Source organism: Equus asinus, chromosome 7 (assembly GCF_041296235.1).
Source record: "Equus asinus isolate D_3611 breed Donkey chromosome 7, EquAss-T2T_v2, whole genome shotgun sequence".
NCBI lineage: Eukaryota > Metazoa > Chordata > Mammalia > Perissodactyla > Equidae > Equus > Equus asinus.
This window is the reverse complement of record NC_091796.1, coordinates 109,044,994-109,181,520: the sequence shown is the minus strand read 5'-3', so window position 1 is coordinate 109,181,520 and position 136,527 is coordinate 109,044,994. Positions and strand designations below refer to the sequence as shown.

At 59.1% G+C, this 136,527-nt stretch overlaps 5 protein-coding genes across 17 annotated transcripts; 3 read left to right on the top strand and 2 right to left on the bottom strand.

Annotated features, from left to right (window-relative positions):
• Positions 1-20,034: 20,034 nt before the first annotated feature.
• GPR132 (G protein-coupled receptor 132) lies at positions 20,035-32,806 on the top strand. 3 transcript variants are annotated; one of them, XM_070514460.1, is made up of 4 exons: positions 20,246-20,300; positions 21,332-21,524; positions 25,005-25,114; positions 30,253-32,801. In XM_070514460.1, exons 3-4 carry the CDS (start codon positions 25,108-25,110, stop codon positions 31,293-31,295), a joined length of 1,050 nt encoding a protein of 349 aa, XP_070370561.1. In that variant the 5' UTR covers positions 20,246-20,300; positions 21,332-21,524; positions 25,005-25,107; the 3' UTR covers positions 31,296-32,801. The 3 variants fall into 3 exon arrangements, with proteins under 3 accessions (XP_014709899.1, XP_070370561.1, XP_070370562.1); XM_070514461.1 differs by lacking the exon at positions 20,246-20,300 and adding an exon at positions 20,661-20,871; XM_014854413.3 differs by lacking the exon at positions 21,332-21,524 and having other exon boundaries at positions 20,035-20,300; positions 30,253-32,806.
• A 9,761-nt stretch (positions 32,807-42,567) lies between these two features.
• CDCA4 (cell division cycle associated 4) lies at positions 42,568-52,718 on the top strand. Of its 4 annotated transcripts, XM_044774418.2 has the most exons (3): positions 42,651-42,711; positions 43,692-43,973; positions 50,427-52,718. In XM_044774418.2, the coding sequence occupies exon 3, from the start codon at positions 50,433-50,435 to the stop codon at positions 51,150-51,152; it is 720 nt and encodes a 239-aa protein (XP_044630353.1). In that variant the 5' UTR covers positions 42,651-42,711; positions 43,692-43,973; positions 50,427-50,432; the 3' UTR covers positions 51,153-52,718. The 4 variants fall into 4 exon arrangements, with proteins under 4 accessions (XP_044630352.1, XP_044630356.2, XP_044630353.1 ...); XM_044774417.2 differs by lacking the exon at positions 43,692-43,973 and having other exon boundaries at positions 42,568-42,711; XM_044774421.2 differs by lacking the exon at positions 43,692-43,973 and having other exon boundaries at positions 42,569-42,680.
• Positions 52,719-56,038: 3,320 nt separating this feature from the next.
• On the bottom strand, positions 56,039-64,132 carry CLBA1 (clathrin binding box of aftiphilin containing 1). 4 transcript variants are annotated; one of them, XM_014854419.3, is made up of 6 exons: positions 62,848-63,461; positions 61,378-61,523; positions 59,803-59,932; positions 59,471-59,554; positions 58,421-58,534; positions 56,039-56,754 (listed from the first exon to the last, which is right to left on the bottom strand). In XM_014854419.3, the coding sequence occupies exons 1-6, from the start codon at positions 63,322-63,324 to the stop codon at positions 56,590-56,592; spliced, it is 1,116 nt and encodes a 371-aa protein (XP_014709905.3). In that variant the 5' UTR covers positions 63,325-63,461; the 3' UTR covers positions 56,039-56,589. The 4 variants fall into 4 exon arrangements, with proteins under 4 accessions (XP_014709905.3, XP_014709907.3, XP_070370560.1 ...); XM_014854421.3 differs by having other exon boundaries at positions 63,157-63,461; XM_070514459.1 differs by having other exon boundaries at positions 61,378-61,494; positions 63,157-63,287.
• Positions 64,133-70,141: 6,009 nt separating this feature from the next.
• AHNAK2 (AHNAK nucleoprotein 2) lies at positions 70,142-110,562 on the top strand. Of its 4 annotated transcripts, none has more exons than XM_070514454.1 (8): positions 70,142-70,211; positions 88,468-88,526; positions 88,637-88,735; positions 89,391-89,492; positions 90,366-90,516; positions 90,842-91,026; positions 91,181-99,001; positions 99,506-110,562. In XM_070514454.1, the coding sequence occupies exons 1-8, from the start codon at positions 70,157-70,159 to the stop codon at positions 109,778-109,780; spliced, it is 18,747 nt and encodes a 6,248-aa protein (XP_070370555.1). In that variant the 5' UTR covers positions 70,142-70,156; the 3' UTR covers positions 109,781-110,562. The 4 variants fall into 4 exon arrangements, with proteins under 4 accessions (XP_070370555.1, XP_070370556.1, XP_070370558.1 ...); XM_070514455.1 differs by having other exon boundaries at positions 91,181-99,457; positions 99,962-110,562; XM_070514458.1 differs by lacking the exon at positions 70,142-70,211 and adding an exon at positions 77,884-78,030.
• A 1,414-nt stretch (positions 110,563-111,976) lies between these two features.
• On the bottom strand, positions 111,977-121,480 carry PLD4 (phospholipase D family member 4). 2 transcript variants are annotated; one of them, XM_070514453.1, is made up of 11 exons: positions 121,317-121,480; positions 118,750-118,839; positions 118,162-118,346; positions 117,153-117,336; positions 116,828-116,948; positions 116,157-116,284; positions 115,384-115,584; positions 114,472-114,611; positions 114,210-114,375; positions 114,033-114,129; positions 111,977-113,484 (listed from the first exon to the last, which is right to left on the bottom strand). In XM_070514453.1, exons 1-11 carry the CDS (start codon positions 121,341-121,343, stop codon positions 113,282-113,284), a joined length of 1,542 nt encoding a protein of 513 aa, XP_070370554.1. In that variant the 5' UTR covers positions 121,344-121,480; the 3' UTR covers positions 111,977-113,281. The 2 variants fall into 2 exon arrangements, with proteins under 2 accessions (XP_070370554.1, XP_070370553.1); XM_070514452.1 differs by having other exon boundaries at positions 118,162-118,352; positions 121,317-121,478.
• Positions 121,481-136,527: the final 15,047 nt, after the last annotated feature.

The following is a 136,527-nucleotide window of genomic DNA, read 5'->3' as shown; positions in this document are numbered from 1 at the left end:
TGGGCTCTGTTGTCACTTGGGACCCCTTTGGCCTGCAGGGTGAGCTGGGCTGAACATCTGTGCTTGGGGCACAGGCCTGCCGTCCCCAGGAGGTAGGCTCCTCGCACCCCCTGCACCCCCCGTACCCCCAGATGGCAAAGTGTTCTTTGGTGAGGGGGACCTGGGGGGGCAGGCTGGGCAAACCTGGGGAGGCCAGCGTCCCCAGGGCTGGCCTCTGAGACCCCACCGTGTTTACACAACTCCCCACCTGAGAAGTGGGATTGACAGAAGTACACAAGTGTGTGCACACACACACACACACTCCTGTGGGCACACACACTATGAGCATGCACACACTCCTGTGGGCACACACACACTCCTGAGGGCACACACACTATGAGCATGCACACACTCCTGTGGGCACACACACACTCCTGTGGGCACACACACACTCCTGTGGGCACACACACTATGAGCATGCACACACTCCTGTGGGCACACACACACACTCCTGTGGGCACACACACACTCCTGAGGGCGCACACACTTTGAGCATGCACACACTCCTGTGGGCACACACACACACTCCTGTGGGCACACACACACTCCTGAGGGCACACACACTATAAGCATGCACACACTCCTGTGGGCACACACACACTCCTGTGGGCACACACACTATGAGCATGCACACACTCCTGTGGGCACACACACACTCCTGTGGGCACACACACTATGAGCATGCACACATTCCTGTGGGCACACACACACACTCCTGTGGGCACACACACACTCCTGAGGGCGCACACACTTTGAGCATGCACACACTCCTGTGGGCACACACACACACTCCTGTGGGCACACACATACTCCTGAGGGCACACACACTATGAGCATGCACACACTCCTGTGGGCACACACACACTCCTGTGGGCACACACACTATGAGCATGCACACACTCCTGTGGGCACACACACACACTCCTGTGGGCACACACACACTCCTGAGGGCGCACACACTTTGAGCATGCACACACTCCTGTGGGCACACACACACACTCCTGTGGGCACACACACACTCCTGAGGGCGCACACACTTTGAGCATGCACACACTCCTGTGGGCACACACACACACTCCTGTGGGCACACACACTATGAGCATGCACACACTCCTGTGGGCACACACACACTCCTGTGGGCACACACACTATGAGCATGCACACACTCCTGTGGGCACACACACACTCCTGTGGGCACACACACTATGAGCATGCACACACTCCTGTGGGCACACACACACACTCCTGTGGGCACACACACACTCCTGAGGGCGCACACACTTTGAGCATGCACACACTCCTGTGGGCACACACACACACTCCTGTGGGCACACACACACTCCTGAGGGCGCACACACTTTGAGCATGCACACACTCCTGTGGGCACACACACACACTCCTGTGGGCACACACACACTCCTGAGGGCGCACACACTTTGAGCATGCACACACTCCTGTGGGCACATAGACACACATGCACACTTGCATGAGCACACATTCTCACCAGCAGACACCTTTACACATGAAGGCACACAGGGCACACACTTATATGACACACCTGCACATGCACACACGTGTGAGTGCAGCCCAGGGGAGGGGTAGGAGAGGTGGGCTCTGTGGTGCCGGCCCTCCTAGCCTCAGTTTCCCCTCCATGGTCGTTGTAACAAGGGCCCGTACTGAGCGTTTACCAGGCACTGTTGCAGACGGCCCGTGTATCAACTGAATCCTCAGGAATCATCGTATGATGCAAGTAATGCCCTTTTCACAGATGAGGAAACTGAGGCACAGGCCAATTGGTAATGTGCCCCAGCTGCTGGAATTCAGACGCAGGGCCCCGAGGCAGTTGTCGGTGGCTGTGGGCTGAGAGGGCCGCTGCCCAGAGGGTAGCCCTGTGCCGGAGGAGGTCGTGCGCTCGCCTGGTCCGCCAGCCTGGCCCACGTCCGCTGCTCGCTGGCGCAGGCCCAGGGCGGTGGGGTCGCCCCGACGCGGCCCCCCTGGAGTTCCAGGCACGAGCGGCAGCGCGCTGGGCTTTCCCTGCCCTGGCCACTTCGGCCCACGCGGCGGTGGCGCGGAGAGCTGGATTCGGGAGGGGCAGGGCGCCCGGGGTTCTGGCGGGGCCCCCACCCTGTACCCCCAGAGCGGCCCTGGCGGCGCCCGTCTCCCCTCAGCCCCCTCCCAGTCTCTGCGCCCCTGGGGCTCGCCATTTCCCCGGGGAGCGGGCGGGGCAGGGCCGGCGCGGGACGGCTCCGCGGGGGGAGGGGGCGTTCCGGGAGGGGGCCTGGGGCGCCCGGACGCCTTGCCTCTGGGTGCCGGCATGTGCCCAGGGATCCTCATTACCTTAGGGGGCAGGCCCTGCGCTGCCAGACAGATGAGGGCCTGCGGCTCGGTGACGCACCCCAAGGTCACGAACGACAGCCTGTTTCTGTGCAAACCCCTATTGAGTCGGGGGGCGGCATCTGCGGCTTCGGTGCGAATCCCAGCTGTGCCTCGATTTTCGCATCTGGCGAATGGGAACAATAGCAGTACCGACCTCACAGGGCTATTGTGCAAATAAAAGAGAAGACGGTGAATGTCCTTTGTGCTCGGGAGTGGGTCCTGCCTCAGAACCCGGCCGCGGCACCCCTCCTGCGCCCGGGGCGTGCAGGGACCCCAGGATACCCTGTGTGGGCCAAGCCCTCTAGGACCAGGCCGGAGAGCAGAGATGCAGGCCGGGGGCCGGCTTGCCCCGCCCGCCCTGGCTCGCTCCGGGGGTGTCTGAAGCCCCCTCCAGGCCGCAAGGACCGCAGTCTCCCCGCTCGCCCCAGGCCTGCCCGGGCGCTGCTTTGTCAGCAGCCTCCACAGGCCCCGGCGCGCCCAGGCCCGCCGCGTGGCGAGGGGTGCGCGCCGCCGCCAGGCTGCCCCGCCTGCCCCGAGCCTGCCCCGAGCCTGCCCCGCCGGGCGGGGCCGGGCCGCGACGGGGGCGAGGAGGTGGTGGTGGAGGGAACAGGGAGGCTCCAAGCCGGAGCAGGGCGCTGGGAGGCTCCGGGACGGGGCGCGGGGGGGCGGTGTGGAGCGGGCGGGGAAATGGGGGGGAACAGGTAGGTGCTGGTCGGGGAGGAAGAGACAAGAAGTTTCGGACGGCGCTGGGGGTGGGGGGTCATGGGACCTCCGGGTGTAGATGGGGCGGGGAGGAGGGAAGGGAGCGGGAAACCGCGGGATCCGCGATGGGGGCGGGGGAGCTCCGGGACCCCAGAGCCAGCCGAGCGCTCCTCTCGGGCAGCCGGACGCCGCGCCGCTCCCTGCGCACCGCAGCGCCCCAGACCTGCTCGCCTGGGCGCGGCACGCCCCTTTCACTGCCGGGGAAGCCAAGGCTCCCGGTCTGCAGTGCTCTGGCGCGGGGAGGGGATTTGTGGCCGAGGGAGCCGTCCCAGCGCACGGGGTGCCGAGGGTGCCCCCGAGCAGAGGATGCTGGAACGCTGGCGGCACTGCGGGGAGAAGCGAGCCCCGAGCGTTCGCTGAGCCGGTGGTCTTGGGAGCACCACCTACCTTCCTCTGCTCCTCACTGTCCCTCCCAGGCAGAGGCGCGAGGCTGAGACAGGGAGGCGCCGGCGCCCGCCGGGCCGGCCTGGAGCGACCCCCGAGCGAGGCGCGGCGGGCGCAGCGCAGGCAGCGGCCACCAGGAGGCAGGGCAGCGCAGGGACTGGCGGCGGCTGCGGGGGCCGGGAGCTGATCAGACCTACCCCACCCCTTCCCGGAGCGGCCTGGTGGGATCACAGATGGGGACCCGGGCCCCTGACATCTCGCCTCATCTTGGAGTCCCCGTGGAGGAGGGGGACAGGAGGCGGCTATTTTGAGGCACTAAACGGAAGAAACTTGAGGTTTCCCAGCTCTGCCTCTATGAGATGACCTTAAGCAACTTGCTCAGGCTCCCTGTGCTTTCATTGCCCCTATGAAGATGGGGGGTGGGGAGAAGAGAATTCCCAAGTGGCTGATCCTCCTTATCAGGGGGAAAAGTGGGCTGTGGGGGAGCCCCCTCTCTGACCAGGAGAAGGGCTGACCACTGGCTGAGCTGGGGTGGAGGGGCAAGGTGTGCCCTGGGCTCAGCTGAGGGAGTGGCTGAGCCAGGAGAGGGTCATCTGGGACCAGAGGCCCTTGACCTGAGCCTGGGGGCCATACAGGTCAGGGTCCATCCAGGGGGGCCCAGGGCTGGGCATCTGGGAGGGAGCATCTCCTATCAGGGCTTGGCCACTCCCAGATGGGGGGGCCTCTGAGCGTCCTCAGACCCAGCCCCCTCCCCAGCAGCTCTGGCCAGGAGGGCCTGGCTGGCCCGGTTGTGCCTCCTGTCCCAGGTCCTGGGGCTTGGCAGGAATGTGGGCCAGTCTCCCCACAGACCCGCTCGTGGCCCCATGGGAGGGATGGGGGTGGGGTGCAGTTGCTGAGGGCTTTACACCTCCCTGTGCAGGAAGAGCAGGAGAGGGGGTGCCAGGGGACAGACGTCTGGGGCCTCGGGCCAGCTTGAGCTGCCTTCCTGCCCACTGGGGACACTGAGGCTGGGAGGCCAGTTCCTGGCGGGGCATTCCTCCCTGCTGTGTGATGGGGGAACTTCAGTCACTGCAGAGAAAGAGCTGGGAGACTTTCTGCCTGAGGGTGACTGGGGGATTCCCTGAATCAAGAAACTTTCCAGCAGGTGGGAGCCTGGGTCCTTAGTCATTCAGTGTCTGGGGCACAGAGCGGGAGGGGGGAGCCCAGGCCACAGCAGTTTCCCCACCCCATCAAAGCTCAGCTGCAGCACCACCCTGAGGGCACTGCATCCGGAGCAGGCCTCTCCTCCACTGGGTGCTGCCGGCCTCCAGCCGGGGCCCCTGCCCTGACACCCACCCTCCCAGGCCCAGCTCGTGGGGGGAGGAGCAGCTCAGCCTGGACTCCCCTCGTCCGTCCAGCCATGGCTTTGCCTGGAGTCCTGCCCTCACTCGGAAGGAGCACAAGGTCATCTTCTGGAGTGAGTGGCCTTTCCAGCTTCTGGCTGCCAGCAGCAGGGCCTGTGGCCCCAAACTGGCAGCTTCCCTCCTCTGTATGCGGGCACAGAACTCGGGGGCTGTGGATAGGGAAGGGCCAGAGGATCGGGTCGCAGACGCCGCCCAAGGCTGGCCCTCCTTTCCTCCCCTGCTGGTGTTCTGGGGCTAGTCCAGGGCCAGGTGGGGAGCAGGGGTGAGGGCAAACGAGTCTCAGAGCGTGGCGGGGTGTGGCAGCTGTGGGGATGTGGGACACGAGGGGAGAGACAGGCCTGGGTCCCCAGGAAGCCCCCAGCCGGTCCCTGGCCCCTGCTGCCAGCAGAGGGCCGCATGAGACACAGACCTCGGGCGACCCCAGACCTGGACCGAATGGAATCATGGAACCCTGGAAGCCACAAGGTGTGGCAGCCCCAAGACTATGGTTTAATAAGTGTGATCAGCAAACAGATGTCTCCCAGCCTCGGGACGCGGCCCCTGGGCATCACATCACAGGGCAGGGTGGACACTGTAGCATCCTCCCCATCCTGAGGAATGCACAACCATTTGATGGCAGAAAAAGTTGTCACAGACCCCTGGGTGGGCTGAAGTGATATTTATTATGGAGTAACTTAAACAGATGTGTCCAAACCCAGAATCCACACTCCCTTCTACGCTCAAGGCCTGCCCACCTGCCCCTCGCCTGCCCACCTCACTCCCACCCTGAGTCCCAACCATCGAGGCCTCAGCCTTTCCTAAGCCCCACCCTCCCGCCCACAGGACTTGGCTTCATGTCACCTGCAGAGAACCCTTTTCTGAGCCTGTGCAGTGAAGGGTTAACTCAGCAGACCTGGGCGTCCACACCCTGCACAATCCAAACAAAGGTTTGATCCTTGCCTGGCTCCTAGGAGGCAACCTCTGATCCCTTGGAATGCCCAAGGTGCCTGTCCTCAGCCCACGGGGGGCCCCTGGGTGGGTGGCAAGCAGACAGCAGCAATTTGTGGCAGTCCAAGGATCCAGCTGTCCGGTCTCTCTCCTTTGGTGTCCCATTCGCCAGGGCGCAGGGCTTAGAAGCGGTACCCTCAGTTGCAGTCAGCTTCCCAGATAAGAAGGTGAGGCTTGTAGGAAAAAGGGAGGGGGTGGAGTGGATGGATAGAGATTCGGGTGGATAGGTGGATAGATAGATGGATGGATGAGGGGAGGGAGGGGTAGATGGATGGATAAATGGATAGAGGGGTAGATAAAAGGATAGAGAAATGGATGGATGGATAGAGGGAGGGAGGAATAGAGGAGTGGGTGGATGGATGGATGGAGGGAGGAATACAAGAGTGGGTGGATGGATGGATGAATGGATGGAGGGATGGAGGGATGGATGGTTGAATGGATGGAGGGATGGAGGGATGGAGGGATGGAGAGATGCGTTGGAAGAACAAGTACAGAAGTTGTTGACTGTAGGATGTAAGTGGTGGCTATGATTCTTTTAACTGTGCTGTGTTTGGAAATCTAACCCAATGTTGGGGAAATTGTTGTGGACAAGCACTGTACCACGTACACACACACACACACACACACACTCACAGCTAAACTCGTGAGCTGAAGAAGAGATCATAATAGAAACTTTAAAATACCTAGAACTGAGTGACAATGAAAACACTGCACATCCAGACTTGTAGGGGCAGCAAAAGGGGTGCTTCCAGGGAGATGGTTGCAGACTCTTCCGTGGAAGAGAAGGCAGCCTCAGGAGCTGTCAGCCTGTCAGCTGAGTCCCCTCTCAAGACGTTAGGGGCCAGCGTAGGGGAGGGACTGACACAAAGGGTGGGAGGGAGTTTGGGGGGATGGGAGTGTCCTAGCTGAGTCGTGCTAGCAGTCCCACAACCGATGCGTTTGTGGACAGTCACAACTGTACACCTGAAGGGGTGACCGCACTGTAATGGGCTCTCCCTGACTTTAGTAATTAAAAAAAGGGCGTTGGGGACGAAACCAGAATTAGCCCAAAGAAAGTTGAAAAACATGTAAAAATAAGATTGGAGCCCAATGAAATAAAAGTGCAATAGAGAAGGTCAGTGAAGACAGCTGAGTTCTCTGAAAAAATTAAACCAACAAAACGGACCAACTTCCAGGAATAATAAAGAAAAGAAAAGAAACAAGTAACACGAATCAAAGAGAGGATATAACTGTCGATCTAAAAGATAATGAAACCACAGACAGGCAGATGTGTATATATGTATCAAACCATATATCAGATAAAGGACTTGTATTCAGAATACATAAAGAACTCTGAGAATTCAACTGTAAAGAAACAAATAACCCAATTTCAAAATGGGCTAAAGATCTAAACACAGCACTGAGGAAGGTCCCACACAGATGATGGCAAATACGCACATGAGGAGGCGCTCCCCATCATCCGTCGTTAGGCAAATGCAAATTAAAACCGCAGTGCAGCACGGCTGCACACCCACCAGGACGGCTACGAATAATTAAAGGAATAAAATGGCAATACCACCTGCTGTTGATGACGAAGCAAAGGAATACTCACGGCCGGCCAGTGAGGGTGCTGCGGGGGCAGCCGCTGCGGAGAAGAGCCCAGTGGCTTCTCACCATCCGTGACCCTGGAGTTCCACTCCCAGGTCTTTACTCAATAGAAATGAAGACGTGCGTTCATTCAAAAGCCTATACATGAATCTTTTTTTTGTTGTTAATGAATGGCACCTGAGCTAACATCTGTTGCCAATCTTCTTCTTTTTTTCTTCTTCTCCCCAAAAGCCCCCAGTACATAGCTGCATATTCTAGTTGTAGGTCCCTCTGGTTGTGCTATGTGGGACACTGCCTCAGCATGGCTTGATGAGTGGTGCCATGTCCACAGCCAGGATCTGAACCGACGAAACCCTGGGCCACCGAAGTGGAGCATGTGAGCTTAACCACTCGGCCACGGGGCCGGCCTCTACATGAATCTTTATAGCAGCTTTATATATAATCACCCAAATTGGAAAAAACCAGCTGTTCTTCAGCTGGTGAAAGACAGCGAACTGGGGTCCCTGGTGACATGGATTACCATTCAGCCATAAGAAGGACGTTGCTGTCTGTGTGCACAACGTGGATGAATCTCAAAGGCATTTTCTGGGGGAAAGACGCCAGATCCAAAAGGCCCTATAACACCCTTGATATGACACTCGGGAAAAGGCAAACCTGGAGAGAGGGACTAGCCAAGGGTTGGGGTGGGGGAGGCTTGACCACAAGGGGGCAGCATGGGGAACTTTGGGGGTGATGGTGCTGTTCTGCACCATGGCTGGGGCAGTAGGTACGCAACTGTATGCCTTTGTCAAAACCATAGACCTGACCATTATAGAGCGAATTTTATGGTATTAAATTTAAAAGTTTGAAAATGTAAAAAGATCAATTCCAAAGACGGGATAATAGGAAAACACAGTAAACAAGTGTATGTCAACATTTCTGAAAACACAGATGAAATGGATAAATTATTAGAAAAATAGAGCAGACTGGAAGAAATAAAAAGCTTGAATAGTCCTATGACTAGCAAATCAAGCGAAGCAAATTTTAAGTCTTCGCACACAGACACTTGCCGCTGGAAGGAGCCAGTTTGCAACTGAAGACACGGAGGACAGAGGACGCGCCCCAGAGCCGGAGCAGGGTCGCTCTCCTGAGCATGTTTGATGGGCGGTGCTCGGCTCCACCGGGCAGAGAGGAGGCAGAGAGCCTAGCCCCACGGCCGGAGCTTGAACCCATGGCTGCAGCTGGGACGGAAGCCTGTCCACTGACCCCTAAGCTGGGGTTTCTGAGGTTCAGCCTGGGACCACAGGCAGTTAGATCCCAGCCTGCTGTGACAACTGAAGGTGAGATAGCACCCTGAGGGGCAGCGGAAGGTGACAGTAGTGCTCCGACTTCTAGAATGGCTCTGTCACCTGTCACCTCTCCTTGCAGGAGAGCCTCAGGGTGGACAGCCGGCATCAGGAATCAGCGAGGGCCCGAGGCTTGTGGGGTGGCCCACAGCCACCAACAATAAAGGAAAGTTTGCAGTGGAGCCGGGGTCCCTTTTTGCACAATAAGGTTAGAATATTAATTTCCTAGGCAGCCCTGGTGGTCTGGTGGTTAAGATCCAGCCTTCTCACCACGGCCTCCCCAGGGTCATTTTACAGTCAGGGAACCACAACCCCCGTCTGTCGGGTGTCACACTGCAGCAGCTGTGTTGATGAGGTGCTGAAAACTCTGCCACTGCTGTTTCCAACACCAGCAGGGTCACCCTTGGTGGACAGGTTTCAGTGGAGCTTCCAGACAAGACAGACTAGAAAGAAGGACCTGGCCACCCACTTCTGAAGACACTGGCCATGAAAGCCCTGTGAACAGCAGAGGGGCATGTCTGATACAGCGCCGGAAGGTGGGAGGATGGTGCAGAAGGACCGGCAGGTTCCCTCGGCTGTGCACAGGGCGCTCGGAGTGGGGATCCACCCAATGCACTCACAATTAATTAATTTCCTGGGCAGGACACACCCTGGGGGCGGACAAGGAGCGCTGTCTGCGCAGAGTGAGCAGGATGGGCTGCCTGAGAGAACCGACCCCGAGGGGTCCAACCTGCAAAGGAACAAGTAAAACCTCTGTTTGCAGGTGATGTGATCCCACATGCAGAAAACTCTAAGGGTTCCACAAAAAAACCTGTTAGAACCAAGTCAGCAACATAGCAGGAGACAAAGTCAACGCTCAGAAACCCGTGGCATTTCGGCGTTTTGGCATTTCTGTACATCCTAAGGAACAATGGGAAAGGATGTGAAGAAATCGGTTCCATCTTCAATAGCATCAAAAAGAATAAGATACTTGGGAATTAACTTACCCAAGGAGATGAGAGACTTGCATGATGAAAACGCCAAGTCTTTGTTGAAAGAATTAAAGACACAAATGAGTGGGAACACATTAGTGCTCGTGGGTCGGAGGACTTGCTGATGTCAGGACGGCACACCCCCAAAGCCACCCACAGATTCATGGCAGTCCCTATCAAAACCCTGGTGCCATTTTCTGCAGAAATAGAAAAGTCTGTCCTAAGATTCACATGGACTCTCAAGGGATGCCAAGTAGCTGCGGAAATTGACCCTCCTGGCTGCCTCCCCATCTCCCTGCGGCCGGCCGAGACCAAGGGCGAGGGAACAAGGAGCAGGTGCAGGAAGGAAGCCAGATCAGGGGGCAGAGACCTGGGGAGGCTTGATGCCACTCTCCTGGCTCAGTATGGCCCCCGCTCATCCTCCAGCCCTGCCTCTCCCTTCCCAAGGGGCAGTAGGGTGGTTCTGCCCCACAGTCCCACCCACACGCTGAGCGTTTTGCAGATGCCAGCTCACCACCTGGGGGTCTGACCTCACCCTGACTCTGCCTCGAGGGAGCCAAGCCCAGAGAAGCCGGGCAGCCCGCCCCAGTCACACAGCAGGAAGGTGGGCCCCAGGAGTCCTGAGCACAGTCCATGCTCCTCCTGGTTTACCTGGAGCCCCGTGCCAGGGTTCCTGTGTGTTCATGTGTGTGTCTGTGGGCGAGTGTGTGCACGCGTGTGCGTGAATGCATGCACAGGGGTGCACCTGTGTTTATTTGTGTCTGTAAGTGTGCAAGCGTGTGTAAAGAGGAACAAGCCTTAATCTCGAGGGCAGGCGAGCGGGTGGAAGGCGTGAGTGGGGATTGCGGCCTGGTCCAGGTGGGTGTATGGTTGCCCTTCGCCTGGAAGGAAGCCTGGGTGGGCAGGTGACAGGCAAAGGGTGTAAAGTCTGCAGCTGCCAGACAGGACATGGAGGAGGAGCTTCCTCTGCTGCCCCAGGAGCCCATCAGACCTGAGTGGAGGCGATGGCTGTGCGAGTGTGCACACACACACTTACACGCACACGCATGTTCCCTCCGCCTTCCAGGTCCTGCCTGGACCCTCCCAGCCCTGTGTGTTACCTCTTCAGTGGGTCTCCTGCAGTCCCGCTTGCCCTCTGGTCTGGCCATCTCAGCGTGGGCAGGTGACTGGGCAGTGCCAGCCTTGCTTGGCCTCTGAAGCCCTGGGACCCTCCAGACCCTCAGCCCCCAGAGTCTGCTAGGGCACCCCTCCGTGCCCCTCCGTGCCCCTGGGCATGGCCGTCTGCTTGACAATGCCCAGCTCCCCCGCTGCCTCCTCTCCTACCCACATCCTGTGGGCCCCTGACCCCCTCCACCTTGCCTCCCCTCTGACTCCTGGCCCCGGGGTCTCAGGCCCGGACACCGCCCCGGCCTTCCCTCCGTCCTCTGGCCTCTGCCCTCACCCTGACCCCCGCAGAGCAGCACACGACCTGAGCTCGCCAGCCCTGGAAGACAGGCTTATAGTCCCAGCCTTGCACGCTCTGTGCCCCCCGCCTCGACGACGCCCTCCCCGGCCTCAGTGGCTCAGCCCAGGCCCAGGTGCCACTGCAGTGCTTCTGGCCACGCTCCAGGATTGTGGCCACACTCCCAGGGTGGTACCAGCCGCCATGAGGGGCCCCTCCTCCAGCTGTGGGCCTCTGGAGGGCCGAGACTGCCCCTTAAGAACCTGCCCAGGGCAGTGCACACAGCAGGCGCTCAGGAAGTGTGTGCTTGGTCGAGCTGGTGGCCAGACTGAGCCAGGGCCGTCTTCCTCCCCCCAGCCCAGCAGCTTTGGGCCCCACCTGGGGTGTCACCTGAACTGCTGGGAGCTGAAGTTGGCTGGAGCCCCGACACTCTGCAGAGGAAACCAGATTGTTTCCGGAGTGAGTGGTGCACTCACATGTCGGCCCAGGTGTTTTTCTATGTGGGGCTCTGTCTCCCCGGCGTCTGTCTGGGGAGGTGTTGTGACGGGGCTCAGGAGGGGCGGGGAGGGTGTGAAGGGGAGGGGTGTGGAGGGGCTAGACGAGGAGGGGCGGGGAGCCTCACAGCAGTGCCCACAACAGCCCTTCGGTTGTAGCAGAGGGTTACAGGTGGAGGAGGGGACCCAGGGTTCCAGAACCCCTGGGCGGCTGAAGGCCCTGTGGCACGCTCTTGCTGCCGTGGAGCGCCAGGGCTGGTCTCACCATCCAGGCCCCGTGGACGGCCTGCCTGGGCCTTGGCTGCCAGCTTGGAGTCCGCAGTTTCAGGGCTTCCCGAGGGCTGGGGGGTCGGGGGGGATCAGGGGCAGCCCCTCTCGGCAGGGCCATGCCCCTTCAACTGCTCAGCGGCAGCCTGGGTCCCCCGCCACCCTCCTCACCTGGGAGAGTCAGAGCGATTCCTAAAAGAGGACCTACTCCCGGGGCCGAGCGGTTCAGGTCATGCACTGCACTTCCGCGGCCCGGGGTTCACAGGTCTGGGTCTTGGCCGTGGACCTAGCACCGCTCATCAAGCCACAGTGAGGCGGTGTCCCACACAGAGGAACTGGAAGGACTTACAATATGATACACAACTGTGTACTAGGGCTTTGGGGAGAAAAAACAAAAAAGAGGAAGATTGGCATCAGATGTTAGCTCAGGGCCCATCTTCCTCACCAACAGATAAACAAACAAACAAATAAACAAATAAATAAAAGAGGACCTGCTCCCCACCCTGACCCGGCTGCCCACAGGCCATCGGGGCTCCCTACCCTGGCACCGTGGACATTTGGGCCTGACGAGTCTTTGTGGTGGGGAGGGGCTGTCCTGGGCATTATGGAATGTTAGCATCATCCTCAGTCTCCCCCAACTCGAGGCCAGGAGCACCCCACCACTGTTGTAAAACCCACAAATGTCCCCGGGAGGCTCCACATCCCCTGGGAAGCTCCATGCCCCTGGGGGCGAAATTGCCCTGGTTTGGGGCCACGGGATGGGGGTTGCAAGTGAGGCCTGGCCAGTGTCTGGAGGCAGAAGGAATCCAGCTGGAAGGATCTGGTTCTCATTTCGGTTCTGCTACCAACCTTGGACGATGTGAGAAGCTGGAACTCGAGCTGCAGAAGGGGCAGGCGCTCAGACCTGGGTCTGAGCAGCACCACGTTGCAGGAGAGGCGCTCGAGCTGACTCTCCCTTTCCATCTTACCTCTCCGCCGGGCGCCAGGACAGTGCTCTGAGTGGTGGGGGAGTGGGGGAGACAGGAAAAAGGGTCCCACGCCTGCCTTTCTGCATCCCCCCCAGGCACACGCTGACCCGCCCAGGAGAGACTACTGGACAGAGGTGATGCTGCCATCCCTCCCAGGGAGGCTGGGGGTGGCCCTGGTCTTTAGGACCCTTCCTGTGTCAAGGGACATTTAGGATAAAACAAACAGCTCTTGAAGGCCATTGAGAGTGGACAACAAGGGCCCCAAGGGCCGCCCTCCCAGGAGGAGCCGGGAGGCTGCAGGGTCAGTGCAGGGTCTGGGGCTGGGGTCTGGGAGAGCAGTGGGGCTGGGGAGGGCAGGGGTCCCTTTCCAGGGTGGAGGAGCATATCTACCCCTGCTCTGGGACTGGCATACAGCGGGCACTTAATGAAACAGCTGTTGATGGAGGAAATGGCTTCCTCCTGTTGCCGTGTGGTCCTGTCCCGTCCTAGAGAGAGGCTGGCCCCGCCTGGCTCCTCCAGTGGGCCTGGGAGCTGGCCCTGGATGGGGTGAGCGCCTTGCTGGTTCGCGGTCCCTGGTGGGGTGTGCTGAATACCGCAGGGACTATGCCTGGGGTCTGCCTGCCGAGGCTCCCTCCCAGGGGAGGCCAGGCACAGCCCCAGGGCAGGGGAGACACAGGAGGGCAGAGGGCCCATGTCGCATGCCGTTCCCCCGACACGTCTCTGTACCATGGCCTCTCTTCTTCGCCAGCAGAAGTTCCTGTGTGCTTTCCGTATTAATTTCGTGTTAATTTTATATGAAGCATCTATGTCCTCCTCTTCTGTCTTCATGTGTTAACCTCATCTGGGCATCCTCGGGCAAACAGAAGTCCTCACTGCCGAAGTCATCAAATTCACTGATTTTTTTTTTTTTTTTTTTGGCCTCTTTTGGTGTTTTTGGAAAATTTTTAAGTCCTTCTCTGTCCCAGGCTGCCAGGATATCCTCCTGCACGTTCTTCTATTAACTTCGCAGTTTGGCCGGTTCACACAGCTCGTGGGCTGGTTTAAAGTCTGTCTCTGTCCTGGGGTGGCAGAGCGACCGTGCTGCAGCGAGGGGCCCCCGACCCAGGTGTGCCCACCCCTAGCTGTCCTCTGCCGGCTGCTGCAGCTCCTGTCCGCCCCAGGATGGGCAGCCAGGACGTGAGGGTCTTCTGCTCAGCTTTCTTCCAAAGCTCCCTTGTTCTGTGCTCCTGTTAGCTCTGTGAGCCCCCGAGGCTGGTTTTCCTGTGCGGCTGAGGAAGCCCCTGGTTTTTTCCCAAATGTTTCACAATCCCGCTTTTGGTTTCTCTTCCGTCTACCCAAGAATAATTCTCGATGTCCAGGAGGCGGGACCTCAGTGTTATCTTTTGAGAGTGGTTCCCCCACGGGGTGTACGCCCAGGGGACGGGTGGGCACAGGAATACCAAAGTAACTGGAGTGCCAGCCCTCTGCCCCCGGGGCTCACAGACTAAAGGGGCAGGCAGACAGAAGCGAGGGCCTGTCCCACTAGCAGGATTCACTGTGGCCGCGACCACGACTGCAGGTGCCTGGAACCCTCTGGTGCCCGGAACCCTCTGGTGCCCCCAACCGACACTGGTGAATGTGGGTCCCCAAAATGTCACCCAAAATGTCACTTAACACTTTCTGCTAAAGAGTTGATGAGGCTTTCTGGAAATTCTGGAATGAACAATAAGGTTATTCTGCCAGTGGAGACAGAGTGTAGCTAGTCCTGCTGGGTTGATGGTTTCGGTTCTCCACACTGATCCTGCTTCCAGAGGCTCACATGGTGGATTTCCCGGGGTTTCGGTTTCCACGGGGAGAAAGTTGCCTTCCCACAAGCTTAATGCATCCTCTCCACAGGCCCGCCTCCTCTCGTCTAGCTGTCTCCCGCACTCCTTCTCCCAGCTTCTTCAGTCTCCGGCTCCCCCCCGCCCCCTCCCAGATCAACCCCTACTCAATCGTTTTCTCGTTTGGGGGCAATTTTATTCCTGGGCCCAGCCAGTGTGCACCCCACCACTTGTCTGAGACCTGCCCTTGCCAGGTCAAAGAGAAGCTGGTGGCTACATGTGCCCAAGGCAACACACACGCCCGCACCCCCCACCCCCAGGTCCTTCTTGGTTAGGAACAGCACCCACATCAGTACTGAAATAAAAAACCACATTCCCCAGCCTCCCCTGCAGTGAGGTGTGGTTACAGGACTGTATTCTCGAGGAGACAGGACCAGAAGGATTGGATGGGGATTCTGGGATGTCTCCTCAAAGGGGAAGGGACCCACCATCCTCAACTTTCTTCCTTCCTGATGCCTGGAATGCAAATATGAAGGCTGGAGCTCGAGTAGCCACATTTCACCATGAGATAAGGCACCTGGTTCCCCAAGGCTGTGTAAGCTGCCAGCCTCGAGAGACAGGAAACCCCTGTGTTTAGCATGGTTATCTGGGGTTTCTGGGACCTGTCCTGGGCTGAAGAAGGACACACTCTGACTTGGTTAAAACCACAGCTCCTGATTCACAGGCAGGGTGCTCTCTGGTCAGAGGAACAGGGGCCCGCAAGGACAGCTTTAGAATCACCAAGCCTGTAGGGTAACACTTCTCAAAAGCCCCTCTCCTTCCCTAGCCTCTTCTCTGCAGCACTGTTCTCTGTGAACTGCCCTGAAAACCCTTCCCCGGCTGGCGCCTGGGGAACTCCTGCCCTTTTATGAGGCTGGCGGAGTTCCCCGGAAATCCCCGGAAGCCCCCCCGACCCCGTTCCCCTTCCCCAGCCCCTGATTCGGCACCACTAAGGCCCAAGGTGGGAGGGCAGGGCCAGAGCCCAGCTGGGGGTGGGCGGGAGGCGCTGGGGGGCAGGAGAGGCTGGGAGACCCCGTTGAAGGAGGAAGAAAAGATCATCTTAGCGAAGGGGATCAGGCCTCAGAGGGACAGACTGACGCACACGACGCAGGGCTCCCTCCAGGTGGGCAGCATCCGCAAGTTGATGGGCAAAACTCGCCATAGTAACAAATCTAAAGAGACAACCTGTATCATCATCCCCAGAGGCAGGGTGGAGAACTCGCCCAGTGGGGGCAGTTTGAGTAGCCTCAAGAAGGTTGACTAGGGTGGACTGAGACATGTTGAAGATGTGAAAATCCGTGAGGCTCGCACACTCGTGTTCACAGCAGCCCTAGTCACAGCAGCCAAAAGGGGACGGCCACCTGGTGTCCACCGACGGCTGAATGGATAGACAACACATAGTAAATCCACACAGTGGAGTATTATCCAGCCATGAAAAGGAAGGAGATTCCGACACACACTACAACACGGATGAACATGAAGGACATCATGCTGAGAGAAATAAGCCAGGCCTAGAAGGACAAAGACTGCGTGACCCACTCATGTGAGGCCCCTGGAGTCGTCAGAGTCGTAGACGTAGAGAGCAGGATGGTGGGCGCCAGGGGCGGGGGAGGGCATGGGGAGACAGTGTTTCACGGGGACAGAGTTTCAGGTTGAGAAGGTGGAGGAGTTCTGGAGGTGGACGGTGGCGGCGGCTGTGCAGCAATGTGAACGTACCTGAGGCCGCTGAACTGTATACTTAGAAATGGTTAAAGTGGTAAATTTCATGTTATGCATCACTTACCACAGTAAAATTTCTGTGAGTCCTGGGGCTGGCCGCGTGGCCGAGTGGTTAAGTCCGCGGGCTCCACTTCGGCGGCCTGGGGTTTCACCAGTTTGGGTCCTGGGTGCAGATCCAGCACTGCTCGTCCAGCCGTGCTGAGGTGGCGTCCCACACGGCATGACTGGAAGGGCTACAACTGGAATATACAATTAGATACTGGGGGGCTTTGGGGAGAAGAAGAAGAAGAAGAAGAAAAAAGAAGACTGGCAACAGATGTTAGCTCAAGGCCAATCTTGAAAAAAAAGAATCTATGAGTCATTTTTTTCTTTGGAGGAATAATAACCCTGAGCTAACTGCTGCCAGTACTCCTCTTTTTGCTGAGAAAGACTGGCCCTGAGCTAACATCTGTGCCCATCTTCCTCTACTTTGTATATGGGACGCCTGCCCCAGCATGGCTTGATGGGCGGTGTGACGTCCGCACCTGGGATCCGAACCAGCAAACCCTGGGCCGCCGAAGTGGAACGTGCGCACTTAACTGCTGCACCATCAGGCTGGTCCACTATGAGTCCTTCATGATACTCAGAGAGAGAGCTAGAATCAAGCTGTCAGCTCCCACTGGAGGAGCCCGTCACCCCGCCCGTGGGGAGGCACGCCCTTTCCACACCAGCCCCCAGCTGATGACGTGGAAGCACCATTCAACTGGAAACTCACCACTTAGAAACCTAACGGAGTGTTCTACGTGGCGGGATTAGGCGTTAAGGAGAAGCTCCTGGGACAGGTGACGAGGGTGCAAGAAGTGACATCTGCGTGCACCTCCTATGGAGGATCTGCAGCTTCAGAGAGAGCCGTGAGCCTGCTGCTTTGTTGTCACTTGCTCTGCAGAGGTACCGTCACCAGACGCGCTCTGCTGAGCCACCAAGGCGTTAGAACAGCTTCTAGTCACTGGTGATGGAGGAGCACGTTAAATGACCCAGAAGGACCTAGCCAAGCAAATCCAGAGTGCGACATTTCCTGAAACAACCCAGTCAGGGTGAGGGTCAGGGTCAAACTGCTTCCGACTGAAAGACACTTCAGAGCTGTGGCACCCGATTGTGATGCTGTGCCTCAGCTAGCACCCCGGCTTGAAGAACTCACGGGAAAACCTCTTGAGGACCACTGGGGAAGCTGGCAGGGCCGGCACAGTGCGCTTTGGGCCAGGAGGACGGCTCTGCGACATGCAGGGTGCTTGGTTCTGGGGGTGAACTCAGGAGTGTCGGGTGCCGGGTCCTTCTGCGTTTTGCTTAGACACCTGGACGCTTCTGGATGAAGCCCACCTGGGAAACTCCTTACATGCGAGGAATCTGGTGGTGGTCACACGAGGCTTCACGACTCTCCTTTTTTCCGTTATAAAGTCTTTAGAAATGGGAAGGAGAGTGGACACAAGGTGCAGGGATGTGCAAATTCCCCTGGGCAGCTGCCCGGAGAGCGCGGAGCAGGACAGCAGACGAGGGGTGGAGCTGTCCGCCCTTCTCCATCTTCTGAAGTTGAAAGCGGTGAGTGCAGCCTGTTCACAGCGGTGGACAGTTTGCCCCTGTCTTGGATGACGAGCATCAGAGTGCAGCCAGGGTGCATGGGGAAGCCCTTCCAAGTTTCTCGGGCACATGTCCAGCGGAAGCTGGGCGTCATGGAAGCAAGTGACTCTCTTCTTGAGGGGACCCCAGGGGCAGTGTCAAAGCGGGTTGCAGGGTCCCCCTTCTGCTACCTGGAAACCCTCAGCCCTCAGGAAAAAGGCCAGAGCCGTGGCCAGGCCAGTGTTCTCCACTCCCGACTCAGCTGGGCCCCTCTGCCCCTCTCTTCCCCGAAGCCATCCTCACACACGCCCACTTCGCTGGTCAGGAATTTGTGTGCAGGAGGTGGCAACGTGGGCCCTGGGGGTGGGGGTGGGCACAGCCACGGGCTCTCAGCTCACTCACTCGGCCCCTGCCCCCCAGGGGCCTAGCCATCCTTCCCAGACCCCATTGAGGCCCCCAAGGGGAGGATCAGCTGGCCTACCTGGGATTGGCTGCCATCCCTGGCCCACCAGCTGTGGCAAAGAGGGTGACACCACCTGGGTTGGATCTGTGCTTCATACCTGGACCCACAAGCCAGGGTGTAGGGAGCCCTAAGTTGGGGTGCAGAAGGGAGCAAGGCCAGCATGAATTGACAGTTGTCTGTCGCCATCCCCAGGGCACCTGGCCGGCTGGCCCGATGTTGGCTCTGCCCTGACTAGGCCTGACCTCCCTCAGATCCTGGGGCCTCTGGAGGTGGCTCCCAAGGGACGGGGGGTCTTGAGTCCACCCAGAGTCTCAGTCCACTGGCTACTGCTCGTTCTGGAAGGACTGTCCTGGGCCTGAGCCCCCATGAGGTAGGTGACCCCTTGGGCGGTGGCCTTTGGTGGGTGTCACAGCCCCCTTGGCAGGTGTTTCCAGAAGGCTGGAGTGAGCCCAGTGCTCAGACCCACGTATGCTCCATGCCCTGCTTTCTAGGAACTCGCAGCCACGCACCCCGCTCTGAGAGATCACTGCTCAGGGTGGAACCAAGAGGAGCCCTGTGACCTGAGGTGGGCTGTGACCCAAATGCTCCCAGAGGAAGGGCTGAGTAGGGGAGCACCCTCCACGGGGCTCCCCGGGCCTGGAGATGCCTCCGCTGGCCGTGCCTGTGACAGGGCTGGGCACTGCCACCCCAGAAACATGGCGGGCCCAGCCCCAGCCCACAGCTGAGGAGCCTGGCTGAGTCAGGCCTCGGCGGTGGGCGCAGGGAGGGCCTGCACGGCGCCCTGGTCTCACCCGCGCCCCAGAACCAGCCCATCGGGCAGAGGCGGTCCATCCAGGAGGCAGTGGGTTGGCTTCAGGCCTCGTGCTCGCCAAGGAAACTGGGCTGTGTGTTTGGATCCAAGATGTTCTAGCCTTTAGCCTGGGGTCCTGTAAGCCAGGGAGAGACAAGCCACCGTGCCTGCCAAGGCCTGAAGTGCCTCAGTGAAGGACACTGTGTCCTAGGGGACCCTGTGTGGCCCCTCACGGAGAAATCCACCAGCACAGGCCACTAGGCCCTGCTGGGGTCAGCTCAGGGGCTCAGGGGCAGAGACAAGGACAGAACGTGTTAGCCCCTATCCTCGGGCAGGACCCCGCCTCAGGATGGGAGCCCGTGTGAAATGGCAGGTGCTGTCCTGGGGCCACCGTGGGCAGTGCTGGGCTGGCGCCCCGTGGGTGCTCTGGGAGGGCAAGGCCTCTTGGGGGCCGCCAGGCTCCGCGCACCCTGCCCGCAAGGAGTGCAGCCCAGCCCGAGCCCGGGAGCTGGAGCCTGTTTCGGTGGTCCCACCGCTGCATGTGCTGCGGTGGCCAGCTGGGGACTCCAGGCACCAGCTGCTCACTTCAGCTGGCCCGAGCCACTGAGAAGGTCCCGAGCAAATGCAGAAGGCACGGCCTGTCTCACGGTGTTGTGGGAGCCATGAAGAGAAGTGGGTTTGGTCCGGTTTCGTGACATCTACCCCTAGGAAAGTGACGGGGCGCCAGCGAGACAGCAGTGGCCCAGGTTGACCAACTGCAGGGCTTGCCCTGTGTGTGGTTAGGGGAGTTTCCGTGCTGCTGTCACCCTGGGACTCTGCAACTTCCTGGAAGTTCTCAGCTGCCCCTGCAGGGAGGGGAGCTCGAGGCATGCCGGAGCGGGGTGGCCTGGGTAAGTCCCCGGCTCCTCGCGCTCGGGAGCCGTCACAGGGAGCCCCCGGCGGGTGGGGGTCTGATTTGTTGGTATAAAGGTAGGGGCTTTGTTGAGGGTCTTAACCCGGTCCTTCACCAAGAGGGAAGCCACAGGCACCGGTGCTGACAAATGGGTGGTGAGGCAGGAGGATGCGGGGGAGAGGAGCTGGGGCAGAGGGACAATGTCTCCTCTTGGTCCTTCAGAGACTCTTCTACCCTGGGATGTTCTTCTGCTGGCCGGGGGGCTGGGAAGTGGGAGCTCAGGGACGGGCTCGTCCCTAGGACATCTCCCCGCCTCTTCCCAGGCTCTGGGGAGCTTCCTGGGTGCCATGTGGTTGTTGCTGATTCTCGGGGTGTTGGGTAGGAGGTGGCATAGAAAGCGTCTGGCTCCCTTGCCTCTGGGGCTGCCTGGGCCGAGGGGCACGTGGGGCAGGATGGAGACAGTGTGGGGTTTCTGCTGGGTCCCAGGCATGGTCTTGGGGCCAGACAGCTCGTGGGCCTCCTAGGACGGTGTTCAGAGATGCGCCTGGCATAGTGGATGTTCCACAAAGGTCTGCCACGTACGGTGGGGGGCTGGCTGCTGAGGACGGGGTGCTGGGCTGGGCAGTTCGTCTCTGTGCACAGGACAGGGATAAGATGATGCTTAGGTCTGCCAGGTGCAGGGGGGAGGGCAGGGACACCCTGGGGGAAGCAGGGAGAGGACAAGCAAGAACCGGCTGACACGGGGGGTTCCACCTCAGCAGCAGTTAGAGAAATACAAATGCGTTTAAAAAAAATCTACCAGAAGGGGAGAAACAGAAATGGATTCCCCATACTGGGAGGGGGTGAGATGGAGGTGGGGGACCGCCTGCTGAGAGCACAGGTGGGTGTGTTGTTGGGGCTGGTAACTTAGCCAGTCCCTCCCAGAGTTCACCCTGAACACAAAGACAGAAACTGAGGCAGAGATTCGGGTCGTGGGAGTGAGAGATGGGAAATAACTCGAAATGTCCAGTGACGGTGAAACGGTTACAGAAATTACAGCCAAGCCGCGAGAGGGGCTCGCCCAGGCTGAGGAAGCGGGTCTTCATAGTGTGCGCCAGGATGGGGAACCGCCCTTGGAAACGGCAAGTGAAACGGGGCAGGTGGAAGCTTGTGCGTGTGGGGGATGCTCAAGGCTTCGTGGTCTGCGCTTCTGCATCCGCTTGAAAAGTTCCGCAGTAAAAAGGTAAAAATTATATTTTAAAAGACTGGAGGGACACAGCGCAAACACAGGACCCCGGGCTCCTGGGGGAAGCGCCAGGGAGATGAGTCTTTGTCATGTCATGTGAGTGTCCATCCGGAACGTAGTGACTCTCTCATCCTGAAAATGGGCTTGTCCAAGTACCATTGTGTTGATAATAAACGGCAAAGTAGCCATAAGTGAGCATGCTGGGGGTGGTGGCAGTGGCACGGGAAAGGCGGGCTGGAGCTGTGAGGAGCCGGGAGGGGACGGCAGGGCTGGTCGGGCAGGGAGGCAGGGAGGGTAGAAGACCCAGGGCAGGTGTGATGGGGCTTCGGGCTGACCGGGGCCTGCCCACCCTGTGGCCTTGCGACTCAGGTCATCCAAGTGGCCTCATCGTGACATTGTGTCCAGACGAGCAGGACCACTGTGGGTGGGCAGTGACCGGGCGCCCAGCCTGTTGTAGTTCCCCCAGGGCACAGACCAAGGATGGAGACCCCCACGTCCCCCAGCCCCAGGCTGGCATTGTGGGCATGGCGGACTTGGCCCTTCCCCGAGGCCAAGGTCTGGCCTGGAGTCAGGCCCTGCGTCTGCACAGGGCTAGTCCCACGGGTCCAACACTTCACCGATCCCACAGCAAGACCTCCTCTGTGGGTCCCCAGAGGTGGGCTGGGCTACGGGGGGATGAGAGAAAAGAGTAGGTTGCTGTGGGCTGCCAGGAAGGGTGGGCGCAGGGCTGGTGCTGAGCAATGGAGGAGCCAGTCCTCCAGGCCCCGGGCCTCCCACCAACACCCAGCCCCGCTGGAGGCCAAAAGAGCAAGAGGAAGAGCCTGGGCCCGGGGGTGGGCAGCCCACTCCTCTGGACACGGATGCTCTGTCCACAGCCATCGCGGCCAGGCTGGACGCCGTGGTCCATGCTCCCATTCCTCACCCAGGGTTAGGCTGCCCAGGGTCCTAGCTGCTAACCAAGGACGACATGAGGACCCTCTGAGGTTGGGCAGGCATGAGGCCCAGGCCCCCTACATGTCTTGCTCACCTCGAGGGGTCGGGGAGACACATGGGGAGCGTGGAGAGGAAGCAGAAAGTGGAGGTGGTGACAGCGGGGAGCAGGAGGGGGCGGGCGAGGGGTCACCAGGTCTGGGAAGACCCTGGGAGCAGGCCTGGGGCCTGAGACCTGAAGCCACATGCCCGTCAGGCAGAGACTGGCCTGGACAAGGCCCAGGGATGGGACGAGCTCTGAGGAGTGAAAGGCCGGGTGGCTGGAAGGTGGGTCCAGGCAGTGGACGGAGGGGCAGGAGTGGCACAGGGGGGCCAGGATGTCCTGGAGGGCTGTGAGTCGCTCTCTTAGGACGCCCCAGCACCTGGCTGTTCCACCTGGGCCTCATACTGGGCCCGCCGGTTCTTTCAACGTGGCCCCCCACCCCTGATCTGTCCAGCCAGACCGTCAGAACCTGACAGATGGGAACGTGGCCCTGGATCTGGCCACCGGCGCCTTGCACTACACGGCCGCACAGGGCAGGTGGGGCGGATCAGCCTGCCCCAGGACTCCCTGCCTCAGCCCTGGTCAGTCTGCTCTCCAAGTGCAGGGTCTGGGGCCTCAGAGGAGCAGCGCCGTGAGAGGGCCGCCCTGCCTGCAGACCTCGTCTTGGAGGGGGGCGAGCATTTCCACCACTTCCTCTGGCTTTTGCAGAAGTGGCTTCTAGAGACACAACGCTCCTCTGCTCCTGTCGACATCGGGGAAGAGCAGGCCGTACAGCCCCTCTCGGAGGCTCATTCTCCCAGCTTTCCAGAAAGCTCTGGGAGTTACTGTGAAGGCAGGGGGCTGCCAGGAGCCATTCCCAGGCAGCTCAGCCTCATGGGGATGAAGGAATCTGGCCGGGGCTGAGGCTGGTGCCTCACCTCCCAGGACTGTTCCACGTGGGCCACCATCCCAGCAGCCCCTCCCTTGGAGGCCCCAGCCCAGGCAGCCACCTCACCAGCTGAACATCTGCCCTCCCGGGACCCCTTAGTTGGGGTCACCCCCCTCACCCGTGAGCCAGGCGGGTCTCTGTTTCGGGGGTCTGCATCTCTCGCTGGGCCACAGACCCAGGCGCCACATGAGCCCCACAGGGCCACGGCCGGGAGTGCCTTGGACCGTATCCTTGAGGGCAGAGTCCTACACGAGGGAGACCTCCTCAGCCACAGCGCCCGGGGCCTCCTTCCCCACTTTCGGGGGCTGACCTGAGACCCCGGGGTGAGACAGGCGGGGCGTAACCTCCAGGCCCACGCCTGCCGGCCCCCAGGGGATATCCATCTCAAAAGGTCAGCATCAGTTGGAGATGGTTTCCTGGTTCCTTCTTGCTTCTGTTTCTCATCTTTGTGGGTATTTTAAAAAATTCAAAGAGTCAGTGAACTCTCTGAAGTTTCAGGTGTAAACATCTTGGCTTCCTGTTATTTCCAGCTCATAGAAACACGCTTGTAGAAGGAGCTCTGTGAGATGAATCTCCTGGCAGCGCAGCCAGCGGGCCCAGGAAGCCGATGCAGCCGCTGCCTCCCCATGACCAGGCAGCGGGGTGGGGGCTGGGCCGGCACCAGGCAGGCGGACCAGAGGCAGTGTGTAACCCCTCTGGGTCCAGCCCCGCTCCCTCCTCCTGCGGGACCCACAGACACCCGGGCCTGCCTCACAGAGCAGAGCGGCAGCAGCAGCCCCTCAGGGTTCTGAGTGCGCCATCCACCCCATCTGAGGACGGGTTTAGAGGGATCACCTCCCCTCAGACCGTCTCTGGCTGATCAGGACGGAGCCTGTTTTAGTGGCACCTCTGGTTGGGGAAAGAAGCGGAGAGATAAGGCATCCTGGATGCCACCCCCATCCGTGGCGCCTTCAGACCTGCCCCTGCTCCGTGCACTGAGGGCATCGTGGGCACTCTCCTGGGGGTCGCAGTCCCTTTCACGTGGGGCAAGGTGCTGTGACATGCTTTTAGGTCACATTTGCTTCACATCTGGGGTAATTATTTCAACAGGAAAAGTTCCTATTTTACCAGATCAAAAGTTAAGCACATTGAAGATTATTGGAAATAGATTGCAAAACTGTGCTCTGAAACATTTGTGCCAGTTTATGGTCCGTCAGCACAGTAAAGGGTGCCCACGGCCTCACACTCTCACCGACACCGAGAATTAAAGTTCCGTATTTTTGCCAACCTATTTGGCAAAAAGAGACTATCATTTGGATGTTTGTGTTTGCATTTCTTTGATTATAAGTGCAGCTGAGCCTTTTTCAGGTTTTTAGGAGCCATTTCTATTTCTTCTGTGAATTATCTGCTCATTGGCTTCGACACTTCTTTTGTTGATCTGCAGGAGTTCTTTATATATTAAGGACCTGCTGGTGTCTCCCACAGGATAAATACAAGACTCGGTGCATAGTAAATGCTTACTAACCATTTGTCGAATGACTTCATTGGTGATTTAATCTGATGTCTGTAAAGCAATTTCTATCTGCTCTTCCTTCAGGTCCTTTTAAACTTTTGGAGTAAACCTCTCAGTGGGACGGACAAGACTCCGGACGGGTGCTGGAGAGCTTACTGCAGGGCTGCCTGAAACCGGACCCGCGAAGATGCTTGGTGAGAGCCGCGTGACTCCCTTGACTTTCTGGCGTTCCGGAGGGGCCTGGGAGAGCTTGGCTACCGTGTGCTTCATCTCATAACTGGGATGAGTACATCAAAAATTAGCATGCAAGAATAGGTTTATCGAAATAAGAACTAACTCAGAGACAAGAAAGCCAGAGGTTCTCCATCGAGACAGAGGGAAGTGCCCCTTTCTTACTCCCTTGAAGTGCGAGAAAAACCCAGGCCTGGGGCTGAGAGGAGGCCCACAGGCTCCTGTGTCCTCTGGGCCTCATGTCATGCCCGTATCTCGTGAGAGACCCAGTGCCGAGCCACAGAGCAGTCACAGGTGCCCCATGGGGGCCTCCCCCGTCTCCAGGGTGCTCCTCGGCCCCCACCCCAGGGAGGCTCTCCTCCCAGGAGCTCAGGGTCCACTGGGTACACGGGTGGGGGCCGGGCAGGCTCTCGCCTGTGCACCGGGCTGGGCACAGATTGGACATGGAGGTGGGACTGGGTGTGGGAAGGTGAAGCCGGGACACCGAGTGTCCTGCTAGGTGGCCCCCGAGCAGGTGGCTTGGGAATGAACTACATTAAGAGTCCAGTAGCCACACCACAGGGGTGGGTAGTGTTGGTGGAGTGGCAGGGGGCAGGGAGGGGCCCACAGGCCTCACGTGTGCCTCCCCCTCAAGCTCTGACCCCGGGTGTGTGACCACTGGGGAGCCGTGGCAGGACAGGGTTGCACTGAGAGGGAGGTAGGGCAGGGCTGGGGCCAGGGAGTGGGGCAGCTCCATGGAGACCTCGCACGGCAAGGGGGAAGAGCCACCCAGGTGGGGATAGCTCCCACCTGAGAGCCGCCCACTGGGGCCTGGTGCCCCTCACCTTGACTCCAGCCACTAGCTGCAGCCCCATCACTTGTACAAAGAACTGGCAACCGGATCTGGTCCACTCGCTCATGCCCCTGCACCTCGACCCCTCCACCTACAAGTGGAGGTGGCGGCACGCGTCCCAGAATGTCAGGAGGCAGCGTGGCCCCCTCACATCCGTTGGGATGGCTGCTATCGAAAACAAAATACCAAGTGTTGGCGAGGTTGTGGTGGGAACGTAACACGGTGCAGCTGCTGTGGAGAACAGGGTGGCGGCTCCTCAAAAGGTTAAAAATAGAATTACCATACGATCCAGCAACTCCACTTTCGAGTGCATACCCAGAAGAACTGAAAGCAGGATCCTGAAGAGCCATCTGCACACCCGTGTTCATGGCTGCTTGATTCACAGTAGCCGAAAGGCGGAAAACCCAAGCGTCCATGGATGGACAGACAGATAAACAAACTGGGGTCCATCCACACAGTGGAGTATTATTCAGCCTTAAAAAGGAAGGAAATCCTGGCACACGCTACAACATGGATGAAGCTTGAGGACGTCATGCTCAGTGAAATAAACTAGTCACAAAAGGACAAGCCCTGTGTGACTCCACTCACATAAGAGCCCCCGAGCAGTCAAAGTCAGAGACAGAGAGCAGGACGGAGTGGGCAGGGGCTGGGGGAAGGGAGGCGGAGTCAGTGCTTCCTGGGGACAGAGTCTCAGTTTGGGAAGATGAAAAGTTCTGGAGACGGATGGTGGTGATGGCTGCACAACAGTGTGAATGGACTTAATGCCCCTGAACTGGACACTTAAAATGGTTAAAATGGTGAATTTTGTATTATATATATTTTACCAGAATAAAGAAGTTGGGGAAACAAAATTGGGAGAAACAGTGAGAGGCGAGACAGGGCAGCAGGATCCTGGCTTGGGGCCGAGCAGCTCCAGGGCCCTGGGTACCAGCTACTTGCTTCCTTTGTGACGAGCCTCAGCTGAGGAAACAAGCAACGCTCTCTGTCACTGTCCCTGTCTAATTCTGCAACAAATCGCCCTGCCGGGGGCGCGGCTGGTGACTGTGCTGTGGACGTTGGCAGCTGGGATCCCTGGGAGGCAGCGTGCCCGGCCATGGGAGCCCTGGACAGCTGGCTGGGACACCAAGGTGATGTCGGCATTTGGGACATGCCGAGTTTTCCTTGCTGGTTGGACATCCATATGGAGAGGTCAAGGGATCATCATGCCCAGAATGTAAGTAACAACAGTGCCTTCCAGGACTCAGGGGTCACCAGGATGGAGAAGCAATGGCCCCTTCCATGAGGTCACCGTGGCCACATCAGGCGCATCCAGCCTGCTGTCCACTCCTGCAGCCAGATCATGGGCTCCCCGCTGGTGGCCGCTGTGGCTAGAGAGGGCACCGTGGACCCTGCTGGCAGCTGGGCGCTGAGTTCGCTGCGTTAGAAGCCAGGAGACTAAAGAACAAAGTCTTCCCTGCACTCAAGCTGAAGCGGATCCCCTGGGAGCTGTCTTCTAGAATTGGGGTAAAAAGGCGTTTCGATGAACATAATTTGGGAGGGTTTGTACAACGGGCTCTTGTTCTCAGAATTTGTAAATTCTCCTCCTCAGGGAAGGACGGGGGGTGGGGCGTCTCGGGACAGCTGGAGACGCAAGAAGGCAGCGTGGAGAAGATGGGCTGGCGTGTGACTGGTCGTAAACAGGGATGAGCGGTGTGAAATCACGCAACACCTGACACGTAGGGTTGAAAACCAGGACCAAACCCCACACAACTAAAATGACTGTGCCAGAGCCACACACAGCGGCCGAGGGCCAGTAGGATCACAGTTCTGAGGGTTCTCGAAAATTCAAGAGGGTGAAGGTTTGATTAACTTTAGACGCTATTAAATATACACATTAAAATTTCCAGGGTAATCTCTAAAAGATTAAAATAGACAATAATTTCCAAGTCCATAGATGGGGGGACAACAGAATTTAAAAATAAATGCAAGAGGGCCAGCCCTGGGGGCCTAGTGGTTAAGTTCCTTCCGTGTGGCCTCCTTCGGTGGCCTGAGTTTGGTTCTTGGGCGCAGACCTATACCACTTGTCTGTGAGTGGCCATGCTGTGGTGGCGGCACACATAACAAAAGAGGAAGAAAGGCAACAGATGTTAGCTCAGGGTGAATCTTCCTCAACAACAGCAAATAAATAAGTAAACTCAAGAAATCCAAATGAAGATGTGTCGGTTTGCTTGGTCCCTGTGACAAAGCACCACAGACCGGGGGGTTAAACAGCAGACGTGGATTCTCTCCAGCTCTGGAGGCTGGACGTCGGAGGCCGAGGCATCTGCAGGCCAGGTCCCTCTGAGGCCGTGAGGAAGGGCCCTGTCCCAGGCCCCTCTCCCTGGTGTGTGGACGGCCGTCTTCTCCCAGTGTCCAAATGTCCCCTTTTTATAAGGACACAGTCACAGAGGATTGCGACCTACCCTAGTGACCTAACTTTAACTTGATCATCTCTCCAAAGACCTCATCTCCAAAGAAGGTCACATTCTGAGTCCTGGGGGTCAGGACTCCAACATGTCTTTTTGGAGGAACACAGTTCAGCTTGTAACAGAAGGCAAAAGGGGAATAAAACAAACAGAAAAAAGCAAATGAAAGCATAAAATGAGAAAACAAAATATGTCAATAATATTATAAATACAGATGGACTGAATTCAAGAGTCTTAGATTTTTAAATCCCGCCACAAGTGTGTTATAAGTGTCATGTCTAAAACAGAAGGAGACAGATAGGTTGAAAGCAGAAGGTTGGAAAAACATGCCAAAAAGTTAGTCATCAAAAGAAAGCTGATATTTCATATTAAATAACAGACAAAAGACTTTAATTAATTAATCAATCTATTGAGGAAGATCAGCCCTGAGCTAACATCTGCTGCCAATCCTCCTCTTTCTGCTGAGGAAGACTGGCCCTGAGCTAACATCTGCGCCCATCTTCCTCTGCTTTATATGTGGGATGTCTACCACAGCATGGCGTGCCGAGCAGTGCTGTGTCTGCACCTGGGATTCGAACGAGCAAACCACGGGCCGCTGAAGTGGAACGTGCGCACTAAACCGCTGTGCCACTGGGCCAGCCCCTAAAAGACTTTGTATTAAAAGCATTATGAGAAATTATATTACTTTCCTATTGTTGTAACAAATTACTACAAACTTAGAGGCTTAAAAATGCAAACTTATCATCTGTTGTTCTGGGGATCAGAAGTGTGAAAGGGCTAAAATCGAGGTGTCGCAGGGCTGGTTCTGGCTGGAGGCTCCAGGAGAGAATCCACTTCCTGCCTTTTCCAGCTTCTAGAGGCTGCACACCCCTTGGCCAGTGGCCCCGCCCTCCATCCTCAAAGCCGCCAGTGGCTGGTCCAGCTGTTCTCACATCCCATCACCCCACCTCCTTTCTTTCTCCTTCTTCTGCGTTCAAGGACCCTGTGACTACACTGGGCCGGCCCAGATAATCCATGATAATCCCCCTCTTTTACTATTGTCAGCTGATTAACCAACTTAATTCCGTCTGCAATCTTAACCCCCCTTTGCTGTGTAACCAGAACTGCACATAAGCCAGACAAACTACCGTACTCACAGGTTCCGGGGTTAGGATGTGGGCATCTTTGGGGAGCCAGTATTCTGCCTACCACAGAGATAAGAGCACCGTGACATAATGATACAGAGGCCAACTCACCAAGAAAACAGAATTGTTTTAAATTCATATGTGCCAATTAACAAGAGCTTCAAATATATAAAGCAAACCTCGAGAGAACTGCAAGAAGTGGACAAAAATCCACCATCACAACAGGGGCTGTGAATCATCCTTTTCAGTAATTGGTACTCGGAGGAGGCAGAAAAGTGGGACAGATCAGGAGGAGGTTGTGCCCAAGCCGGGGGAAGGGGTGGGGTGGAAGCGTGGCAGCTGCTGGCAGAGGGTAGGGGCAGCACCCAAGCCTGGATTCTGTCGAGAACGGGCTCAGAAGAGCACTTGCTCAGCAGTTGGAGAGTAAACTTACTTTTCGAGCAGACCAACAACACTTCTGCAAAACGACCTCAGTGAGTGGCAAGGACTTGGTTCTGCACAGCCTGTGTTCTCTGTCCGTGATGCCGTCAGGTTGGCGATCAATGATCTGAGGATCACTTTAAGAAACTCCTTTGGAATTTTTAAATCCCCGGTGGGTCTAGTCGGGAGTTACCACGAGTCTTATCCTTTCTTAGAACTGTAAAGTCTCTTCCACGTGGTTCCCAGCCACACCCATCCTCACACTTGTCTCTGTCCCACAGGAAACGCCACCCCAATGACCCTGTCTCCTGGCATAGCTTCCTCCAACTGCAACGTGTCCTTCGAGGAGAGCAGAGTGTTCCTGGTGGTGGTGTACGGCGCCGTGTGTGCGCTGGGCCTGCCGGCCAACTGCCTGACGGCGTGGCTGACGCTGCTGCAGGCGCTCCAGGGCAACGTGCTGGCCGTCTACCTGTTCTGCCTGGCGCTGTGCGAGCTGCTGTACATCAGCACCCTGCCGCTCTGGATCCTCTACATCTGGAAACAGCACCGCTGGACCCTGGGCCTGTGGGCCTGCAAGGTGACTGGCTACATCTTTTTCTGCAACCTGTACGTCAGCATCCTCTTCCTGTGCTGCATCTCCTGCGACCGCTTCATGGCGGTGGTGTACGCTCTGGAGAGCCGGGGCCACCGCCAGCAGAAGACTGCCATCCTCATCTCCGCGTCCGTCTTTGTTCTTGTCGGGCTTGTCCACTACCCAGTGTTCCAAATGGAAGAGAAGGACACCTGCTTCGAGACGCTGCCGATGACCAGCAAGATCGCCAGCTACTACTACTCACGGTTCACCGTCGGCTTCGCCATCCCTCTCGCCATCATTGCCTTCACCAACCAGCGGATCTTCAGGAGCGTCAAGCTGAGCGTGGGCCTGAGCGCCGCCCGGAAGGCCAAGGTGAAGAACTTGGCCACCGCAGTCGTGGTCATCTTCCTGGTCTGCTTCGCCCCCTACCACGTGGTGCTCCTCATCAAAGCCATCGCCTTCTCCTACTACCAAGGAGACGAGGTCTCCGTGTGTGCCTTCGAAGGCAGCCTGTACACGGTCTCTGTGGTGTTCCTCTGCCTGTCCACGGTGAACAGCGTGGCCGACCCCATCATCTATGTGCTGGCCAGCCGTTCACGGCAAGAAGCATTTGGAATTCACAAGGTGTGGAAAAAGTGGTCCACAAAGACGGATGTCACCTGCTCGAAGGACTCAGAGGAGGTGCAATTGCCCATGTCACTCGCAAATGGCCACATGTCCCCGAGGCCTGTCCATGCGCCAGAGTCATAGCTGGCACATGGGGCTCACTGTGTGCCCTGGAGAGGCTGAACAAACACTCCTGCTGAGCCCAGTGTGCTGCAGGGTGGGACGGCCGGTGCAGGAGCCTGGGGGCCAGCTGCCTGGCCCCCCCACTGAGCCCACCAGCTGGGGTCTGTGGTGCTGGTTGTGCAGCCCCTCGGGAAGACACGCCATCGATTGCTCACTCCTGGAGCCACACCCTGCGGGAGCCTCTGCCCCTTGGAGGTCCCAATCCGCTAGGCTCTCCCACTGGGTGCAGAAGCCCCACGTGGAAGGTGGCGGCACGCCCAGAGTCAGGTGATGCTTCTGGCTGCAGGGAGCCCGGGGAGCTGGCAGCAGGCGAGGGGCTTCTTCATACGTGGCTTGTTCTGGCTGGATCTCTCGGCCATTAGCAAACAGCAGGGCTGCTGGCAGAGGCCACGTGCCTGCCTGGTACTGCCGGCAGCTGGCACATGCCGTGCCCGGGCTGGGGGCCCGGTCAGCATCCATGGTGATGACTTTATTTTCTGTGCTTTTCTGCCAGCGTTGATTGGATGATGGTGACAGTACATTGTGGGGCCTTCGTGCTTCTGCCTCAGCACATGTGTGCAAACTGTGCATCTTTGCACAGTGCCCAGCCACTGTGGGACAGCCAGGACGCAGGCGGGGGCAGGAGCCCAGCCCCGAGGGCCCTCGGCTGGGGCTGGCTCTGTGCTGAGCAGGTCTGACGCTGTAGGCTGCTTCGGACCCCTTGCGGCAGCTGCGGGGAAGTCTGCCAGCTGCTCTGGCTCCCAGCAGGGCAGCCCACGTGTCCTCAGCATGGAGCCCCAGGAGCTCATGTCAGGAGCACCCGTCAGCTAGAAACATTGCTGGGCTCCCCAGGAAGGCGGCACACCTGCTGACGAGGCTCAGAGGATGGTTGGAAGTCCTTCACATCAACGCCTTCTGGCTTCGTTGTCAGGGGAGAGGCCAGCCGAGGGCTCGGGACAGAGCGAACTGGGAGCAGGCAGGTGACGGCCCCTCCGCCTCCAGCCCCTCACTAAGGTGCGCATGGGGCCCGGATGGAGCCCGGAACTGGGTCTGCCGTGTGGCCGAGAGAAAGTGGGTGCCCTGCAAACCACACAGCTCAGAGTCAGATCCTGGCTCTGCCCCTGACAAGCCTCATCTAGGCCAGGTCGTGTCGCTGCCTCAGTTTCCCCGTCTGTAGCAAGGCCAACGACACCTACCTCACCGAGTCAGCGTCAGGTGCTGGCCCACTACCTCTGCCTCAAGCACTTCACCCCTACCCCCAGCACAGCGCTGTGAACCAGCGAACCAGCGAGCTCAGCAGGCCCCCTGGGGCGTGGAGGGCCTGGCACCCGTGACGCACAGTGCAGCGTCCCTTTGCCGTGGAAGCTCTGCTGGGCCGTAGTGCTGAATTATGTTCTCATTTCTGTACGGCTGCTGTCGACTGTCCTTCTTCACTGTGAGAGACATTGAGAAAATAAGTTTAGAAATAAAAAGGCAAAAATACACGTCAGTCCTAACTTCCTTTTTAAATGGAATAATGTCATTTTCCCTTTCCAGGTAAATGCTTCCCTCTGGGGCTCTCTTGGAGGCCCAGGCCCATGAGAGGGGTGGGCACCCTGGGCTCTCACAGGGATGGGCTGCGGATTCTGGGAACAGTCTGGAATACTCAGGGCTGGGAGGAGGGCAAAGACAGCCATCGGGCACTCGAGGCTTCCACGGTATCTGCTGTGCTGGCTTCCGGGGCTGTTGGAACTAATCACCTCACACCACATGGCTTAAAACAAAGATGATCCTCTCTCGGTTCTGGGGCTGGAAGTCGCAGAGCACGGTGGGGGCGGGGGCAGTCCCCGGGGCTCTGAGGAAGAGTGGCTCCAGGCCTCCCTCCGCCCCGGTGCACCGGCAGCATCCTGGGCCTTCGTGGGCTTGTGGCCGCACCACTGCCCTCTCTGCCTCGTCTTCACACGGCCTCCTCCACCGCCTGTCTCTGTGTCTCTGCTTCTGTCTCAAAGCCCCATGCTGGGCTCCAGGGGCCGTCTGGATGCCCGGCGCTGGCACTGCTGGGTCTGCGGGGGTCTGGACCCCATATGCTGTGCCGCGGGGCACCACCTTCTGCCCTCTCTCCTCGGGCAGCTCAGAGCCTGCCTCGCGGTGACCAGGGTGATGAGGCTGTCTGCACTTAGGACCCACCAATGCACGTCCACAGAGCAGTGGAGGGATGCTAGGCCCCCAGACAGAGGGGCCTGGCTCTGTGCTGGGTCTCGAGGAGGTACTCGGGGGGCGAGGCTGAGCCCCTAGGGGACAGCAGGCTGAGGGTAAGGGGAGCTGGGGAAGTGGTGGGCAAGGGCCAGCCCAGGAGCCAGGGCCCACCTCAGCCAGAGGCGCTGCTTGCATGAGTCCGGCCTTCCTGGTCATGCTCCCCTCCCTGACCGGTCACGGTCAGTCCTGACTGGATCTCAGTCACTGAGCACAGGCGAGTCCATTTTTCATTTGACTCACGTTGCTCACGGGAAGTTCTCGGGTTACTGGTGGGGTGACCCAGGGCCCAGAGCCGACCATGCAGCCTGTGCGTGGCCTTCACTCACTGTCTCATTCCTTCACTAGTTCACTCCCTCCCTCCCTCCCTCCCTCATTCACTCATTCATTCACTCCCTCACTCACTCATTCATTCACTCACTCATTCATTCACTCACTCATTCATTCACTCATTCACTCACTCACTCATTCACTCACTCCCTAGCTCATTCATTCTCTCCCTCACTCTTCTCCTCCCTCCCTTCTATCCATCCCCTCTACCAGGCGCTCCCTTTAGTGCCCCGACGGAGCGACAGAGGCAGGCACAGTGAGATGCACCCTGTACTCCTGAGGCCGTGCAAGGAGGTGGGAACTGAAGAGGAAGTCCAGAGAGACCCATGCGGCGGCTCACCACTGGGAGCCCACCACCCTACACTCCAGCCCCTTTCCACATGTGCATCCCCAGACTGGGGCTCCAGGGGAGGGGGCACCCTGCTATTTGTTCACTGCTGTCTTCCCAGCCCCTAGACGTGGCCTGTGCCTGAATGGGCCCCTTGTTGTTCTTTGAGTCACAATATGAGGGACCGGTAGGCACATGGTCCCCACGCTGTGCTTCTGGAGAGCACCCTGCCAGCCAGGAGAGCCACCCAGGCTCCCCGGACATCTCAGCACTCACGGATATCCACATGTTTGAAGAGTTATCAACCAAACTAACGGACTGTTCAGCCAGACACGCTCCGGCTTCCTGCCCTGGCAGACACACCTGCATGTCAGGGACAGAGTCAGGCCCCCTTTGTCACCCCCACTCCACCTGGCACTTCGAGTGGCTGCAGCCAGAGGCGTGCACCCTGGGGGGCACTTCGGGGGGACAGGCTCAAGGAGAGCCGTGTAGGCCGGGGAGGTGGGCTTCGGTGATTTGGCTGGAGATTCTGGGGTCCCATGGTCTGGAGCTTGTCTAGAAGGGGCACAGTCCCAGTAGGGCTCCCCTCCCCGGAGCCTCCTGACCCTGGGGGAGTGACGTGTTGGGGAGGAAACAATCCTGGCTGCCTGGATGTCACTCCAAGGCCATCTGAAACCCTGGACTTGAGAGGACAGCTCACTTCGGAAGGTTATTTCCCCCTCAGAGCCCTATAATGTGGGAATGGCCACAGTACCTGCCCTCAGGGCTGCTGGGGACATTCACTGAGATCATGTCCGTCCTGCCCGCACTCCGCCTGACACACAGGGTGCTCCACAGCAAGTCAGACACCGGCTTAGTTTCTGTGGTCTTTCCTGGGGCCTGGAGCATCCCGGGTTCCTTTATGACACAGGCCCGTGTGGCCCAGTGACGGCCTCTGGGGGCACCGGCTGCAGCCACCAGGGGACGGCACTGAGATGGGAGCCGCTGGACCCAAAGGGAGGCTCCTAGGGAGGAAACTGCGTGGGGCCACCCAGAGGGGGCTGTGGGGCCAGGCACTTCCCCGGGGCTGGCAGGTCCCCTGAGCCCCCTGGGCCCAAAGCCAGATCTGAGAAGAAGAGGAACCGAGAGTGGCCCTGTGCCTGGTGACAAATGACAGCTACTCCATCAATGACAGTGACGGCCTCAGTGCGAATCTGGAGAAACCACAGGGGTGGGGGTGGGCATCGGGCGTGGGTGCCTGGAGGGGGCGCGGAGGGGGTGAACCCAGAGGCCAGCAGGGCGCCCACTCCAGGGACAGGAGGGCTGGAGACCAGTGGGGTGGAGACGAGGCCCCCGGCAGGGCCAGGCCTGTGACCGGTTCCGGGCTGCGGCGGTGGCAGCAGGGAGGCCGTCCTCGGAGGTGCCCAGTGCACAGCCCCACACCTGCCACCAGCCGCCCCAGAGCAGGCTCCCCGTGCACACCCCCTTCAGGACACGGCCAGCGTCCATGCACACCAGGATGGCCAGAATCACGGATTCGGATAAGTGTTGGCGAGGGTGTGGGGAAACTGGAGCCTCACACTCTGTTGGCGACAATGCAAGATGGTGCGGACACTCTGGGAACCAGTCTGGCAGCTCCTCAAACCATTAAACACGGGGTTACCGGGCGCCCAGCAACTCCCAGGTATATACCCAAGAGAACCGAAAACATATGTCCACATGTAACTTTGTACAAAGTGTTCACAGCGGTATTATTCGTAACGGCCAAAAAGTGGAAACAACCCAAATGTCCACCAAGAGATGAGTGGGTAAACACAAGCTTGTCTCTCTTGCAACAGAATGTCGCTTGTTACTCAGCCTTAGAAAGGAGTGAGGTGCCCACCCACGCGGTAACGTGGACGGACCTTGAAGACACCACGCCAAGTGAAAGAAGCCGGTCACAAGACGCCACACAGTGCATGATTCCACTTCCGTGAGACGCCCAGAGCAGGGAAGTCTACGGGCACAGGAGGCAGACGGGTGGTCGCCTAGGGCCGAGGGGACGGGGCAGTGGGGGTCATAGCTTGAGGGTCCTGTGTTCTCTCTGAGGTGACAGGTTCTAACATTGACGCTGGCAATGGCTGCACGCCTCTGTGAAGCTACTAAAAACGATGCCTTGTGCTCCTTAAAAGGGTGAGTTGTATGTTCTGTGATTACGTCTCAATAAGGCTGTTTCAATAACTCGGGCACCTCACACCCACTCCGTCCAGACTCTGGCCCCAAGGCCCTGAGGGACAGTGTGGGGCCACTACGGCTCAAGGAGGGTGGGCTGCGAGACCTCCACCCCCGGCCCCCACGCCCCCCACTCTGCGGCTCTGGGGGTGTGCAGCCCCCGCTGACACATAGAGGCCCAGATGGGCCCCGTGTCATTTCAGGCAGCAGGGAGGCAGGGCGGGAGGGCAGCTGAGGTTCCCTGCCGGCTCTGCCCTCGGCCCCACCAGGCGACCTCCCAGCACCTCCCCCGGGGCTGTCTGCGGGAAGGTGAGCTCTGGTGCCTGTCATTTTCGCGGCTCAGAAGACATTACCTGCCCCCATCACGATTCTTCCTACCCCGCCTGGAGATGACCAGCCCACCCATCCTGCCCGCCCCTCCGCCCTTGGGTTCAGGTCCAGTGTGGGCTCTGATTGCCTCTCAAACTTCAGCCTGCATCAGAATCACCTGGTGGGTCTGTTAAAACACAGATGGGTGGGACTCAACCCCAGAGTTTCTGAGTCTGAGAGAATTTGCATCTGTAATGAGTTCCCAGGAGATGCCGCTGCAGGCCCACACCTCCAGAACTGCTGCTCCAAGCCAAATGCCATCAGAATGGCACATGTCCAATTCTGGCCAATGAGAAGTGGGCCAGGACTTCAGCTTGCCTTCTGGAGGAAAGGCTGTCTCTTTCCCTGGACCTGCTGTAAGACTGGGTGCGAGGTCTGGAGCTGCTGCAGCCACTCTGAGACTCCGCAGGCGAAGCCATCTAAGCAGGAAGCCCACACACAGGGGAGGGCCTTTGTGTGCTGCATCCTGCCCTTCCCACTCCTTGGCCTCTTCGGTCAGGAGGACTCCAAGGGCTTTGGGTGAGTGTCAAGTGACTGATAGAGCCAGTGACTGAGACGGGAAACTTTGAGTGGGGGTAGGCGTTCTGTTTCAGATGTGTTAAGCTTCATGATATCCACGGGACACGGAGATGAGAACAAAGGAGGAGGTGGGTGCACATGTCTGGAGCTCAGGGCAAGACGGGAGGGGTGAATTTGGGTGACATTGGTGAATATGCATGAGTGAGAACACACGCCATTCTAAATCAGATAAGACAGGATGTATCTTACCAGAGAGGACTGGTCACCGGCTAAGAGGCAGCGTTTTCTTTCCTTGTGGTTGGATTAGTTTTCTATCACCACAAAAGTAGTGGTTCGAAACTATACTCATTTTTTAGCTCGAAGTCTGTAGGTCAGACATCTGACACAGCCAGATCAATGACACAGCCGGCGGCCTTCTCATCTGGGCCCGGGGTCCTTTCTGAGCACACTCCTGTTGGTGGCAGACTTGCCTCCTGCCGTCGTGGTGCTGAGGTCCCTGTTTCCTTGTGGCCGTCGGCTGCGGCTGCTCTCTGCTCTCCCGTTCCTTCTCACGTGGCCCCTCCATCCTCAAAAACCAGCAGTGGTGCCTCGAATCCTTCTCCTGCGTGGAACTCTGTGACTTCCCTCTGCCACCAGCCGGAGAAAACTCCTCTCTCTCAGGGGTCGCGTGACCAGGTCAGGCCCTTATTCAGTCAACCTGCTGTATAATACAACACAGCCACGGAGTGACACCTTGTCATCGTCCCGGGTTCCAGGGTTCGTGCAGGAGTCTTGGGGGCCGTTTTTAGAATCCTGCCTACCACAGTGGTGCATGAAACAATGGCAAATCTTACAGTTGGAGCAGCATGAATTCTTTGGTGTGGAGTAGACAGTGCCTAATCTGTGGGGCTGGGTGAGGTCACCCAGGGAGTGGGTGTAGACAGAGAAGTAAGCGGTTTGAGGACTGGGCCCTGGGACATCCCAACGTCTGGAGCAGGGAGGAGAGGAGGAACCAGCAAGGGGGCCCCGAGAGGAGGGGGCCCGGCAGCTGAGAGAAGGTGGGAAGGGCGACCCCAAGGCACCCCACAGCACTGCAGGGCTGAGGGGTGGCACTGGCCCTCGGGTGTGTGAGCCCCAGGCCCTTGGTGGCCTCCGGAGGACAGGAAGGGGGTCAGCAGCATTGGAGTGACCCCAGGAGGGTGAGCGAGGCGGGAGGAGAAGTTTGCGATCAGGGGAGCAGAGGAAAGAGGGCACCAGAGAGGAATGTGTGACCACGGGAGGGAGGGAGGGTTTGGGGTGTTGGCTTGCAGATCAGGGGTGACCCCGTGACGAGGGAGAGCAGAGTGGGGGCACTGTGGAGCGGGGCTGAGCGGGCGGGAGGTGCGGGGTCCGGGTGCCCCGAGGAAGGTGGCAGGTGGGCTCCAGGCCTCTGGGAGGTGGATCCTGAGGGGCACATGTGGGGATACCAGCCAGCAGTTACCTGTGCTCCGCGTGAGGGACCCGGGGCTCCTTGAACAAAATCGAATCCAAACTCTCCTAGGTCCGCCACCTTCGTGGCCCACCCAGGTCTGGTGGCGTCTGTGGGTTCAGGCACCGTGTGACCCGTGTGCAGCCCGGGTTACTGGAAGGAGGGCTGTCATGGGCATTTTGGGGCACCAGCACATGACCTGCCTGCCCCCGAGGCCTGAACCCACCCAGAGGGGAGGGTCCTCCCACCAGGAGGGGCTGGCAGCACCAAAGCTGGATGTCTGGCCCCGGCAAGCTGCTCCTGGGGGCGCTGAGAGGGTCTGGGCTGTTCACCTGGGCAGGAGCCCCAGGAAATGGGGAGATCGAGGGCAGGGGTCTGCACACGGAGCGAACAGTGAGGTCCATGGACAGAGACCCTGTGGAGAAGTAGTGGGGGCTGAGACCTGGAGCCACCCCATGGCCCCAGGGAGGGGCTGGGAGGAGTGGAGAGGCCGGAGGACAGAATACGTCCTGTCCACCCGGGCTCCGTGGCCCCCTGCAGACCCTTCCCCGCCTTCCCTTCCTGGCCCCATGAGTTGGGTGGATTTCTGTTACTGGAGCAGATCCAGCCTTATGCGTGATGGGACCCATTTCCACAATTTAAATGGCACCAACTCTGCTAGTGACGTGGCTCTCGATAAATACCAAATGACATAAAGGAAAGTGTTTCTTAACGTTGTTCATTTTTTCCTATTTTTTGTAACAGTACAGAGTACAAATGAGCAATCTTCCAGGATTCTGGGCACCTAAGGACGGTAAAGGTCACCAAAACAAGTCACACGTTTCTGTTACAATGTTCTAGATGCTTAAATAAAGTGGACACGTCAAAGCGTTATTCTCAACCGACCACATCCAAAGGCCTGGGTAAGGAACCGAGATTGGTGAGGAAACTCTTCCGGCCTCTTTTACTTGGCAGCAAATCCGTCCCCTGTCCACGGGCCCCCAGAACGGCAGAGAGGAGGTGGGTCTGGGGAGGCCCAGGAAGGGTGGTGGGGTCTCTGGGCTGGGGGCCCCAGAGGGTCCACACGGGCAGATGGGCTCTCTCTCCGGGGCAGGGCCACCATGCTGAGGCCTGAGGTTGCCACTGCCTATGCGACCCCACTAGCAGATCGGGGGCAGAGATGAACCCCCCAGCATGTGAGCCGGGAGCCCCGTTGTTGGTCCCAAGCCGGGCCCACGAGCAGAGGGGAGCGCAGAGGCAGGTGGAGACACAGGCACACTCAGCTACTCCTGGGTGAAGGGGCTGAGCTGTGAGGCGGAAGACCTGAATGCATATTTTTCTTTACTAAAGAAAAGATTTAATTCTCTGACAAGGTAATACACATGCATGGTAATTCCAAAGATACAAGACAGCCGGTGAGGCACCCTGCCTGGCCTGGGCCCCGCAGCCAGGGGAACATGGGAGACAGCCCCTGGGGCCAGCTTCTGTAGACCTGGCCTTAGAAGTTTTATTAGCTTAGTTACTGAAGTAAAAATATAGAATGCTCCCAAAGGGAGCCCACTGAACACGGATTGAACAGCTCCACTCACGGGGGCCCCAGAAGATTCCCTGTGCCTACTGGCCAGACGCCTTCCCCTTCCCCAGACAGCTCCGCCCGATCTGAACTTTCCATCCTTGGAATCGGCGCACACGCTCGAGCCTGGCTTCTTTCCCTGCAGTTGTGTTTGAGAGCCATGCGATTGTGGCGGGCAGCCAGGGCTAGCCTATTCTTGCGGGAGGCAGGGTGCCTGCCTGGTGCAGCCATCCTCCCGTTGGGGGCCGTTGGGTTGTTTCCAGCGTGGGGCTATGACGGGTAATCCTCCACCGGCATTCTCGCACGAGTCCCTCTGCGAACGTGGGCGCACATCCTGGCAGCAGCACTGCTGAGTCAGAGGCAGCTGGACATTTTGGGTGAAAAAAGAGGACGCTCTGGAAGATGCTACCTTACTCCAGAGAGTATTTTTGATCCTAGCCAATCTGACAGCGTAAAACGGCATCTAGTGTGGCTTTACTTTGCATTGCTCTTATTCTGAGGCTGGGTGCCTTTTCAGCAGTTTAAGAACATTCTATTTCCTTTGCTCAACGGTGTGTTAATATCCTTTGCCCACTTTTTGTTGATCTCGTTTTCATTTGCAGGATATATCTGTGACTTAAGGAATTTAATCTTTCTTTTTTTTAAAGATTGGCACCTGAACTAACATCTGTTGCCAATCTTTTTTTTTCTTTCTTTCTTTCTTCTTCTCCCCAAAGCCCCCCAGTACCTAGTTGTGGACTCTAGTCGTGAGCACCTCTGGTTATGCTATGGAATTTAATCTTTTATGTGGCATGTGTCTAGGGACAAAATTTTTCCCTAGTCTTTCCACTTTGCTTGACATGCATACATTTTAAATTTGTGTGTACCCACATGGATAACAGACCATTGTCTTTTACCTGGAGAACTGCAGTAATCTACCTGGACTTTTTACGTCCACCCTCCCCCCGAATCTACTCTCGACAGTGATTCTTATCAAGCCCAATTCAGGAACTGCTCTTCTTTGCGCAGCCCTCCAGTGGTCTCCCCCTCAGAGGAAGCCCAAGTCCCCCACTGCCACCCCCACTTAAACTTGCGGGGATCACAGATTCCTTCTCACTCCACCAGGCTCTGCCGCCTCAAGGACTTGTCCCAGCCCGTCCCTCTGCCTGGAATTCTCTTCCTCCCTTCCTTCAGGTGTGATGAATAAATGAAAAGCAATAACAAATATTGGAGGTATGAGGAAGCCATTTGGTTTAAAACTAACTTGGCCTGACCTTGTTTTTCCAGAAAGGCCTGCCGTGGCCTGTCGAGCATGCATTGTTCATCTGCTTTAAACATTTACAACGTCCCAAAGCTGAGAACGATGCCCTTAAAGATAGCCCCCCATATCAGCATTTCTTTATAGATAAGCACTTCTTCCCAGAAACTAAGGATTCGTGACAGACCTTCTGTGCTCATCTGGTGACCACTGACCTGCTGTGCTAGGAAAGCATCTTGTGACTGTAGTAAGAGTGATATTCCTGTCTTATCTGATGTATGTTCCTTGCTCCAAGACCACATATAACCATCCTGTACACCCCGCTTCTTCCAAGTGCTTCCTTCCTTGGGGAAGGTGGAGTCCTTGCTATAGTCCTCAGATCTGGCTCATATGATAAACTCACTCCAATTTTGATTTGTAGGTTGATTACGGATTATTTGCATCGACAGGTGTCTTCTCAGGCCCCCTTATCGATACCAGAGGCCCATATGAACAAGGTCCTCGCCCCACTTTGGCTTTTTCTGACAGCACTTACCAGCATGGCTGGTGCGTATGCATCTGTGTATTTCTTCAGCCCCCCATCACAGGACAGGAGAGTGTCAGCACTTTTTCTTGGTTATCACTGCAGCCCTGGCCTGCACTCAAGAAATGGTACTTGATTGAATGGACTCAGGATTTTGTATCCTATTTATGACCTTTTCCACTAAGAAACTTTTCCTATGGAAACTTTCCCCTGCTTTCGACTTTCATCATTTCACTTCCCGCTCCTCCTCCCCGTCCCCAGAGCTCCTCCCCTAACTCCCGCCCCCTCCTCCATCCTCCCGGTCCTTTCCCGCCCACACCCGGCCGCCCCGCCCCGCGGGAGGCCCTGCGCAGGCGCCCTAGAGCCGCGCGCGGAGACCTGGGAGCCGGCGGGGGCGGGGCAGCCGAGGGCGCAGGCCCCAACGGCCAACGCGGCCGCGCGGGAACTCGTGCGCCAGGCCCCGCCCGTGGTTTGAACCGGAGGCCCCGCCCCCGAGCTCGGCCAATCAGCGGGCGGGGCGGTCGGCGCCATGGCGACTCTTTGTGGGCGTGGAGCGGCCCCGCCCCCGCCCCGCCCCCTGCAGGCCCCGCCCCCTCGCCCGGCCCCTCCCTCGGCGGCGGGCGCGGGCGCGGGCGGCCAGGTGAGCGTCCGGCCGGGGCGGCGGCGGCCAGGTGAGCGTCCCGGCCCTGGCGGCGGGCGGCGGGCCTTGTGCGGCGGAGGGGCCGCCCCCGGGCCGCGTCCCCGTCCCCGCTGGCCGGGCTCCTCCGCCTCGGCGGGCCCGGGGAGGACGCGCTGCCGAGCGTGGGAGGCCCTCGGCCCGGGGCGGGGGATGGTCGGGGTGGGGGGAGCTGGGGAAGGCCGGCTGGGGGGAGGCAGAGGGGGCGCGACCCGGAGGACCGGCGGCCCCAGCCCGCACGACGAGCTATCCCCGACTTGGGGATTGCCTCTCGTGCTGTCCTGCACCATTTTAATCAGAAAGTAACCCTTCCTTGGCTTTAATGAAATTGGGGGCTCTTTTTAAGAGGAGAAACACTTAAGTTGGGCTTATTGGTCTCCCCCGGGAAGCCCCCACACCGTCTTCCTGCATTTGGCTTGGAAAAGGTCTGTGAGGGCTCCTCCTGCACTTTTAGCGGTGGCCCCCTCCTGGCCCCCACAAACCCCGCTCCTCCCCATGAAGACCTGTGGGGACCCTGATGGAGCCTCTTGTCTGGCCGACTGGAATTTACAGCCTAGCCTAGAGTGACCCGTGGCTGCCCTCCTCTCTCACTTATCCGTCCATCCTTGCTTTCATCCACCCGTCCATCGTGATCTGTCGCGGCTCTTTCTAGCTTTCCTTCCTAGTCTGCCTTCCTTGTAGAAGGAGCAGTGGATGGTGGATGTTGGCAATGGCACACTTGAATTTCATTTTAGGTCCTTTTAGCAAAACTGGGTTGGTAATGTAATGCCTTCCAAAATGGCCTAGCCTGGGGCACCCTTCTCTGGAACCCTGGAGGGCGGGGCGGCCTCCCTGTGGTGGGCTGCCTGCCTGTGAGTGTTCAGTTGAGTTCTTTTCCCTTGTCTCTTGGTTTTAATTGCTTTGAAAAGCAATCTTAAGGCTATTTTGCAATGGTTTCCCTTCCCCATACTGCAGTCGACCCAACTTCTCTTTCAGCCGGTCAGGAAATGTCAGGGAGTGAACGATGCCGGCCTTGGGTGGTCTGAAGCTGGCGCTCTGCCTGCGCCTGCAGTCCAGCCTAAGCTGCCTCATCCACGGAGACTGACGTCAGGGACGACGGGAGGAGGATGTGGGAAGAGGAGGGTTCCCAGACCCAGACACAAGTGAAGTGTCTTCACTGGGCTCCTTGTGCCGGCCCTGCCCTACCGCACAGTCAGACGGGGAGGCGGCGGTGCTGAGACTAGGAAAAGTACCAGAAACACTTTCCAGAAGTCAGAGGCAAGCTTAACTCTCATTTACAAAAGCTTATTGTCCCCAAAATAGGATGACCGGGAAAGAGTCTACCAGGTAGCAGTTTGCTGGGCGATGCTGGGGGCCCAGTGGAGGGCGTCCCGGCTGCTCTCCTCTTCTGCTGGGCTGTGTGCTGCTGCGAGGACAGCAGGACTGAGTCAGCCCTTCTTTTTAAAGGAGCCAAGAAAAAAAATGGCCTGTTTACAAAATTAAGTTTAATGGTGTATAAACTTCCTGCATACAACTACTCCTTATTTTCAAATTTTGCCGTGTTTTATAATCAAATTTGAAATTCGGAATAAAAAGTCAGTTTCGATGTTTTCTCAGGAAGAGCGGCAGGTTTTATCTCGGGGGAGGGCTGGCAAGCTGCCCTCAGCTTGTTAGTGGCCGTGTTTCCAGGCAAAGAAGGTTTGTGTGTTTCCTTCCAGGTCACGAAGGCGCCTGGGATGAGCTGGTTAGTAATGGCCATGAACACTCAGGCGGCCGTGGGGTGCTGAGCCCCACCCCAGCTCAGGCGCAGCGCTTCTCAAGACATCACCACGCTTACTGCATCTCCTGCTGTTCTTCTCTGATGAAGGATTTCAGAGCAGATCATGTGACAGAAACTGAGAGTGTCGTGTTGATTTGCCTCAAAAACCCAAGACTCACGAGAGTGCTTGGCAGTGGCTGGAGTTCAGGGTGACGGTCAGGTCAGAGCCGAGTCTGCCCCAGCCCTACCTCCTGCTGCAGGAAAGGCCAGCTGGCCATGCCATGTGCGGGGCCCAGGCTGTGGTCCCCCTTGCCTTGGGGTGCTCTGGGTGGGCGGGCACAGCACCTTCCCTGGCCCCACCCGCCATGTGGAATCTCTCAGTCCGTCTGTCCCTCTTTGTTTTCCTCTGTCTGGTCAGCGCTTGGTCTGGAGAAGGCCTCCGGGCAGTGCTGTGCATTGACTGAGGGCTAAACCCTGACGCCCGGCTGTCCCTGTTGGCAGTGGAGGGTCTCCGAGCGGAACACGGTTAACCCTAGGAGTCAGTGGGGTTGAGGTATTTAGCTGGATACTCGGCAAGACCCCCTGGCCAACTGCGGAGATCACGGAGGGGTCATACCTGACAGGTTTTTGTTCAGAACTTACTGGTGAGTCGGGTTCTGCAGTTAGGACAGACTCGGAAGTGTGGGGCTTTGTGTCACCCAGTGTTAGAGGGTCAGGCACCTTCAGGCCACTGTCACACGGCCCACAGGGAGCCATTCCCAGCCTCTGCCCTTCAGACAGGGTCATCTCTGAGGGTCCCTTCAGAGCCAGACTCCGTGCTAACTTTGTCTCACACACAAACGTCTGAGGGGGGCGATGCTCGAAGGCCACCTCCTCCTGGGCTCAGCCCGACCCCTAACCCGAACACAGGCCCTGGGTGACAGCACGTCGGCCTGGGTGACGGACGAACTGCCCTTTTTGTGGTAATAAGTCTGCCCGTATTTTCTTGTATTGACTATAACAAAAATGAACGGTTGCTTAGGCTTTGGCCCACTGGAAAGCGTAAGTTAGGATGACTGAACGTGTGTTTGTCCTGGCACGCCGAGGGTGATCGGAGCGCTCAGTGAGGTGCACGGAAGGCGCATCTAAAGCAGTTTTAGATTTCATATGGAAGCCGTGCCATCAGCTTGTTTGTTTCTGTATTTTTGTTTCTGTTCAAGGTGTAATTTGATCCAATGACCTGCACAGGTGTTAGCAGTGTGGTTCCGTGAGTTCTGACAGATGCGTGCGTACCCTTGTGCCACCCATGTGCGCATCTAGATGTGGTGTGTTTCGTCGTCCTGGAGAGTCTCTGATCCTTATTCCCCCTTGGCAACCATTCTGTTCTTTTATAGCTCAGGTTGGCTCTGCCTGTTCTGGAAGTTCCATCAGTCAAATCGTCGTTCTTGCTCTTGGACTCAGCCTGGTGTTTGGCATCCCTCTTGACACATGGTCATGGTTTGTGTTGCTGAGTAGTATTCCCTTGTCCAGTACCCCGCAGGGTACCCATTCAACGTACTTATTTTAAATCTTAAAGTAATGTTTCCACCTGGGGTAATGAAAAAGGCTAATGGTGGAGGCCGGGCAGGAGCGGTGGGGTGGGGAAGGCTGTAGCAGGTGCTGGTTCCTGGGGAACGGGAGGAAGAGCTTACCAGCAAAGGGAAAGAACCAACGCGGACGGAACTGGTGGAGGCTGCGTTGGTCCCGCCTTCCTAGAAGGTAGCTCGACAATGCGCGTCATGTGCCCAGAGTTAGACTCCGCATCCTGTACCTGGGAAGACGGGACACAGGGTAAACGCTGTGGACATCAGCTCAGTACCATGTTCTGTGTTTACACGTTGGGACTAGTGCGCAGCTGTCAGAAGTGGTGAGAAACTTTTATGTGACGTGGAAAATGTGATAAGCAAGAGAAGCTGAGGGCCGGCCCAGTGGCGCAGCAGTTAAGCTTGCACATTCCCCTTCAGTGGCCTGGGGTTTGCCAGTTTGCATCCTGGGCCTGCACCTATGCACTGCTTCTCAGGCCATGCTGTGGCAGGCATCCCACATATGAAGTAGAGGAAGATGGGCACGGATGTTAGCTCAGGGCCAGTCTTCCTCAGCAAAAGGAGGAGGATCAGTGGCAGATGATAGCTCAGTGCTAATCTTCCTCAAAAAAATTAAATAAAATTTAAAAAAAGAAGAAAAGAAAAGCTGAACTTGCAGTGATCTCCCAAATTCACAGAGAAGAAAATGCTCAGGGGAAACACTGGAAGAATGACCCTGGGTGATGACCCTGAGTGGTTGGGGCTGAGGGGGTTTTGTGCTTTTTGATACTTTTCCCAATTCTCTGCAGTGAGCTGCAGAAACAAATGGAGGGAACCTGGGGAGAAGGGCAAAGGCTCGTTGTTCACAGCTGCTGCCGCCTCCAGGCTCCTTTACTGTGCTGTTACACGCACGCGTGTGGCTTTAGTATGTGGGCACATAGTGCATCTGTGGGCGTGTCTATAATGTACACATGTAATACATATTACATGACGTGTTAAAATGTTTCCTACATGCAGAAACCTTCTTTATAGGACAGAGGGGGCTCGGGGGCACCTGATGGGGTCCTGGGGAGGCGGGGTGTCCGCGATTGCTGGGAGTGCATTGGGCTCTCTCTGGTCCATCCTAAGTCACTGGGGGCGAAATCATTGAAGCCGGCAGTCGCTGACCAGGCCCGGAGGTTTGGGGCGATGCACGGGTGGCTGTTCATTCCTGGGCTGTCCTGGAGACTGAGGTCTGACATCCTGCAGGTCTGAGTGCAGATAGCAGGCTGCTGCCCCCCGGTCCCAGCGGTGACCGCTTGGCTGCCTGGGTGGCGGCTGCAGATGCAAGGTTGGCGTCCTGGATGGATGCAGCCGTCATCCCTGTGTGTGTTCAGTCTCAGAGCAAATATGAATGGGGCGCTCGCTCTCTGGGCTGGCTTTTCCCGGCAGCGATGTGTTCCTAGTGCTGCCCCAGGGCTGCAGACCGCCCTGGGCTGTGGCTGGCACTGAATTCAGCCTCTGGCTCGAGGCTGTCCTGTGGGTTGACCACTCATGAACTCCTGCCCTGGGCTTGCCAGGGACCCCTCGAGGGGGGAGTTGAGTGCTCAGTGTGGCTTCTTGCGTCATTGGAGCAGAAACTGGGTCTCTGGCCTGTCCCCCAGCCCCTCGTGGCGCTGCTGGCCTCCTGTAGACACGGGCTGCGTAGACCCTATCTGTGTAGACTGCACTGTGTGGGGCCCTGGGGAAGGTGGCTCAGAGTTCTTGTGCTGGGAACTAGGGCTTAATTATGTTACTCAGGGGAGTTTGGTTTGGGCCCTAAATTAAGCCAGTCGTTAAGCAGAGTTGGAATTTTATATTTGGTTGAAGAGACACTCAAAGTCAAAGAGGTGGAGTGACTCCGCAGAGGGACTCCTGAGACTCTCTCTCCCACACAGGCCGCCTGTGCAGTTTGACATAATCTTCTATTCCCAATGTACTTAGCAATTTTAAGCCAGTGACTTTTAAACAAGTGACTGGGGAGAAAAAATACTCTGTAAAAGTTAAATTTGCAGCCAAGACAAAAAAATCCTCGAATCCTCTATTAGCAGCAGTAATTGAAATTTTTCTGTGTTTTGGGGGTAAACTTTCATTCATTTAAAAATAGTCGCTAGTCAGCTGGTATGTGCCAGGTGTTAGGAAGTGGCGGTGGCCTCAGGGCTGTGTTGATAGACCTGTCTTACTCTGTCTCCTCTTCTGGGGAAATTAGTCCTGTAGAGGGAGTAAGCTGTGGCCACTTAGTTTTTTAAATTTTTTATTTTGAAATAATTACACATCCACAGGAAGTTGCTAAAAACTGTGCTGGAGGTACACGCTTCCCCCGCCTCCCTGGTGTTGGCGTCTATGCGAGATGCACAGACACAGCGTCCACCCCAGGAACCTCGCTGCCGTGTGGCTGCAGAGCTGATTGGATGGTGCATGCACACGCGTGTGTGTGCATGCACACATGTCGTTCTGTGCAGTTAGAGCACGTGCACAGCCTAGGGGACCCCCCACTGCAGTCCAGATGCAGAGCGATTCCGTCACCCCAGAGATCTCGCTGAGCTCCCTGTTTTATGGCCATGCCCCCCCCCCCCGGCTCTGTGTCACGTTAGGGTGTCACAGATGGGAGTATCCGGTGCGAGACCTTTTGCCACGGGCTGTCTCACTCGGCATGATTCCCTCGAGATCCGTGCCCACGGCGTCCCTGGGGCGCTTCCCTGCTGAGGGCAGCGTGGATGCTGGGGGCCTGGTTTCCGGTTTGGGCCTGTTGTGAGGAGAGCCGCCGTGAACATTCTTATACGTGTTTTTGCGTAAACATTGGTTTTAATGTCTCTGGGATAAATGCCCAGGAGTGACTTAAGTTTTAAGTTGTTACCTGTACAGAGGAGAGATCTGCGGCATTGAAAGGCAGTCCAGAGGGCGGGACATTTTTCTGTCTATTGAAGGGCAGGGCTGGCAGGGGTGAGCCTCCAGAGGGGCCCCTGGGGACGGCAGCCCATTCTTCCTCTCTGCAGAACTGTCCCGTCCTTGCTCGTTGGGGCCCTGAGCTCTGACAGCACGCCCCCCACTTCTCAGGGAGCCCCCGGGCACGCCGAGGTAATAGGCCAGCAGCAGTCACGGGAGCACAGGACTCGTATTTTAAAAAAAGAAAATCCCAAAATTGGCATGTTTAAGGGATTCCAGTCTTCTCTACGAATAACTCAAACGGATTACTTAAAATAGAAATGTTTAGCTACTTTATAAACTTGAGAAAAGAGAGCTTAGTGCATTATGGCCTAAGTTTGTTCTGGAAAGGGTAGCCGGCAATGAAGGCCTGTGGCTGGCAGACCTGCGGGCTGGTTGTCCAGAGTGAGGGGCTGTGCATCCTTGCAGCGCACGGCGAGGCAGTGCAGGCAGACAGCCGGAGCCCTGGGCCCTTCTGCTCCGCTGTTTAGTTCCCCAAAGATCTCAACTTAGACTCAGTTCAGAACAGCTTCCTCGTGGTTTTGCTTCTAAGAGCAGAGATAAGTGGGCACGTGGCGTCCAGCCAGTGCTGCCTGCAGAGCCCCCGTGGGCCGGGGTGAGGCCCAGGAATCCGCATCCCCCTGCAGCCTCAGTACCAGCCCACCCAAGCCACACCGCCTGGGTGAGCTGGGGTTGCCACAAGCCCTGGACAGGCCCCCCCGCCCCGCGGCCTTGCGCGTCCTTTGAAGGAGGAGGGAGTTGGAGTTGGGGGTGCAGTGGCCCCGAGGCCCTGGTTGTGCGTGCCTGTGCCCCGAGGAGCGAGAGGACTGACTGGTGGCCAGTGGCCGGGCCAAGCAGAGCCCTGCACCTAGGACACAGGACAGAGTCAGGAGCTGTGCCAGCCAGGCTGTGCCCGGCTAGAGGGGTGCAGCCAGTGTCCCCTCCTCCGGCCTCGGCCTGGGCCAGCTTTCCAGGAGGGCCACTCAAACACTGTGTGCAAGAGCCCGTTTTTGTAAGAGCGCCGGGGGCGGGACTGGCCCACCGCCACGCAGGAGTCCCTTCAGTGGTCAGGGGCCTGTGATGGGGGCGCCCCGGCACATGCTGTCCTGTCTGCGGCCCTGGCCGAGGTGTCCCGTCATCCGTTTCAGCCAGTCTCGTCTCACAGGCACCGAAGCCTAGGATTTTGGTGAAGAATTTCCGGTGAGCTCTTTAAAGACAGATTTCTTCCGCTTCTAGTCCAGTCCCCTTCCCAATGGAGATGGTTGTTCTGTGGCTTAGACATGTGTCGTCCGTAACAACCCTCACAGGTCCAGGTGGCGGTGCTTGTATTAGACACACATGCAGAATGTGGCCGTCCTGGGCCGCCCGCCCCGTCCACCTCTCCTGCGTCCCCGTCTGCCATGGGTCACCTCTGACAGTCGGACACTGAATCAGTGTCTGCTGGTGGCCCTGAAATGTGCTAAACAACATCTTCCTTGGTTTCCGCAGGACACGATGTTCGCACGAGGGTTGAAGAGGAAGTGCGCGGACAGCGAGGAAGACGGGGAGGGAGCCCTGGCGGCCTTCCGGGCCGCGCCCTCCTACAGCCTGCAGCGGCAGTCGCTCCTGGACATGTCCCTGGTCAAGCTTCAGCTGTGCCACATGCTGGTCGAGCCCAACCTCTGCCGCTCGGTCCTCATAGCCAACACTGTCCGGCAGATTCAAGAAGAGATGACCCAAGATGGGACTTGGCGGGTGATGGCGCCTCAGACTGCGGGGCAGGCGCCGCTTGACCGCCTCGTCTCCACAGAGATCCTGTGTCGCTCGGCGCGGGAGGTGGAACCCCCTGGCCCTGGCTCAGGGGACGGCCACGCACTGGACCTGGTTTCTGAACTCTCCACGGCCCCATCTGCACAGGCCCCGAGGAGCCCGCAGAGCAGCGTCTGGGAGGTGGACAGCCCTCGAGAAAGCAGAGGGGGCTTTCCGAAGTCGCTGGATCAGATATTTGAGACCCTGGAGAATAAAGGCCCCGGTTCCGTGGAGGAGCTGTTTTCAGACGTGGACAGCCCCTACTACAACCTAGACACCGTGCTCACGGGCATGGTGGGCAGCGCCAAGTCCAGCCACGGGGATGCGCTTGAGGCCTTGGCCTCCGCAGCTGCCCCACCGCCCAGCTCCAGTTGCAAGGACCTGGGGGAGCTGGACCATGTGGTAGAGATCCTGGTGGAGACCTGAGCCGGCCGCGTGCCCACGACGCAGAGCAGGTGCATCGGGAGGCCCCAAAAAGACCCAGAGCACTGGGGCTGGGAGTGTGCCTGCCCTGCCCGCCGGGTCGGCCCTGGTTGTCTGCGGCGGAGATGATGTCCTGGCGCCGCGTCCAGGCGGCCTGCTCCCCCCACCTTCCTCCTCTAGGGGGTCGGGCAGTTTTCCTACAGGCTGGTCCTCCCCCCGCCAACCTCCCACCAGCCCTGGGCCCTCGTCCCCTCTGCGTCCCGCGACAGCTCCGTGGAGGATGCGCACCACCAGCTGCATCCAGCCCCGTTTAACTTTAGATAGGTGACTTTTTTAAAATTAAGTTTTATATGTTTTGGGCAACATTTTGTCTTAAGATATATTTTCTAAACTTTTTATATTTTTATCTTTTTAGATTTTTTCAGCTATTTTCTTAAAAGTATATTTTTTCTATCAACATCCTCTGCTGCTACATTAGAAACTTCTGTAACCTAAACGGTCCTGGTCGGTGTGTTGCATTGTTTAGCGTGTGAATGAGGACCTTCCTTCTGTGCGTTGGTGCCTGCCCCCGGCCAGCAGGCCCTGCCATTCGCACTCGTGAGTGAGCCCCTTGCACCCTGCCCCGCTCGCCCCGCGGGTCCGGCTGTCGTCACAGGCCTGCCGTGCGAGCGGTGTCTCCGTTAGACTCGGAGCCTTCGGAGGGTCTTATTTATGGCTGTTTATACAGAAGTGTCGCTGGAGGCAGTTGGCCGTCTGCTCAGACACTGAGGCATCTCGGGCGCTGCCTGCTGAGGAGCTGACTCTCGGGGACCCCCTGGCAGCCCCGGGCACATGCTGCAGAGCCCCCTGACCAGCTGGGCTGCTGGACCTGCATTCGTGGGGCCGACGCGCAGAGGCTGCTGTGTGCCGGGTGTGTGTCCGTGTACTGCTGGATTGGAGGGTGCTCACGCCTCGGCTGGTGCTGAGACAGGATTTTGAGACTCAGTTTAAGTCTAGAATGAAAGAAATCTGGATGCGTGTAATTTATGCCCCTGATCTTGAGGGCAGCTGACGGTGGGGTTGGCAGGGCCATGCCATTGAAAAGTTTGGTGGTGTGGTATGTGTGCCCTGAGACCCTGCACTGGGCACCGAGACTGCCCATGTCTTTAAGATCTTTTTCTCAGGTTTACAAGTAAGACTGTCCTTCCCTGCCACGTTTCCTGTTTCCTTAGAAAGGTTTGCTTTCTTGTGCATGTGACCGTTCTTCAGAATCAGCAATGACCACCTCACTGTATTAAAAATTACCCAGCACAGAGCAAATGTGTTGTTGATTCTCTTCCATGTCACAGTCCTCGAGTGGACCTGTTTCCTTTTTGGTTCTGTGCGCCTGGTGGAGGCGGAAAGGCACTGCGCTTGGAGTGCCCTTCCCCTCGTGCTGCACCGTGCCTGGGCTCTCGGGAAGCTGCGGGTGAAATGCAGAGGCTGGCTCGCAACATCCCCAGTTGCTTCCTTCAGATTTTGAAAGTATTTTCTTCTCGTGGAACGTGGTTTAAAGTGTGTGTGTTTTATAAGCAATAAACCTAAAGCTTTGAGTCTCTGTGGCATTCTGTCTTTTAAGAATATTTGTTTGGTCTCAGCAGTAGCTGTGGGGTCTGTGTGCCAGCCTTCAGAAGTGTCAGGCAGGGGCCGGCCCGGTGGCACAACGGTTAAGTTCACACATTCCGCTTCTCGGCAGCCCAGTTCGCCAGTTTGGATCCTGGGTGCGGACATGGCACCACTTGTCAAGCCATGCTGTGGCAGGCGTCCCACATATAAAGTAGAGGAAGATGGGCACGGATGTTAGCTCAGGGCCAGTCTTCCTCAGCAAAAAGAGGAGGATTGGCAGTAGTTAGCTCAGGGCTAATCTTCCTCAAAAAAAAAAAATTTGTCAGACACTCGGAGGACATGGGCCATGCCGTACTCGGGAGTGAGGCTTGGGGCAGGCCTGTGGGTGGGCTGCCAGCTTTGGCATCTCCACCTGCTGACCCTGATGGGCCGGAGACTTGCCCTCCCTTGGCTCTGTGGGTTCTTTCCAGCTGCCCACTCACTCTGGGGCCCCCTTGGGGTGCTGGTGGCCCGGATGTCCCGGGCAGGGCTGGCTGGTTCCCCTGGAAACTTCTGAGGTTCTTCAGGGAGGAGCGGAGGAGGGTGACCAGTTGCCAGCGAGGATTTGAATGTGGGAGCGAGGACTCAGGTCCCCCAGGCTCCTGTGTGCCAAGGTCACATGTTTTTCTTAAGATTTTTAAAATTTTTTTCCTTTTCCTCCCCAAAGGCCCCCGGTACATAGTTGCATATTTTTTAGTTGTGGGTCCTAGTTGTGGCATGTGGGACGCCACCTCAGGGTGGCCTGATGAGCAGTGCCATGTTGCGCCCAGAATCTGAAGCAGTGAAACCCTGGGCTGCTGAAGCAGAGCACGCAAACTTAACCACTTGGGCACAGGGCCGGCCCCAGTCACGTGTTTTTGCAAACTTTGCAAAAGGAAGGTGCGTCAGCCACAGCTGGCTAAGGCTGTCATGGGTCACCCACCACCCCTCCTGTCCCCTGGCTGGGAAGTTCTGGGCTGCGGGTGAGGGAGGGCTGCGGGTGAGGTGCAGGGGTCACAGTGATGTGTTTCCAGCTGCTTCTGAGTGTGGCTAAGCTACTGCAGCCAGGGAGGACTTCAGAGTCTGCCTGCAGCCACTGTGCCCGCTGTGCGCCGTCCTTCTGTATTTCCTCACTGCCCTCTGCTCTCGGTTCTGCTCGGGACTCCAGTTACACACAGGGTGCACCGTCTGCCGCCGGCCGGCAGATCAGCACATGTTCTGTTCTGTCTCCCTACGGTTCTCTCTGTTCTGTGTGGGTATGTTCTGTCGACCACTCGCCAAGTCCCCTGGTCTGTTCCTCTGCTGTCTGGTAGGCTGTTAACACCATCTAAATAATATTCATGTACAATGTTCTATTTTTCATTTCAAGCATTTCCATTTTGTTCTTTTTTATAATTTCCATGTTTCTGCTAAAATTTTCCATCTCTTCCCATTCGTTGTCCACTTTTCCCTGGATCCTCACTTCTGCCATAGTTATTTTACCGTCTTTGACTCGTACCGTTCAGGTCATCTCTGGTTCTGCCTCTGTTGACCACGGGTCACCTTTTCTTGCTTTCTCCTTGTCTGTGATGTTTGGCTGTGTGCCAGACACTGCGTGAGAGAACCGCAGAGACTGGGGTAGACGGCACTTATCCTGTCCGTTCCTGGAGCGGCAGCTGGGTTGCCTCGCCTGCCGTCCACTGGGCTGGACGCCCGCGTTTGGAGGCTGCTGTCCAGACTCCTGCCTCTGCAGGGCCTGGGGTCTGAGCGGGCAAGACGCTGGAGGTCAGCCTGCACTTCACAGCCCAGCTGCCTTGTTTTTAGCTCCCTGGGGGTTCTTTCCACTCTCTGATCCAGGCCTTTCCGCCCTGCTGCCTCTTCCTCAGCCTGTGGAGGGCAGGCCCCACCCTGGGATGCCCCAGACAGCGCCCACGGCTGCCCTGCAAACCTCCAGGCTTGGCAGCAGGAACGCCAGCGTGCCCACCAGCGGGGGTGTCTCTCAGCCCTCGGGCCCCCACCTCCTGAGAGAGGCTGCCTCCTCCAGCCCCATGCACTCCGGGCAGTTCCTTTCAGCCCTCCCTCCTTACCCCCAGCTCTGGGCACTCTACTCCAGGCATCCAGCAAAGAGCAGAGCCAGAGGTGGTCCGGGCCTGCCGCCGGCCCCCCAGGCTCTGGCGTCTCTCCTCATTCACACCCTGGGGATGAGCGGCCGGGGGCCTCGGCCTTCGCTTAGTCACTTTAGGTTTCTTTGTATCCTGAGCTGATGATTCCAAACCACGGTTTTGTAGCTGGTTGGGCTTGTTCTGGTCAGGGTGAGCATGACCGCCTCTGACAACTTGTACGTCTGAGCCAGAAGTGACCAGTTGGCACTTATGTGTGCAGGTCTCCCAGTTCAAAAAGGCCCCTGCTGCAGCAGCCTGGGCAGACTCAGACTGAAGCAGAGCCAGCCCTGCAGACCTGATGTCTGAGGGACGGGCAGTGAGGGGGGTGGGCCACGGCTCCGGCCGGGGAATGTGTTAGGTGGTGGCACCCTTCACTGACGGAGAAGCTGGACAGCAGAGCCGGGGGCTGGGGCAGAGTGCAGACCGGGGACCTGCCGAATCTGGGACTCTCGGGTGAGAGCCGGCTGGCCGCTAGACTGGCTGGGCTGGGAGGTGCCAGCTTCCAGCCAGCGGGGCGGGGCAGGGTGGGGGGATGGAGTGAGCCCAGCGTCCGCGTTTGAACTGGGGGAGGAGGCAGAGCGCAGGACAGCATACTTTGGGTTGTTGAGCCTGACTTTAACTAAAGATTGGGAAACTGGCCGGTCCCCAGGAGACCCAAAGGTGGATGCTGCCCTTTGGCAGAAGCAGCCTTGCAGAAAAGCAGTTTCAAATTGCCACTTCTTTCTGGCTGAAAATGAAAAATTAAGGCAGATTTCCAAACATACAGTGCCAAAAAACCTGTCCTGCCCCTCACATGCGCTTCCAGCCATGTGTGGCATGGCAGAGGCAAGTGGCCAAGGGCGTGGGGTGCACAGTGACAGGGGAAACCTGCCAGTCACCATGCAGCCCCACCGTGCCACTATTGGGTCAGACACCTGGGTGATGCAGCTGGCATCTGAGGTCGCCTCCGGCTGTGGTCTCCCAGCCTCAAGTGTGGCCTCGGCGGGACAGCGACGGCCAGGCTCCCACGGGGCGTGTGCTGGACAGTCCGCCAGCCTCGGCCCCCCAGGTCCGCCCTGAGGACCAGGAGGGGCTGCCTCCAGGGCGGGCTGGAGTGACAGGGTTTCCCCCCCTCTCCCCGCAGAGCGGATGAATGAGCAAGAACATGGGCTTATCCAGGCTCATTTATTTCATAAAATCTTACAAAAATCAGTGCCACTGCTTGGCCCGCCACCTCTGCCGATGAGGGCGCGGAGAGGCCGCTGGGTGGGTGCTCGGTAGGCGAGCGCTCATGACGCTTTGGGGACAGCAGACCTCAACCCCTCATGTGTGCCCTCAACCCTGCCTGTGCCCGTGGGGATGAGGTGTGATGGGGTGCCATCAGGACTTAAGAGGTGCCTGGACAGCTGTCCCCAGTGATGGCCCCAACTGAGCGAGGCCCCTGGTGCCCCCAGGCAGTGCAGAACAGGCAGCCGGGCCTGGGCTCCTCACAGGCGCCCCCTTCTTGGTGAGGATGGGCTCTGCCGAAGCCCGCAGCCTCCATCTGACCTGATGAGACCCTAAAATCGGCTGGTGGGCGCAGGGCAGGTTTCCACGGAGTATCCGGGACACTGCCTTGGGATTTGGGAAACCCCTCCACAAAACAGTTCTGGTTTCCAGTACTAAACCCAACAGTAAGAAAATGTAAAATTCCTCAGAAAGATACCAAGTGCTCCGTTTTAGCAAACGTTACTGTTAAACAACATCATTTTTAGGTTACGTGGAGGGAACATCTTCTTTTTCCTTGGAAATGTGATGTGCTGCGTGTTTCCGTGGAAGGGCGTCTTCAGAAAGAGGCTGTAAGTGATCAGGCTCCCCTGTCTGCCACCGGGCGTCCCCGAGAGCTGACGGGGAAGAAAGGATGTGGTCAGCGGCTAGTGACACCAGTGGGCCGCCTGCCCGCCTGCCCACCCGCTCAGGGCCCTCAGCGCCGAGGGCCCCATCTCTGCCCAACATTCCTCCTCCTCTCCCTTGCGGCCGCAAGCGCCTCATTACGCAGTCTAACCACAGTGGGCAGGGCGCAGGGCTCCATGACCTCTCCCGGAGCAAACGGCAGGACCTCGCCGTGAGGATGCCACCTGTGTGTGCAAAGAGCCTGGGGCTGCACCGGGCTCCTCATCCCGAGTGATTCTGTGACCCTGGCCTGCGGGTCCCGTTTCTGCAGTGGGGTCACAGGGCCCTTGTGCTGTGTGTCTGGCAGTCTGTGGAGGACGCCACCACCCTTCACGCTCTCACCCTGCAGTGTCCACTGCTTGACCAACTACGACTTTCTACCTAACAGCTGCTGGTAGACGCCGTGCCCCAGTGGGCCACTGTGAATGACGCCGCGCCCCAGTGGGCCACCATGAATGATGCCGCCATGGACATGTCCATGTCTTGTTGCTCTAAGATGGCCTCACCATTCTCTCTAGAAGTTTCCATCTCCTGCCCTGTGGTGTCCTCCAAAGAGCAGATGGATGCAGGGTGCCCCGGCACCCCTGGAAACGGCCGTGTGCCTGGATGGCGAGGGCCGTCTCCTGTGTGCCCTGGCACCCCTGGAAACGGCCCCTTGTGCCTGGATGGCGAGGGCCCTCTCCTGTGTGCCCCGGCACCCCTGGAAACGGCCCCTTGTGCCTGGATGGCGAGGGCCCTCTCCTGTGTGCCCCGGCACCCCTGGAAACGGCCCCTTGTGCCTGGATGGCGAGGGCCCTCTCCTGTGTGCCCCGGCACCCGGCTCCGCCTGTTGGGTAGCCACTCGCCCCAAAACCCCACTCCTGCTGAAAGCCCTGCTCCCTCTGCTCCTCCCCACTGCCTCGTCCCTCCCAGCAGCCACGTGCAGCAGCCTGTGCCTGCCCCTCCGCTCCACGCACTCTCCACACCGGTGACTGTCAAAGCAGATCCTCGTGATGGACATGCCACCATGGGCTGCTCCCCTGGGGCCGGGGCTGGGGCTGGTGTGTACAGTGAACCCCACGCATACTCCAGGGGCCCGGCTACGTGTGCTCCCAGAAGGAGGAGCACCCCTCCAGGCCAGAGCGTGCGCCAAGGTGGCTGGCCTGGTCATGGCGCTCCTCACATCCCTGGTCTGAGGGTGGGCAGGAGACCCCGTTCCCAGGAAGGGATCTCCTTGCCCTAAGAAAAGAGGGCTACAGGAAGAGGCCCCTTACCACCCACCCTCTTTCTGCCTCGAGCCCCACAGGGACAGGGGATGCTGGCAGCTGCGGCTGGAACTTCAGGCCACGGAGGAAGGCTCTGGACAGACCCCGCGGCTGCCCCCTCAGACCTGGATGTCGGCTGCGGCCCTGCCTGCCCTGCCCTTCCCTGCAGCCCTGCCGTGCTCCCACCGGACCCTCCCCTCGGGGCTCTGGATGGCACCTGCGTCCTGCCGCGGTAACGCTTTGCCTGGCTGCCATGGAAAGTGAATGCCGTTTTTTCACAAGTCCCCAAGAATTAAAGAAAAGAAGTTAGTGACTCAAACACAGAGGCCCAGCAGCCAGCATGGCCCCAAACCCCGTCCCTGGGGTGGCTCACCTTGGTCTGGATCAGCGCTCTGCAGCGGTGCAGACGGAAGCTGTGCGCACTGGGGTCCCCGGGCTCCTTGAGATCTGGGCCTTCCGCAGTGTGGCCCTGGCCCCCGGAGAGGCTCTGGGGAGACAGCGCCATCAGCCGTGGGCAGGCAGCTCACAGGTTGTTTTCCCCCTGCTCTTCTTTCTCACCTAGGCCCCTCCCGCACATCGCACCGCACAACGGCAAAATGCGGTGACTGTGTGAACACTCTGTGGGTGGCCGGCCAGGCCCTGCCCTCCTGTCACCTGGCTCCTGGCCACCCTGTCCCTCAGGACCACAGTGCCCCTCGACACTCTCAACAGAGGTCTGTGCTGCCACCTCCCGGCTAAGCCACCTGGCCTGCCATGGCCTGGAGCTGTCCCTCCTCTGAGCCTCCCCCTGCGCCCCCTGACTTCCCTGCACGAAGACACAGCCAGGGTGGCCCTCTCGGGGGCCTCCTCACTCCTTCCGGCCCCTCACTTCCTTCCTGGACACTCAGTGTGGCCCTGGGCCAACATGACCACCATTCCTGTGCCCGATCTTCACCGGGGCTTGTCGGCCACCCCTTTTGAGTTTTTCATGTTTGAAAATTTCCATAATGCTTTAAAAATGGAAAAAGGTCCTTGCCAACACGATTGCTGGAAGGCAGCCCCCACTATAATTTGCATTTTCTTTGATAACCCATGAGCCTGACCCTGTGTAAGTTGGTGTGAGACCAGTGCACCCAGTGAGACTTGTGTGCTGTGGCCTCTGGTCGTGGCCTTAGGGACCCACCTTGTGGCTGATGCCACGCCTCTACCTGTACCCCCTGCTCTGTGGCACCCATGTTCACTGTGTCCATGCCAGAGCCCCCTGCCCTGCCCTGAGCCCGCTGCAGCCCCCGTCCCCCACGCCCACCACCTCCATCAGCACCTGTGGTGCAGATTCGCCCTGTGGCCCCCAGAGGACACTCCTGCCCCGCCCGTGCCCTGGCCGACTTCTCCGCCCTGCGCAGCTCCCCCAGGGGCCTGCCCTCCTGGCAGGGGGTGTACTCACGGCGTTCTGCTGTGGCACCTCCTTCACTTCGGGCTGAGGGCCGGGCACACTTGGATGCTTGTTGGCCTGGCCCCGGGCAGGTGCCTAACGCCGACGAGCTGACCAAGTCAGACAAGGGGCACCCCATCTCGCCCCGTCCCGTCCCCCTACCCTGCCAGAGTCACCTTCTGAGAGTCAGCAGCTGCATCACCTCAGGAGAAAGGGCAGCAAGGCCTCCCCCTTGGCTGGGCAGATGGCTCTCTGAGGTGTGCCGTGGCCACAGGGTGGCGAGCAGAGTCGCTGCGAGGTCCCACCGCACCCCCAGGAGCCCGTCTCCACCTAAATCACTTCACCTTCTGAGCAGCATCTATTCCGAGAACGAGAAAGAAGTTTTCCTGGCAGCGGGACTCGCTCCAGAGGCATTGGGATGTCAACGTGGTGTCTGTGTTCTGAAGAGCTCTCCAGAGTTTTCTAGATTCAGAACTGAAGAGAGATGCATTAATTACAAGGTAACCTAGGAAACCTTTGGAATAGAAGAGGGGCACCTGACCCTGCAGAATTCCTCAAACAGAGCACCCCTCAGGCGTCTGGGCGGGGTCCCTCATCTGTTCGTTCATCGAATCCACACCCACCAGGCTGCAGCCACCCCAGCACCAACCCCCCCAGCTTTATTCTCTCCTCACAGCAAAGCCCTGTGCTGACTGATTTTCATTACTGAGTGTTCCCTTCAGGGGCAGAAGCTCTGTGAGGCCAGACACCCCAGTGATCTCTGGTGCCTAGAACCACTCTGGGCGCCATGAAGATGCTCCCAGACTAAGGGGAGGCCGCGTACTCGGAGGAGTGAACCAGTGAATGAGTGGCTGTCACGCACCATCATGGGTGCTAAGCCCGCCTGCCAGCAGGGAGGGTAACGTGGCACACGGCTAACCACAGCAGGCATGGATGTGCTAAGTGCCCAAGTCATTTCCAGATCACCCTTGTGCCTCAGCACCCAGGATGACACAACCTTGCAGCCCACGACAGTGTCCATCCCTGCCCAGGCCCTCACCCAGGCCACCCACACCCAGGCTCACAGTGCCACCAAAGGCCCCTCTACCCACCCACCCACAGGCCTGGACCAGGCCTTGGGGAAACACTACACCCAGAAGGCATGCCAGCCATCTGGGCAATGGGGTCACCGCCCTTGGGGCTCCAGGCCTCTGTCCCCAGCATGCGCTGGGGTGCCCTGGGGCAGTCACTGCCTTGGACCCGGCAGCAGGCCTGACTGCAGAGCTCTCGGACTAAGCTCAGCCTGCTCAGCAGAGTGCAGAGGAACCAGCAAGCTGGCTCACACCAGCTTCACCTCCTGCTGGGGTCTCGGGCCAGCAGGCCTCGAGCTCCCCACCCCATCGCACACCCCAAGTTAACCTTATTTTCCTCTCACAGCTCGTGCAAGGGTGTCTAGAACATGGGCATCTGGAAACAACTGCGGTGGTGACTCCCTCAGGCAACCGGCCCCAGGGACCTGCAGCCTTGCAGGCAGCCCCAGAACACAGGCAGGCTGACCCTGGGGGTTGAGAATGTCCCTCCACGGCACTGGGGTGTTTTCACTGTGGTTGAGGCCCCCAGGAGGTCCCTGTGCCCACTGCCCAGGCCCACCAGTTCCCCCTGCACCCCAGCACTCGCAGTGAGACACGAGGAGCTGGCACCACCCGGTCTACTTTGCTCCTGGTGAGCTTTCGGGGGAGGGGGAGGCAGAGGCTGAACATGGCTCTGAGAGGAGGGGTCACTGTGCTGACCGGTCCCCCCATGGGGACCCTGTGACCAAAAGGTGGCCGGAAATTTTCTATAAAGGTAACAACAAATGGCCTCATGCATCCACTTTATCAACCGACGGGATCAATGCAGAGCTGCTAGAAGAAATGTTGGTTGCAATTCAAGTTCATTACCACAATTTATGTACAGATCCCAGGCCAGGTTTTTCTTCACTGCTTATTTCTAAGAAAAGGTCTAAGGTGGAAACATCTTCAGTTGTCTGCTGGACTGGTACTTCTTGAAAAGCAAACCTAAAAATGTTCTCATAGTTGAAAATGGGCTGAAAAAAAGAGAAAAACATCCCAAAGTTAGGAGAAATACACACATCATGTCAGCTTATTCCAAATGCATAATTTTGGTACAAATGACATTTGTAAATGATTGTATTGTTACTGCTACCACAACATTACGTATTCCGTCCTCAGAATCACTGGGCTGTGCAAATCACGTGGTGGGAACCACAGGGCACACGGGAAAAGTGGGCCTAGGGCTCAAGACTTATAAACATCGTGAGTGACATGTGAAAAAGACACCAACGAAAACGTTAGCACAGTTCCCACGTCAGCTGGTTAAGAAATCCTTCCATGCTACAATAAATATGATATTTATTGAAAAAAGCTCTGAGGTTGGCAGGTTGTGAGCGAGTGTGAAGTGCTGGGAGGAGGCTGGCTGAGGGTGGGCGGGATCCTAGCGCCAGGTGAGGGTGTGTGCGTAATGCCAGGCGGCTGCGGCGCCGTGGGCGCTGTGTCTTCCCACGCGCCTCTGATCTGCAGGGCGCGGTTTTCTGCATTCGCCTGGTGTTTCCTGTGAACTCTGCACTCTGCTCAGATTGTTCCCTGATGCATCAGTCACATTAGCAGACAAGTCCCGTTTTCAAAACTAGCGTTACGGCAGAGTTGACGGCGTGATGAGTGCATCTCGTCAGAGCTCCAGGAAAACACGGACTGGTTTAGAAAACTGGCCACCCCCAGAACCTGCAGAACCTTCTCTCCTCCCTTCTTCCGTTACTGTTTTTGTACTTTTGTCTTATAGTGTTTGGGGTAAACCATCAGGAAGAGATGGCAGAGAAAGAGGAGCAATGAAAGGAAGAGGAAGACAAGAAAAAGAAGGGTCAGAGGCTGTCAGAAAAGAGGTAAACACTGGTGGTCAAGTCAGGAGGGCAGAGTGAGGGGCAAGGGGGACGAGGCTGGGCACTCAGGGCTGGCTCCAACGCCTGGTCATTACATAGGCTGAAATGTGACTCTCGGGGAAGTTTTCTAAATAAGTAGACTGACTATTCAGACCACAATTCAGTTCCCCTCGTGCCCTGAACTAGGGCCAGGAAAGCACAGCTGGGTTGATGGAAGCAGGTGGACCGGAGGTGGAGGCCTAAGGAAGGAAAGGAAGGTGGGGGCCAATGTGGCTAGACCCAGGGAGGAGTGAGCAGAGAGGGCAGCCCAGCTCCACTTCTGCAGCCTCATTCCTTCCCTGGCTCAGGAGCACGAAGCCCAGGAGAGAAGCAGATCCCTTCCCTGGCCAGCCCACCAAGGCCTGAGGTCTGCCGGCCTTGCAGCATGTAAAACACTTCCTGTGCAACATGGTGAAGAAGAGAACTTGAGAAATACCTCAGAAGGTGGGACAGTGGCCGTCCCAGTCACCCGGGGTCCACCCCGGTGAGGCTGGCGAGAACCACGCTCCTTTTGGGCAGAAGGAGTTCTCGGCAGCAGAGGTTCCGTGGGCCTCTCCGGGAGTCCAAAGGACTGAGAGAACTGTTCAGACTTGGCTGAAGATTCCCGAAAGCCCTCAAACTCCCCCCAGGCACCGCTGTGTTCCCCTGGGTCCGGACCACTGGTGGTGCAGGTGGTAAAGCCCTCACTGCGCCCGGGGATCCCGGCGTCCCCATCTGTGGGAGGGAGTTGGGAGCGGGTTCTCACCCACTCCACATCGTCGCCACTCTGTGCCCCAGGTGTCTCGCCTGCACCGCTGTCTTTAGAAGCCTGGTGGAGGGAAACCTCGCCTGCTCCCTCTGCGAGGTCACTCAGAGACCCGCTGGGAGGGAGCACCTGGCCAGGCACTCCCCCCAGCTCCGGCTGGCCTTGCATGCTGGTGCCGCCAGGCCCGCACAGACGCGCCAGGAAGATGCTCAGGAGACATACACACTGCTGTGCTGGGGCTGCCCAGGGCTGGACAGGGCCTGGGGGGCCGCCTGCTCGCCGCTGCCCAGTAGCTGCTGGTGGCTTCCTCGGGAGTGTGAATAGCCTGGTGTGGGTCCAGTGTCGCTGTGGAACGGACACAAACTACACCCGCAGCCTGGTCACCCAGGGGAAAGTGAGCGGGGGCTGCCCGGCTTCCTCCTACACGCCGACGACCAGTCCCGCACAGGGGCCTGTCCCGGAGACCAAGGCGCTGCGGGGTCGGCTCAGCCGGGGAGGGTGGGCGCGCTGCGGGGTCCCGCCCCGGCCGGGTGGGCAGGGGTCCGGAGGCCCAGTCTGGCCAGGGGGTAAGAGTCCGGGCACCCAGAGGTTCCCACGGTAGGTGGGGATGGGACCCTTGCGGGGCGGGCCGCAGGGCAGCCCGGGCCGGGTCCGAGGCGGCGGCTCCCGAGGGACGGGCTGGGCGCGCTCGGGCCTGGGTGTCCAGCTGGGGCCCGCACCCACCTCGCCGCGCTGCGCCGCCGCCTCCGCGCGGGCGCAGCGAGCAGCTCACCGACCCCAAGGCCCGCGCCGGCCCGTTGCCCGGCAACGGCGTGCGCTGGCTCTGCTTCCGGCGTCCGCCGTCGTGACGTCAAAGCGCCTGCGCCGCGCGGGGCGTGGTATCACCAGGCCCCGCCCCCTGCGCCTGCGCAGGCCGGGGCAAAGGGAGCAGGGGCTCGCCTGCTGAGCGTGGGTGGGGTCCGTCCTGTACCTCTCCGGCGCGGCGTGCGGGGAGGCTCCTATTTGTAGGAGCCGTCGTGTCGCGGCCCCACGTGGAGGGGACGCCCTTCACGGCCCCGCGGCCGGGGATGCGCAGGCGCCGTGCTGCCCCGCCATTACCCTCCCAACACACCCCGCGGCTGCTGCAGCCCTTCCCCGCTGCCTGCTGTTTCGTGGGCTGCTCCGCTGCCCGGGATGTCTGCGTCGCTGTGTGATGCTTTCTCCCTGGGACTCGAGGCCCCAGGAGGGCTCCTGAGTCCCCAGAAGCGAGTCCCTCCTAACGTGTGGGCGGATGAGGGTCCGCTGCCTGCGGGCAGGAGGAGGGGCACCACCCCATCCCTTTCATGCCCTGATTCATAGCCTGGTCACCAGCCAGCCCCAAGGCAGAGCAGGGCCAGTAGGGACCACAGACAACCAGCCCCTCCTGCTGCCACCTGCCCCAGGGGCAAGGGGTACTAATGGGTCAGCCTTGCCCTCCTGCCAGCTCCCCTCCCAGCATTCCAGGTCTTTCCCTATCTACCTTGATGAGTGAGCTTGACTTCAGCCTCCCCAGACGCGGCCATCAGGCCCTGGCCGAAGCCCTGATGCACACCCTGCCCCTCTACCTCCATGCTTACATTTCTCCAGCCTGTGACCTCCTTGGGCTCTGTCCTGTTTGCATGAATCACCCGCTCCCTGGTCCTTCTCAGCCAAACTACTGAAAATTTTAATTTTAAAAATTACCAGATGAGATCATTCCCTGAACGCTGGACCGCCGCTTCCTGTCCATCCCCACCACCCCCGCTTCCTGAGGGGCACAACAGCCAGCAATGCCTGTGCGAGCAATGCAGTCAGACTGCCCAGAGCTGGGCTGACACTGGGGTGACTGCGAGAAGGTGACAAGATGCCAGCTCTCTCCTGCGTTGATGTCACCTGGGGATAGTGTCGGCCCCAGGTGGTCCTGCTGTCCACCCACTGCTTGGACCTCCTCATCCACTTTCCTTGCCATCTTTGAAGACCAGGGAGCTGGAAAGGGGTAGGAGGAGTGTTGTTCTCATGTACAGGATGGGAAACTGAGGCCCAGGCCCAGAGGCCTAAGTGAGAAATGTTGCCAGGGCTAGAACCAGCTCTTCTGACCCTCAGCCCTTCCCCACGGCCTGCCTGGACCTCAGGGAAGAGAGAGGATGGCACTGTGACCCTCAGGGTGCAGGATAAAATGACCCCACAAAACAGGCCCGAGGGTGGGCTGATCTGCATCACCTGGTGGGGTAGCTGAATCTTGCCAAAGCTGTCTGCCTCCTGATCCCCAGGACCTGTGAATGTGGGGCCTTACAAGGCAAAGGGCCCTTATAGATGTGAGTAAGTTAAAGCTCTTGAGATGAGGAGATGGTCCTGTGTTAGGCCACTGAGCCCAGTGTAATCACAAGGGCCCCTCCAAGGGGGAGGCAGGAGGCTCAGAGTTGGAGAGAGAAGATGGAAAGATGGAAGCAGAGGTCAACTGATGCAGGGCCATGAGCCAAGGAACACAGGTGGCCTCTAGAAGCTGAAATGAGCAAGAAGGATCTGCCCTGAAACCTCCAGAAGGAGTGCAGCCCTCCTGAAACCCGAGACTGTAAGAGAAGAAACTGTGTTGGTTTAAGCCACTGCGTTTGCTGTTCTTTGTTACAGCAGCCACTGGAAACTGATTCCTGAGTGACCCCTGGCTATCCCACCAAGGAGGTGCTGGGGGAGCCAAGACTCAGAGGAGGCGGCAGAGGTGACCCCAACATTGGGTGCCCAGCCCTGGCTGCAGGAGGGGGTGGGGACAGCCCAAGTAGCTGCCAGTGGCCCCTGGTTCCTCAGGCCATTGTCTGGGCAGACTGGGCAGGACATGGGGCATGAGCTGAGGCCAAGCCTCCGGATCAGGGGTAGGGCAGACAGCTGTTCAAGTGTAAAAGGCTTCACCTGCTGGGGGAGACTGGCCAGAGGAGGCAGGTCCCCATTAAAGTGGGGGTGCAGGGGACACAGGCCACGACTCCCCCAGGGGCCATGGAGGGGGTGGGTGCAGTGTGGTCAGGAGAAAGAGCCCATGTGGCCCTTCCGGGCTCCTCAGGTCACCTCAGTCCATCCCTGAGCCCCAGCCCTGCTGAATGGGGGTGAGGGCAGCCAAGCCTGTATCCTGGAAGCAGCTGGCCTCCACTCCGCCCAGAGCCCCACAGTATCCTGGGCCTCCCAGCCTCACCTGCTGAGTGATGGGGAGGGGTCCCTCACCCTGGGAAACACCTTGGTGTCCTGCTGCTCTGGCGTCCTCTGACCTGAGTCCTTGGGGTGAGTGGAGGAGGGCGCCAGGCCTAGAGCAGGCACTCAGCTTAGGGGAGAGTGAGGCAGTTAGGGGCCAGAGGCCAGCAGACCTTGAGCCCTCCCCCACTGCCTCTGTGCAAAGGACTGGGTGGGAGGACACATGGCAGCTGAGGAGCTCCCAGATGCCCCCACAGCCTGTTATACCCCTCTAGCTGGGCTGGCTGAGGGCAGGGACAAAAGCAGAGCTATTTTTGCTTACGCTGCTGTGGCTGCCGCAAGGAGGCATCAATCATTGATGCTCTGGGCATCCCTGCATGCCTGAAGCGGCTGCGAGCTGCCAGCAGGGAGTGGGGCAGGGCCTGCGGAGACATGGCCGTTAGCCTCAGCTCCTCACTCTGGCCCCACCAGTTCCCTGCACCCTGGGCTCTGGTACCCAGGAACCCCGCCTCGGGAGGCTTCTGGAAAGCCCGAGACCCCTGACCAGCAGGCCAAGGCCACGGCTAGACTAGGCCCCGATGTCCCTGGCATGGCGGTCCTAGGGAGGAGGTCAAGCCTGTGTCAACAGGAGAGAGCATGGGGCTCCCCAGAACCACCCAGGCCCCTCTGTTGGGTGACAATCAGAGATGGTGTGGGGCCTTGTGTGTGCCAGAGGTGGCTGTGAGTTGGGTCCATGTCCCCATGCTTCTACAGGGCCAGCAATTCCTGAGCCATGCCCAGCTGCTGTGGCTTTCCCCAGCCGAGTATCTGTCCCCAGAGGGGGACATCGGGACAGGCTGAAGCCAGGCATTATGACGGGAGCTCCTGGCAGGGCAGGGCTCTGTGGCGGGCGCATGGCCGGGCTTTGACTGGGGGCAGGGATGGGCAAGGAGTGGCACAGATGGGCTTCATGGGTCCCACCCAGGTAGCTTGCTCCACTCTCTGGCCCTGTGACCCTGGGGCCAGGTTGGGGCTCCCAAGGTCCCCACAGGCAGGAGGAAGGATGGGCGGGAGGAGGCAGGCTGGCCCCGGGGGGTGAGGGCCAACTTATGGGCCATCTCCCTCTACATAGCTGTGGCCAACCATCTGTGGGGTACACTGCCCAAGGGGCCAGGCCCTCCCACAGGGCGCCAGGGGGCATGTGGGGGTGAGCACAGCAGATGAGGCCAGCCCCCTGCCTCAGAGCAGGCAGGAGAGGAGAGGGGGCAGCCCCAGGGTCGGGGGAGGTCCCTGCCCACCCCAATCCTGAATCTGGGGCCCAGAGCCAGTGCTGAGTCAACTCCCTGGCTGCAGACTGACCAAGGCCCCCGCAGGACAGTGTAAGGCTGCCCAGCCCTCACCAAGACCAAGGGCTGGAGTGGCCCCAGGGAGGGTCCTTGCCCCAGCCTCCTCTAGCCCTGGCCAGCCAGAGGTCCCAGGGACCACTCGACTGCACAAGGGCTGGGCGAGGGCAGGGGCTGTCCACACCGTGGTGCGTGGCTCAAATTCTTCTTCGGCAGCTATGGAGACCCCTCTCTTCCTGGCCTCTGCTTAGGTGGGGCAGCCCCCTGGCCTCCCCACCCAGAGCTCCATCCATCTCCTCCCCGCAGAGCTGACAGGAGCCACTGTAGCCCCATATGCATCATGCCGGACAATCAGGGTATGTCACATGGAGTGAGGCCACTTCATTTGGACGGGAGCCCAGGGTCACACACCTAATGGGGCAGGGGGACACAAAGCTGGGTCTGTGCCCCAAGGTTCCTGATTGTGCAAGACTACCCCTTGTTCCCAGGCCCCCACAGTCAGACTCACACACCCACAGGACAGGCAGGCTGAGACCCCCAGTGGACCCAGGCAGACGCTGGGCACACCCAGGGACACAGAGAACGCTTCCTCCCTGTGCCCACGAATGACTGGCTCCTGGACGGACAGAGCGGGGTGGGTCCTCAGGGAGAGAGGCGAGCACAGGGTCTCCGGCCCCTGGGCAATGCTGCCCAGCCCAAAAGAAGACATGAGGGCAGGAGGCCTGAGACCATGCCCCAGGGTCCCCACCTGAAGGACAGGGCTGTGCCCATTGTGCCATGGGCTCCAGGGGCGGGAGGCTGCCAGGGCCTCTTCCCGGCAGTGATGTGCGTGTCTGTCTGACCTGCTACTGGAAGGCTGCCCGGCTGCAGCCCGGCTAACGGGAACTGCCGAGCATGAGTCATCCCACTGGGCAGGCTCACCTGGGCCTGCCGGCTGTGTGCATCCCCAAGCCAGCCCGGGAGTGGTGTGCGCATGTGTGGGTCTCTGTCCTATTGTGCATATTTGGGCATGTCGGCCTGAGAGGTTGCACGTGTATGAGTGTGTGTGCCTGTCTCTGAGTGCATGGGGACATGTAGAAGTAGATCTGTGTCTGTGTGTTGGCGGGTGTGTCTATCTGTGTCGGGTGTGTGTCTATGTGTGTCTCTGTGTCAAGTCTGTGTGGTGCTCCTGTTGCAGTCTGGCCTCTTTCCACCCCAGGAAAAGGGGTGTGTGTGTGTGTGTGTTTGTGTCCATTCGTCAGTTGCAGCACCACCAGCCCATCCCAGGCAGCATCCGGGAACGGCCCTCCTTGGTGGTGGCCATGCTTTCCAGGGTCTGTCCTGGCCCAGGCTCCCCACGCCGAGGCCCAGCAGGAGTCATACGCCCCAAGGTGCCCTTCCTCACATCCACACAAGGCTGGGCCTCAGCTACCTCCCTACTAACAGGGAAACAGAATCCTCCTGGACCTGCCCTCTCCCTGCCCACTCCCCTAGACATGCCTCCCTCTGCACAACACCCAAGCTAGAGTCCAGGGTGGCCCCCACCCATCCCCACTCCAATCTCTCTGGGTCCCCTCTGCCAGCTTCCAGAGCATCTCAGATCCTCGGGCTCCCTCCTCACCTCGCCCCCCTGGTCCAGCCCCTGCCCTCTCGCAGGCCTCCTGACTTCCAGCAGTGCCCCTCCAGGGACCCCCCCACCCCCGAGCCTCCTGGGTGGTCTTTGCTCAGCTCCCAGGCCCAGACTTGCTGCCCTCTGCCCCCAGCCCCACTGGGCCGAGCTCACAGCCCCGAGCACCAGTGCTGGCTCTCTCATTCCCATCCTCTGCACACACAACAGTCTGTTGCCTCTGTGCAGAACACTTCTCAAACTCCTGAGGTCCTGGCCTTCCAGGACCGTGCCCCCGCCCCCACCGCCGCACCGTGCTACCCCGCAGGGCACACATCCAGGGCAGGGCCCGTCGGGTCAGGTCACAAGCCTCTCTCTCTCTGAGCTCCTGCCCCTACGGCCCCCTCAGGGTGCCCCGTACCCCAGCTTGTGTCAAAAACGTCCGTCTCCGGACTGGGAGGTAAGACCGGCGCGCGGGTCGAGTCGAATCCGGGCGCTTCGATGGGGCGCCTGGAGACTCCTCCCTGGCGGGGGTCCGAAGCTTACTCTCTGGCGGGGACAGGCCGGCAGGGGGCGCGGGGCGGGGCTGGGCTACGCGGGCGGGGCGGGCCCGGGGGGGCGTGGTGCGAGGGGCGGGGCCTGGCGGGCGGCAGCCAATGGGCTGAATGAGGCCGGCGGCGCCGCCCGCCCCCGCTCCGCAGTGGCCGGGCCGGCTGGGCGGGCCGGGGCGGGGTCCGGGCGACAGCAGGGTCGCGGGGTGCGGGCTCTGTCCGCAGTCCGAGGCCGGCCGCCAGCCGCAGCGCCGGCCGCGGAGGCAGAGCGCGGCGCCCGCCCGCCCCCGGGCCGCCCGCGCGCCGGAGCCGAGACCCGCGACTGGACGCGACGGGCCGCCGCCGGCCCACACCGCCCGGCCGCCGCGATGTGCGACTGCTTCCACGTGGTGCTGCCCACCTGGCCCGGAGCCCCCGGCAGCGGTGCGCCTCCTCCCTGCCTGCAGCCCGCTCCCCTCGGGGCGGGTGGGCTCCGCATGGGGGCGCAGTGCGGGCCCGGCTGCGGCGCCGGCCGGGGTGGGGGCGCCTCGGGGACCGCCCCGCGGTCTCGCGCACGTTTCTGCGCCTCGGGGGCTGCTGGGGTCTCTGCCTCCCTTCTCCTGCGCCTCACCTTTCACCTGTCCCTGTCCCTCGGCCTGCACCCCTCTCTCCGTCTCTGCTGCTCACTCTGTCGCTCCTGACTCTGCCTCTGTCACTCACTGTCCCTGTCTGTCTCTCCCTCTCTGTCGCTATCCCTCTGCTGTAACCCTCTGGGATGCTGTCCCTGGAGACGGCCGCTTGGGGAGGGCCCCGCTTGTGAGTGGGGCATGAGGGCTGTGGGTCACCAGGTGGTGGGACCTGCCATCTGGCCTGCCCTCTGACCTGTTTTGGGGGAGAGCAGACTGGCTTGACCAAGAGTTAGGGCTATTGGCCTTGGCCCACAACTGCCAGGCTGGGTTGGTCTCGGTCCACCATGTGGCTATGGTGTGGCTGGGTCACTGGCTAGGTGGTGGCTGTGGCAGGGCTAGACCTGGGGTCTGGAGCTTGGCAAGGGGCCTAAATGGGGTCAGATCTCAGGCCACAGCATCCCCCGGGCTAGGCAAGGGAAGGTTGGTGTTGCCCATGGGGCGGTACCCCTCCCTCTGCACCTCTGGCCATGGAATGGGCATCAGGTGCTCTCTGTCTGTCTGTCATCTGTCTGTCCCTGCACTGGGCCTGGTTCCAGGGTCTGGTTGTCCCAGCATCTTGGAGGGCAGGGTGGGGCGGGGCACGGGCAGTCCATCCAGCTCTCGGTCAGTAATGCGGCAGCCTGGCCACACCCAGGACACCTGGCCAGCTGCCGGCGAGGGGGGCTGGGGCTGTGCTGCATTGGCACAGGCGGGACCCCACTCCTTGGGGAAAATGGAGATTGATGATGATGACGAGGCTGCTGATGCAGAGGGGGAGGGGTGCCCCTCAGCCTGGGCTCACCCTTCCAGCTGCAGCAAGAGTCCCCATGGCCCCTCCTGTTGTCCATTTGTCTGGTGAGCACCGAGCTGACCTCCTCTTTGGTCCTCCCTCACCCAGATGGGAGCCCAAGATGCCCCAATTTTCCCTGGACAGATGGTGGGAGAATGATGGCCGCCATGGGTCGGTGGGCCCCCAGCCCCCTCCCTCGACTGTGGTGGCCCTGGCCCACATCACTGAGGACCCTCCACATCACACGGAGAGGAGAGGGGGCTCGAAGGACATGGGTCCCTTGTTCTGCCTCCAGCTTCCCACACTGGGCTCTTCCTTGCACACAGGCCGGCCAGAGACTCCCATGCTGCAGGATCGAGGGGCCATCTCAGGCCCCTTCCTGCCCCGCAGAGGCCTGTGCTGGGTGCCTCTCTTCAGCTGAGCTCCTGATTCTCTGCTTTGATTTGGTAGTTCCCTGGCTTCCTCCTGTCCAGCCCACAAAACCATTTGCTCTTAGGGAACGAGGTCAGTGGCTCTCATGGGGCATTGATAGGAGACCTGCTGGACCAGAGCCCCTTGGGGTTCTGTCCAACATGCATGTTCCCAGGCCCTCCCCACCCTCCACGGGAGGCCAGGGAACATGCATTCCTGATAAGGCCTCCTGGCGATTTGGTCCAGGCCTTTTCTGGCCACAATTCCCTCCTAGCAGGCCAGAGATGGGCAGGCCCTCCCTCACCCTGGTCTTTCGTCCCAGTCCAATCCTGCCCTCCTAGGCCAGCCATGCCAGGTCCTCTGAAGACCCCTCCCAGAACCTGTCTGCACCCCTGCCCTGGTCCCAGGGGAGAGGGAGCCATCTCTTGACCAGCCTGCGTGCAGAGGCTGCCCCCTGGTGGCTGCGCCGGGAACATCCCCACACAGGGATCCCCCCAGCCTCGCTGCACCTGGCCAGTCCCAGCAGGCCCCAACCCACCACCACTCCCAGCTCCCACCTTCTGGGTGACCTCTCCCTATTCCAGCAGGTCCGCCTGGGTGCACTGCCCCCATGCAGGGCACCAACCACTTCACCTAGTGATGGGACCCAGCCTTTCCTATCCTTCCCAAGGCAGAGCTGGGTCCTGGGCAGCTAGACGGACAGGGAGCCCCTACCCCCTACCTGGGTACCTGCCCTGCACCTGCAATCCCCTAGTTTGGCCTGAGGCCCCCCACTCCCACCCTGAGAAGCCCCCACTAGGCCCAGGGAGGCCCCAGGTGCAGTGATGCACCATGAGGCGGGGATCTGGGTGGTCTCTCCTTAGCAGGGGGCCGGGACAGCATTGGAGCCTTCCCCAGGAGCAGTGCAATTGGTGCGTGCATCTTCTGAACCGGGCTGGGGACCTCTGCACGGCCCTGGGCTCAGGGCCACCAGGAGCGGTGGGATGCATCTCGAATCTGTGAACAGGAATGACCATAGCTGCCCACGGCCAAGGCTGAGCAGAGAGGTAGAGCTGTGTAGGCAGGGAGGCCAAGTGCCAGCCCCAGCGAGCTGGTCTCTGTGCTGTCCAGACTGGTGGCTTTCCCTGGATTGTGTACACTGGTGGAGGATTGTGTCCCCATTTTGCAGGCAGAGACACTGAGTCTCAGAGCAGTGAGGCGGAGCCCTGAAGCAACATGGAGCCTCTCTGGCCTCCACAGGGCCGGAGTGGCCATGCCACATGCTTTGTGTGGCGGTCTGACAGGCTCTGGGTCTGCCCTGCTCCACCAGGTGGGGGGCCCACAGGCAAGAGGGCTCTCATGAGCCATTCTCCAGCCTGAAAGTGCCCATGGCAGGGCGGGCACTGAGGAGGAGGCAGTGGAGGTCCCCCTGGGCTGGGTACTGACCTTCCTGACACTTGAAGGAGGCGGAGTCTCAAAGCCATCTCTGGTGATGGCCTATGTGTGCCTGACCGCACCCCCGTTCTCTTCCTGGTGGGGAAACTGAAGCTGGACAGCTTGCTCCTGCCCCAAGGCCTCAGGAAAGGGGGCGGGGCGGGGTCCAGGAGTGGATAGGAGGGTCCAGTGCCCCAAAGCCCCCTGACTCCCCCGTGCACTGGAAGCCACGTGTGCCCACCCCACCTGGGCCTCATGGTGCTGGACCTGCAGCAGGAATGCCCCCGAGGCCTTCTCTCCTCTGCCAAGCTCTTCTGTCCTGGGCCTGGCTAGGAGCTGCCTCTTTCAGGAAGGCCCCTGGATTGCTGGGCCCACCCCTCGCTCTCCTTCAGCTTTCGACCCTCTCGGTACCCTTTCTCCCGTGCCTGCGCTTTGCTGAAGGTCTCTGTGTTTCAGGTGCAGCCTGCGGCTGGCTTGCCTGGGGGTGGGGAAGTGGAGCCAGGAAGGAGAACCATAGACAGGTCCCTGCCACTCACTCCAGGGGTGAAAAGCTGGGATCTCCCAGCTTGGTCCTCTGCCAGGGGAGGGGGAGGGGCAAGAGAAGGCAGACTATAAGCTCAAGGCTAATGTCTGGGGGGTGCCTGCCCCCCACTGGGACTTGGGAGGTCACACTTCAGGCAGCAGGGATTCACTGCTGTCCACCCAGCAAAGGTGAGTCAGGCACGGCTCCTGCCATCAGTACAGCCTCGGGCGCACAGAGGAGTCAGCGAGGGCTTCCTGGAGGAAGGGCCACCTGATGGGGAGAGCAGGGAGTACAGAGGCCTGGAAAGAGCATTGGCGGGGGCGCAGGGTGAAGGTGGGAGTTCAGGGTGGAGAGGGGCAGGGGCCAGGCTGCTAGGAGGCAGAGCTGTGTTCTGAGGGCACTGGGGAGTCCCAAAGGGTTTCAGGGCAGTCCCCATGGGAAGGGGTGAGGCCAGGTTGGGAGGAAGGGGAAGTGGAGGAAGCTGAGGACTGAGTGGGGGAGGTGGGTGGGGCGAGGCCACAAGGCTAGGTGTGGACAGGGAGCCTGAGCTGGAAACACAGTGAGAACCAGCTGTGCTTGCCTGACCTCCCCCTGTCCCACTCGAAGGGCAGCTGCCCCTTGGGGGGGAGGGTCGGGTCACACGGTGAGCCTTCAGGGGCATCCCACCTGCCCCTGCCTCTACTTCCAGGTTTCCTTTTGTTTTTCTTTTTTTGGAAGCCACAGGTGGCTGGGAGCCAAATGTCTGCCTGCTGGGATAAATATTTAATAGTCAGAAGCACTTTCTAAAATGGAAAAATGGAGCTGGGCACAGAAGCCCGAGGGGCTGGGGCGGGGCCGGAGGTGGTGTCCCCCCTGCGCCCACACCCTCACCCGCTGGCCAATCGGTTCCTGCCCTGCAGGGAGCCAGAGGAGGCCATGCTGACCTCAGTGTGTGCATGTGAGAGTGGGGGCGGTGTTGGCCCTCCCTTTGCAGAGAGCTTTTTGGGAGGCACTGGGGCAGGCACATCACGCAGAGAGGTGATGACGGAAGTGTAGGCAGAGCTGCTGGCTCCCCGCCGCTCGGCCGTTTGAGGCAGGACCCCTGGGAAGGGTCCTCAAGGTGCACTCCTGCCTGGACACAGCGCCGGATGTGGGTGTCCATTGCCGAGAGCACTGCCGAGGCTCAGAAAGGAGTGGGCTGGAGACAGGACGCCTGGGGTCCTCATCTGGGCCCTGCTTCCTTGTCGGAGCAGTGGGGTTGCTGGGCTTGCTCAGGCCCACTGTCTGCTGGAGGGGCTGCCCAGGCAATGGCAGCTGGCCCCATTTGGCCAGGTCAAGGCCCCTTTGTTTGGGGCTTGAGCCCCCAGCTGGCCGCCTGCCCAGGTGGGGGTTAGACTGTGGGCTACATGCATCCAGTTCTGGGCACTCTGCCCCCTCCTGCATGTCCCCTGACCCCGGCAATGGCCTTGTTTTCCAAGATCTGCCTGCCTTGCTGGACGGGGAAGAGGATAGCCTCCCACGGGCGCCTGGCTGCGGGACCCCTCGAGGGTGGTTCCCTTCCCAGCAGGCCCTGCTTCTGGGTGGCACCAGCACCCGAGGGCTCCTCCGTGACACATCCCCTGAGAATGCCAGGCTCCGCCCCAGCCTCCTCCCCAGCTGATTCACTATCAGCTGCCTTAGCCCTGCCTGGCCCCTGCCTGCAGCTGAGTTCCATTGGTGACTCTAGAGGGGCCGGGGGTCTAGACAGCTTTGAGTGACAAACGCCCATGCAGCTGGCATCGGTGGGCACATGCTGGTCAGCCTGGATCTTAGGACCCATGATGTGGCAGCTCAGCAGATGCCCTGCCCACTGCCACTTCAGCTGGCCCAGCACCTTCCTGCCCACCGAGCCTGGCCACATGGAGCCAGGGTCCGGCAGGTGGGGTCCCTGGGAACTGAGGTGGGTGGGCAGGGCCTTGCCCAGAGCCCTTGCCTGCTGGGGAGCCAGGGACGCCCCTGGCAGGACTGCATGCCAGCGCAGGGGAGGTAAAGGTGGCTCCTGGCTCTTGCCCCTACAAGGTCACAGTGGGCCTGACCCGGAGCCCTGTGCTTCCAGCCTGACTCCTTCCCTGCCCGTCCAGTGCTCCCGGCCGGCCTGCGTCTGCACTGTCCTGCCAGCATGCACCCCGAAAGCCTGGGAGCCACATGTGCACAGCACAAGGCTGCTGGCGCTGGCTGCCTGCGGGGAGAGTCCAGGGTGGGAGCTGGGAGGGCGCTCGGGACAGAGCAAGCAGAGGTGCCCACACTGGGAGTCTGATGAGGGCCTGTCGTCAGGAGAGCAGAGCCTAGGGTGTTGGGGCGGGTGCAGCCAGAAGAGAGGCCCCATCCCGCAGGCTGCAGGGCAGCTGCAGGGCTGGAGGGGCGCCTCCCCTGGCTGCGAGAGGTGGGGTCCTGACCAGGCTATGGCGATGGTCCAGGGCCGGGCGGCAGCAGGGCAGCCAGGGGAGGTGGTGGGATTCAGGAGGATGGGGGCGTGCCTCGACTGGTTTGGGGCACCCAGGCTCAGGAGAGAAGGAGCGGAGTGGGCCCCTCTGTGCCAGCACCCTGCTCCCTTCCAGCTAGCTCAGCCTCTGGGCGGGTGCTGAGTCAGCCAGCTGCCCTGCCCCCAGGGCGTGATGGTCTGGTGGGTGTCAGGGAGTAAACAGAGCTCCCAGGTGAGAACTGTCTGGGCCGTGGGGGCGGGTGGGATCTCTGCCAGCAGGCCTGGCCAGCTTTCCTGTCTCACTGTAAATAGAGTCGTTTGTGACCCGCTAGGTTTGTAGGGAAGGGGAAGCTGGCAGAGGCCTGGGTGCCATCCCTCCTCCCAGGACTGGGGGTCTGCCCAGAACCTCTCACCCTGTTTGCGCCCCAGTGCCCCAGGCTGGCCGGGACCTTCTCCCTACCTGGGAGCCCTCTGAGCAGCCAGGGCTCTTCCCTTGCTGTCTTAGGCCACTCCTGGCTTCTCGTGTCCGGGTTGGGAACCCGGCTCCCCACTGGCTCCTTTCCGTGCCTGCTGCCCTCAGCTGCCCCAGGAGCCCCCAGCTCTGCAGCTGCCTTGCTGACCGTGGCCTGGTGTGGCGGGCGGGGGTGTGGGTGCAGGCCATCCCATCACTGCCCTCCTTGGGGCTGGGCCTGACCCTTCACTGCCCTTGAACCCTAGGCTGGGCCCCTCAGCCGTGACGGGCCTGCTCTGACTGCTTGTGGGGCGCAGGTGCCCGCAGATAGTGCCCCCTCCCCCCACGGAGCATGCCCCCATGGGGCCACAGGGCACTGCTTGTGGGTGTGCAAGGCGGGACAGCCCTGGGATCCAGCAGGAGACCTGCAGCTGGCAGAGCCGGGGCAGTCCTGCTGGGGCCTGCAGGGCCTCTGGAGCCCACAGGGGCTTAGAGAAAGGGTCCAAATCCTCCTAGCCCCTCCGCGCTTGGGGGGCTGAGGGTCCCGGGGGATGGCAGGGTGAAGTGACAGGAGGTGGCAGGCCAGGCAGTCAGAAGTCTGGGGAGCGGCTGGCTTGAGGTCTTCGGACCTGGGGACTCCTCAGCCCCCACTTACACCCAAGTGAGTGGGACAGGGTTAAAAAGGCTGGTTCCGGGGCCCCACCACGCCCAGCTCATCAATGCTCTGGAGCATTGAGGGGTGGGGGCTGCTGAGTCTAGGCTGAGAGGGCGGGAAGGGGGCCAGGGTCAGGCTGCCCTCGAGGGGCATGGGCAGGTGGGCAGTGGCAGAGGCCACGTTCCCCAAGGTTACTGGCCCAGGTCATGGGTGGGCTCTGTTGCCCCTGCTCTGGCCTTTGTGGCCTCGGCTGTGGAAGGAGCCGGCTGTGCCCTGGGCAGGGTTCTCAGAAGAGCCTGGGGGCTTTGTCACCAAGGTGCCAGGTGGAGCAGGCATCTGTGCCCATCTCGGGTCCCTCCTGGAAGGGCTCCGTCGGTCCCTTGGGCTATCCTTCCACTTGCCTGCACCCTGTACCCCAGCCCCGCCAGTTCCAAGCCTCTGCCTGGGCACCTCCTGGGAAACTGAGGCGCAGGGCCTGTGCTAGCCTGCCAGAGGGTCCTGTCTGACATTGGAGTCTGTCCACCTGTCTGTCCACACAGCAGGACTGGACTGGACCGGACTGGATTGGGCAGGGCGGGTGGTAGTGACTCAGACATCCCTGTGCTGGGCGGGCGTTTCCTCCCTCAGTCAGCTGCTCGGGCTGGGTTGGGGGGGGCTCTCTGGGGGAGGGGTGGGGTCCCCAGCTTCTTGAAGCTGAGGGGGAGGGGCCTGGCCCAGCCAGGGGCCTGTAAAGGGGCCATCCACTCCCTCTGGTGGGGCCAGGGGAGCTTGGCAGCTCTGGGCCTGCCTGAGAAGGAGGCCTGAGGGCGGGCAGCAAGGGAGGGGCTGTGGAGGGGCGGGACCAGCGGGCAGCGAGGGAGCCGCCAGCCTGGGATCTTCACTTCTGGGCAAGTTGGGAGGACGTCGGCCTCGGTAAGCGGCTGCTGCGCTGTCTTCTGTCCTCCCCCTTGCCCCCCTGCCCCCAGCCCCCTTCCTGGTCCAGCCCTGGGGTGCCTGCCTGGCTCACCACCCAGCGGGCCTGTGGGGTCCGGGTGTGGGGCTCAGGGGCAGGGGGCAGAGCTGGGCTGGGCCTCTCCCTGACCCCCTGCCCTGCCCTGCCCCACTCCAGCTGATGTAGGAGGGGCAGGCGGGCCAAGTCATTGTGGCCAAGGGTAGACAGTCCCAGGACAGGCAGATCACCAAGGTTGACCATGTGGCCTGCAGGGGGTCCTCAGATGCTGGCTCTGTCCTTGTTTGGTGCACCGGGGTCCCTGGCGGGGTGTGGGAGGGAGGGTCAGGCAAGCCCAGGCCTGTTTACGTGCAGGTGCCAGGCGGGTGTAGGGGCTCTGTCACAGGGTCACACTGTGCCGGGGGTCTGGGTGCTGGCCTTTGAGCCCAGAGAGAGAAATAGGTTCGGGCCCACTTGCCCCTCTGGGGTGGACAGGAGCATGGGGCCGCTCCTTTCTGCTGCTGGGGCCCTTGCAGTTGGTGGGCTGGTGTGCCTGCTCTGGGCCTCAGTTTCTCCAGATGCAGAAGGAAATGCGCTGCGCCCACTTGCTGCCCCTCCCAGTGCCCCCACCCCTAGTGCCCGCAGACTGGGCGGGACTCGCCCCTTTCCAGGAGATCGGCCCTGCTCCTTCCCTCCTCTCCCCATCTACTCTCTGCACTAGCATTCATTATGTACCTACTGTGTGCCAGGCTCTGAGTGCTTGGTGAGCAAAGTGTTCCAGGGGCCAGGGACCGGCAGGGGCCAGAAGCGATGGCAGGGTGGCCAGGCTCAGTCCTTGAGCTGGTGGAGGAAGCTGCATGTGAACAGTGCAGAGGGTGGGGGAGAGCCTGGTCTTGGAGTGCTGCTCGCTGCTCGGAAGGTCTGGGGTCCAGGTAGCAGCCTGAGGGCTGGGGCGCTGCAGATGCTGAAGGACCAAGCTTGGAGAGGCTCCAAGGCCAGGCTGACCGATGGGTGGCACCAGGGAGCTACGGAGGGGTGTGGCGGGAGAGGGTGATGTGTAAGCCTTGTGGTTTCAGCTGGGGCTGCAGTGGGCTTGGCTGTGGGGTGGGTGTGGGTTCCTCGCCCCCTGGTGTAGGGGGACTGAGGCTAGTTCCCTGGCCCTCCTGGAGCCTTCGAGGCAGAAGCAGGAGCCCAGGCCCGCCTCCCCAGGCAGCAGTTATCTCGAGGAACATCAGGAGGGATGGGCAGGCCTCGCTGCCTGCGGGTGTTGCTTGGGAAAGTCTGAAGGTCTCATGACAGTCAGCCGAGCCATTTTCTCGTGAGCTTCCAGGATGGGGTGAGGCCCCAGCATCTGTGTGGGCCCGGGGGCACTGGGCTGCAGGCCGGAGGGCAGCGTCCCTGAGGGGCAAGCCGGCCTCGGGGGGTCCCACTCCCACAGCTCCCTGGGCCCACAGGGGTCCTCTCCTGGGACTGTGCACTGGTGCTCTAGGGAGGGTCCCAGGCCCAGACGCACACGTCCACATGTACCCTTGCACGTGAGCACAAAGACCCGATGAGCAAACACCCTTGGCCACATGTGCCTGCACACACACACTCGCACGCACACCCAGGATGGACCTCTTAGGTCACCATCTGGGGCCCCCTTTGTGGCCCTTTTCCCTGCCAGTCTCAGGGTTCCCCAGTCCCACCATTGCCCTGGTAGCATGCAAACGCACCCCTCATACCTGGCCCCACCTGGAGGCTGGCGCTGGGCCCCAGGGGCAGCCAGTTTGGATGCAAATTTGGGTTTTATTTAAGCAAAATTGCCCCACCCATGGGTGGCCCTACTCTGGGCCTCCAACAGCTCCCACTTGGCCAGGAGCAGGTGAGGAGGACCCAACTTGGTCTGGAGCCCTGTGGGCAAGGTGAGTCGAGAAGTCCGCCTGGGCAAATGCCCCCTTCCTGCATCCCCCTCCCCTCGGTCCCCCAGCCAACGTGGCGTCCGTGGCTCTGCACCCTCCCCAGACATACTTACTGGAGGCCCCACTCCAGAATATTCCAATGCTTGGGAGTGAAGCTTTTCTGCTGACCGTGGGCCCGACCCCACTCACCCGATGTCCCCATGGAGTGTTTAAGTCCTGACCCAGAGTCCCTCCCCTGGGGACCCGTCTGCAGGGCAGGAGTGGGATGTTCCCATGGAGTTTGAGGTGGAGGACCGGTTAGGGTTAGGAGCTGGGTGGATGTGCAGCCCAGCCAGGGTGCCGGCCCACGGCAGGGCCCCCGAGCTGCGAGGAGGGGGAAGGGCATCTGGGGAGGCACCAGGTGCCAGCAGCCACACGTGCTGGGCCTGGCTCAGCGTGTCACCTCCACGTTCTCCTACATGAAGCAGGGCTCTGGTGACTTTATTATTATTAGTCATTATTCAAGGTGACTGCCGGGCTGCCCTGTCGGCAGAGCCTGTCTGTGGGGCCACTGTGGGGGGGCCGGGGCTGGGTTAAGCAGGCTGATGGGACACCTCCCCTGCACTCAGCTGAGGTGAGGGCCCCTCAGGACCTGGGGCCTGGGAGGATGAAGCTCTGGGGGTACTGCAGTGCCTTCTCTTCCCTCCCCAGGGGCGCAGGTCCAAGGCTGGCTGGGTAGCTGGAGCCTTGCCCCGTGGCAGGCAGCATTTCCTCCTTCCTGTCTGTGTGTCCCTGGGCCAGGCTCTGGCCAACCTCAGGTTCTGCCTTAAGGTTCTGTGCAGAGGGACCCATAGCTTAAAACCATAGCCTGGCAACCTCCCAGAGGGGTGGCCTTGGGCTGGGCCTGCTGCCTCCCCTGAGCCCTGTCCTCCATGCCTGTGGCGGGCACAGGGCTCAGTGCCACGAGGGGTGGTTGAGAGGGTGGGACAGGGCTGTGTGGGCCCAGCCGGCAGGACAAGGCTCGTGGGCCAGCTGGAGCAGGGCTGGCTGAGGCGCCCCACCCCTTGGGTTCCCAGCGCAGGGTGTGCCCCATCACCGCCACGGCTGTAAGCACCTTTCCTCAGTCCCTCCCTTGACGCCCACGGGGCTCCCCTGGAGCAGGTTTGGGGGTGTAGCCCTTGACGCCCACGGGGCTCCCCTGGAAAAGATTTGGGGGTGCAGCCCTTGAGGCCCACAGGACTCCCTTGGAGCAGGTTTGGGGGTGCAGCCCTTGAGGTCCACGGGACTCCCCTGGAACAGGTTTGGGGGTGCAGCCCTTGACGCCCACAGGACTCCCCTTGAGCAGGTTTGGGGGTGTAGCCCTTGACGCCCACAGGACTCCCCTGGAGCAGTTTTGGGGGTGCAGTCCTTGAGGCCCACGGGACTCCCCTGGAGCAGGTTTGGGGGTGCAGCCCTTGACGCCCACGGGACTCTCCTGGAGCAGGTTTGGGGGTGCAGCCCTTGACGCCCACAGGACTCCCTGGAGCAGGTTTGGGGGTGCAGCCCTTGACGCCCGTCGGACTCCCTTGGAGCAGGTTTGGGGGTGCAGCCCTTGACGCCCACAGGACTCCCCTGGAGCAGGTTTGGGGGTGCAGCTTCTCAGGGCTGACTACCGGGCCTTCCACGGCAGTCGGCCCCCCCAGCACTGGGCGCCCAGCCCCAAGCCCCACCGCTGGCCAGTCCGCACTCCCGGGCCTGGCTCCCCTTCCCCAGAAGCCTCGGTCCAGGGCCCTTCCCGGTCTGCGCCACCGCCGCCCCCAGGGACCGGCCTGCCCGCCAGAGGGGGCGGTCCGTCCTTGTTTTGTTGTCTGACTCAGCGGCGGCGACTGCAGGAGGAGAGGGCGGCAGGGTTTCTGGGTGGAACCGGGAGCTCCGCAGCCCCCCATGCCCTCTGCAGGGGCTGCCCGAGCCCCCGCCCGCCGGCCGGCAGGGACCCTCCGACGCCCCTGAAGCGGCCCGGGTGGGGCGGGCCGGGGAGTCACCCCCAGCAGACTGGACCCGTGGACGGTTGGGGGCGGGGACACTGCCACGTTTGGACCCAGCCCCCGCCGTGCCCCTTCTCCACCTCCTGCTGGCTGAGCCACCTCGGGCAAGTGGCTTCGCCTCTCCCGGCCTCAGTTTTCTCATTGTTTACCCACAGCGCATTCACTTTGGGGATCAGAGGTGAGGGTCTGGGCACAACTGGAAGGGAAACTGAGGCCGGAGAGAATGGAGTCAGCTGCCACTGCCATTGGCTACCGCGCAGGGGAGCAGGTTCATGGGGAGCAGGCTCTGGTCCCTGCCACGCCCTCTGACAAAACCCCGAGGCGGAGTCAGCGCCTCTCGGCCGCCCTCCCCCGCCCCGCCCCCTCCTCGCCTCCTCCTCTTCGACCCCTCCTCCCCTCATCCCCCTTCCGCACTGCGGCGCGTCAGCTTGTTCTGGGTGGGCAGAAGGGCCCTCGGGCATCCGTGGGGAAATCAAGGCTCATTGAGGGGTGAAGCTTGCTCAGGGTCACACAGCAAATTGGCCAGAACGCAGCAGCCAAACGGCACACCCGCTCCGTGGGGACGGGACGCGCCCAGTCGCGGTCAGGCAGGGTGCCCATCCGGTGGGCCAGGGGCTCGTTCCCTCCCCGCTCCTGGCTCTACTGGCTGGGGTTGGGGGAACCTTGCAGGGCGGGAGTGGGCCCTCGTGTCCCCTCGTCACCAGCAATGCGGTCACACCAGGGAGGCCGGTCCTGAGCTGCTGAGAGATGGGTGCTGTTCTTTTGAATATTTCGTACAGTTGGGGGTGGGGGGTTGGGTCTGTTTGCGGGCAGGGTTTAAATAAGGCATTTGAGTGTTAAATAGTTCCGGAACTGTTCGGATGGTCTGTTTTCTCCCCGTGCCTGTTGGCAGGGTGTTTCTCTAGGAATATGTCCAATTTGTGTAAATTTTCAGATTTGTTGGCATAAAGTTTATAATTTCCTCATTTCAGTTTTATGTAGAATTTTAAAAAATTTTCATTAAAAAGGGTACACGTCCTAAGTGTGTCGCTTGATGCGTTTTCCCCAAGTGGACACACTGTGCAGCCAGTACCTGTGTTGAGAAGGAGACCCTTAGGACCACCAGAGGCCCTGCCCCACACCTCTGCGCTCCTGCAGTGCTGCTGACCCCAGCAGGGCCGTACAGAGTCGAGCTGCGTGTGTGGAGTTCTATCTGAGCACCGTGCACATCCAGCTGTATCTCCACGTTGTATGTGAGACTCACCCACATCCCACAGAAGTAGTCCGCTCCTTTGCAGTGCAGTGTAATATTCCATTGGACAGATACCCACTTTTCTTTTTCATTCTGCTGTTGCTGGACATTTGAGTCCTTGCGATTTCTGGTTTTACGATAGTGCTGGCATGCACGTTTTTGTACCTGTCTTTTGGGGACCATATGCCTGCGTTTCTGTTGGGCATACACTCGCATGTGGAGCTGCAGGGCGGGATGTGTTAGACTAGGAGACACTGCCAGGCTGTTTTCCAAAGTGGCTGTGTCGGTCCATCCATCCCACTGCCTACGACATGGGGCAGTTCCAGGTACCCCCTGTGCTCCACACTGTTTTGTGTGGTTGGCCTGGTTCATTTCAGCCATTCTCCTGGGAGTGCAGTGTGTCTCCTTGTTGTCCTGATGGGTGCGGACACTGAGCACCTGTCCACAGGTTGATTGACCAGTTGGCTGTCTTCTTTTGTGAATTGCATTTCCAGTGTTTGTTTGCCCGTTTTTCTGTTGGGTTGTCTGTCTTCTTTCGGTTTCCGAGAATTCTTTGCATAGTCTGGGTGGGAGCCCTTTGTTTGGTAAACATATTGCAAATCTCTTTGCCCAGTCCCCTCCTTGACGTTTCACTCCCTCAGTAGTACGTTTTGATGAACAGAAGCTCTTCATTTTAGCGCAGACAGATTTATCAGTTGTTTCCTTTGGGGCTAGAGCTTTCCCTGTCCTGGTTAAGAATTGTTTCCCTACCCCCAAGGTCATTTCTGTTTATCTGCTGGATGCCTTATTGTTAAACCTTTAACTTTGGATCTGCAATCCCGTGAAATTGATACTTTCTTGTGGCTGGCCTAGAGGTTGAGATTAGTGTTTTTCTGTGTGGATATCTGATGGACCCAGCACCTGTTATTGAACAGATCATCCATTTCCCACAGCTCTATGTCTGTATGAGTCCGGTTCTGGGCTCTTTGTGGCATTGGTTTTAATTCGCATTTTCCTGATGACTAAGGATGTTGACCATCTTCTTGTGCCTACTGGTCCATCTTCTTTCGTGAAGTGTCTGTCCAAATCTTTTACCCATTTTTGATTGAATTTTTTGTCTTTTAGTATTAATTTGTAGGAATTCTTCTGGATGTAAGTCCTTTGTCAGACACATGTGTTTCCTTTTCATTTCCTTAAGAATGTCTTTCAAGACCAGAAGTATTTAATTAATTAATTAATTTTTTAATTTCGGTGACATTGGTTTATAACGTTATATAAATTTCAGGTGTGCATCATTATATGTCAATTTCTGCATAGATTACATCATGTTCCCCACCCAAAGACTAATTGCCATCCATCACCACACACATGTGCCTAATCACCCCTTTTGCCCTCGTCCCTTCCCCCTTGCCCTCTGGTAACCCCCAATCCAATCTCTGTATGTGACTGAGAAGTATTTAATTATGATGAAATGTAATTTGTCACATTTCTTTTATGACTCACTCCTTTTGTATCCTGCTTAAGAAAACTGTCTCCCCCAAGGTGACAGAGAATTTCTCCTGTGTTTTCTCCTAGAATTTTTATAGTTTTAGGTTTTGCATTTAGCTCTGCGATTCATTTTGAGTTGATTGTTATGTGAAGTAAGGGTTCAGGTTTTTGTGGGGTTTTCCCCAATAAATATTCAGTTCTCCCAGCGCCATTGTTAAAAAGACTGTTAATTTTCTATTGAAATAACTTGGCTGCTTTGTCAAAAATCAGTTGACGTACAAAGTATGTGACTGTTCTGGACTTTCTCTTCTGTTCCATTGATCTTTATGCTTATACCACACTGCCTTGATTCCAGTGGGGGTCAGGGAAAATTCCTGGTATGATTTAAATTATTTTAAATGTATTGAGACTTTGTGTTTTTGTGAAGAAGGTTAGCCTTGAGCTAACGTCTCTTGCCAATCTTCCTCTTTTTGCTTGAGGAGGATTGTCGAAGAGCTAACATCTGTGCCAGTCCTCCTCTGTTTTATGTGGGATGCCGCCACAGCGTGGCTTGACGAGTGGTGCTGGGTCCGCACCTGGGATCCGAACCTGTGAACCCTGGACCACCGAAGTGGAGCATGTGAACCTAACCATTATGCCACCTGGCCGGCCCCATATTGAGACATTTTTAATGAGCCAGCATGTAGTCTGTCTTGGTGACTGTCCCACGTGCACTTAAAAGGGATGTGTATTCGGCTGTTGTCAGTGGGGTGATGTCTAGGTATTGATCTGGGCTTCCCGGTTCTATTTCGTAAGGCTGTCACTACTGAGAGGAGTGCAAACTCCTCACTGTAATTGTGGGTTTGTCTATTTTTCCCTGAAGTTTCACCAGTTTTCACTTCAGTGTTTTTAACCTCTGTTATTAGGTGTAGACAGACTCAGGTTTATTATACTTTTTGGTGAATTACCCCCTTTATCCTTATGAAATGTTGTGATTAGTTTTTGCATGGTATATATTTTTCTTTCCTGTCACTTTTGACCCATCTATATCACCATATTTATAGTCCACTTCTCGTAGATAGCATATAGTTAGGTCTTGCTTTTTTATCTCATCTGATAATCTTTACCTTTTGATTGGCATTTTAAGTCTCTTCATATTTTTTTGTTTTTGAGGAAGATCAGCCCTGAGCTAACATCTGCCGCCAATCCTCCTCTTTTTGCTGAGGAAGACTGGCCCTGAGCTAACATCCCTGTCCATCTTCCTCTACTTTATGTGTGGGACACCTACCACAGCATGGCGTGCCAAGCAGTGCCATGTCCGCACCCGGGATCTGAACCGGCGAACCCTGGGGCACTGAAGCAGAGCGTGCGCACTTAACCACTGGGCCAGCGGCCCGGCTTCTAAGTTTCTTCATATTTAATGTAATTGTCGATATGGTTTGTTTTAATCCTCCCACCCTGTTGATTGCTTTCCATTTTCTCCCATCCGTTCTTTGCTCCTCTTTCCTTACCTTGTTTTAGCATTAATTTAATATATTTACACATATGTGATTATTCAATAACATACATAATACACATGCATTGTATATACTTATTTTATGCTACATACACATCATATCTATTTATATATACACAATATATGCACTTGTACATACTTATATATAATGTATTGGTTTTAGTATCCCATTTTCTTTCCACATTGGCTTATTAGCTATGCATTTTTTTAATGGTTGCTCTATGATTTATACTATTTATAGCTTACTCGTCACAGTACCCTTCAAACAGCATTGTTCTCCCTCACGGATAATGTAAGCGCTTTACAGCAGTAACTGCCATTACCCCCACCCCGTCCTTCATGTAGCTGTCACGTGCCTTACTTCTGTATGTTAGTTCTGCATTTTCTTATTTTTGTTTTATGAAGTTAATTATGTTTTCCAGCTCTATTGAGAGATATATAATTTACGTATCAGAAAGCCCACTCGTTGTAAGGGTTCAGTTCATTTGTTTTTAGTCGCTTTATAGAGTTGGGAAGCCATCACCACAGTCCAGTTCTAGAACATTTCTATCACCTCCAAATTCTCTTGAGCCTGTTTATAGTCAGTGCCTGCTCCCACTCCTAGCGCTAGGCAGCATTTGCTTAATTCTGGTAAACTATAGAAATTTTGATCCAACGTATCTCCTTTTTCCTCTCCATCCTTTTTGCTATTGTCACATATATATTACATCTATATATGTTATGATCTCAACAATATGGCATTAGAATTATTGCCCTGTATGAGGAGTTGACAGACTATGGGCTGTGTGCTAAACGCAGCCTGTTGCTTGTTTTGTGCATAAAGTTTGGTTGGAACGCAGTTTTGCTCATTCGTTTATGGGTTGTCTGCAGCTGCTTCTGTGCTCCACGCGTCAGGGCTTGGATGGCCTGCAAAGCCTAAAATAGCTACTGTCTGGCCTTTTGCAAGAAAAGTTTGCCAACGCTACTTTATACAATCTTGTGTCTTTTAAAGAAGTTAGGAGATGGAATGAGGAAAAAGATTTATTTATAGAGTCTTTTCTAGTTGCCCACATTTTTACCATTTTCTCCATTCTTCATTTCCTTCTGTGGATTTGAGTTGGTATCTGGTGTTGGTTCCTTTAGAATTTCTTATGAGGCAGATCTGCTTCTCCCAGTGACTTCTCCCAGACTTTGTTCATTTGAAATGTCTTTATTTTGCAGAATCGTTTGCTAGACATGAAATTCTTGGGTGACAATGTTTTTCTTTCAGCAATTTGAGTATGTTGCTCCACTTTCCTCCAGCTTCCCTGGTGTCAGATGTAGATTATGTGGTTGAGCTCTTATATGGGATGGGTCATCTTTCTCTCTCTGCTTCCAGGATGTTCTCTTTCTCTTACACGTTTGGATGGTGATGTGTCTGGGTCTGGATCTCTTTGTGTTTTCCTCTTGGAGTTTGTTGAGCTTCTTGGATCTGTAGGTTGTTTTCAGCCATTATTTCTTCAAATATTTTTCTGCCTCTCCCCTCCTTTCCTTCTGAACTTTTACTGCACATATATTGGTATTCTCATAGTTGTCCCACAGATCTCTGAGAGTCTGTTCATTTTTTCTTCAATCTTTATTTCCTCTGTTCTGCAAATTGGTTAATTTCTCTTAATCTACAAGTTTTTCAGTTCTTTCTTCTGGCACCTGAGGTCTGCTGTTGAACCCCTCTAGTGAATTTTTAAGTCTGGAATTTTCACTTGGCTTTTTTATAATTTCTGTTTCTTTATGACATTCTGTCTTCATTGAGCCATTGTCATCATATTTTCCATTAATTCTTTAAAGGTTTCCTTTGGTGTTTTTTAACAGATTTATAGCAGTTGCTTTGAAGCTGGTGCCAAATCCAACATCCGTGGACGTTCAGACACAATCTCCATGACTGCCGTGCTTCTCCATGTGGGTTATACTTTCCTGTTTCTTTGCAGGTTGTGTGACTTTTTGTTGAAGGCTGGACATTCTAGGTTACACACTGGAGCAACTCTGGAGTCTTGTTCCCCTCGGGGTGGTGGTTATTGTTTGGTTTGTGTGTGTATTTACTAACTTTGTTGGTCTAAAGCTGTGAAGTCTGTCTACTTTGTCTGAGCTCCCCCCATCCTGGCTCACTGCCATCTGACCCGATGTCACAACCTCCCTGGCCCGGTGGGTGTGGGTCTTCCCCCACCCCTGTGTGGGCACTCAGACCTGGTGTCCAGGACATGGCTCCACCACCTCCATGGTATACGTCTGCTCCTGGGCCCTGACCCCCAGTGCCTCTGTCTGATCTCCCCACCTGCCTGGTTCCACTGACTCAGCCTCTCTCTCCGCAGTGTCTGACCGGCAGCTGCAGCCCGGGGAGCCAGACGCAGAGACTGAGGAAGACCACTCTGTAAGTGAGGCGGGGGGAGAACCCATGTCCCCCTCATAGCCCTGCCCCCATGCTTTTGGGGTCTGAGCAGAGCCCGAGTGGCTGAGGGTAACCTGAGTCTCTCCTGCCAGGTGACTGAAGGGCCTGTGGACGAGAACATTCGGCCCCGACCACAGGGGTCCTCACCTGTCTATGAATGTGCGACTGAGGGTGCCGGCTTTGGACTCCCGGTAAGCCTGCTGGACAGAGACGCACGGGCTGAGGGAAGGCCCAGATGTGGGGCCACAGGTGGCCCTGTCTCCTCCTGCATCACCCTGTGTGGGCGACTCACTCGTGGATCTGAGCAGCCGTGCCACGCTGCCCTGCTGCCCACTGGGTCACAGCTGTGCCCACTTGGCTGTCTTCTCTGACTCCTGCACCCTCGCCCCGGGACCTCTCCCTGCAGTTGGATAAGACATGATCGGGATGGGGCATGGGTGTGTGTGACCTCGTGCTTCTGTGTGCCGCGGGGCACAGGCTGTGTGTGCACACATGCTGTCTCTGGAGAGGAGACACAGACAGGGTCCCTGCAGCCACCTCTGGAGACGAGGAGGAGAGGAGGGCCTTGGAACAGACATGTTTACTAACAGACTCGTTCTTATCCTGCTTGTATTTCTTTCTACCGTGCTCCACACAAAACCCCCATTACTGTGGGGTTTACCCTGGGTATGGCCCTGTCAGGAAGCACTGAGGCCGGGAGTCACCATCTCCCTGGAGGGCCCCAGCTCCCTCTGCACACAGCTATGGTCTGGGGGTTCTGGGCCCTTTGAACTGGGGTCTCCCAGCATCCCCAAGTCCCTCTTGCTCCCTGGGCTGCTGGGTAACCTCCAATGTCTGTGGCTGCAGGAGGACACGCCGAGCAGGCAAGTCTCCTCGGGGAGGAGGAGATCCTGGTGGAAGCGGGATTCAGGGGACTCACGGACGTTTTCTAGGATGAGTCGCCCGGAGGTGGGTACAGTGGGAGATGAGGGTCAGGGAGGTAGGCTCCTTCCTAAGGGTTCCAGCCAGGGAGGCAGGGGAAGCACCAGAAGGAGGGGAGCAAGGAGGCCTGCCGTGAGCCCCTGTGCCCATCCTCCCGTCAGGCCTGGGTCCCGGCTGGTCCAGGCTTTCCCCAAGACCCCTCTACTCCTGTGATGAAGAGCCCAGCCTCCAGGCCAGGTGGACCTGGGTGCACAAACCTCAGTGTTCCCAGCTGTACAATGGGTGAGGCTGCTGCCTGCTGCGTACACGGGTGCCGGAAGGTGCTAGAAGCTGTGGGCACCCAGTGTGGTGGGGTAAGGCAGCCTGTTCTGTCATGGGTGGCCCCAGCCATTCTAATGCTCTGCCAGCTCCCGACGCCCCTGTCGTGTCCGAGGTCACCAGCCAGGCTGTTTGCTGTGCTTTCCTTGGCATTTATGACCTCCTTGGTTTCAGCGCCACCTGCCTTGTATGTGATCAGTGCTTGGAGCGAGTGTGAAGAACAAACAGGGAGCCGACGGGGGGACACTTTGGCCCCTGTGCACAGAAGCCTCTCCTCTCTGCCCTCTGAGTCTTGCAGGGCTGGATGGCAGCTGAGAACAGGCTGCTCCTGAGTCCTGGCAGGTGGAGGCGGGGACAAGAGGAGGTCGCTTCCACCTGAGGCTTCCTGCAGCTGGCTTCATTTAAAGCTTGGAGACAGCCACCTGGGCCCAGCTGGCTGGGGGCCACTACCCTTGCCCTGTGTCACTCGGATGCTGAGCAAGACTCTGGGGTCCTCATCCTCAGGGGAGGTATACCCCAGCACTGATGCCCATGGTGGGACAGGCGCATGCTCACCGCAGCCCTCATGTGCTTCTGCTCCAGTCCATGCAGGAGGCAACAGAGGTGACACTGAAGACCGAAGTGGAGGTTGGAGCCAGTGGCTATAGTGTCACTGGCGGCGGGGACCAGGGGATCTTTGTCAAGCAAGTGCTAAAGGATTCTTCAGCTGCCAAGCTCTTCAACCTGAGAGAAGGTGCCATGACCGTCCCATCCCTGGGGTTCCCCATGGTCCCCATCAGGATGGGAGGGACCTGGAGGGGGATGGGGGCCACATCTGGAGCTCAGGATGACCCCCTGAGACTGCTCAGCTGTGTCCAGGCTGGGGCCACCCGCCGTGCTGTGTTTTCTCACCTGTGAAAGAGCGTGGACTCCTTCGTACCTGGGGCTCGTTGGAGGGCAGGGGCTGGGCAGCCTGGGTGGTGTCCCCTTCTCCTTCCTGTGCCCCTGCAGACCCCTCGCTCACCATGATGGTGAGACCAGGGGAACTGAGGCCTCAGGCAACCCTTGTCTTTGTCTAGGCGACCAGCTGCTCAGCACAACCATATTCTTTGACGACATTAAATACGAAGATGCTCTCAAAATCCTTCAGTACTCAGAGCCGTACAAGGTTCAGTTCAAGATCAGGCGGAAGCTTCCTGCCAGAGAGGATGAGGCGTGGGCGTCCAGCAGTGCGCAGCGTGGCCCGCAGGGCAGCGAGAAGCAGGTCAGGCAGCCATGGGCAGCGAGCCTGGGCCCCAGCAGGCCTCCCCAGCCCTGGGCCGAGGCTGGGAGGGGCCGACCCCCCCGCCTCTGTCCCCTGAGCTCAGGGCCTCAGACTCCTTGTGCTGGCACCAACAAGTTCATTCTCCCCGTTTCAGGCCAAAGATGTTGGTGATGGGTCCACAGAGACCCCCACGAAGACGCTGGAAGGAGATGGAGACCAAGAGAGACTCATCTCGAAGCCCAGGGAGGGCAGAGGCAGGCGGCCCCAGAAAGAGAGGCTCTCCTGGCCCAAATTCCAAACAATAAAGAGCAAGCGCACACCAGGGCCCCGAAGGTCACACAGCTCCTCGGAGGCCTACGAGCGGGGGGATGTGCCTGATGTGTCCCCCACGAGCACAGACACGGAGGCCCAGCTGCCCGCAGAGGAGCAGGAGCAGAAGGCAGGGCCAGGCGGCCAGCGGAGGAGGAGGTTCCTGAACCTGAAATTCAGGATGGGCTCAGGGAGGGGCCTGGCACCAGTGGGGCGACCAGGCAGAGGGGTCCAGGGTGGGGCAGTCCAGGCCGGGGTCCTGGAGGAGGCGGGACCCGGGGATGACGGCCGAGAGGACACCCGGGCTGTCCCACATGGCAGGAAAGAAGACAGGACAGCGGAGGTGGAAGAGGGGATGCCTGCTTTGAGCACGCAGCAGCCAACACAGCCTGGCCACCCCCGAGTGGGAGCCGTGGGGGAAGGGGCAGCCCTGGTACCCGGACGTGCAACGATGACAAAGGAGGCGAAGGTCCAGGAAGAGCCAGTGCCTCAAGAGGGAGCCGATCAGGGTCCAGCCCCAGGAGTTAGTGGGGAGGGCCAGAGAGAAGGGGTGCAGGGGCTGGAAATAGGGATTGCCAGACTGTCTCTGAAAGACACCGCAGATGAAGACAGCACACGGAAACGCGAACCAGAATTCCAGATCCGAATCCCGACGTTAAAAACACCCAAGTTTGGATTCTCCAAAGAAAAAGGGCTAGGGACAGAAGAAAGCAAGACTGCCCCACAGCGGGGGCTCATGGAGGAAGGGGCAGGACAGACAGACACTGAGGGGGCCAGGGAAGGCCCCGAGTCCGTGCCAGAGCAGGAAAAACGAAGAGCAGAGGAGGACGTCTCAGGACACAAAGGAGACGCAAAGATGGTGGAAAAGGCTGGGGAGGGAAAGATGAAAATGCTCAAGTTCAAGAGGCCCTCCTTTGGGTGGTCACCGGTAAAACATCCAAGGACAGTGGGAGGGAAACCCACTAAAGAAAGAGAGAAGGAAATAGGAGGCAGCATCACACTTGTAAAGTTGGACATAGAGATAAAAGACACAGACGCAATAGGTGAAGACACAGAGACGCATCCACCAGAAATAACAGGAGAGAGAGAGGAAAAGATGAGGATGGAAGGAGAAGACACCCTGAGAGAAAAAGACGTGGTTGTAAGAGACAGCAAGTTCAGGATGCCCAAGTTCAAGATGCCGTCCTTCGGCGTGTCGGCGCCGAGCAAGTCCGTCGAGGCCTCGCTGGACGCGTCCCTGCCCAAGGTACAGGCCGACGTGTCCCTGCCCTCCATCCAGGCCGACGTCAAGACCGCAGACCTCAGCGTGGAGCTCCCCTCCGCCGAGCTGGAGGTCAAGACTGCCGGCGCGGGCGTGAAGCTCCCGGAGGGCCCCGGGCCCGAGGGAGAGCCCCAGGAGCCCGCCGCCGGAGCCGGACTCAAAGGGCACCTGCCCAAGGTGCAGATGCCCAGCATCAAGATGCCCAAGGTCGACTTCAAGGCCCCCCAGGTGGACATCAAGGGCCCCAAACTGGACGTGAAGGGCGCCAAGGGCGAGGTGACGGCCCCCGGCGTGGAGGTGTCTCTGCCCAGCGTGGAGGTGGACGCCCAGGTGCCGGGCGCCAAGCTGGAGGGCGACGCGTCCCTGGGGGACAAGGAGGTGGCCGCGAGAGACAGCAAGCTCAAGATGCCCAAGTTCAAGATGCCGTCCTTCGGCGTGTCGGCCGCAGGCAAGGACTTGGGGACGTCCGTGGACGTGCCTGCGCCCAAGGTCGGCGGGGAGGCGACCCTGCCCTCCGTGGGAGCCGAGCTCACAGCCCCAGAGGGCAGCGTCCCAGTGCCATCTGCTGAAGTCCGCCTCCCAGGGGGAGAGCTGGGGGTGGCCCTGCCCGAGGGAGAGGCGGCGGGGGCCGAGCTGAAGGGCAAAGCCGAAGGGGCGCGGATCAAGGCCCACCTGCCCAAGGTGCAGATGCCCAGCATCAAGATGCCCCAGGTGGACATCAAGGGCCCCAGCGCGGACCTCAAAGGCCTCAAGGGGGAGGCGACGGCCCCCGGCGTGGAGGTGTCTCTGCCCAGCGTGGAGGTGGACGCCCAGGTGCCGGGCGCCAAGCTGGAGGGCGACGCGTCCCTGGGGGACAAGGAGGTGGCCGCGAGAGACAGCAAGTTCAAGATGCCCAAGTTCAAGATGCCGTCCTTCGGCGTGTCGGCGCCGAGCAAGTCCGTCGAGGCCTCGCTGGACGTGTCCCTGCCCAAGGTACAGGCCGACGTGTCCCTGCCCTCCATCCAGGCCGACGTCAAGACCGCAGACCTCAGCGTGGAGCTCCCCTCCGCCGAGCTGGAGGTCAAGACTGCCGGCGCGGGCGTGAAGCTCCCGGAGGGCCCCGGGCCCGAGGGAGAGCCCCAGGAGCCCGCCGCCGGAGCCGGACTCAAAGGGCACCTGCCCAAGGTGCAGATGCCCAGCATCAAGATGCCCAAGGTCGACTTCAAGGCCCCCCAGGTGGACATCAAGGGCCCCAAACTGGACGTGAAGGGCGCCAAGGGCGAGGTGACGGCCCCCGGCGTGGAGGTGTCTCTGCCCAGCGTGGAGGTGGACGCCCAGGTGCCGGGCGCCAAGCTGGAGGGCGACGCGTCCCTGGGGGACAAGGAGGTGGCCGCGAGAGACAGCAAGCTCAAGATGCCCAAGTTCAAGATGCCGTCCTTCGGCGTGTCGGCCGCAGGCAAGGACTTGGGGACGTCCGTGGACGTGCCTGCGCCCAAGGTCGGCGGGGAGGCGACCCTGCCCTCCGTGGGAGCCGAGCTCACAGCCCCAGAGGGCAGCGTCCCAGTGCCATCTGCTGAAGTCCGCCTCCCAGGGGGAGAGCTGGGGGTGGCCCTGCCCGAGGGAGAGGCGGCGGGGGCCGAGCTGAAGGGCAAAGCCGAAGGGGCGCGGATCAAGGCCCACCTGCCCAAGGTGCAGATGCCCAGCATCAAGATGCCCCAGGTGGACATCAGGGCCCCCCAGGTGGACATCAAGGGCCCCAGCGCGGACCTCAAAGGCCTCAAGGGGGAGGCGACGGCCCCCGGCGTGGAGGTGTCTCTGCCCAGCGTGGAGGTGGACGCCCAGGTGCCGGGCGCCAAGCTGGAGGGCGACGCGTCCCTGGGGGACAAGGAGGTGGCCGCGAGAGACAGCAAGTTCAAGATGCCCAAGTTCAAGATGCCGTCCTTCGGCGTGTCGGCGCCGAGCAAGTCCGTCGAGGCCTCGCTGGACGCGTCCCTGCCCAAGGTACAGGCCGACGTGTCCCTGCCCTCCATCCAGGCCGACGTCAAGACCGCAGACCTCAGCGTGGAGCTCCCCTCCGCCGAGCTGGAGGTCAAGACTGCCGGCGCGGGCGTGAAGCTCCCGGAGGGCCCCGGGCCCGAGGGAGAGCCCCAGGAGCCCGCCGCCGGAGCCGGACTCAAAGGGCACCTGCCCAAGGTGCAGATGCCCAGCATCAAGATGCCCAAGGTCGACTTCAAGGCCCCCCAGGTGGACATCAAGGGCCCCAAACTGGACGTGAAGGGCGCCAAGGGCGAGGTGACGGCCCCCGGCGTGGAGGTGTCTCTGCCCAGCGTGGAGGTGGACGCCCAGGTGCCGGGCGCCAAGCTGGAGGGCGACGCGTCCCTGGGGGACAAGGAGGTGGCCGCGAGAGACAGCAAGCTCAAGATGCCCAAGTTCAAGATGCCGTCCTTCGGCGTGTCGGCCGCAGGCAAGGACTTGGGGACGTCCGTGGACGTGCCTGCGCCCAAGGTCGGCGGGGAGGCGACCCTGCCCTCCGTGGGAGCCGAGCTCACAGCCCCAGAGGGCAGCGTCCCAGTGCCATCTGCTGAAGTCCGCCTCCCAGGGGGAGAGCTGGAGGTGGCCCTGCCCGAGGGAGAGGCGGCGGGGGCCGAGCTGAAGGGCAAAGCCGAAGGGGCGCGGATCAAGGCCCACCTGCCCAAGGTGCAGATGCCCAGCATCAAGATGCCCAAGGTGGACATCAGGGCCCCCCAGGTGGACATCAAGGGCCCCAGCGCGGACCTCAAAGGCCTCAAGGGGGAGGCGACGGCCCCCGGCGTGGAGGTGTCTCTGCCCAGCGTGGAGGTGGACGCCCAGGTGCCGGGCGCCAAGCTGGAGGGCGACGCGTCCCTGGGGGACAAGGAGGTGGCCGCGAGAGACAGCAAGTTCAAGATGCCCAAGTTCAAGATGCCGTCCTTCGGCGTGTCGGCGCCGAGCAAGTCCGTCGAGGCCTCGCTGGACGCGTCCCTGCCCAAGGTACAGGCCGACGTGTCCCTGCCCTCCATCCAGGCCGACGTCAAGACCGCAGACCTCAGCGTGGAGCTCCCCTCCGCCGAGCTGGAGGTCAAGACTGCCGGCGCGGGCGTGAAGCTCCCGGAGGGCCCCGGGCCCGAGGGAGAGCCCCAGGAGCCCGCCGCCGGAGCCGGACTCAAAGGGCACCTGCCCAAGGTGCAGATGCCCAGCATCAAGATGCCCAAGGTCGACTTCAAGGCCCCCCAGGTGGACATCAAGGGCCCCAAACTGGACGTGAAGGGCGCCAAGGGCGAGGTGACGGCCCCCGGCGTGGAGGTGTCTCTGCCCAGCGTGGAGGTGGACGCCCAGGTGCCGGGCGCCAAGCTGGAGGGCGACGCGTCCCTGGGGGACAAGGAGGTGGCCGCGAGAGACAGCAAGCTCAAGATGCCCAAGTTCAAGATGCCGTCCTTCGGCGTGTCGGCCGCAGGCAAGGACTTGGGGACGTCCGTGGACGTGCCTGCGCCCAAGGTCGGCGGGGAGGCGACCCTGCCCTCCGTGGGAGCCGAGCTCACAGCCCCAGAGGGCAGCGTCCCAGTGCCATCTGCTGAAGTCCGCCTCCCAGGGGGAGAGCTGGGGGTGGCCCTGCCCGAGGGAGAGGCGGCGGGGGCCGAGCTGAAGGGCAAAGCCGAAGGGGCGCGGATCAAGGCCCACCTGCCCAAGGTGCAGATGCCCAGCATCAAGATGCCCCAGGTGGACATCAGGGCCCCCCAGGTGGACATCAAGGGCCCCAGCGCGGACCTCAAAGGCCTCAAGGGGGAGGCGACGGCCCCCGGCGTGGAGGTGTCTCTGCCCAGCGTGGAGGTGGACGCCCAGGTGCCGGGCGCCAAGCTGGAGGGCGACGCGTCCCTGGGGGACAAGGAGGTGGCCGCGAGAGACAGCAAGTTCAAGATGCCCAAGTTCAAGATGCCGTCCTTCGGCGTGTCGGCGCCGAGCAAGTCCGTCGAGGCCTCGCTGGACGCGTCCCTGCCCAAGGTACAGGCCGACGTGTCCCTGCCCTCCATCCAGGCCGACGTCAAGACCGCAGACCTCAGCGTGGAGCTCCCCTCCGCCGAGCTGGAGGTCAAGACTGCCGGCGCGGGCGTGAAGCTCCCGGAGGGCCCCGGGCCCGAGGGAGAGCCCCAGGAGCCCGCCGCCGGAGCCGGACTCAAAGGGCACCTGCCCAAGGTGCAGATGCCCAGCATCAAGATGCCCAAGGTCGACTTCAAGGCCCCCCAGGTGGACATCAAGGGCCCCAAACTGGACGTGAAGGGCGCCAAGGTCGAGGTGACGGCCCCCGGCGTGGAGGTGTCTCTGCCCAGCGTGGAGGTGGACGCCCAGGTGCCGGGCGCCAAGCTGGAGGGCGACGCGTCCCTGGGGGACAAGGAGGTGGCCGCGAGAGACAGCAAGCTCAAGATGCCCAAGTTCAAGATGCCGTCCTTCGGCGTGTCGGCCGCAGGCAAGGACTTGGGGACGTCCGTGGACGTGCCTGCGCCCAAGGTCGGCGGGGAGGCGACCCTGCCCTCCGTGGGAGCCGAGCTCACAGCCCCAGAGGGCAGCGTCCCAGTGCCATCTGCTGAAGTCCGCCTCCCAGGGGGAGAGCTGGAGGTGGCCCTGCCCGAGGGAGAGGCGGCGGGGGCCGAGCTGAAGGGCAAAGCCGAAGGGGCGCGGATCAAGGCCCACCTGCCCAAGGTGCAGATGCCCAGCATCAAGATGCCCAAGGTGGACATCAGGGCCCCCCAGGTGGACATCAAGGGCCCCAGCGCGGACCTCAAAGGCCTCAAGGGGGAGGCGACGGCCCCCGGCGTGGAGGTGTCTCTGCCCAGCGTGGAGGTGGACGCCCAGGTGCCGGGCGCCAAGCTGGAGGGCGACGCGTCCCTGGGGGACAAGGAGGTGGCCGCGAGAGACAGCAAGTTCAAGATGCCCAAGTTCAAGATGCCGTCCTTCGGCGTGTCGGCGCCGAGCAAGTCCGTCGAGGCCTCGCTGGACGCGTCCCTGCCCAAGGTACAGGCCGACGTGTCCCTGCCCTCCATCCAGGCCGACGTCAAGACCGCAGACCTCAGCGTGGAGCTCCCCTCCGCCGAGCTGGAGGTCAAGACTGCCGGCGCGGGCGTGAAGCTCCCGGAGGGCCCCGGGCCCGAGGGAGAGCCCCAGGAGCCCGCCGCCGGAGCCGGACTCAAAGGGCACCTGCCCAAGGTGCAGATGCCCAGCATCAAGATGCCCAAGGTCGACTTCAAGGCCCCCCAGGTGGACATCAAGGGCCCCAAACTGGACGTGAAGGGCGCCAAGGGCGAGGTGACGGCCCCCGGCGTGGAGGTGTCTCTGCCCAGCGTGGAGGTGGACGCCCAGGTGCCGGGCGCCAAGCTGGAGGGCGACGCGTCCCTGGGGGACAAGGAGGTGGCCGCGAGAGACAGCAAGCTCAAGATGCCCAAGTTCAAGATGCCGTCCTTCGGCGTGTCGGCCGCAGGCAAGGACTTGGGGACGTCCGTGGACGTGCCTGCGCCCAAGGTCGGCGGGGAGGCGACCCTGCCCTCCGTGGGAGCCGAGCTCACAGCCCCAGAGGGCAGCGTCCCAGTGCCATCTGCTGAAGTCCGCCTCCCAGGGGGAGAGCTGGGGGTGGCCCTGCCCGAGGGAGAGGCGGCGGGGGCCGAGCTGAAGGGCAAAGCCGAAGGGGCGCGGATCAAGGCCCACCTGCCCAAGGTGCAGATGCCCAGCATCAAGATGCCCCAGGTGGACATCAGGGCCCCCCAGGTGGACATCAAGGGCCCCAGCGCGGACCTCAAAGGCCTCAAGGGGGAGGCGACGGCCCCCGGCGTGGAGGTGTCTCTGCCCAGCGTGGAGGTGGACGCCCAGGTGCCGGGCGCCAAGCTGGAGGGCGACGCGTCCCTGGGGGACAAGGAGGTGGCCGCGAGAGACAGCAAGTTCAAGATGCCCAAGTTCAAGATGCCGTCCTTTGGCGTGTCGGCGCCGAGCAAGTCCGTCGAGGCCTCGCTGGACGCGTCCCTGCCCAAGGTACAGGCCGACGTGTCCCTGCCCTCCATCCAGGCCGACGTCAAGACCGCAGACCTCAGCGTGGAGCTCCCCTCCGCCGAGCTGGAGGTCAAGACTGCCGGCGCGGGCGTGAAGCTCCCGGAGGGCCCCGGGCCCGAGGGAGAGCCCCAGGAGCCCGCCGCCGGAGCCGGACTCAAAGGGCACCTGCCCAAGGTGCAGATGCCCAGCATCAAGATGCCCAAGGTCGACTTCAAGGGCCCCCAGGTGGACATCAAGGGCCCCAAACTGGACGTGAAGGGCGCCAAGGGCGAGGTGACGGCCCCCGGCGTGGAGGTGTCTCTGCCCAGCGTGGAGGTGGACGCCCAGGTGCCGGGCGCCAAGCTGGAGGGCGACGCGTCCCTGGGGGACAAGGAGGTGGCCGCGAGAGACAGCAAGCTCAAGATGCCCAAGTTCAAGATGCCGTCCTTCGGCGTGTCGGCCGCAGGCAAGGACTTGGGGACGTCCGTGGACGTGCCTGCGCCCAAGGTCGGCGGGGAGGCGACCCTGCCCTCCGTGGGAGCCGAGCTCACAGCCCCAGAGGGCAGCGTCCCAGTGCCATCTGCTGAAGTCCGCCTCCCAGGGGGAGAGCTGGGGGTGGCCCTGCCCGAGGGAGAGGCGGCGGGGGCCGAGCTGAAGGGCAAAGCCGAAGGGGCGCGGATCAAGGCCCACCTGCCCAAGGTGCAGATGCCCAGCATCAAGATGCCCCAGGTGGACATCAGGGCCCCCCAGGTGGACATCAAGGGCCCCAGCGCGGACCTCAAAGGCCTCAAGGGGGAGGCGACGGCCCCCGGCGTGGAGGTGTCTCTGCCCAGCGTGGAGGTGGACGCCCAGGTGCCGGGCGCCAAGCTGGAGGGCGACGCCTCCCTGGGGGACAAGGAGGTGGCCGCGAGAGACAGCAAGTTCAAGATGCCCAAGTTCAAGATGCCGTCCTTCGGCGTGTCGGCGCCGAGCAAGTCCGTCGAGGCCTCGCTGGACGCGTCCCTGCCCAAGGTACAGGCCGACGTGTCCCTGCCCTCCATCCAGGCCGACGTCAAGACCGCAGACCTCAGCGTGGAGCTCCCCTCCGCCGAGCTGGAGGTCAAGACTGCCGGCGCGGGCGTGAAGCTCCCGGAGGGCCCCGGGCCCGAGGGAGAGCCCCAGGAGCCCGCCGCCGGAGCCGGACTCAAAGGGCACCTGCCCAAGGTGCAGATGCCCAGCATCAAGATGCCCAAGGTCGACTTCAAGGCCCCCCAGGTGGACATCAAGGGCCCCAAACTGGACGTGAAGGGCGCCAAGGGCGAGGTGACGGCCCCCGGCGTGGAGGTGTCTCTGCCCAGCGTGGAGGTGGACGCCCAGGTGCCGGGCGCCAAGCTGGAGGGCGACGCGTCCCTGGGGGACAAGGAGGTGGCCGCGAGAGACAGCAAGCTCAAGATGCCCAAGTTCAAGATGCCGTCCTTCGGCGTGTCGGCCGCAGGCAAGGACTTGGGGACGTCCGTGGACGTGCCTGCGCCCAAGGTCGGCGGGGAGGCGACCCTGCCCTCCGTGGGAGCCGAGCTCACAGCCCCAGAGGGCAGCGTCCCAGTGCCATCTGCTGAAGTCCGCCTCCCAGGGGGAGAGCTGGGGGTGGCCCTGCCCGAGGGAGAGGCGGCGGGGGCCGAGCTGAAGGGCAAAGCCGAAGGGGCGCGGATCAAGGCCCACCTGCCCAAGGTGCAGATGCCCAGCATCAAGATGCCCAAGGTGGACATCAGGGCCCCCCAGGTGGACATCAAGGGCCCCAGCGCGGACCTCAAAGGCCTCAAGGGGGAGGCGACGGCCCCCGGCGTGGAGGTGTCTCTGCCCAGCGTGGAGGTGGACGCCCAGGTGCCGGGCGCCAAGCTGGAGGGCGACGCGTCCCTGGGGGACAAGGAGGTGGCCGCGAGAGACAGCAAGTTCAAGATGCCCAAGTTCAAGATGCCGTCCTTCGGCGTGTCGGCGCCGAGCAAGTCCGTCGAGGCCTCGCTGGACGCGTCCCTGCCCAAGGTACAGGCCGACGTGTCCCTGCCCTCCATCCAGGCCGACGTCAAGACCGCAGACCTCAGCGTGGAGCTCCCCTCCGCCGAGCTGGAGGTCAAGACTGCCGGCGCGGGCGTGAAGCTCCCGGAGGGCCCCGGGCCCGAGGGAGAGCCCCAGGAGCCCGCCGCCGGAGCCGGACTCAAAGGGCACCTGCCCAAGGTGCAGATGCCCAGCATCAAGATGCCCAAGGTCGACTTCAAGGCCCCCCAGGTGGACATCAAGGGCCCCAAACTGGACGTGAAGGGCGCCAAGGGCGAGGTGACGGCCCCCGGCGTGGAGGTGTCTCTGCCCAGCGTGGAGGTGGACGCCCAGGTGCCGGGCGCCAAGCTGGAGGGCGACGCGTCCCTGGGGGACAAGGAGGTGGCCGCGAGAGACAGCAAGTTCAAGATGCCCAAGTTCAAGATGCCGTCCTTCGGCGTGTCGGCGCCGAGCAAGTCCGTCGAGGCCTCGCTGGACGCGTCCCTGCCCAAGGTACAGGCCGACGTGTCCCTGCCCTCCATCCAGGCCGACGTCAAGACCGCAGACCTCAGCGTGGAGCTCCCCTCCGCCGAGCTGGAGGTCAAGACTGCCGGCGCGGGCGTGAAGCTCCCGGAGGGCCCCGGGCCCGAGGGAGAGCCCCAGGAGCCCGCCGCCGGAGCCGGACTCAAAGGGCACCTGCCCAAGGTGCAGATGCCCAGCATCAAGATGCCCAAGGTCGACTTCAAGGCCCCCCAGGTGGACATCAAGGGCCCCAAACTGGACGTGAAGGGCGCCAAGGGCGAGGTGACGGCCCCCGGCGTGGAGGTGTCTCTGCCCAGCGTGGAGGTGGACGCCCAGGTGCCGGGCGCCAAGCTGGAGGGCGACGCGTCCCTGGGGGACAAGGAGGTGGCCGCGAGAGACAGCAAGTTCAAGATGCCCAAGTTCAAGATGCCGTCCTTCGGCGTGTCGGCGCCGAGCAAGTCCGTCGAGGCCTCGCTGGACGCGTCCCTGCCCAAGGTACAGGCCGACGTGTCCCTGCCCTCCATCCAGGCCGACGTCAAGACCGCAGACCTCAGCGTGGAGCTCCCCTCCGCCGAGCTGGAGGTCAAGACTGCCGGCGCGGGCGTGAAGCTCCCGGAGGGCCCCGGGCCCGAGGGAGAGCCCCAGGAGCCCGCCGCCGGAGCCGGACTCAAAGGGCACCTGCCCAAGGTGCAGATGCCCAGCATCAAGATGCCCAAGGTCGACTTCAAGGCCCCCCAGGTGGACATCAAGGGCCCCAAACTGGACGTGAAGGGCGCCAAGGGCGAGGTGACGGCCCCCGGCGTGGAGGTGTCTCTGCCCAGCGTGGAGGTGGACGCCCAGGTGCCGGGCGCCAAGCTGGAGGGCGACGCGTCCCTGGGGGACAAGGAGGTGGCCGCGAGAGACAGCAAGCTCAAGATGCCCAAGTTCAAGATGCCGTCCTTCGGCGTGTCGGCCGCAGGCAAGGACTTGGGGACGTCCGTGGACGTGCCTGCGCCCAAGGTCGGCGGGGAGGCGACCCTGCCCTCCGTGGGAGCCGAGCTCACAGCCCCAGAGGGCAGCGTCCCAGTGCCATCTGCTGAAGTCCGCCTCCCAGGGGGAGAGCTGGGGGTGGCCCTGCCCGAGGGAGAGGCGGCGGGGGCCGAGCTGAAGGGCAAAGCCGAAGGGGCGCGGATCAAGGCCCACCTGCCCAAGGTGCAGATGCCCAGCATCAAGATGCCCAAGGTGGACATCAGGGCCCCCCAGGTGGACATCAAGGGCCCCAGCGCGGACCTCAAAGGCCTCAAGGGGGAGGCGACGGCCCCCGGCGTGGAGGTGTCTCTGCCCAGCGTGGAGGTGGACGCCCAGGTGCCGGGCGCCAAGCTGGAGGGCGACGCGTCCCTGGGGGACAAGGAGGTGGCCGCGAGAGACAGCAAGTTCAAGATGCCCAAGTTCAAGATGCCGTCCTTCGGCGTGTCGGCGCCGAGCAAGTCCGTCGAGGCCTCGCTGGACGCGTCCCTGCCCAAGGTACAGGCCGACGTGTCCCTGCCCTCCATCCAGGCCGACGTCAAGACCGCAGACCTCAGCGTGGAGCTCCCCTCCGCCGAGCTGGAGGTCAAGACTGCCGGCGCGGGCGTGAAGCTCCCGGAGGGCCCCGGGCCCGAGGGAGAGCCCCAGGAGCCCGCCGCCGGAGCCGGACTCAAAGGGCACCTGCCCAAGGTGCAGATGCCCAGCATCAAGATGCCCAAGGTCGACTTCAAGGCCCCCCAGGTGGACATCAAGGGCCCCAAACTGGACGTGAAGGGCGCCAAGGGCGAGGTGACGGCCCCCGGCGTGGAGGTGTCTCTGCCCAGCGTGGAGGTGGACGCCCAGGTGCCGGGCGCCAAGCTGGAGGGCGACGCGTCCCTGGGGGACAAGGAGGTGGCCGCGAGAGACAGCAAGCTCAAGATGCCCAAGTTCAAGATGCCGTCCTTCGGCGTGTCGGCCGCAGGCAAGGACTTGGGGACGTCCGTGGACGTGCCTGCGCCCAAGGTCGGCGGGGAGGCGACCCTGCCCTCCGTGGGAGCCGAGCTCACAGCCCCAGAGGGCAGCGTCCCAGTGCCATCTGCTGAAGTCCGCCTCCCAGGGGGAGAGCTGGGGGTGGCCCTGCCCGAGGGAGAGGCGGCGGGGGCCGAGCTGAAGGGCAAAGCCGAAGGGGCGCGGATCAAGGCCCACCTGCCCAAGGTGCAGATGCCCAGCATCAAGATGCCCCAGGTGGACATCAGGGCCCCCCAGGTGGACATCAAGGGCCCCAGCGCGGACCTCAAAGGCCTCAAGGGGGAGGCGACGGCCCCCGGCGTGGAGGTGTCTCTGCCCAGCGTGGAGGTGGACGCCCAGGTGCCGGGCGCCAAGCTGGAGGGCGACGCGTCCCTGGGGGACAAGGAGGTGGCCGCGAGAGACAGCAAGTTCAAGATGCCCAAGTTCAAGATGCCGTCCTTCGGCGTGTCGGCGCCGAGCAAGTCCGTCGAGGCCTCGCTGGACGCGTCCCTGCCCAAGGTACAGGCCGACGTGTCCCTGCCCTCCATCCAGGCCGACGTCAAGACCGCAGACCTCAGCGTGGAGCTCCCCTCCGCCGAGCTGGAGGTCAAGACTGCCGGCGCGGGCGTGAAGCTCCCGGAGGGCCCCGGGCCCGAGGGAGAGCCCCAGGAGCCCGCCGCCGGAGCCGGACTCAAAGGGCACCTGCCCAAGGTGCAGATGCCCAGCATCAAGATGCCCAAGGTCGACTTCAAGGCCCCCCAGGTGGACATCAAGGGCCCCAAACTGGACGTGAAGGGCGCCAAGGGCGAGGTGACGGCCCCCGGCGTGGAGGTGTCTCTGCCCAGCGTGGAGGTGGACGCCCAGGTGCCGGGCGCCAAGCTGGAGGGCGACGCGTCCCTGGGGGACAAGGAGGTGGCCGCGAGAGACAGCAAGCTCAAGATGCCCAAGTTCAAGATGCCGTCCTTCGGCGTGTCGGCCGCAGGCAAGGACTTGGGGACGTCCGTGGACGTGCCTGCGCCCAAGGTCGGCGGGGAGGCGACCCTGCCCTCCGTGGGAGCCGAGCTCACAGCCCCAGAGGGCAGCGTCCCAGTGCCATCTGCTGAAGTCCGCCTCCCAGGGGGAGAGCTGGGGGTGGCCCTGCCCGAGGGAGAGGCGGCGGGGGCCGAGCTGAAGGGCAAAGCCGAAGGGGCGCGGATCAAGGCCCACCTGCCCAAGGTGCAGATGCCCAGCATCAAGATGCCCAAGGTGGACATCAGGGCCCCCCAGGTGGACATCAAGGGCCCCAGCGCGGACCTCAAAGGCCTCAAGGGGGAGGCGACGGCCCCCGGCGTGGAGGTGTCTCTGCCCAGCGTGGAGGTGGACGCCCAGGTGCCGGGCGCCAAGCTGGAGGGCGACGCGTCCCTGGGGGACAAGGAGGTGGCCGCGAGAGACAGCAAGTTCAAGATGCCCAAGTTCAAGATGCCGTCCTTCGGCGTGTCGGCGCCGAGCAAGTCCGTCGAGGCCTCGCTGGACGCGTCCCTGCCCAAGGTACAGGCCGACGTGTCCCTGCCCTCCATCCAGGCCGACGTCAAGACCGCAGACCTCAGCGTGGAGCTCCCCTCCGCCGAGCTGGAGGTCAAGACTGCCGGCGCGGGCGTGAAGCTCCCGGAGGGCCCCGGGCCCGAGGGAGAGCCCCAGGAGCCCGCCGCCGGAGCCGGACTCAAAGGGCACCTGCCCAAGGTGCAGATGCCCAGCATCAAGATGCCCAAGGTCGACTTCAAGGCCCCCCAGGTGGACATCAAGGGCCCCAAACTGGACGTGAAGGGCGCCAAGGGCGAGGTGACGGCCCCCAGCGTGGAGGTGTCTCTGCCCAGCGTGGAGGTGGACGCCCAGGTGCCGGGCGCCAAGCTGGAGGGCGACGCGTCCCTGGGGGACAAGGAGGTGGCCGCGAGAGACAGCAAGCTCAAGATGCCCAAGTTCAAGATGCCGTCCTTCGGCGTGTCGGCCGCAGGCAAGGACTTGGGGACGTCCGTGGACGTGCCTGCGCCCAAGGTCGGCGGGGAGGCGACCCTGCCCTCCGTGGGAGCCGAGCTCACAGCCCCAGAGGGCAGCGTCCCAGTGCCATCTGCTGAAGTCCGCCTCCCAGGGGGAGAGCTGGGGGTGGCCCTGCCCGAGGGAGAGGCGGCGGGGGCCGAGCTGAAGGGCAAAGCCGAAGGGGCGCGGATCAAGGCCCACCTGCCCAAGGTGCAGATGCCCAGCATCAAGATGCCCAAGGTGGACATCAGGGCCCCCCAGGTGGACATCAAGGGCCCCAGCGCGGACCTCAAAGGCCTCAAGGGGGAGGCGACGGCCCCCGGCGTGGAGGTGTCTCTGCCCAGCGTGGAGGTGGACGCCCAGGTGCCGGGCGCCAAGCTGGAGGGCGACGCGTCCCTGGGGGACAAGGAGGTGGCCGCGAGAGACAGCAAGTTCAAGATGCCCAAGTTCAAGATGCCGTCCTTCGGCGTGTCGGCGCCGAGCAAGTCCGTCGAGGCCTCGCTGGACGCGTCCCTGCCCAAGGTACAGGCCGACGTGTCCCTGCCCTCCATCCAGGCCGACGTCAAGACCGCAGACCTCAGCGTGGAGCTCCCCTCCGCCGAGCTGGAGGTCAAGACTGCCGGCGCGGGCGTGAAGCTCCCGGAGGGCCCCGGGCCCGAGGGAGAGCCCCAGGAGCCCGCCGCCGGAGCCGGACTCAAAGGGCACCTGCCCAAGGTGCAGATGCCCAGCATCAAGATGCCCAAGGTCGACTTCAAGGCCCCCCAGGTGGACATCAAGGGCCCCAAACTGGACGTGAAGGGCGCCAAGGGCGAGGTGACGGCCCCCGGCGTGGAGGTGTCTCTGCCCAGCGTGGAGGTGGACGCCCAGGTGCCGGGCGCCAAGCTGGAGGGCGACGCGTCCCTGGGGGACAAGGAGGTGGCCGCGAGAGACAGCAAGCTCAAGATGCCCAAGTTCAAGATGCCGTCCTTCGGCGTGTCGGCCGCAGGCAAGGACTTGGGGACGTCCGTGGACGTGCCTGCGCCCAAGGTCGGCGGGGAGGCGACCCTGCCCTCCGTGGGAGCCGAGCTCACAGCCCCAGAGGGCAGCGTCCCAGTGCCATCTGCTGAAGTCCGCCTCCCAGGGGGAGAGCTGGGGGTGGCCCTGCCCGAGGGAGAGGCGGCGGGGGCCGAGCTGAATGGCAAAGCCGAAGGGGCGCGGATCAAGGCCCACCTGCCCAAGGTGCAGATGCCCAGCATCAAGATGCCCCAGGTGGACATCAGGGCCCCCCAGGTGGACATCAAGGGCCCCAGCGCGGACCTCAAAGGCCTCAAGGGGGAGGCGACGGCCCCCGGCGTGGAGGCGTCTCTGCCCAGCATGGAGGTGGACGCCCAGGTGCCGGGCGCCAAGCTGGAGGGCGACGCGTCCCTGCGGGACAAGGAGATGGTCACCAGAGACAGCAAGGTCAAGGTGCCCCGATTCCGCCTGTCTTTGTTTGGCCCGTCCTCCAGTAAGGCTGAGGTGCTTTCACCTGACATTCAGGGAAGTTTCAAAGATACTGATGTTACCTTTTCCAGCGACATGTTTCCTGAGGTCTGTGCTGGTGATCCTAGTGTCTCCGGAGTTGGTTTCGATGGGAGCGTGTCCGTCGAAAAATGTGCAGAAAAAGTTAAATCGAGGAAAAGCCATTTTAAATTTCCCAAACTCTTTTCTCCCCCTGAGAGAGCCCCTGGAGACTCTCTTGCGCTCGATACAGATTCTGCTCATCCTCTTCCCCCGAGTGTCTCAGTGCCCGCCTCAGAGGTTCCTGGCAGCAGGTCGTCTCTGCAGAGGTCCAGGCTGGGTTGGGCTGCTTTTCCATCAGCCAAGCTTGAGCTCAGTGGTCCTCAAGCGGAAGTCCCCACCCTCACCGAGTGTGAGGGCGTCACACTTACAAAATACCAGGTGACTGTCCCCCGAGCTGCTGTCCCCCTGGACGTGCCTCAGGAAGCCCTCTCTGGGTCTCAGGTGGGTGCTCACCTTCCCAGCATGGAAAGCTCTGCAGATTTCCCTTCCCCTGAGAGAGTTTCTTTGTCTCCTACTCACGGTCACCCTGGCCCAGTGGACCCCCTGTTTCCCGCATCATATGGGCAGGTGACTTTTCCTATATTTCATCGACCAAAGTTTGGGTTTTCGGTCCCGAAGGCAGCAGATGCTGAGGTGGAGCCCCGTGGTGTGGAGTGTGCCCCCACCCTGTCTCCACTCAGCCCCACGCCAGGACTGGACTCATCGGCTGCGGAAGCCGCTGTGTTCCCGTTGCCAGGCACTCACCTACCTTCCTTGGAAGTGTCTGTGTCCCAGGGGCCAGAGGGTCCCCAGGACACCGTGGAGACCTCAGCAATGGCTCCAGGCAGAGCCCCAGCTGAAGAAGCTGACTGTGAAGGCAAAAGCAGTCCCCTAAAAATGCCGAGGCTCAAGCTTCCGTCCCTTAGGTGGTCCCCAAAGAAGGGGGCAGAGCCCAAAGAGGACCCTGGACGTAGCCTGGAGGATGAAGAGCTCAGCGTGGTTGTAGATGTGGGTCCGACGGGCGTCCCGCCGGAGGTTCCTGTTCCAGGAATGGAAGCACACAGGGACATGCCTCCTGAGGAGGATGGAGAGGAGAAAAGGGCCAAAACGCCTGGCTTTGGCAACTTGAAACTCGCACTTCCCAGGATGAAGACTTCGAAGGCGGGAGCGGACCTGCCACAGGGCCGCCCAGATCCCTCCCTCTCTAGTCCCCCAGCAGAGGGTGGCCCTCCCGCTGCAGAGAGGGCCAGTGGCGAGGGTGGTGTTGGGGGCACCAGTGTGATGGTGGGACTCCCAACAGAAGCCCCCCCGCAGCCATCCTGCAGGGCTCCAGATGCTGAGGCCAGCACTGCGGGAAGCCCCCAGGGGGATGCCGCGGCAGGAGAAGTGCCTGCGACCTCACAGGAGAGCTGGTTTAGGATGCCCGCCCTCCACCTGCCCAGCTTCCTGCGCTCCTCCAAGGACAGAGGTGGGGCTGGGGGCCCGGGGGCGCAGATGCCCGTGCCTGCTGCCAGCACCTCCAGGGAAGGAGAGGCACCAGCTACAGTCAAGAGTCAGGGGGCCCCTGTTTCTTGGTCAGAGGTGGAGGCCCCGACATCCCTACAGTCCCCAGAGGGAGGTGCAGACTCGGCAGCTGCGGAGAGCGCACCCCACACAGATGTCCTGAGGTGTAGCCTTGACAGCAGAGGCTTGAAGCTGGACCTCCCTGCTGACAGCGTGTCCACAGGCATGACTCCTCTTCCGGGCCCAGCAGGACCCGCCGGGGCAGGAGAGGGAGCAGGGGAACGGTCCTCCCATCCCGAAGGCCCTCTGAGACTGAAGGCTTCCAGCACTGATGTGCCATCTCAGATTTCCGTGGTCACCATGGGTCAACTCTGGGAGGATTCTGTGCAAACTGTCAGATTCCCCAAGTTAGAGGTACCAAGGTTCTGCTTCCCGGCGCCCAGCTCTGAGGCTGATGTTTTTGTCCCCACCGTGAGAGAAGTGCAGTGCTCCGAGAGCAGCCTTGACTTCGCCCTGAGTACGGAAAGCCCTGGAGACTGGGGCGCGAGCATCCTGAAGACAGGCGCTGGGGTCCCCGGGGAGCAGCCTGTGGCCCTTGACCTCTCCTCAGAAGCTCCCCCCATTTCTAAGGTCAGAGTGCACATTCAAGGTACTCAGGTTGAGAGCCAGGAGGTCACCATACACAGCAGGGTGACAGCAGAGTTTGCTCACCTCTCGGGACCCGAGGCCATTTCCACTCAGATCGTACGGGAGTCGGACATCCCCGCATCTCAGATCCGAACACCTTCTTATGGGTTTTCCTTGCTAAAGGCGAAGATTCCAGAGCCCCCGACGCAGGCTGGGCTGCACATGGTAACTCGAGACTCTCGGCTGAGCGAGGATCTGCGAGAGGCTCCCAGACAAGTCACCCCAGGAGCAGACCCCATCTCTGGAGACCTCCAACCTGACACCGGAGAACCGTTTGAAATTATCTCTCCTGGTGTCAGCGTGCCGGAACTGCAAATGTGTGCGTTTGACGTTCGCCCTGGCCACCAGTTTGCAGACAGCTGTTCTGACGAGGAGCCTGCGGAAATTCTCGAATTTCCCCCCGAAGACAGCCAAGAGGCACCCCTGGCAGATGAAGACGGGGCTCCGAAAGAGAAGCCAGAAAGTAAAAGATCTGCTGGTCTGTTCAGGTTTTGGCTCCCGAATATCGGATTTTCTTCTTCTGTCGATGAGACAAGCGCTGAACCCAAAGATGACGTTCCTAAATCCGCCCCCATCCAGACACAGCCTGAGGCCCAGCCGGAGGCAGGACCACCCAAAAAACAGGAGAAGGCAGGCTGGTTTCGATTTCCCAAATTAGGGTTCTCCTCGACTCCTACCAAGAAAAGCAAAACCCCTAAAGATGAGGCAGGTCCTGCAGAGCAAAATCTCCAGGAAGAAGCAGTCACCTTTTTCGACGCCCGAGAAACCTTCTCCCCTGAGGAGAAGGACGGGGAACCGGCAGAGGCTTCGGGCGCCGGGCCGGGCTCTGGAGCGATGGTGGCATCGGCGGCAAGAACGGAGTTAATCCTGCTGGAGCAGGACAGAGAAGCCAGTGAGGAACCCGCACCCGGGCCCGCCACCGAATGAGTCACAGAGGACACTGACTTCTCAGCAGAGGGCACGTGTGCAAACGAAGTCGGAGGCCGCGACATGCACGGAGCGTGTGTCCCCCTTGGTTCACAGACCTGAGAACAAACAGGGACGCACGAGAACAGCATGCCACCATCACACCGTCCTCCAAAGCCCTCCAAAGATGTGCTCAGCTGCCCCCCCAGCCAAGACACCGGAGCCCGCAGAGCAGGCTGACGGTGCTCTCGGTGCTGCTGGAGGAAAGCCTTCGTCACAGAGCTTTCGAGAGGCCTGCGTGGTGCCCACGGGTGCTTGCCTCTTTCTCGGAGGGAGGGGTTCCGATGGCCGCGGTGTGAACCGTGTTCCTATAACTCCCGTCCCGCTGCTGCTTCCCAGCGAATGTACTTTCCGCGTTTCAGGCAGAGTCCGCGTATTCAAGGAAATTCCGTCCCCTGCTCACTTATTTACTCGTTTTGACTGTCTCGCCAAGGCAAGCTTTGGGATGCTTCGCGTGATGATGTGCACATGCTAGGCAGAAGGGTGGTGGCTAACGGCTGACTGGCGGCCATGCTCCGGGGCAGCTGTGGGCGAGGTGAGCCAGCTGAGCTTCAGACGTCCCTGAGTTGCCGTGAGGTGTCTGTGCGAGTCCCCTTGCCTGCTGGCATCGGACAGTGCCTCTCTGGCATGCACAGCCCCTGCGTGGCCCCTGAGCTCCTTCGTGTGCATGCTGTAGCCAGACTGTGGATGGAACCTACTGGGCTTTTCCATGGGTGGGCAATAAAGGAAATGATGTGTCCACAGTGATGGCTGCAAGGGCTTTTGTTCCGGGGTTGAATTCCACCCGTTAGCTTGCGCTCCTCCTGGGCGCTCCCTGTCTTAATCTCTGCTCACTGGCTCTAGGAGACAGAGCCAGGGTCAATCTGTGAGTGGTTGTCACTTATCCGTTTGTCTGTCCAGACCCTCCTCTGAGCCGGCAGCTGTGAGAGGCCAAGAGGAAGAAGGCACGGTCCCGGCAGTTCACAGTGTGGCACACAACACCCACCCTCCACCCAGCTGGAGGGCTGTGTGCAGAGCGGGGGCAGCACAGAGAGAGGTCCTTGGCCTGGGGGGTTGGCTGGGTCCTTGGCCTGATGGGCCCATCTCAGAAGCGTCCTTCACCACGGCAGCCCTCCTTCCAAGCAGCCCACAGGAGGCAAACCCACGTGGGGTAGCAGAACGAGGTTCAAGGGGTCTCCTGTGACCTCTCAGTGGTCAGATGCCCTCCAAGATGCCCTCAGGTGCCCCTCCTAGACCCATGGGCATGCCACGTTCTGAGGGGCAGTGGGAGCCTGGCCCAGGAGGGCTCCTGGTGACATGCTCCTTCTCTCCTGGGGAGAAGCGGCTGCTCTCGTGGCTCGGATGCAGGAGCAAGAGCTGGACTGAGAGCCCCTCTAGAGGACTGTGGGCCTGCAGAGCAGCTGGCTGCCCCGAGGCTACACCCTGCACACCCCCACAATGCTGCCTTGAGAGCCCGGGAACGGCGGTGGCCACAGGGGCAGGAGTCTGGGCTGGAGAGGAGAGCCTGGGCCCTGCCCCCAGTGCTACCGTGGGCAAGTCATGTCTTTCCCTGTGGCTGACTGGGAGGGTCACCAAGTCAGGGGATGTGGAATCCCCCATAAAGAGCCAACATGAGGCCCCTGGGTGGCTCATGAGTGGAGAAAGGAAAAGTCAGTGGGGTCTTTGTCCCGCAGCTAAGTGAGGCTGTCACACCCTCCCCAGCCAAAGGTCCCTGCCTCTCCCTGTGTGCCAGAGGGACAGGGCAGTGCGGTCCTCCTGGGAAAACCACGGTGGGGGTCTGCCTGGCTCCATGGGGTTTTCGTCCTTCCCTGAACCTGGAGTCAAGGCCTGAGATACTGGGCCCTTGGTGCTGGGGGCAGAGAGGCAGCTGTCACATCACATGAGAGCCGCTGAGCCCCTCAAGCTCCCAGTCCTCCCGTGTGGCCTAGATTCTCTCGTGTAGGAGTTATCTATGCTGGATAACAATCTCACCACAAATTAGCTGCTTAAAACATCACACACTTATGACCTCCCGGTGCTGTGGGTCAGGAATCCTAGCACAGCTTAACTGAGTCCTTTGCTCAGGGTCCCCCAAGGCTACAATCAACATGTTGGCTGGGGTGTGGTCTCATCTCCAGACTCAACTGGGGAACGTCGATGCAAATAATCCATAATCAGTCTGTGTATCAAAATCGGGGTGAGTTTATTATGAGCCAGATCTGAGGACTAGCCCAGACCCTGCTGTCCACTTGCTTAGCTCCCCCGGTATCCAGTGTCCCTTGGACCACTGAGCCAGCCCCAAGCTCCAGCCTAGGGCGGCCTCGGGGGCTTCCACCAGGGCAGGTGGGCTCTGAAGGCTTGGTCGGAAACCAGGAGGCGGAAGGCCAGGGCCTGCTGAGACAGGCCTCTGACCCGCGCTCCTGGGAGAAGGGCCGGACCTGAGTCGGCAGACCAGGAGGGCAGACGCCCAGGCGGTTTCCAGGACAGGGTGAGCTCCAGAGGGGCTGCAGCCAAGTCCCCATCCCAGCTTGGTGTCACCCTCCCCCCAGCTCAAACCCAGGTCCTCTCAACTCTATCACACAGTTGTGGCCCCTACACATGAGGACAGCCACGCATCCTGGGTGCCACACAGCGCTCCACCCCCCACAGTCCTGGGCCCTTCCCAGGCACCAGCCCCACCCCCAGTCCTGGGTCCACCTCCCCACTCCAGACCCAACTCTCAGAGTCCTAGCCCCTCCCACCAGCCCCACCCCCCCAGTCCTGGGTCCACCTCCTCACTCGAGACCCAACTCCCAGAGTCCTAGCCCCCCCACCACCCCCACCCCCAGTCCTGGGTCCACCTCCTCACTCGAGACCCAACTCCCAGAGTCCTAGCCCCCCCACCACCCCCACTCCCACAGTCCTGGGTCCACTTCCCCAATCCAGACTCAACCCCCACCGTCCTGGGCCCCCCCACTAGGCACCAGCCCCACCCCCACAGTCCTGGGCCCCCTTCTCACCACACCCATCCCCTGCCCTGTCTTAGTCCCTGGGCTCCTGAAAGCCCTGGACTGGGCACAGTGGCTCCTACGGCAGACATGAGGCCCGGCCTCACCAGGCGGCCGGCCACAGGCCCCTCGCAGGCTCTGGGGCACTGAACTCCAGCGTGGGATGGAGAAGGGGGCGCAGCCCTGTGCTGGACTCACACAGAGTGGGGGGAGGCACAGGCATGTTCTAAAGGCCCCAATGGTAGGCTCTGCAGGAGTCAGGGAGGGGCATCCTGGAGGGCTCCCTAGAGGAGGTAGGGGTTTAAGAGGGGCTGGATTGGGAGAGCAGAGGGAGAGCAAACAGTTTGCACTGCTGGTTGTTGGGCAGTCCTGACCCTGACCGGGGCTTGTGCGGATGGAGCTGCTTAGAGTGCAGACGGGGGCACAGATGGGGAGGCCCGGTGGGGAGCAGTGTCCACGAAGAGCTGTGGGGCCCAGAGCTGGGAAGGGCTGGACCTCAGCCCTGCCATGCACAGTTCTGGCCCTGGGCTTGTCCGTCCAGGCCCACGGCGTAGGGGGAGCTCCAGTCTCGCTCAAAGAGTTGCCGCAGCTGCTCCTGGACGGTGGTCACCCCTAGCCGGGCACTCGAGGGCCTCTGGCTGACCACCAGCCCCACGCCCGAGGTGCTGCTGAAGTAGTCTTCTGACCAGTTGGAGGTGCCTTGTGGGGGCAGGGAAGAGAGGCTGGGTGACGGGGCTCACCCAGCCCCTCTGCAGCACAGCTCCGTCCTGTGGCTGCAGCCGCAGCTTCAGGGCCCGGTGGGCACCTGCTACCCTGCTGTCATCACACTGCAGCCACAGCAGCCCCTCAGGTGCGGGAGGGCCGGCTAGCTCTCCATGTGTGGACCTCCCGGGAGCTCTGACCATCCTGGGACAGGTGTCCTGACTCAGCGTTCTGGGGACCTGGGGCTTGGGACTTCCCACCTGCCCCCAGGAGCCAGGTGACAGCTGGGCTGGTGGCCTGGTCCTCAGAGCGCTGCTGGGGACCCTGACCCCTGTCAGCAGCCCCTCTGTCCAGAAGGGTCCACACTGGACATAAGGACAGGGCCCCCTTCAGGACACTGGCCTGGCCACTGCCAGGGGACACATCCCCCTTCTGCAGGCTGTGTAGCCTCTGTGTCATATCTACTCACTTGGCACCCCTCAAAGACTCAGGGGTCCTGAGCTGCCCAGGCCCGAGCCCACCGCCCGCAGACCCCCACCGCTCACCTATGTAGGCTGCCTTCTCCGTGACCATGAATTTGCTGTGGTTCACCCTGCTGAATGGGATGTTGGTGTGATTCCTCATGGGCACGATGAAGACTTTCTTCAGGGAACAGAGAGGGGGCGTGTCAGGGAGGGCAGGAGGGCCGCCTTCCCCCGCACGGCCCAGGAACGGGTCCTCACCACATCCACCGAGACGCCCGCCTTGGGGTTGCTGAGGGCCTGCAGGGACCGCAGGAAAGGGAACATGCGGGGGTCTGTGTTGAGCCAACAGCTGACCAGCAGACGCACGTGCACACCCCAGCTGAAGGCCGCCCCCCGCAGGGCGGTGTCCAGCACCGGCCAGTACCTGGGGGAGAGGAGGGTCAGGGGTCTGGCAGGAGAGGCACTGTGCTGGGAGCTGCCCCCCAGCGGAGCGGGCCTCCCCGCTCCCACCCAGGCCCACCTGGCAGGGTGGCGGAAACGTGTGGTGGGGAAGTACTCCATCACCGAGATGTAGATGAACTCCCGGGCCGCCCCCATCACGGCCAGCAGTGCGTCCAGGTCCCGGGTGCGGCCCCGGGGGCAGAGCGCAGGCGGTGATGCCTATGCAGGGAGAGAGGTCCCTGAGGGCACAGCGGCCCATCGGAGCCACGTGGTTCCTGGACCTGTGACCCCACCGTGCACCTGCCCTCCAGCAATGGAAACCAGGAGGAAGATGAGAGGTGCTGCTGGAGAGTGGGCGGCAGCGGTCGGGGGGGACGGCATGTGGCCCTCTCTGGGCTTTGGGCTGGCCTGACTTCCTGGACAAAGACAGCTCTCTGCGTGGAAAAGCCTTCTACACTCAGGGCTCAGGGCGGGCCCTTGCATCTAGAGAAGCGTCCCTGGCTCTAGACCAGCCACTGGGCAGCTGGAGGGCTGTCTCCTCCCTCGTCCCCGATGGAGGGACATCTGCTGTCGGCATGACCAGCCCACCCCTCGTCTTCCTTCCTTCCCTGCAGAGTAACAGAACTGCTGGATGAACTGGACACCCCTCCCTTCCCCGGTCCCCAGCTGGAGCCCTTTGACCCCACTCAACAGTGTGCTTGGAGACCCCCAGGACCACAGGACACCCCGCCACTCCCCAGGCCACCCGTCTCCCGTGGTTGACAAAGACCAGCGTCCTCTCCTGGAGCTGGGCCTGCCGACGCCAGCCTGCCCCTCACACTGAGACCACGGCCCCGTCCACATCACCAGCTCTCTGGGCCATCGCCCTGAGGAAGTCGCAGGCGCTGTGGTGTCTGCATGGCAGGGCAGTCCCAGGTGGAGCACGGCTCCCTGGGGGTCTGGCCAGCCAGGAGAGCAGGGGGCTGCGAGGGGCCTCCTCCACCCCCCTTACCGAGAAGTAGGCGGTGGTGGGCACCCCCTCAAAGTGCTCCCGGAGGGGCTGGAAGCGGTTGATGTGAGACGAGAAGTTCCCAGGCCAGGCCTTGGGGAGGACAGCCTTCGGCGCCCCCAGCACCCAGTAGGTCTGGAAGGTCTTCTCCAGGTCTCGGGCCAGGCGGCTGCAGTTGTAGATGATGGCGCCCAGCTCCTTCACCTGTGGGAGGGGCAGCGGCTGCGGCCAGGGATGCCAGGCAGGGGACAGCCCCTGCTGGTGGCCAGTCCATACGGGCAGTGTGCTGGGGGAGCTGTGGGGCGGTGTCTAGTGGGTCCCTGTTTTCCTTGAACATTGTATTCCAACGATCAAGTCAGTATGTTTTTATTACAAAAAAAGCAACAGAAAACGCACAAAAGCACAGAGAAGAAAGAAAAGTTATTCTTCCCTTCACCACCAAGTGACCAGCACTGCTGCCATTTTCACGCCATCATTCTTTGGTGGTTTTAATGCATTGCTTTTCCTCAAAGGAAGCACGCTTTGCAGTTCCCCTGGGCAAAGCGACTAGAACACGGTTCCATGTGCTTAAATGATGCTCCACAGCACGAGCTCATGGCCACGAAGAATTCTGTAAGCTATCAAACAGCTTCCGATTGTCTCCACGCTGGTGACATTCCAGACGTGGCCGTCCCACCCAGGGTTCCCTTGGGTGCCTAGCCACGGGGGACGTCAGGCAGACCCGGGGAGGGGCAGCGCAGGGGCTGGACGAGCCCCTCCTGGGCTCCGGGACTCACCTGCGTCAGCGACCGCCAGTCCATGTTGGCACTGCCCACGTAGACGTGCCGCCCATCCACGACCCAGAACTTGGAGTGCAGAACGCCCCCGGTGAGCTGCCGCATGGGCACGCGTCGCACCTGGGCACCTGGCGGGGAGTCAGGACGACGGGGTGAGCTGGCTTCGTGGTGAGCCCGATGCTCAGCTCATTGTGGTGGGTCGACTCATTTATCCTCACAGTTCTACTAAGTTGATGCTACCATCTGCTGTTATCGTCCCCATCTTACAGGTGGGAAAACGGAGGCATTGACGGACCCCGGATCCCTCCGGGCAGCCGGGCTTCAGAGCCCACGTTTGTGAGGACTGTGCCCACTGCCTCTTGCTCCTGGCTGAGCCTCCACCCAGAGGTCGAAGCAGCTGGGCTCAGCGGGGCGCCAAGGCTACGCTAAGCTCTGCCCCTTGGAAAATGACACTTGCAGGTCCTTGGAACCAGCCCAGCCCCAGGTGAAGCCGATGTGAAGGAGCTCACAGCCCTGGGCCCCTGTCCCTGGCCCCGTGTCCAGGGGAAGCACAGAGAGGCTTTCCTGGCTCCCCGCAGGCAGCCTCTCTGTCCTGTCCTTGTCCCCTGGTGCCAACGGGTCAGCCCACGCTCACCCCAGGGCAGCAGGGCCTAGGATGGGCAGGCATGTACCTCGGGCTGCCAGGACCTGCAGGTCGGTGGACTCCTTGGCCAGTGTCGGGCTGCTGGTGGCCACAACCAGGGAAATATTCCTGTCCAGCAGCTGCTGCAGCTTCTGCAGAAGGGCCTCCCCCTATGGGGCCAGGACAGCAGTAAGTGATGACCCCCAGGCTGGCCCTCTGCCCCCACCCAAGTAGAAAGGACCCAGACATTCCCCAGTATGCCACCCCTGACCGCCCACAGCTCAGAGTCAGACAAGTGTGCAGCTCGACTTGCTGTGTGCCCAGCAATGGGATGGCCTGCAGCCTTAGAGTCAGGGAGGGGGGTCAGGGCGCACCTGCTGGGAAGACGAGTCGTTGACCCCAATGTCAGGCCCCGTGAGGGACCAGTAGTAGGAGGCCACATGGACACTCTCCTGGGCAGCGTCCAGCAGCTGCAGCCAGGCCTGGGCCAGGGGCTGGGCCCACGGGCTGCCGGCCGGAGATGGCAGGTCCTGGGGGATGCTTTCCACGAGGACCAGCCTGCAGGAGGAGCGAGCGAGGTGGAGTGTTGGCGGGGGGTGGTCTGCCAGCCTGCACATGTCGTTCGCTCTGTCCCTGCTGCCTGCATGGCCCTGAGCTGGAGCCCAGGCCAAGGGTACAGGAGGGGGCAGCAGAGCAGACGGGGCAGGGCAGGCTGAGCCAAGCAAGTCCTCTGGGGGTGACACCTAGGAGCACGTGGCAGGGGGGCCTGAGGGCAGGGCCTGATAGCATGCAGATTGGAGCCAGGTCCCACCCCAATCCCGGGCCCTGCTCCTGGGGAGCTGTTGCCCCTGCAGCCTGGGCTGCCTGCTGATGTGGAGGCCCTTGGAGGTGGCCAGAGCTGACCCAGAGGGAAGGTGGGGAGTGCCCGTCTCGAGGTGTGTGCACAGGGCACTTTCCTCCCTGAGGGGTTCTGGGTTCCAGGACTCGCACAACAGGGAGACGGGCTGGAGGGAAGGCTGCGGTGCAGGTGGGAGCAGCAACCCCAGCCCCAGGGGCCAAAGGGCTGTGAAGGGGCCTCGCCTCAGCCCAGGGAGGCTCGGGGTTCGCCCACCTTGTCAGAGGCCCCAGGTGGCAGTCCGTGTTTGTTGCAAAGAGCACCCCAAGTCTGCCCCGTTCCCTGCCCCCACTCCAGGCCATTCAGCCGGAGCCCTCTGCCCGTCCCCCCAGCTGGCCTCACTGCCTGCCTCCCTGGGAACCTGCATCTTCCAAGAGGAGCTGGCAGAGGGCAATGCTTATCCCGCTGGGGAGATCCGTTGGGAGAACGTGGGCAGCGGCCTGGAGCCAAGACCTCCCCCGCCCTGAAGACCCCGCAGGCTCACTCACCGGCAGGAGTCCTTCTGCCACGGCCGCCGCCGGGCCTCCCGGGCTGGGCTGAAGCCGTGGCCACAGGACCTGGTGGGCCCTTCCTTGGGGTGCACCTGGCCCCAGGTGGGCAGAGGGGACTCTTGCCACAGGAGGTAGGTGAGAGTCACAGCGCCCAGCCACAGCACGGCCAGCAATGCCAAAACCTGCAACTGGAGGGGGAAGTCACCAGGGGACCCCTGGGGGCATGGGGGTGCTCTACTTCCAGATGGGCCGGAGGGCCCCCCAGTGCTGGACAGAGACTATCCCCGGCTCCCAGTGAGGGCCAGCCTGCAGCTGCGGTGGGGCCAGGGTGAGCAAGGGGAGGGGAGGATGGCGCCGAGCCAGGCCAAGCCCGCCTGTGCTGGAGGTGGGTGCCTGGGGCCCACTGTACCATGTGGTAACTGCCCGTTTTCCCAGGTCCCCCGAGACAGAAGCGAGGGGGCAGGTTCCAAGCAGCCCACAGGAGGGGGTGCCCCTGGTCCCCCATGGCTGGATTTGTCCTTGTTGCTCTGGTCCAGCGGCCTCATGAGGCTGCTGAGCCCCCTCCAGTGGGTCCCCCAGTCCTACCGTGCTGGCCTCTCTGCCCCGTGGGCTGTGGGGTGGCGTGGAGCAGGGCCACGCAGGGGCCACCAGTGTTCTCTGCAGAGGTCTCAGCACCTGCATAACGTGAGCTGGCATCACCTGCCGCCCTGCCCAGAGCAGCCCCACAGCACCCGTTTGTGGGGGGTCCTGCAGACAGCCTTTCAAACCCCCAGAGGCCTCCCTGCTCCTGCTGAGATCACACCCTGGGTGTGAGGGGCTCCACCCTGCTGCCCTCAGCTGGGCAGCCCGGCCTGCAGGTGGTGGACCTGGTGCTGACACAGCCCCTCCCCTTTCATGTGGGTGCATGCATGTGTGTGGGTACATGCGCAAGTGTGCATGGATGTGCATGTGTGGGGTGCGTGCCTGTGTGCAAGTGTGCATGTGTGGGTATGCATGTGCATGCATGCATGTGTGTGCATGTGGGGTGCGTGCCTGTGTGTGCAAGTGTGCATGTGTGGGTATGCATGTGCATGCATGCATGTGTGTGCATGTGGGGTGCGTGCCTGTGTGTGCAAGTGTGCATGTATGCGTGGATGTGCGTGTGTTGGTGTGCACATGTGTGCATGCATATGTGTGTGCATGCACGTGTGTGTGTGTGTGCATGTGCCCCGCTCTGTGCCCGAGACACAGGTCAGGCTGTTGTTTTCCCCTCTTGTGATTGTCTCGGTGTTGGAATCTCAGTTCCGTGTTTCAGCCACAAGTGCAGGAGTCCCAGCACAGTTTCTGCTTTCGCTCTTGGCCCCCTCAAAACAGGCCTATAAATAGCACTTCCCTTCTCGGGCTGGGCCCCTGTCCTGGCCCCACAGCAGTCCCCTCCTGGGACCCGGGCAGCAGCCCCTGTCCTGTCTGGGAGGGTGTGGCACAAAGAGGCAGAGAGGACCAGCATGGGCTGAGTCGGACCCCCATGCTGTTGGGGGCCTGTGGGCTGAGTCGGGACCCCCATGCTGTCGGGGGCTGTGGGCTGAGTCAGGATTCCCGTTGCTGTCAGGGTCTCTCCCTTTGCAGCCAGCTGGGGATGGAGGACTTGTCCCGTCAGAGTGGTCACTCCCACAAGGAGCCCGAAGCCAGCCCAGCTGGGCCTCCACTGGAGTTGGGCCTCTTCCCAAAGCAGCCTCAAATGCCACCACGAGCGGAGTGCTCCGATCTCAAGGTTCAGGGAAGGGCCTGTGTGCAGCGACTGGGTCACCCTGGCCAGCCAAGCTCTGGCTGAGCTGTCCCCGAGGGCAGGAGCAGCCCTCCCGCCCGGTGCTGCGTGCCTGAGTGTGTAGCAAGGCCGGGTGCCAGGGCCAGGGAACCAGACCATCAGCACAACGCCCGCAGGCTCTGGGGGTCAGACCAGGAGCAGCCAGCTCGGCCTCGAGGCCTCTGGGGTCTGTTCTGGGGCTGTCCTCCCAAAGGCCACCCTGCCTATTCAGCGTGGGGAGCGGGCAGCCCTACGAGCTGAGCCTGGGGGCTGCATCTGCTGTGAGCCAGAAGGTTACAGGGTGGTACAGACCCCAGAAGCCAGAATGAGAGGGGGCTCAGGCGGAGTCCCCAGGGCCCAGCACCCCTCCCTCTAGGGGAGTCCCCACAGAGGTAGTCGGGGTACCTCCTGCACCCCCAGAGCTAGCTCCAGCCGTGGAGGATGCTCCCCAACCTCCACCCTGCAGAGCGGAGCTCAGGGCCTCCAGGGGGCCTCCCCACCACCTGGCAGCGCTGAGCTCAGGGGCGGTTCAGGGTCCCTCATCAGGGCTCAAGTGAACAGGTTCCCCAGACCCCCTTCACTAACTCTCAGGAGAGGCAGTCCATGTGAAGTCCCAGGCCGGGGCCCAGGGGGAGGGGGAACAGGGACTTCCTCAGCCAGGCTGCTGCCCGCGCTGCACCACATAGGAAATGGCCCAGATGCCCTGCAGACAGCAGGTCAGAGCGCAGCAGCCCAGCCCCCGCAGTGCCCATCTGGGACTTGGAGCCCACCTGAGGTCCCTCCCAGGCCGCTGATCCCCAGAATGCACTGTCTCCTCCTCTCTGCCATTGGAGCTACACTGGGGCCTGGTGGGGGGGGCAGGTGGCGGGCACTCCGGGCAACTCTAGGCAGCTGTGGACCAGTTCACTCGCTGCAGCCCTGGGGACCCCTGTGTCCCTGGAGTGGGGCCGGCTGTTGGGAGAGGGTGACCCCCTAGTGCTGGCATCTCAGGGCTGTGATGGGCTGGGAGACACCCATGGGGCAGCTCCATGTCGCCAGCCCCGTCGTGGGCAGCTGTGGGACCCTGCAGACATCAGAGGTCTTGGCTGAAGGTGCCAGACTTCCTGTCCTGCAGGGCGTGGGTATAGCTGCTGTCCCAGGCTGGGCCAGGGGACCTGCTGCCAACTCGCTAGGAGACCCTGAGACCCTGATGGGCCCAGCTGCACAAGTCAAGGAGGAATGGGTTGTCTGCAGGCCCTGCAGGAGGCTTGGTGACCCTCTGGGCCTGGGGTTGCTGGCAGCATGGGGCCACGGGGAGGAGGATGGCAGCCCCCTTCCCAGGGCCTGGGGCCTGGCTCTCCCTCCTGGCCCTGGACTCGCTGGCACTTACCTCTGGGGGTCCTGCCTTGGCATTCATCTTGGCTCCAGGCACAGACTGCAGCCCCCAGCTCGCTGGGTGGGCTTCAGGGACAGCCTCCACTCCACCCAGATGCCTCCTCTCTGCAGCCCACTGCTTCCCCTTCTGGCCACTTCCTCTTAGTCCTGAGTACCTCCGTCTGCACCCCTCGCAGATGGCTGGAGCTGGGAGGGGCTGAGAACTTCCACCTCTAGAGAAAATCCCTTCCCCTGCCCTCCCACTCACCTCCTAAGGAGGAAGCACTCCACACTCACAGGCCTGCACATCAGGGTTAGTACAGCCGCAGGGCCCAGGGAACCAAGTGTAAGCAAGATCATTTATTTCTTTCTCACGGTAGCCAGGGTGAGGGGCTGGTGGGTTAGAGATGGTGTTAGCTCCACAGCGATCGGGAGCCAGGTCCCTCCAGCTCTCAGCTCCCAATCCCTAGGTTGACTGGCAGCCTCATGGCCCTAAAATCGCTGCTGGAGCTCAGTCATCGCCTCTGAGTTCCTAGCAAAGCATAAGGAACATCCCAGAGGAGATATCTGGGACGTCTTGCAGGGCACTTTCACTTGTGCCTCGTAATTTGGAACCTGGTCACGTGGTTGCATCTAGCTGCAAGGGAGGCTCAGAAATAGAGGCAGCCAGGACCTCCATTGGGAGGACTCACGTGGGGCCGCTCATTGGCTTGTCTGAAAATGCAGGCCTGGCTATAGATTGCCAGTGCTGGGCCCGGGTTCCCAGTGAGGGGCTCTGCCTCCCCCGTCCTTGCTCCAACTGGGGCTCCCTGAATACAGGACAGTTGCCCACAGGCGGGACCTTCAGAATACCCCTCACTTTGCACGAGGTCTCCGTGTCTGCCAGGCTCCGGCTTGTAAGGCCCAGTGTAGGTCAGGGGCTGCAGGGGCCCTGTCCAGGGTGCTGACCTAGCACGGGAGAAGGACGCCCCTCAGGTGGGCAGCAGTTTCCGGGCAGGCCCATGAGGAGGGAGTTCTGGGGCCGGTGTGGGTGGACCGGCAAGTGAACGGGAGAGAGCCCCAGACCCCTGCATGCTCTTCCCGGATGAACCCTCTGCCCCAACCCGGCCTTGGGGTCGGTCCTCATCTCCAGGCCGCAGCGGGTGGCCTCTGCTCCCTGGCTTGGGGCTGGATGCCGGAGTGCGGCTGCCCCGGTTCTTTGGGGAGCTGTACACACAGCCTCACTTTCCAGGATGATGCCAGGTTGGCGTCTCGAACAGTTCAGAGTTCCCGCTGTTCCGCGTCCTCCCTGACACGTGCTGCTGTGAGACTTTTTGAGTTTGCCGGCGGGTGGGTGCGAGCGAGCGTCCGGATGTGGCTCAGCGTGCGTCTCCCTGGTGGTGAGGGAGGCTGCGCATCCTCGTGCGTCTGCGGTCACGTGGGCCTCCCCTCCGAGAAGCCCTGTTGGCGTTTTATCCGTTTTAAAGTTGAGCTGTTGACTTATTCTTATGGATTTGGAGGGTTCACTAGTATTTTCTGAATTGTCAGTTTGGTGTGTAGCAACAGCTTCTCTCCCTTTGCCTCCTCGTTTGTCCTTTTCCCTTTTAGAAAATCTCAGCCACACAGAGAGTGGAGAGCATGATGAAGGAGCGCAACTGCCCGCTGAGGCTTCACAGTTGCAAACGTTTGTCGGATCTCCTTCCTCGCTGTTTTTGCCAAGAAATGTCAAAGTAAATGAGGACACAGACGACATTCCACTTTGAGATACTTGAGTATGCATTTCTGCGTAAATTTCCTACAAAATCACAAAGCATTTATGACCCCTGACAGAACCAATAATTCCTCAATTTTATCGAATTCATATTCCGTATTTGTCTTGGTCTGTTCGGGCAGCTGTAACAGAATACCGTAGAGCGGACGTCTCATAGACAACAGGAATTTATTTCTCGAAGTTCTGGGGCCGGAGTCTGAGATCAAGGTGCCGGCGGAATCGAGGCCCGCTTCCCGGTCGCAGACGGCGCCCCCTCGCGGAAGGGACGAGGGAGCTCTGTGGGGTCCCTTCTATAAGGGCACTGATCCGCTTCCTGAGGGCTCCACCCTCATGACCTACTCACCTCCAAAGCCCTACTTCCCAACACCAGAACCTTGGGGGAAGGATTGAAAATATTGATTTTGAGGGGACACAAACATTCTATAGCAGTGTTCAAATTTTCCCAGTTGTCACCAAGATCTCTTTTGCAGCTGGTTTGTTATCATATCAAGTTGGGCTCCACACACTGAGTTTGGTCTTTGTGTCTCTTAAGGTCACTTTCCCCCAAAGACAACCTTTCCCTACCCTCTCCCGTCACAGGGTCTCTGTCCTCTTTTCCTGGGATGGTCTGGACCGTGGACGTGAGACGGAAGGCTTGGCTGGGCGGAGGCAAGGATCCCATGGAGATGGTGCTGTGTGTGGTGCATCGCAGTGCAAGGGGCCCCGCAGGATCCCAGCTTCCCCACCATCAGTGATGCTCAATCTGATCGTTATGAAACAGCATTTTCTCCCCTGCACCCAGCAAGCAGCCTGAGGGCTCATACTTTGGTGCCTTGAAAATTTCATTACCTTGTGCCTAATGGACTTAGACCCGTTGGTTTTCGAATATTATTATGCCTTCTACGTTTTTTTGGCTGCCAATCTTGTGTTAGGAAGTTCCTATTGCTATTTCTAAGTCATATGTAACATTATAAGCTTCTTTTTTTGCTTTTTAAATTATTTTCCTCCAGTTTTGTTGAGATATAATTGGCATATAACAGTGTATAAGTTTAAGTTGTACAATATAATGATTTGATATATGTGTATATTGCAAAATGATCATCACAACAAGTTTAGTTAAAACCCATCACCTCACATAGTTACAATTTTTTCCCTTGTGGTGAGAACTTTTTTTTTATTAAGGATATGAAAGTTAACATCCTTGTGAAATTACAGTTGTACATCATTATTAGTCATGTTGTGGGTACACCACTTCACCCCTAGTGCCCTCCCCCCACCCCCCTTTCCCCTGGCAACCACCGATCAGTTCTCTTTGTCCATATGTTAACTACTACCTGTGAGTGGAGTCATACAGAGTTCGTCTTTCTCTGTCTGGCTTATTTCACTCAACATAATACCCTCAAGGTCCATCCATGTTGTTGTGAATGGGACGACATTGTCCTTTTTTATGGCTGAGTAGTATTCCATTGCATATATATACCACATCTTCTTTATCCAATCATCAGTTGCTGGGCGCTTAGGTTGGTTCCATGACTTGGCTATTGTGAATAATGCTGCGATGAACATAGGGGTGCATGGAACTTTTGGAATTGCTGATTTCAGGTTCTTAGGATAGATACCCAGTAGTGGGATGGCTGGGTCATAAGGTAGTTCTATTCTTAACTTTTTGAGGAATCTCCATACTGTTTTCCCTAGTGGCTGCACCAGTTTGCATTCCCACTTGTGGTGAGAACTTTTAAGATCTACTCTTAGCAACTTTCAAATATACAAGACAGTGTTAACTGTGGTCACCATGCTGTGTGCCACAGCCCCGGGCCGTGTTTGTCTTATAACTGGAAGTCTGTACCTTTTGACACCCTGCACCCACTTCCCGCAGCCACCACCTCCGTCTCTGGCGATGGCTCATCTGTTCTCTGTGTCCATGAGTTTGGTTTTTTAGATCCCACCTGTGAGTGAGATCATACAGCGCTTGTCTGTCTCTGTCTGACTTCCTCGCTTAGCATAGCGCCTCGAGGTCCATCCGTGGTGTCTCAAGTGGCAGGAGTCCTTCCTTTTTTGGCTGAGTAGTACGATACATATCCACAGCCCCTTTTCTTTATCCAGTCCTCCGCTGGCAGCCCCTTCGCGTGTCGCGGTGTCTCGGCGACCGTGAAGAGCGCTGCTGCGGACGTGGCCGCAGGCAGCTCTCGGGGAGCAAGTTTGTTTCCGTTACAAAGTTTTCTTAACTGCTCTGGTTTTGCACGTGTATCTCTTTTCTCTTACGTGGAAAATGTTGGTTCCTCACAGCATTGATAGAATTACCTATTAGCTTTAGGATAGGATATGTTTAACATCAATTAACAATTCCAATATCACTACAACAATTATACTACTAAATGAAACGTAGGACTTCTTGGCAAGGTTTTTTTGGCTATTATAATACACTGACCCAGGATGTAACAGCAAGCTGTAACTGAAGTCACTTTTTTCCACATTTCGGCATTCGATTCACCCGGAACTGGTTACGGCGTGAGACGCGAGGCCTGAGTCCAGCTCCACCTCTTTCCCTGGTGGACAGTCAGGAGTCCACTCCGGCTGCCCTGCCAGCTCAGCGGAGCATCGAGTCTCGGGATCTGCGTCGCTTTCCCTCTGGGCTCCCTTTTCCCTTCTGCTGAGGTGTTTGTCTCCGCGCCCGTGCTGCTTGTCTCCAGCACCGTGGCCTTGTGCTCAGTCTCGACTCCTGGCAGGAGGCCTCTCCTCTGGAGAGGAGGACCATGTGCTTCGTAGGCACCTGTTCAGATAACTATATGGTTTCTCCTTGAACCTGATAATGGAGTGAATTAGGGATTTTCTCAGGTGGATTTAACCTCGGATCCTGGGGTACCCCACATGAACCATGATGTACATTATGCATCGCTGGGTTGGCTGTGGCCATGCTGGATCCCAGACTGTCCATCTGTGCTCCAGACTGTGGATGGTCACGCTTCATCTCTCCCACTGCGTGCTCGCCTTGTCCCTATGTTTAGTTATACGAGAGTCCCAGAGCGAATTGGGTAGTCCACCCACTTTTCCCTACATTTTGAAGTTTGTAAAAAGGGGATAAAATGTTCCTTTTAATTTTGGTAGAACATGTAAATCTGTCTTAGATTTTTGACATCTTTGTGGGAAGATCCTAAATTAATAATTCAATTTCTCTAATGATGATACGACAATTCAGGCTTTCTGTTTCTCTGTGAGTCAAATTAGGCAAACGATATTTTTCTAGGAATGTGTCCATTTGTTTAAAGTTTCAAGTTGTGCTGACATAAGGTTAGTCATAACAGTGTCTCACTATCTTGTTCTCTTTTACTCTCTGCTGCGTCTGGAGTGATGGCCCTCTTTTTCATTCCTCATGTTGGTTTTTGTGACTTTTCCTTTCCCCTTGGGAAATCTTGCCATAATTTTGGCTATTTTATTAACTTTTTCAAGAAGTCAACTTTCATATTTTGGGGTTCTTTCTATTGTAATTTTGTTTTTCATCTATTTCTGGTTTTAGCCGTTATTATACCCATTTTCTACTTTCTGTAAATATTTCTGTTGTTATTTTTCTACCTTCTTAAGTTGGATGCTCAGCTCTTTAATTTTCAGCCGTTCTTTACTATGAAAGCGTTGAAGGGACACATTTTCTGCAGAATTCTGCTTTTGCTGCATCCCACAAAATTTCCAGTGTAGCACCGTCGTTGTTTGGATCTCAGTATTTTGCATTTGTCACTATTTTTTTCTTTCAGCCAGGAATGATTTAGAAATCCAGCTTAAGATTTCCCAGTGTCTTGGAAAGCTCTTTCTTAGTCATTCGTTTATACTTTATTTGCATTTGGTTGGGAGGGCAAAGTCTAGACGACACGAGATGATTAACGTTTGTTAAGACTTGCTTGACGTCCACGTGGATGCTCAGGTTTGGTAAATGTGCTTGAGGAGGATGTGAAGTCTCTAATTGTCAGGATCCGGGGTCTAGAGAGGTCTTTAAATCCAGTTCACTAATCGTGCTGTTCAAATCTGATGTACCGTTTATTAATATTTGGTCAGCCTGACCTAGGACTCACTGGGAGTCGTGTTGAAACCTGCGTGATGGTAGATTTATAAATTTCTCCTCGCAGTTCCCACAGCCTTTGCTCTCCCCAGTGAGGCTCCTTACATCCTCGGACCAAACAGTATCCCCGGACACTCGCTCTGTCCCTGACGATGGTGTGTGTCTCACAGTCTGTTTTGCCCCATGTTAGTTAGTGATACCAGCTTTCCTGTGATGCGTATTTGTCTGGCTTTGTTTTATATCCTTTACCTTAAGTTGTGTGTTCTCATATTTCAGACGTGTGTCTTATAGGTGACAAGGAGCTGGGGTTTAAACAATCATCTCGTCTGACCGTCCCTCCCCGTTCCAGCTGAGTTTAGTCTGGTCACGATTACTGGGATCACTGATATGTTCTTATTTACTTTTAATTCCTTATACTGGGCTACTTGGCCCGCGTTTTACGTTTCTTTTTTGTCTTTTTTTCTTGACTTCCTTTGGATTGATCGACCTTTTTGCTTCTTCCGTTTTCTCCTGCTGCCCCAATTACTTTCTTTCACTGGTGGTGCTTTGCGATGGAAACTTCCAGGGCTCACCCACACCACCTTCAGACGCAGGAGAGGATTTTTCTCCCTGGCCATCTCGTGGGTCGTGTGACAGTCCTGTGATGGGTTCTGACCGATGCATTGTGAGTGAAAATGGCACCTGTCACTTCTCTTCTCAAGCCTTTCATTTGCGGTGGAAGGAGTCCCGTTAGTCCCTCCCGTTGTGTCCTGGGCTCTGACAGCGCAGCCCAGATGGGAAAGTCTCCTTCAGCCTCGTCGCTGACTTCCCGCCCAAAGGATGCCTTCCCCAAAGACTGCCTTGGACCCCCGGCCGCCCTCACATCAGCAGTCAGTGTTCCTTTGCTGTGTAGAGTTGCTGACATTCAGAGGTGGGCTGTTACTATGCTCCTTGGCTTAGCTGTAAGTTTTCACCTGTGCACGTAAGAAGGCTTAAACATAATTGCCGTCTTCCCCTCTTCCTGAGTAGGACAGGACCTCTGATGTCTAATGCCAGGGGTCTCCAGCGTACGCTCTGTTGTTTGTTAGTTTTGTTCTATCTTGTAATAATACCATTATCATTATTTTAAATGCCACAAATTATACATTTTATGATTATTTTATCCAATCTGGGTGTGTTTAGAATTATCCACTTTTACCAACTTATCTATCACCATTCGTCCTTGTGTTTCAGACCCTTCTGTGATCACCGTTCATCTTCTAAAATGTGTCCTTCACAATTGACCGGGACACTAATTTAGCTGGAGGTGAAATTCTTGGTTGTCAGTTATTTTCCTTGAGTGGGGTGTGTTGGTAAACGCTTGGCTTTTAGTCACATGAAATGTCTCTAATTTTCCTTCTTTAGTGCAGGATAATTTTTCCAGGTACAGAATTCTTGATTGACTGTTATTTCCTCTGGAAACCTGAGGGTTTTAGAGTTCCACTATTGTTGAGAAATCTGCTGTCATTTTCTTGTAAAGAATCTTTCTTTCCTCTGTGGTCGTTTTCAACAAATTCTCTTGGTCGTTGGTGTTTGTTGGTGTTACTGTGATGTGTCTGGCTGGAGTCTTCTTTTCTCCTGCTTGGCATGCCGTGTGCTTCCTTGATCTGTGGACACATGTTATATTTGTTGGCGAGGCTGCTGCAATCAAGCACCACAAGCTGAATGGCTTAAACAGCAGACATCTATCGGCTCAGTTCTGGAGGCTGGAAGACCTGAGTCAAGGTGTCGGCAGGGTTGGTTCCTTCTGAGGCTGTGAAGGACAGTCTGTTGTGGCCTGTCCCCTGGTTTCTGGTAGGCTTGGTCGTTCCTTGACTTGCAGATGGTGCTGTCCCTGTGTCTTCACGTCATCTTCCTCTGCACGTGTCTGTCTGTGTCCAAATTCCCCCTTTTTATGAGGACACCAGTAATACTGGGTTAGGGCCCCCCATAATGACCTCATCTTAACATGATCATCTGTAAAGACCCTATTTCCAAATAAGGTCCCTCTCACAGGTTCTGGGCATTAAGACTTCAACATCTTCTGAGGGGACACCTTTCAACCCATAGTACGTGACTTCCCAGTTCTGGAAAATTCCAAGTGAGTCTCCTGAATATTTCTTCTCCTCATTCCTCCCATCCCCTCACTCAGGAAGCCCACGTGGAGGTAGGTCACCCTCTGTCTCTCCGTCCTCGGTGCCCGTCAGCCTCTCTCACCCATTTTCTATCTCCATGCTCCCATGTGTTACCTTCTGGATGGTTTCCTCGTTTCTTTCTTACAGTTCACTAATTCTTGCTTCAGCTGTGTCTAATCTGCTGTTCAACTCTCTGTTTGAGGTTTTAAAAAAACTTTACTTTCCATCATTATAGTTTTCAATGGGATGCTTTTCCACCTCTCACCAGCTGTATTTTATTTTCTTTTGCTCTTTTCTCACCTCTTCAACAGCATTTTGTTTGTCGTTTGGGCTGGTGTCACCATGGTGTGCTTGGTGATTTTGAGAGTAAGCTCATGCTCGCGGGGATACTGAGAGTCCCTATTGAGACGCCTTTCTCAAGAGACGATTTGCATCTGCTTCTACGGGACCCAGGATTGCTGTCCACCGGGAACCACTGTGGACTTGCTCTTGCCCTAGAGAACCTCTGTCTATCCAGGGTCATGTAAATGTGAACCCCAAGCCCACGTGAAGCAAGCTTGAGACCACAGAGAGACACACCCAGGGGGCCCTCGTGGCTCTTTTTCTTCTTTCTTTCTGTAGCTTCGGAAGATGCTGGCTTAACTGTTCCCAGTTAGATTAATGAAAGAACAAGCTGATACCAAGTCCTGAGACCCAGAAGCTCCCTTTATATGAGGCCACTGCCAGGCAGGAGGCACTGCGGGCTGAGCTGCCTGGCGGCCCCTGCCCCTCTCCCTTTGAGTGTGGAGAGCTCTCGAGAGATGCGGTCTATCCCCCTGTTTTAAGGGCATCATCTTGGGTGAGGTCTGGCATGACCAGAGGCAGCTCGAGAGGGACTGGAAAAGTTTAAAGGTTTCATGATACTCACAGTGTCTGGGGAGAACACACTGTGCCCCACAGGGCCACACAGGGCAGTACCGGGTGGGTGACAAGGCAGAGGGGGACTGTGGGCAAGTGGCTTCACTGGCTTCTACGGGCAGGAGCGGGAGGCAGGGCGAGCGGCTTAGGGTAGGCCGGTGGTGTCTGAGAGGGCCCCCGCCCCAAGGCCGTGTGCATGTGACTGTGAAAGTGTGGAGTTTAAAACTACGTGAGGACCCCAGGTGTCCCCGGGCAGGGGGCGTCTCAATATGCTCGGGAATAGGCCCATGGGTGGATGATAAAGCATCGCTTCACAGAACGGAAGAGGGTGGCCAGTGCACCCCCAGGGCCCTTTCTCCAGCGCACCTGCCCAGTGGTGCCCCCAAGCTTGCCTCTCGCAAGTCTGCGTGTCCTGGGGAATAGGACTTTAAACTCTAGACCTAACTGAGCTTTCCACCTTTTTTTATTTTTTGCTTAAGGAAAATTCTCCCTGAGCTAACATCTGTGTCAATCTTCCTCTGCTTTTTGTGGGTCACTGCCACAGTGTGGCTGACGAGTGGTCTCGGTCCACGCCTGGGATCCAAACCTGCAAACCCAGGCTGATGAAGTGGAGTGCACCGAACTTAACCACTACGCCACAGGGCCAGCCCCACCACCCTTCTGAACAACAAAAGGAGCTTGGAACTTCCTGCTTCCAGCCGCCTCCTCAAGGCTTCCACTTTATTCTCTAGCATTTTAGTTTCACCTTTTTTGGGTAACCCTTCAGAGTGGCTATAATTTTTTAATGCTTAATGATTATTTAGACTTACCACATATTTACCAATTTCTTTAGTCACTATTTCTTCTTGTAAGTCCCATCTTCCTTCTGAATTCAATTTTTTCCTTCCTGAGAAAAGAACTTAAGTAATTCTTTAAGTAAAAAAATCCTTAAGTAATTCTTTTTTTTCTTTTTCTGGGGAAGGTTCACTCTGAGCTACATCCGTTACAAATCTTCCTCTCCCCACGCCCCCCAAAGCCCCAGTACGTCGTTGTATATCTTAGTTGTAAGTCGTTCTAGTTCTTCTATGTGGGATGCCACCACAGCACGGCTACTGACAGAGACGGGTGGTGTGGTTCCACAACTGGGAAACGAACCTTGGCCGCCAAAGCTGTGAGAGCTCCGAACCTTAACCACCAGGCCATTAGGGCTGGCTCTTAAGTAATTCTGTCCTCATGGCTCTAAGAGCAGTAAATCTTCAGGTTTTATCATCTGGAAATGTCTATTTCTCCCTCACTCTTGAACGAGACTTTGTCTGGGTGCAAATTTATTGGTTGACAATTCTTTTCTTTCACTAGTTTAAAGATCTTGACTTCTCAACTCTGATGTTGCCCTGGAGACAAATGCATCCATCTCACTCTTGTTCCTTTGAAGGGGATTTCTCCTCCCTCTCTGCTTGCTGTAAGGTTTTCTCTGTGTCTTTGGTGTTCTGCATTTCAACCTGATGTGTCCAGGTTAAGTTTATTCTCATATCTCCTCCTCAGGAGTTGTGCATCTTAAATTTGAGGATTTATGCCTTTGATCATTTCTAGAAAGTTCTCAGCCATTATCTCTTTGACTATTGACTCTGCCCATTTTCTTTATCCTCGCATTGTGAATCTCAGATTAGTATATGCTGAGCTTTTTCATTCTGTCTTCTGTGCCTCATAATCTCCTTTCACATGGTGCATACCTTCATCTCATCTTCTGCATCTGGCTGATTTCCTGCGTCAGCCTTCCCAATCACTAGTTGCTTCTTCAGCTCTGTTATTAGCTGGTCAACTTTCCCTGAGGTTTCCATTTCTTACTGCAGACTTTTTTCTCTCTCCCAGAGCCTGGGAACAGACCAGCTTCTTAGCCCTCTCACTCTCTCACTGGGGCCACAGGTAGAGTTTTTCCAGCCCCTATTCCTGTGAGTACAGCCTTTTGAATGCCCAGCTCTGTGCAGGATTCTTAATTTCAACTCTGCTCTTACCAGGCACAGGTCCTTGTCTCCTGACTCTCTGTGGATAGAAAATCTCAAGTGCTTAGACATAAGGGATATTTCTGGGCTCATAACTGCCCCCCAGAGATGCTGCAACGTCAGCTCCTGACCATACTGGCTTTCAGTTCCCGCTTAGTTTCTGGTACATGGCGATTTCCCCTTACCTCTTATCATCTCAGCTTTGTGTCTGGTTTTGATTTTGTTTTTAGCTAATGATTCTAGGTGTTCCAACTGGTAGAGATGAAGCAGTGATGGTGAGAGGCTGTGAGGAGGCGGAGAAACCAGGACACATCTCAGCAGACTCACAAAGCGAGGGGCGTCCACCGGAGCCCAGGCCTGCCGGGGCCACCAGGATTCTTAAGAGAAAGGGGAGCAGAGAAGAGAACTTGGTGCCAGTCTCCCTCTGAGGCTTCTGCCGACTCTTGTGCTGCACAGGACCGAGAGGCTGGACATAACGTGTCTGAAGGTTGAGCAAAGATTAATAACATTACGGTTCTGGGGAGACAACACTGAATCAGTGAAACAGGATCTCCTTCAAAGGAGGAGGTGCCAGTAGGCTCGCCTAACCCCTAGTCGGGACCCTGGAGGGCTGCACCCCAGAAGCAAATGAAAGTAGCACAAACCTCATTGCATCCAAAGCCAGCTTCAGGCCAGCCTCGTCCCCAAGTGGGTTGACGGGTCAGCCCCCGCTCCGTGGCGGAGGCGGGTGGTCCTCTCTGATGAAATATGACCCCATCCAGAGACTCTCCTTTTTCACTCACAACGTCTGTGGTTTTAAATCAGGAGTCACCAGACGTGTCAAAAAATAGAACCAAGTGTAAAAGCAGGGGGTCCAGGTATCAAACACAAGCTGTGAAATAACTGTGATCGATATGTTCAGAACAATAATTGACAAGATGGAAATGTTCACTTGGAGAAATGAAATATTTTTTTAAAAATCAAAGAGAAATTTCAGAACTAAAAATAAAGTAACCAGAGTGAGGAGAGCGGTGGACGGGTTGACGGACAATTGGACAGACCCGGAGGGAGGACTCTGAGCGGCCACTCGGGTCAGCAGAGAATAAAGGACTGACGCTCAGGGGGAAAGGTACAGAGAGACGGAGAAGAGTACAAGGGGCGCAGAGGGCAGGGTGTAAAGAAAACCTGAGCCCAAGAAAGGGGAGACTGGAAATGGGGCAGAACAATATCTGAAGAGAAAAGGTGAGACATTTCCTAGGCTGATGAAAGACACAGCAAGCCCCAGATTCAAGAAGTGCCGGAAATTCAACCCAGATAAATACAGAGATACTCCTAGGCACAGCATGGTCAAACCACTGAAAAACTAATAACACAGACAATCCGAGACAGCCAGGAAAAACAGACCCCATCTCGAAGGGATGACAGTGCTTTTGGCTTCTCCCCACGAGCAGTGAACTCCAGAGGATGGCGGGCGCTAGTGGGTAAGTGCCGCAAGACGGCGCCTGCCAGCTCAGAATGCTCTATCAAATGAAAGGAAAAGGCAAAAGAAAAACATTTTCAAACACCTGCACCCGGGAAACAGAGAGATGTCGTGACAACAAAACCACACGAGAAACCAAAACTGCTAACGGAGGTCTTCTGGAAAAAGGTCCCAGGTGGGAACATGGAAATGCAGGAGGAGCAGAAGAGGACACTCGGATGAGTTTAGGTGCGTCTGGGCTGTAGAAATTAACAGAACAGTTTATTGTGGGGTTCACAGTCTGTGCGGGATTAAAATGCCTGATCACGACAGCTCAAGTGGTGGCAGAGGCAGACGGGTTGAAAGTGGCACAGGGTCTTTGCGCGGTCCAGGAAGCAGTCAGAGTACACATTTACATGAGGCCCTAATAAGTGGGGGTAGTTTTTTGATTGTGAATTATTTTATAATGGCCAGGAGGTAGTAAATAGAACAATTTATGTGAGACCGTAAGAAGTAAAGGATAAGTTTTCTAACTAACCACTAAGAGTATAATGGAAGTAAGTATTGTAACAAGTAAACAGAGAATGTAGAACAATTAAAAAAATGCAATTAATCCTAAAAAAGATAAAAAGGAAGAAAAATGGAACAAATAACAGACATAATATAGCAGATTTAAACCTAAAATCTGTAATAAATGCACTAAAAATATTCCGATGAAAAGACAAATATTGTCAAACTGAATTTTTAAAACCAAAATGCACAAAAGTTCAAGTAAAAGGATGGAAAAGGATAAGTGATTATAACATCAGCCAGAAAAAAGCTGGCATACCTGTGCTAATGTCAAAGTAGACTTTAAGGTGAGAAAAAATGACGAGAGATAACGAAGGCTTCATAATGACAAAAGGCCCATCAGTCTGGAATAGAATGGTTCTAACTTGTATGCACCTAATAACATAGCCTCAAAATACATAAAGAAAACCTGACAGAACTGAAAGGAGAAATAGATAAATCCACAATCATAGTGGCTTTAACACAGCCCTGCAGTAACTGGTAGAGCCAGTAGACAAAACATCAGTATGGATATATTTGAAAATGTGAACACAATAAAGCTGACCAAATTGACAAAAGAGAATATATCTCAAAAAAAAAAAAAAAAAAAGGAAGTGTACATCTTCTTTTCAAGGGTACATGAAACATTTAACAAAATTGTCTACATTCTGGGCCATAAAGCATACTCTATAATACCTTTCAAATGATTGAAATAATTTTAAGTATATGTTCTGACCACAAAAGAATAACTGGAAAATCCTCAAATGCTTGGTAATTTAGCAACACACATGTAAGTAACTCATGGGCCAAGGAAGAAATCATAATGGACTCTAGAAATTGTCTTCCCTGAAAGATAATGAAAATACGATCTAGCAGTCTTTATGGGATCAGCTAAAGCTTATGTTCAGAAGGAAATTTGTGGCCTTAAATCCATGTATCAGAAAAGAAGAAATGCTGAAAATCAACGGGTGTCCATCTCAGGAATTAAAGAAAGAAAGGAGGAAGGGAAGAAAGAAAGTAACACTAAATCAGGAAAGAAAGGGAAAAAGCTAACAAATGAAAATAAAAAATAAGCAGAAATGAACGAAACAGGAAAAAATGTATAACAGAGAAAATCAACAAAACCAAAAAGTTGGTTCTATGAAAAGAATACCAAAATTGATAAACCCCAGAAGGCTGAACACAAGAGAGAGACTGATGGTCACCAACATCAGGAGGGAGCATGAAGGCACAGGAAAAGATCCTACAAGAGTTAAAAGACAACAAGAGCATATTATGAGCTATTTTATGCCAATAAATTCATTTTCTATTCTGTGTTACTTTTTCTAATTCTCCTTGCAGTATAATATACACGTGCAGCGGGCGTGGATTTTCAAGTGTACGGTGCGATGAATTTTTGCGCATGTGTGCACCTGTGTAAGCACCATCTAGATAAGATGGGGGACCGTCCCTCAACCGCCTTCTCAGTCAACACCCTCCTCCGAGAGGCAGCCCCAGGGCGCGTATCCAGGAGGGGAATGGCAGCCTCACGGGCGCCATGCGCAGAGCTGCAGTAAATTCTGCCAGTTTTCCCAAAATAGTTGACTGCCACCCTCTCACCAGCTTTGACAAGGATCCAACTTTAGCTCCTCTGGTGGGTGTTGGGGTGTCTCATTGCAGTTTAATTTGTGCATCTCTGATGACAGATGCTGTGGGGCATCTTTGCACAGTTGTCTGGCCGCGTGGTTGTGCCCTGGACAGTGCCTGCTCAGTCTTCTGATCGTTTGTGACTGCGTTGCCTGCCTAGTTCTCTCTGCCTTATAGTAGTTAGTATATATTTTGGATATGAATCACCTGTTGGGTCTAAGTAGGGAGATCAGGAACCGGGCCACACACCCAGCCACCGCCCACCCACCGCCCCTGCTGCTCAGCTGGCCCCACCTCCGGGTCATTAGCCCAGAAACCCGCTGTCCCTCTCACCCTCTCTGATGTCGTCTTGGTGACCTGGTCCCCTCCCCCCCGTGGCACCTGCCCTGGTCCAGGCCCGCTTCTCCTGTCCCCACTTGCCTCCCAGCACCGTCCAGTCTCCCTCCACGACGTCCCCAAGCGCTTTCTCCTCGGCAGCCCCTAAGACCTCACCCAACCCAAGACCTTCCTTGCTCAGATCCAACCAGAAGGGAAGAGCAGCCCCCGGTCCCCAGGGAAAGGCCCAACAGCGAACCCCCAGCCCCTTGCATCTCCGCCACCCCTTCCATGCATCACACAGATTCCAGGGCCGCCAGCCGCTCCAGCCCGGCCACACTTCCACCTCCAGGGACCTCCCTCCCCCACTGGCCTGGCCTGCACCTCGGAACCGGGAAGGTGGGCTCCAGTGAGTTTCCACAGCTGGAGTGGGCGGGGCCAGGTGCTCGTAGGTCTTCAGGATGACTGGCGGGCCGAGGGGCTGTGTGAGGGTGCCACTCGCCAGCCCCCCGCC

Coding starts and splice junctions, on each gene's coding strand:
- CDCA4 (XM_044774421.2), top strand. CDS start 42,570: ATGGCGACTCTTTGTGGGCGTGGAGCGGCCCCGCCCCCGCCCCGCCCC. Junction 42,681..50,426: donor GCGCGGGCGCGGGCGGCCAG/GTGAGCGTCCGG, acceptor TGGTTTCCGCAG/GACACGATGTTCGCACGAGG.
- CLBA1 (XM_014854419.3), bottom strand. CDS start 63,324: ATGCAAGGCCAGCCGGAGCTGGGGGGAGTGCCTGGCCAGGTGCTCCCT. Junction 59,933..61,377: donor GGATCTGTACATAAATTGTG/GTAATGAACTTG, acceptor ATCTCTCTTCAG/TTCTGAATCTAGAAAACTCT. Junction 59,555..59,802: donor GAATAGATGCTGCTCAGAAG/GTGAAGTGATTT, acceptor CGTCGGCGTTAG/GCACCTGCCCGGGGCCAGGC.
- AHNAK2 (XM_070514454.1), top strand. CDS start 70,157: ATGTGCGACTGCTTCCACGTGGTGCTGCCCACCTGGCCCGGAGCCCCC. Junction 88,527..88,636: donor AGACTGAGGAAGACCACTCT/GTAAGTGAGGCG, acceptor CTCTCCTGCCAG/GTGACTGAAGGGCCTGTGGA. Junction 88,736..89,390: donor GTGCCGGCTTTGGACTCCCG/GTAAGCCTGCTG, acceptor CTGTGGCTGCAG/GAGGACACGCCGAGCAGGCA.
- PLD4 (XM_070514452.1), bottom strand. CDS start 121,343: ATGAATGCCAAGGCAGGACCCCCAGAG. Junction 118,840..121,316: donor CCAAGGCAGGACCCCCAGAG/GTAAGTGCCAGC, acceptor CACGTTATGCAG/GTGCTGAGACCTCTGCAGAG. Junction 116,285..116,827: donor GCAGGTCCTGGCAGCCCGAG/GTACATGCCTGC, acceptor ACTCCCCGCCAG/GTGCCCAGGTGCGACGCGTG.